Genomic DNA, 144,179 nt, shown 5'->3' on the forward strand with positions numbered 1-144,179 from the left:
TTAGACCTGTGGAAGTAATTCGACTTTGATGCAGTGAAAACCATTCCCAATGGAAAAAATCACTTTCTCAAGTTTTTATCTGCAGGCATACCGTAGGTCTGCCACTGCGCATTGCAGTGAGGTGGTTTCGCTTCAAAAGTGAGCTCAAACTCTGTCAAGAATGTCCTAATAGAAGTGTGAAATCCTTCGGAAATCATCGCTGTTGCAAAGGCTTTTAAAAGGTAATCTTCAAATCCTCAAACAGTCCCTTGGTGTCAGTGAGAGCCAAAGTGATGTGACTGCCCCCCTCTGGAAGCAGGGCTGCCCAGAGAGATGGCAGTGCCCCTGGAAGGGTCCAGCCACTATGCTCCCCCTCCCCCGCACGCGCTTTACTCATATCAACGCTGCAGCTTTCCGAGCTGACTGAAAAAAGTTTGTTAACAGATTATTATTTGGGTCTAAAGCCCTTGCCTGCTCCCGCTTTTTTTTTGCCTTGCAATTTTGGCATCCTGACTTTTGTTTTGCTCCTGGCATTTTGCTATCACCGGTCTTGTTTTGTTTGCTATCACCTGTCTGTGTTGTGTGTTACACCATAAATCAGGGGTGCCCAATACGTCGATCGCGATCGACCGGTCGATCGCGAAGGTAGTGTGGTCGATCGCATGGCATTGAGGGAAGATTTTTTTTTTTTTTTTTTTACTGTTTTTCCACTGTTTCCACTGTTTTTCCACTGTTTCCACTGTTTTCCACTGTATACTCAGTGTATATATATATAAATAAATATGTTTGGTAGATCACTTTGACTTGGTCATTTTAAAAGTAGCTCCCAAGCTGAAAAAGTGTGGGCACCCCTGCCATAAATGGTCCCTCTAGCTGCTGCTGCCCCAAGCAAAATGGTCCGCCCCAAGCCTGCCTTCTTCTTCTTCTTCTTCTTTTGGCTTTCCGGCAGACTAGATGCCTTGCGGCACATTGCTGCCTCTCACTGCACTGGTCGGATGTGGGATTACATCAGAATGGCACTATTTTCCACAGGAGCACTCCTGCCCAAGCATGCCTTGTTACTGCTGCTGTATTTTGTGTATTTGTTCGACTCCTTGCAAAAAATAAATTAGTTGCCGCATTTTCAGGATGGGAGATATATTTTAGTGTTATTATTATTATAATTTTTTGCCTGGCTCCAAGATTCAAGATTTTTATTGTCACTCCGGAGTACAAGTATATCACGTGTGAAATTCTTGTGCTGTGAACTCCGTTTACAACATAGTACAAATATAACAGGGCATATGAGTGCAAAAACAACAAGAGACACAACAAGCAATAAGGCAGTAGAGTGATAAGACAAGTCAGAGACAGTGGCATATTCACTGCACATAGGTGCACATGTCATGTGCATACTTTGGACGTACTTAAACATTTTAAATTCGACGTACAGGTGCAAATAGCATATACCTAATTAAACATACAATTAAACATTATTCATACGTAATGGTAGCATCTACAGTGCGGTACAGTACAGCTACTACACGGCCTGCGGGAAGAAACTGTCCCTCAAGCGAATTGTGCGTGCTTTTGGGACCCTGTATCTCCTCCCTGAGGGTAACAGGGCTGTTGTGGGGATGGTTTGTGTCTTTGATGATCTTCAGGGACCTCCTGCTGGTTATATACTGTAGTTCCTGCAGTTCCTGCAGTTCTGGCAGCTCACATCCTGTTAGTGGCCCCCCCTAGTGGCGATGCCCCTGGAAGCGTATGGGCAGCCCTGTCTGGAAGTGACAAGTATATTACGCGTGATTACCTCCGTTTGAAGATGCAAATACTGTAGGGTTGAATACCATCAGCCCTCATTGAATCCAATAAAGTGGAGAAAGCAAAAAGACAGAAAATCTAATTAAGGGGTACTGTAATGAGTTCCACCATAAAACTAATTTAATTAAACCTGTGCTGAATTTAATTTGGGTGTTATTTCTCAGCAGATGACAAAAACAAATCTTTCGCCTCTTGTATTTTGACTTGCTTTAGATATATTATATGTAATTCTTCTGACAGGTTTCATATGAAGCAGGATCTATTTTCCACCTTTGATACACTGGGGCTCCACCAACACATTATGTTCTATTCCTAAGATGAAATGCATTTCAATTTTACATTTACGCAAAGAACAACTTGACAATTATGTTCAACAATTCATTTTCGTATATTGTGTGTATGCTCAATAGCACAGAAACATTGCAGGCAGAGGTAATTATGTTTGCAATTATCTAGACTTGAGTCCAAAAAAGTCCCACAAAAGCGTTCTATTCATGGGCACACAGGGAAAGGAAAGGGCAAAGTCAGGTCAGAGCAACGTTGGCAAAACAACAAAAGTTAACATCACCCTCATGTTTGGCACAATGGCTCAACACAGATGAGATAACAGGCCAACACACACAGTGAGACATTTGCATACACATTCAAGCAGATGTGTTACACACGTGCACGCACACGCACGTAGAGAGCCAAAGCCACACCCACTTCCGGTTTAGGCATACGCACCAAGAGATTTCATCCGTCATTCTTTTTTCCCTAGACATTTTTGTAAAATGCTTCTAAAAATAGTTGTACTTGGTCGAACCACGTGATTCCGCTTTATTTAGAATCAGTAGAGACCATAGAACTTTTCACTCGAACCAAAACTAAAAAACAAAGGGGAAAAAAGGCAAATTAATTTGATTTATTTGTTGATTAATTGATTGATTGATTTTTTTGTTTTTAAGTTTTGGTCCAAGTGAAATATTCTATGGTCTCGTCTCGTGATTCCAAACATAGCTGAATCGCTTGGTTTGACGAAGTAAAAGTATTTTTTATAAGCATTTTTAAGAAATCTCTATCGAAAAAAGAATGGCGGATTAAATCTCTTGGTGCCTAAACTGGAAGTGGGCGTGACTTTGGCTCTCTATTGAGGGTAATCCTAAAAACACGCCAATCCAGTTTTTCTGAAAAGCCCTCCCAGGCGCCATCAAGATACAGTTACAAAATCCGAGAAGTAACTGAAGTGTGCAGCATTCAGCTTTGGGACAGAGGAGGAGGAGGAGAGAGAGAGGGCCACTCAGACAAGAGACGGCTCTGTTCACACTGAAATCCAAGGACTGACCACAGCCCAGGTTCCTGTGGACCGGACCTCCGCAAAGGCAACAGCATTGTGGATTATCTTTAATCCCATCACTGTCTCTTCTGTAGGATCCTGCAGATTACCAGGAAGAAGTGACTCCTAAATCAACCGTCACACATGGCCCTGCCCACGCCTTTGCAGCAGCCAGCGTCTGAACACTAGACATAGTATGGCCGCCCGCAGCATGCTGTAGCTGACAATAGAGCTACAGGGAGACTATTATAGCAATGTCGGATATACAAGCAAAAGAGGACTGACATGCCGGAGGAGGTGACAACTGAACTACAGTGAGATTTCCACACAGTGATGCTGCCGGACGGTAGCGAAAGAAGCCCCCTTCAGAGGAAAGTGAGAAGATGACCCAACGGTTTTGAGCTGACACACACCTCGTATTTCAGACATGTAAATGGTTAGATTGGGAGTCATGGTGAACTTGAAGTCCCTCTGAGGGCACATCTAGACTATGTTGCTGTGCTTCGGGGGTCGTAGGCGAGCTAGACATGGATGGAGCGAAGATGACTGTTTGCTTGCTGATGAGCCCCAGATCATCCCGAACCCCTGCTTCCTAGACTCAGGTAAACGCAGGCACAAATGGGTGCTGGTGGCTGTCAATAGATGATAGATATCCAGCGAGGCATGACTGCTTAGAAGTACTGCAGGGCTTAGAGTTCTCAGGCACCATGCTTGATTTGATTTCAGACACACAGCTATTTTAATTTAATTTAAATTAATATAACACTTAATTCATTGTTCATTTCCTCCTGGACAACTTTTCAGGCTCACAAATCTTTTCTTGGTTTAACCCCCGATTACTATGAATGAACATGGGTCATAACTTCACTGACAGCACATCTTGGTAGTTTATTGGTAATAATATGCAGCGCATTGTTCCCAACTGAAACATCACGCTCTCTCTGATTCTGCATCCATACTGTATACATGTGAGTGCATCACCTGTTAATAACACAGTAGACTTTCCTGAATGACACCTCAGATGCTTGAGATGTTTTCCTATAAGAGCAGTATGCCGTTGAGTGAGTGCCCTGATGATGAACAAAGGAAAGTATGCAACAAGAATTTCCTCATACGTAGGCAAGGGCCTTGATTCAACCAGCTTATGTAATAATGTCACTTTGGGTGAACTCTTCGATTAGTTAATGTGACAATTGAATACGATTTCGGAATCGGAGTCTATTATTCCTTCCGTATATGGGAATGATCCACGTTTGAGCTGTTGGAGCGCTTTAGGCCGTCGTCAGGTGACACGAGGCGTTCTGCTGAGGTGCTGCTGGTGTGATTCACCTCTTGGCACAGTCTCGTCTTGGTTCTTGGGCTGCTTCCTCCAGCTTTGTGGTTATACTGGATCTGCCATGGTGACGGTCTCTCAGGAGGCCTTGTCAGTGTTGCCATATTGCTCTGTATTCTGTGTTGAAATCCCTCATCAGGATTCAGGAGTAATGAGTAAATCTTATGCTAAATTATCATTATGCAACTGTATATAAATAAATATATATATACTGTATATACACACATATATATATATATATATATATATATATATATATATATATATATATATATATATATATATATTCAGTTTATATCATTATAAAAAAAAATCAATATAAAGCACAAAATGAATGGTGGTTGTTCAGAACTAGGGGTGTAACGATACGTGTATTCTTATTGAACCGTGTAGGTACGAGACTTTAAGTTCAATACACATTGCAAACAAATCTTTCACTGCTGAACAGTGCAAGTCTTCTACAAGGATCATGGTAAACTAAAATGGAGACGGAAAAGACGAAAGGTGTAAAAAAAAAACATTCTATATTGAAAAATAAAAATGTAACTAAACTCTGAGAATAATAAAATAAACAAGTAAAATACATTTTAAAAAGTATATTTTTTAAATCACGAAACGTGAGAGTACTGTGTCGTATCGAAACCAAACCGTGAATTTTGTGAAATGTGAACCATTAGACCCCTAATCCAGAACATTATGTAATAAAAAAAGAAATCCAGACAAATGTATAGCAATGTAAATACACAAAGTGATTGCACAGCAATTGGGCCACTGTGCCACCACACACACGGATTGACTTCTTGGTCAAGTCAATGTATCCTGAGTATATGAGTAAATATTGTTTTTGTTTTCCTTTTGTTCCTTAACACTTTTTCTTTTTGACCACATGGAGGCAGTGTTTTAGCCTGAACCATTGACTGACTAATGCATTGCAGAGAGCAGAATGTGAAATTTGGCTTCATTCACTTGGTCTTCTTTGTAGTTCTTGGCCATATAAAATGCATAATTTGAACACCAGTGCGCTGGCCAAGAAGAACTGGGGCTTTACCATAGTAAGTCTTTTCATGTATCATGTTTCATGAGTACATACTGCACTCACAGAACTGAGATCCAATAATTACGGCGATCAGTTTAAATCAGTGGTTCTCAAACCTTTTTTTGTCATGCCCACCAAAATGATTTAACTTTATTGAAATAACATCAAGACCATGACCATTCCTTTCACCGTTGCTTCAATAATGTATGTTGTGCCTTTTTACTACTTTTTAAATTGTACAATGTCCTTAGGTTGAGGTTAAATCCAATCTATTATTATTATTATTAGTAGTAGTAGTAGTAGTAGTATTATTAAAAACAACAACTTCCACTTCGACTTCATCAAACGCTTTTTTTTAAATATATAAATGGCAAATAAACTTGATATTTGTCACTCGATTGCTGCGTCAGTCTGTGTGCTTTCCCAAAAATAGAGAAAAATCAAATGAAATGTGCAATTACTTTGCTGGAACAATCACAATAAAGTTAAAAATAAAGAAAGTACAAATGAAGATATTTGGCAAGAAAGATGAGCAAGTCCATTTGTGAGAGCTCAAGTCTGATCACTGTATTAGTGGCTGGCTGCAATGAGCCTGTTTCGCACTGCACATCTTTTCAAAACGGGGCTGCGCAGGCTTGATGCAGCCACTCGAGTCATGCTCAATGTTGACCGCCCCCGCCCCCGTCATGCCTCTGTGCCCCCCAGGGGGGGCTACTCCACACTTTTTGAGAAACACTGGTTTGAATAACCAGGAAATGCCCCAAATTTACATGGTCATAACATGCATACTTGGGCTTTAACAACCCCCCCCTGAAACAGAAGCCCCTATGATCTTCCCCTGTCCCTCCCTTTATTCCCCCCATCTCTATTTTGAACATGCCAGAATGTTCAAAATAGAGATGGCTAAATAGCTGGCAGCCGGAAGCCAATGTCATTTTACATAATATCCAATTTCTGTCTCAGTAACTAACAGTGCTTTAAAATAATAAAATGTTCCCTGCAATAAATAGCTGTCAGCCATTCTTGGAATTTTGCTTAAGCTCCCCCACAGTGTGTAGGCTATGTAGTGGGAGCCAGGGAAACTGTAGTGTACCGCTGACAGAAAGCTCCATCTTGCACAGTTTTCTCGTAGCTCACGCAGTGAGAGGCAAACGTCTTGTCTATCGTTCAGTCTTGCCATATGATCAAAGCTATCTGAAGAAACTGTGTGTAAACCTATGTAGGATGTCTTTGCCCGACCCTTGCATTGAATGCTTTTAAGTGGTTTCTAAAAATGTGAGTGCATCAACAAAGTAGTGGGAGTTTGTGGTAGCCTGCTGCACTCTCTCCTCCCCCAGCGAGCATGGGAAAGTATCCCCCTTTGCCACTCTGAAGTTTCCTGGCTGGATGAGGACTACATGGAGAGGCACATAAAGCCCCTTCGGACACAGAGTCCTCTTTCATGGTTATTTGTTCTGGATCCTAGTCTTTGTTGATTACAACGGTGGACGATGAGCTCACTCTCCCCTCGATCCTATGTTGACTTTTGTCATTTTAAATCTCTGGGGGTGGGGGTGGGGTGTGTGTGTGTGTGTGTGCTAGCAGCTCTGGAGGAATCAAGAGGGCGTGCTTAATGCCCATGGGATCCACTCCTTGTTTTCCATCTGTCCCGGGGGGTTGGAAGGCAGCTGAAAGTTCAAACAGAGACACACTCCTTCATGCTCTGCACGGCAAGAGCTCACAGAGATTAAGGCGTTTGTCTGCACCGCCGGCAACAACAAGGACTGCTGCACACTTCGAAAACTTTGCCAAAAGAGGGAGGATGAGTCATTTTCTTTTTTAAATAAATTACAACTTTTCCAGAGGGTTGCAAATATGACTTTTTGTCGCAAAGCAAACACTGGAGAAGCTGCTTTCTTCCATCTGCTTGCATGGGACAGGTAGAATGTGTGGGGAGAAGACAACCACCACCGTCTAGATGCCTGTGCGAGTCTGCTGAGTAGAGGAGCCAGAGCATGCATGCAGGTGGCACAGACAGGGCTTCGCTCAGACTTGTTTGAAGTTTTTTCCCTCCCCTCAATGTCAAAGGTGAAGGATTATGCCTGGCACAGGAATCCAGTCTGGAGAGGACGGACTCCGTGAGCAGAACCTTAAAAACACCCGGGCAGGATGTGAGCATTTGCTTGTGGCGCACGCATCGGTGTGTGAACGAGTGTGTGTGTGTGTGTGTGTGTGTGTGTGTGTGTGTGTGTGTGTGTGCGTGTGTGTGTGAATGAGTTTGAGTGAAGTGCCATGCTGTTCCTTAGCAGTGGGACAGTGGACGCTATCCCGAGGAGTACGGCTATAAGCCAGCAGGAGCAGGGGAAAGCACTGTACCACATCTCTGTCATCTTGAACGGGACACTGGGGGATGAGCCGGTGTCCGAGCGGGGAATGGGCCAGGTCACACGCACCCTGCTGGAGAATTGCTGCCAGCCACGAGGAGAGATAAACAGAGCCATGCCAGTGGAGGAGTGCCCCAGGCTGGGCAGGGCACGGCAGGAGCTCGGCAGGTGGCCTTCCCTGAGCCGCACGGGCAGAGCCGCCAGGCAGAGAGAGGAGGTAGTACCTGAGGAGAATGAGGAGGAGGTGGAGGCGGAGGGGGGAGAAATGAAGACAGACTGGTTTCTCCAACAGCCCTCCAAAAACTCTGCTGCTGACTCTTCCCAGCGAGAACGGGACGTGGCAGAGGTGGCTCCTCCAGCGCCTCAGACAGAGGAGACCCAGGAGCGGGATATCCAGGGCCCGGCGTTCGGCTCCGTCACTGCCCAAGCTAAAGGGCTTCTTGCCCTGGGGAACCATGGCGCGGTGTCAGGACATAGCTCTCTGCCCCGGGCCGTGCTGCGTAGGCCTCACCTGGAGGGAGCTCCACTCGGCAGGAGACCGGTGAGCATGTATGGAGAGCCAGTCGTCCAGAAAAGAGGCTCTGAACCTGAACAGGAGAGACCACTCCGGAGACCCAGGAGCGTGTGCATGCTGGCAGGCCCGGTCCTGTCGGAGCCCGGGCCCCAGCAGGCTTCCAGGAAGGCGAGCTTTTTAGACGGCACCCAGCAGCACCGGAGCCGGAAGGCTGAATTGCGGGCCGTGGACGGCCTCAAACCTGTGGCTCCTCCGCGGCCGTCGGTCCCCGAAGACGTGAACCACAGGGTTCGCCAGAGGAGCTGGAAACCCAGACCTCTCAGTATGACAGTGTTGGAGCTCAGGAAGAGAGGGTCTGATGACGAGATGGACAGCCAGAGGAGCTGCAGCCACACAGGCAGCGATGGAGGAGGCCTCCTCAGAGGCGGCTTCCGCTGGAGGCTGTTTGGCAGCAAAGCACCGCAAGACAAGGACAAGGAAAACGACAAAGATGCTAAATCTCCCCCCAAGTCCCCCAGCAAATCAGACGCTCCGAAGAGGACGCTTGGATCCTTACGACGGAGCCTCAGTCTGCGCATCAGGAGGACCCGGCCTCGGGACAAAATCACTATGGTGTCCGAGGGGGAGTCCGAGGAGCGCTCTCGGACTCAGAGCACTGGCGAAGAGACGGCAAGGCCCTCGCAGCCCTTTTCCTACCTCACAGGCAGAACCCTTCCACCTCCCCACGAGTGGCTAGAGGACGGGGGCTTGCAGTACATTCAGTACCATAGCAGGGGGAAGGTCAAGGTGATGGAGGTACCCCTTTATCCACCTAAGCTCTCCTCCAAACCGGCTCAGGAAGAGCCCAGCCTGTGGCAGCTCATAGCGAGCCGCTTCAGGAGGAGAGAGCAGCCATACAGTGGCAACAAATGCCAGTCCCAGCAGTCCCACGGCAAAGACGTTGGCCCGTCTCCCCTGGCCGGGAATAAAAAGCCACAGTCGGTTGCCATGGAGACGCTGGCAGGCATCGACTTCAGCAAAGGTCAAGGTAAGACCTGAGCGAGTGATGAATGTGTTTCTCAGCACTCACACTGTGTAACACCAGCCCCTCAATCACTGCACGAAAAAGTTAGCTCGAGTCAAACACGGAAATACACTTTTCAGAAGGAAAAAGGCAAATGAGAAACACATGGGGGGGAAACCGCGGGTTTGGACGCCGTTCAAAAACATCTGGTTCCAGAGTCCTTTTCTATTTTGGGTAATTTATTGCTCTGGTGCTTTCCATTTTTGAATGGCCTATTTCTATGCATTCTTCCCATTCAGTGAGTAAGTGAGGAGGTTAGTAAGTAGTACAATGGAGCAGAAACTCGAAAACAGCAATGATTGATAAGAAGCGGTTACAATAGCCGTGGTGCTACTACTGTATGTATTCTGTATGTCAGTGTGTGTCTCCGACGCAGGACGTGTGAGTGTGATCCTGCTGTCTGTGTTGGCCTCATAGGCACCCAGCTTAAAGCAGTGGCATTACAGCAGTTTAGTGGCTGTAATGGGGATGCGTTTGGCGGCCTAGCAGGGCTAAATTAAGAGGGCTTACATGCTATAATGACGGGGAGAAGAGACGACTTAAGCACTGTGTTTAAAGGTTAAGTCTGACAGTGCGCTCTGTTTGTCCAGTTGCCTGGAGGAGCGGGCACAGAGACGCAAATATTTGTAACGATCTGAATTAATAGCTGTGATTTGCTACTTTTTTTTTTGCGTGTGAAGCTCCGATCTCACACCTTCGTAGGAACAGCTAATTAGCTGTCTCTCTCTGTGACTAACAAGACAGTACTGTTTAGCTATTGTCGTGTTCGTTCTCATGAAGTAAACCGTACCAGTAGACTTTCATTCCCATGCCCGCTTACAGTATGCTCGTAATACATTTCTCTATTTGTATTTTCCGCATAACCTGTTACCAAGGATACCAAGTCCTTTGTGGTAGTTTGTGGTCGAGTGTCAAGTGTGTATTTACTGACGCTTGTCTTATTCCGAGCTGCAGAGTCGGGGCAGTCAGGCGCTTGGAATGTGGGTGTGCCGATCAACCTGAGTGAAGCGAGGTGTTCAACGCCGAGGGCGGGACTCGTCGCCTGTTGCTACCTGCCTAAGTGTTTGACAACCTCGCTCCGAAATTGCATCCAGAGAGAGCTGAGAAGCCCAACCCTCTGGCAAAGGGGAATCAACATGATAACACACACACACACTTTGTCAATAACAAACCAGACATACGAGTGCTGCGTCTTCAGGGCGAGCATTGTCTCATGTCTCTGACTGTCTGGCGTAGGCGAGGACACCACCTCGGTCTGTCCCCACCCCCACCTGTGGACGAACAAAGCCTCTCCCTGTCATGCCTGTAGATACAGGGGTGATCAGTGGGCCATGTGCCTGAGACGAGGGATCTCTGAACTCTCTGCGTTGGAGGAGGGGCGGCTAGGCATGGGGCCATAAAAGTCAGCTCTGCACTCCATTAGTGGGGTCTGAATGAAACACTGGGAATGGTACTGCAGATCGAAACTACTTTCAAGCGATAATAGCCCCAGAAAAAGTATGAGGTATCGCCGAGTCTTGCTGGCATCCAGCAGGCAGGCAACAGTGCTCACTGACTGACTGACTGACTGACTGAGGCGTATTCATTCCGACCCGTCTTGTCATGATCTACTGACAATTTGTCGAAAATCAAAAATCCCCCATGCGTGTCAGAACAGCGAGGTCCATATACACGGTACCCCTTTATCTTGAATCTGACAGAAAATGTATTCATGGAGTTGGAATTCCAAATCTTTTTGCCGTGCTTCACGCAAAAAGATTGTGACTCCCCGCCGAGTCGTGCCGAGAACATTTTCTATTCTGTAAATATTGGGCTACTTTGTGAAATATTTGCCTTTTTTCTTGCCCGTCTGCCCGCTTCATAAACTGTGCAGATTGAAAATGTATTTTGAAAACAAAAACAAAAAAACAATCTGTCTTTGTTCATTCAATTCACACCGCGCAGCAGCGAGCCAGACTGGCTGCAGGTGATGAGCTTTACCGTCATGATAAACAGCCACTTCAACGCAAGCACTTCAAAGCAAATTGGAACAAACGAAGGACGGCAGCGTGATAATGTGTTTTGCCCATGTTGCCAGAGGAACAGGGAGACGTTCAAGAACGGCTGAGTGATGCACAGTCTGGGGGTATAAGTCTGTTAATAACAGAATGCAACTCGAGCTTCGGTAGTAGACCCCCCCCCCCCCCCCCCCCCCCCCCGCTGCTGTCGCCTCTCAGGAGCAACCGTTCACTTTACAACACCAAGATTTCAAAAGCGGTTGTTGAATCAGTTGGATTGGACTCCCAATTCTGGGATGGGGCTGAATATGGCAGTAGCAGAGGGAAGGGGATGGTAGCTTTGTAAGTGTTTTCTCATTAAAGTTATACTATGCAGAATTTCCATGCATTTTCCAAACAAACAAACAAACAAACAAACAAACAAAAACAATATACAGTATACACTCATATAACAGTAATCTCTCTCAATAATCACTATGACCCACTAGAATTGTGTGGCGGTGTGTTTATCTGCCTGTATTTTCTCATTGTTTTTTGCTGCGGTCAGGACGTTTCTGGGCTGCAACGTTTGAGCAGCCCCCACCTGGGGTGTGTCGCCCACACCAGCCCACCAGCCAATAACATCGCGCAGAGCAGCAGAGCAGACTGCATTCAAACAAAACTAGGAAGTGAGGCATCTTCCAAGAGGGTTGTGCGAGGTGTTTGGAGGTGTGTCAATCAGAAAATAACTTGTAATCCCTCCGTTTCTCACAGTTTTGCGTCGACACTCGCTCTCTCTCATCCACTGTCGACCTCACTCAACCACCGAACCACTCTCTCTCTCTCTTGCTCGCTTGTGGAGCCGGGGGGGGGGGGAGGGGCCAACTTTGAATGTTTACAAACGGCAAGCTAGAAAAGTTGCATAGTATACCTTTAACTCCCACTTTTTTTTTTTTTGATTCATGGTTGATTATTTTAATTAGCTTGCTCACCTGCATTGTTTGGGGTGGCAGGAAAGATAAGCGAGTGCTCATTTCGTCCTCCCTTTACTCTGCAACATGCAAATTAATTCAATCAAGATAGGAGTCATGGGAGGGCAAGGCTTTTCTAAACCTAATTTGCAAAATCCCGCCTTAAACGAGAATTCTATTTGAAACAAGTTGTCCAATTTATTTCAGAGGAAGTGATCAATACCCGTCGGCTGACAACACAATGTCAGCAGACACTGTCACTTATCTCCTTGCAGGGAAATAACATTTTGTTGTCTGGGAGCTCAGCAGATCAAGATAAGAGCGCTGACTAAGTCTTTTGGCTCGCTGTAAATTGCTTTGGAGAGCAGTACACGGATAGGGAGATGGTATATAGTAGGGGGTTTTCAAAGTCGGAGACTGTGGGCCTCCCCCCAGACAAAGCTTGGAAAAAGGAGCCCCCCTCACTCAATTCCTGGAGGCCTATTGGATCATGATTGTTATTTGATCCCATATAGACACTCAACAATTGAGCCAAGATAGCCTGATATTGCTGTTTGGCTTCAGACTATTACACCTACACCAACTACATAATGAAGTTCTGTCTGAAGGCATTTATTTGTTCTGACTCTGGGAAAAACTGTCAAATTCCCCCAAATTACTGTATCTCTGAAGTATCTCTTTAACCAAATCACACACATTTAGGCTACTCTATGAGATCTCCTTTTAATAACTGATGTAATATTATTTCACTTCCATTCACTGAGCCTCCCCTGAAACTGTATGGAGCCCCCCTGGGGAGGCCCGCCTCCCACTTTGAAAACCCCTGGTGTATAGGACCATACATTGTGTCAAGAGGTGCAGGATGTAAGTATACTTCTAGTCAGACAGAATGTTGATGGGTACTACTGAGTGGTGTGGTTTGCAAATGAGGGATGTAAAAATACTTATTGCTGGGCTAAATTCTCCCTCTGTAATTTTTGCCGGTGGGAAAGCATGGTTGGAGAGGCATGATGGTCGGAGCTAGAGTGGAAGTTCAGACCTCAAGGTTGTCCTCTCTCATTCCGAAACCGCTGCACATTCACATGCACGTGTGCACGCACGTGCGCACACATCTATGGACACACACAAACAAACCGCGCACACTGCGCCGCATTTTTCTGCACTCGTTGCATTTTCCTTTCTTGTAAAATGAAATAACATGGTGCTTCAGTACCCTCACACTGAACAGAGGGGGCGCGACGGTGCTTCGGTACCCTCACACACACACGGAAGAGTCATTTTTATTTGAGTGGACGTGAGCAGTGAAGTGAAAGACCTGACAAACAAGCCGCTAACACAGTTTTCCCCTCGCAGAGACAAAGACACTGTGTGTCCTCTGTAGGCATCGCTAATATCGTCTCTTTCTGCTCCCATGGCCATTCTAGACCACAGTTCTGTGGCGACGCTCATGTTTAAAGAGTGATGTAACAGAAAGCACGTGAACTCAATTAGGCCGTTTTAGCTGGGGCACTAATATAAAGCTGGTGGTATCTGCTCTCCAAGTATGGCACGGATCGGGCATCTTCTCCATATCCCAGCTTGGTACTGAAAGAAAACCTGTGTCACATGATTCCATAGACGATCTTTGTGTCGGGGAGGATGCACCATGCACGGCTGTTGGGCCCTGTCAGGTTTTATGTGAAAAGTGCCAATTTTCTCCTTTCTTCTTGTCTGCGTCTTATCTCCTTGAAGGGATAAGTGATGTTGTTCTGGTCAATAATAAGCGAGTGTGCTGCTGCAGTGTCTGGCAGTGGCCAACAAGCCCATTTGTGAGATGGTCCTTGATGGCACTTAATATGGTTATCTGTGGATTGGCCTTTGTTTGAGCGTGTTCCTCTTTGAAACTGTGATTATGTGGACCGAACAAACGAGAGAAAAATAGCACTTACTGTGTTGTGTCTGGCCATCTATTGATTCAGATTCCTTTCTTTCCATCTATCAATTCTATTTGTTCTCGGCCGTCTGGGTAGTGCAGCGGTAGACTCCCTGCCTAGCAACATGAGGGTCACAGGTTCGAACCCCCGTGTTGCCTCCGACTTGTCCATACAAGCGGGTGGGAAGCCAGATTAAGAGGATTGTGTCCTGGTCGCTGCACTAGTGCCTCCTCTGGTCGCTCGGGGTGCCTGTTCGAGGGCGAGGGGAACTGGGGGCAATAGCGTGACCCTCCCACGCGCTACGTCCTGCCAGTGAAACTCCTCGCTGTCAGGTGGAAAGAAGCGTCTGGCGACTGCACGTGTATCGGAGGAAGCATGTGCTAGTCTACAACTCCCCAGATTGGTAGAGGAGGTACAATTCGTGAGAAAACGGAAAATGGAGAATCTATTTATTTTCCATTTATTGGTTGGCTTTTAGTGTTAGGTAGGTTGCTGCAGCAGGTTCTAAAGACTGGCACCTTTTAGTGTGGTTGTATAAATGCTAGTGATGATGACTGCTGAATTGGATCAACCCTCCTATTTGTCGAGAAATACTACAACCTATTCAGGACTAATAATGAGAAGAAATCTGAGAAAAGGAAGCAACAGCGTGAACTAAAATACTCTCAGACAGATGTGAACTGCACTTGCTCTCCTACACGTTAGGACTGAATGGGATGGGTGTGTTCGTGTTCCGACATGTTGGGGAAGTGTCAAACCCGTATTGAGAGGGCTTAACATCAGGCGTTGTGTTGAAAAACACTCCTCCGCTCCATAGAAAACACGGTGAAAGGCTTCCCAGTGTGAGGCATGCCCTCTGCTCCTCTCCCCACAACAACAGACAGCCAGAGAGGCACAAGGCCCATTGTGAGACGTGAATGAGGGTCACACAGAAAGTAAACATCATTGTAGTCGCTCAGAAAGCAAGCGCCAAAGGTTTGGTTTCTTTTTACCTTTATTGTAGCAGGTAAATGGGATCTTTAAACTCAAGTGCGCTCATCTATGAGTCATGCAGCACTTGCTGGAGAGAAGAAAAAAAAGAATGTGTCTTACAGTTGTTGTTGTCGAGTCAAGTCCGACTCCTGGACTCATTTTCAGGACCCGTGACTCGACTTGGACTTAGACTCGAGCATCCATGCATTCGGACTCGGAAGTTGTTATTTGACTGTTTTCTTTCTTTTTTCGTTTGTTGTTGTTGTTGCAATTATAGCCCTTAATAACTTGGCCTAAGATATTATTGATAGCTATATTAATACTGTGACATTCAATTTTGTGCAACTTGGGCACGTGTGTTCCACCTACGTATGTGGATTCACGCTCATATTCAGTAACTCCGGCCTCAGACTCAGACTCTTCTTTGTGGACTCAGACTCGGACTTCTTCTCGAGACCTGTGGACTCGAGACTTGGCCTGGAGATATAGTGATTTGACTGCAACACTGTTGTCTTATAGTGACAATGGGTTAGCCAGCCTACTTAATGGTTTATGTGGCCATGATTTAATCTTGGTTTATTTTTTTCGTTTTGTTATCAGAGTAATATCGCCTGAGGCACAAAGGGAAACCATATCGCAGCGACACACAGCCTTACTGTAATGATGCTTCCCTGTTTGGTGTTTCGGCACTTAATTGCGGTGTAGACGTGTGTGTTTGGGCAGGGTGCGCGCGGGGGAGGGGGGGGGGATCCACCTGGTTTCTTGCACCTTGTTACCTGGAGACAGCATGTCTATACACCCCGCTAGTAGAGCTGCTATCTCCTTGGGGGGGGTTGAGCTGGTGGGAAAGCCATGATCCGAAACAGGAAGACTTTGGTCTAATAGCTGTTATGACACATTGCTGCCTGCACTCCATGGCTGTGGGGAGCAGGCTGTGCCCTGATCATTTGTGGTTTGACTTCGGAGCTCTTATATTGTTATTTTTAGTGCTCTTTCCCACTGCCGTTTTTCAAAGCATGATAATCTGCTCAAAGTCTCTCAATGTCATTGAAAAAGGAAATAAATAGAATAAAGTCTGAAAGTCTTTTCAAATGGATACGCATAATCCTCTTCACAGATTGCGATCTTAATATTAATAGATCTTAATTCTAAGGTTCCCACTGAATTCCCACTGAACAGTTGTACAATTTGTGCTCAAGTTTTTTCGGATTTTCTCTCTCCCATTTTCTCTCCATCTCTCCCATTTTCTCCCCAATTGTACTTGGCCAATTCCCCCTGCTGTCCCCGTCGTTGCTCCACCCCCTCTGCCGATCTGGGGGAGAGTTGGAGATGACCACATGCATACTTGTGCAGTTGCCGGCCGCTTCTTTTCACCTGATGGCGAGGAGTTTCACCGGCAGGATGTAGCCCCGTGGGAGGATCACGCTATTCCCCCCAGTTCCTCTCCCTCCTCAAACAGGCCACCCGACCGACTCCGGCCGACCAGAGGAGGCACTAGTGCAGCGACCCGGACTCATACTCCACTGGCTTCCCACCCGCAGACACGACCAATTGTGTCTGTAGGGACGTCTGACCAAGCCGGAAGTACCGCTGCCGGGAATTGAACCCGGGTCTCCGTCCCACGGTGGTAGGGGAGTGCTTTTACCTCTACACTCCCCACACCCTACAGTTGTACACTTTTAAAGTTGCAAATAGATGAACTGGATTTAACAAATAAGTCATAGAGATGGAGAAATCATTGCTGCCTGGACTCTCCTCTTTGAATGTGTATAATATAATTTTTTTCTTATTTTCAAATATTTAAAAATTAGTTTCTGTTTTTTTGTTTGTATTATGATAAAATCACAAGGGAAATGAAGTGCAATGAAATGTTCAACTCTGTCAACCCTCAAAATCACTTTCCTCGGAATAGAGACTTGATGATCACCCTGAGGGCCTATCTACAAATAAAGGTCAAAGTTAACCGGTTTAAAAGGTCATAGTTTGAAAAAGCCTTTGACCTCTCCAGACCCGCTACAAGGTGGCCCTGCACATGTGTTCTTTGCATCTTAAAGCATGACACACACAACCCCATTGTAGGGCTGGCCCAAATAGCATTTTTTGGGCTAGAATATTTTGTAGTAATCAACAGACGAATCTGACACTAACAGACCAATCCGTCCGTCCAGAAAGAGTCCATGTGTCTGGCGTCATCGCCTCCTGTGGCCGTGGTGTTGGGCGTATCAGAAGGCTACTGTCTCTCTCTGCCCACCTTACTGTACATTCAGCTGGTGCTGCTGGCTCTCATGGTCCGTGCTGCCCACAGCATCTCCTCCATTGACAATTTCAACATCTTCTGGGAAGGCAGACAGTTCTTTAGAAGAAACCATGGCATCATTGGCCGGGGGCAAAGCTACTGACTTCACACATTTCATACTTTGTAGCCCACTAAGGTCACAGTGTTCCTCTCTGCCAAAACATTTCCTAGATGTCCACTCGTTCTGACCGGCCCCACTGCTACTGATGCCCCCGGCGTCCTAGCGCCAGTCTAACAAGTGCCTACATTTAGAAAAGATGTTTATTGTCACTCCGGTTGTACAAGTACACTCGTGTGAAATTCTTAGGCTCCGTAGGACATAAAATCTAAGACGAGGTGCAAAAAGCAACAAGCATATAAATATGAAACATAGCATAAAAGAAACGAAAAACACACAAGAGCAATAGGAATATGAAATAGAGTCAGAACAGTAATTATTCATGCAAATGTATGCTCGACATTGGACCTTCTAACCAGTGTTGGGGGTAACTCATTACAAAAGTAACATATTACATGTCATATAGAGTATTACTTTTAGCAGTAACTCAGTAATATAACTTATTACTTATAGGAGTTCAGTAATATTATACCAGTTACTTTGTCAAGTAACTCAAGTTACAAATTGAGTTACATTTTATTAAATCAAAGCACATATTTAAAAAAGATACAATAATTTCCTAATCAAACTGTGTTTTTATGCAAATAACCACTATAGATGACAATAACAAAGGAAAATAATAACATTTAGAATTTTCGATTGTTTACACTGACTTCAAGGCGGTTAAAATTATTTTTCGGGATGTCATTCTGCTGCTGCTGTTGTTTTGGTCAAAGTAATGCAAAAGTAGTGTAATAAGTAATGAGTTACTCTACACAGAAAGTAATGTTGTAAAGTAACTTATTACTTTCAAATGAAAGTAACTAGTAATATGTAGTATATTACATTTTGAAAGTAACTTGCCCAACACTGCTTCTAACAACAATCCCGAGGAAGTGTACTAAAGAGAAACCTGACTGTGCAGTGCACTTGCTTCGTCATATCCCAGTTTGACCATCATGACAGTTTGACGAGCAGCTCGCTGTAGATAAGTCCATTAACCATGGCTTTAAAGTGACTTTGCAGTCAACCAGTAGGCGATTACAATGCCACATTATCTGCGCTCCTTCATTTAATACTGTGTGTCTTGTCTTTTTCTGTTTTCCTCTTTTAGACTCTTTTGTCAACAGCCAGGAGTGGACATTGAGTCGATCAGTGCCAGAGCTGAAAGTGGTGAGTAAGAGTAACCAACTATTCTTTGTGGCATATCCCTTAGAGATTCCATCTAAACTGATGGATTTAAATGTCAATGCGAATGCATGCTCACTTCATGTAATACTGCTGTTGCATTTTACATGAGAGAGGAGAGTTGGCTGGACTTCTCCCGGCCTGGCACATAGTGGCTGATTTCTAATGAAATGCGTTGGCATGGCGATGCGGGGTGGCTTGCTAGCAGGACGCGAGATGAGTGACAGTTTTGGGCTAGACTAGTGACACGTCCTGGGTCTGATCCCACCCGCCAGTGCAGCACACTCAGCCAACTGCCAAACGCACAACTAACATCCTCGCATGATTTAATGCCTTCCGCCCATACAGACTGCTAGCCTTGAAACTGCGCTCACCGCTCTGTCAGTTGATATTTCTATCTTGGGTAAATTCATTGTACCTTGCAAGAAAAACTTGGGCGAGATGAAAAGGGGGGAATTCACTGCGGAGCTCAAAGGCAAAACTTGCTTTTTTTTGGCTTCAAACGCTTCAAACACATCCGTTCGCTTACATGCTTCCAAGGTGTTAATTGGCAGCTTCTACTCAGGGTTTTCTTAAATGGGCCCAGAAAGACAGAATCCAGTGTGAGAAATGCAAGATCATTCATTTAATTTGACAATGAGTTGCTGCTCGGTGACAAGGTTATACTGACTGAGCAGAAGTTGTTCAGTCATGTCTTATAGAAGCTTACAGGAGTGGCCACACTTTTTTGGTTGTGGGCCGCATATAGAAAAATGTAAGGAGTCGCCCGTAGGGATGGGCATCGAATTTCGAATAGTGTTTTTGCTAGAAATGCCCATTCCTAGTCGCCGGCCAAACAATATTTAGCGCAGCAGTTTGCAACCTGTTTACACTGAAAGCGGATTTTTTTTTAACCAGAAAACCCTTGTGCCATCAAAAATTTTATTTCTACCTAAATAAATATATGACACAGTTTATTGATGTGCTCACCTATTACAATGGGTATTTCTGTATGTTTTCAAATGTTCTTTTCCAGGTTAAGACAGAGATAATGTCAGAGTAAAATGATTGGAGACATGGTTTACCATTAGGGCCCTCCCACACTCCATCCCTTCGTACACATCCATGTTTACGCCATGCTGAAACTTCCTCAGGGGAAGCTCTAGCCTGCAGCTCAGAGAGGGGCGGTGGCGTGCATGTGTGTGGGATAGTGCCCTTTTCACTCGGCAAAGAGAAATGCTGGGGTAAATGAACAGTGTTCTTTGCTGCTGCATCAGCTAATGCATTGCCCCTGGACACTGGGTCAGTATTCATTTATTTTTCTACAACAACTATTTCACCAACATTCAGTATTAAAAATGTAAAAAGAAAAAGAAAAAACAGACAGCCAGACAGAAAAATAAATAGACCAAGTATAACCCATTTTCAATGGTTTTAATTGGAAAAAACGAAATGGGGGAATCTCTTTTTTTTGTTTTTGTTTTTCGGTTTCAAAAAAAGCAAAATTCATGGCGGGCCACTTAAAAACAGGCAGCGGGCCGCAGTTGGCCCGCGGGCCGTAGTTTGGCCACCCCTGTTATAGAAGATAGTAATAATTGTCTCCTTTTTAATCCATGCTATAATAATAACTATTTATTGTTGTGATTATCATATTAAGGTTATTATAGGGTTAGAACATTTCCTGCAGATTCCTTGAAATAATGATCACAGTGATGTGAGAAAACTCACTTTGACCTCTGCACTGCACTGCTGGCAGCTTAATTGTGGCTAAATCAGAAGATGACATGGGAATGTTTCCTTTTATAGCCATCTTTCAATGATTTTAAATCTCCACGTTCATAATCGTTCCCAGACCTGAACATGTAGAGAGAAGAGTAAACACGCTACCTTTTCGCATTGGAAAAGTGCTGATACAGCAGGTTGATTTCATGACGGCTATATAACCAGCAGGTCACAAAGCTCAAACGGTTAAAACAGCAGGAATGCCAGCTCTACTGCACTTTCAAAGAAACTATTTCTGTTGAGTCATAACTTTCGGCGCAGAGCTTATATAACTTCCGCTAACTTCTAGCTTATTCTCACTTTATGTTGATAGTTTACTCCCCGTCTCATATACACTTCAATTAAGAGAGGTGAGATTGGAAAAGGCCGTAAACAGATCCTTTCTTCGAGGCGAAACAGTCTTTCGCCTCAAACCTCCCTATAATTAGAACCATACCTTACTTTCCCGCCCACTAATGATGTGAAGAAGAAGAGGAGAGGGAGGAGAGATCAGGCCTGTTGCGGCTCTTTGTTCTTCCCAGACATGCTGGCATCGTCAGCCCACCCTCCACCATGCCTCTCCCTGAAGGCGCTGTACTGTGTAGTCAGGCCTGGTCTAGACGCCAGGGAGAGGAGGCCGAGCACAGATCACAACCAGCCCCATGTACGTTTCCTTGTAACCCTCCCCCGGCATCAACCCCGGACAACCTGTGCATGGTTAAGTGTATACACGTGCTTGTCTGCCTTTCGTGTAGCCATGCCTTACCTGTACATCAGTAAGTGTTGTGCTTCTGGGTTTGCAGGGCATTGTGGGTAATCTGTCCAGTGGGAAGTCCGCCTTGGTCCACCGGTACTTGACGGGCACATATGTGCAGGAGGAGTCTCCTGAAGGTAAGAGCACACTACCAGTCTGCTGTTGGACGTGGGGAGAAACATGTCAAATACTAAAGGTTCAGAAAGTTGTCAACACACCTGTTAAGCCCCTTTTAGATTGGCCAAAAATCCCACTAATATCCACTAACTACTGGCTTTTTCTTCTGTCTAAAAGCCATGCCGTTCAGCCGATAGAGCGACCCTGCAAGTGAGGCGGGTTATCAGCGCCTCGCCTCGCCACGGCTGGCCATATAAATGTTGGCGGTGGTCCAACTCGTTATTTCCCGCCCGTGTTCTTCTTCTCCTCTCGATTTAATGTATTGGCCTCTCCTTTTCCGCCGTGAGTCAGTGATTGAGTGATTCCCACATGCTGAAATTCAACTTTCTTAGTCGGTAATTACTTTAAAATGTGACGGAATATGCCGACAGAAAAAAGAAAGAAAAGTGTCTCACGGATGAGACGACTTTCACTGCAGCACTTACTGAACCAGTGTCAAGTCAGTCAGTAGGTCATCCTTTAGCTATTTCAAAATAAAACCCTTGTTGTAACGTTAACATTAATTTAAATTTTGAGTAATGCTTTACAGCCACAGTTTCACTCATATAATCTTGGAGGACCGACGGTGAAAATATCTGCACACAAAAGCTAAAAAAAGCCAAAATGAACAGTCCAGAGGCTGAGATCAAGTTCCAAGAAGAATGTCTTTTAATTCAAGACATGGTGAAGAAGGTGCTTAAAAAGTGACAAAAATAAAAAGTGAATAAAACCACAGCAAACGTTTCAGTCAGGGACTCAGGGACTATTCTTTTGGCTGACCTGACGTTGGCCTGGGCAGCCGTGGGAGAAGGGAGAAGGGAGGGGGAAGAGAGCTCCTGGAGAATCTGAGCGGGTTGAGAGTGCGAACTAAAAGTTTAAAAGGCGATGCTGCTGCTGCTGCTACCCCCTGGTGCTTTCCAAAGAAATGTGTTTTAGTGGGAATTTTGATGTAAAAAAGGTATTAGATTGTCACATATAGCACTGCCATTAATGTAGCAGGCTTACTGTGGCCTTACTCTGCCCAATCTACTGGTCCTATTAAAAATATATTGTTAATGTCTCTTAACTTCATTGTCCAATTCATCCAATTGACTTCAAAGGGCTTTCATAAGCCAAAGAGGTTGGATAATTGTCTCAACCCACACAGAGGACCATGTAACCCTGCAGTTAAGTGAAGACCTGACCAAAATTGTAGTTAGGAGTTTTTTACATGAATTAAATGAATGAAATAAATTTGCATCTATAACGTTACCTTTTGGTTGTCAATTTTTTTTTTCTTGTTTTCCACAAGATGAGATAGCTGTTGTCGTTGTCACTGATTGCCTCGATATACAGGGAAATAGTTATATGAGGATGTAGAGGATGTATATTCACATTCACATAGCACTAATGGCAGTAATAAGCAGTAATATTGCATCTTCACTTCATAAGTAGACATATGAATCATGGTGTGTGTGTGTGTGTGCGTGTGGGTGTGCGTGTGGGTGTGTTTGGTTTGTATCAAAAAGTGGTGTGTTGGGCGATTATATCAAACTTGAACATTGGAGTGATAATTGGCTTCCTTCCACTTATGCATTTCCTTTTTTACTCTTCTGCCAAACTGGCTGGATAATAATAATGACAAAGCAAAACATTTCCAGCAGAAGAGCGAGCGCTAAATATGAGGGTAAAACTTAGGCCTGGGCTTAAAGCACAAATCCTGCTTAAACCCCATCATTTCTCAGGGAGTGTAGATCAAAGTTGTTATCACGATCATGACCCGTTTTCTCCCTGGCTCTCCTCCTGGGGGGAGGAGGGGAGGCCATAATGCGGTTAGGAGGGCCTATCTGCAGAAACAAGGCCCCTTCCCATTCTCTTCCACTCAACTGAAATTTGCAAATGTGATTTTGCTTGTCTTTATCATGAGGATCATAATGAGATTGCCCCTGCCTGGACGGAGAGGTAAAAGCTCTCAGAAGCCACAGAGATGTTGGCAACCCGGAGTTAACTCGTGATCTTTGAGGGGTTCACAGCGTTTCATTTTGCTGTAATTATAGTGAGGATGAGACATGAAGCACATAATTAGCTTCTGGCATTTGCTGCACCGAGGGAGAAAAATCCACGTACCCTAATTAGTCCTTGAGAAATCAACGGCAAAAAACTCTGGAAAGCGGAAACAAGTGTTGTTTGTGTGTAATTAAGGAATCTCGTCTGTTCAGATTTCGGTGCGTTTCCTACGTGCCTGTGAGTTGCTGTGACACAAAATACCCGTTTCGTGATTAGCATTTGCTCAGGGTATTTCTTTTGTTTTGTATTTTTATTATATGGGCATTGACACCGGCGGCGTTCCAGATGGTTCCGCGGTGGCTGGCTGTTTCTACAATTGTTTAGTTTTCTGGGCTTTTGCTGTGATATCTGAAAGAAGGTACCCGGGTGTGTTGCCATGGCAACAGCGGAGCTCCGTTGGATTGTGGCTGTGTGTCAAGGTCTAAGCCTCCGTGTAAGCGGAGTATGCTCGCTGCGTGTTGTTAACCATGCCTACCAACTTACCAGCTCTCTGTAGGCTGCCTGCAAGGTTATTAGCCTCCTCTTTACTGGTAGGTTAGGTTAGGTTAAGTTGATTTGATATGGACATCACAGAGCATTGGAGATGTAACATACATGTATGCACACAGTAACCAGATACACAGTGTTAAGTGTTTATAGCGGAACGCTAATTTTCAACACCTGTCCACAGGCGACTCCTACACCAAAACACAACCCAAAAGGACATACCCAAAAAGAAACATAATCAAATATAAAAGCACATGAGCAAAGCTATACATACAAAGAAGTTGACAAAGAAGTTGGACCAACAAGTTGACATAATAGATCTTTGCTTTTTGTACTACTTATAGAAGGGGATGCATGCAGGGGATTCATTGGCATGCCAGAGGTATGGTGTCTCTCATTAAAGCTCTACAAGTGATGTTTAATGCTGCAATCAGGGTGCAAAATTAAAAAGAAATTGTCCACCGGCCAAATGTGTTCAAATTTTTACCAGCCACTCAATCGATTACCATTGGGTTTTTTGGGGCTGGTGAGTGAAGCAAATCTACCAGCCACTTGCTTATTTGACCAGCATTTGGCTGGTGGTGGCTGGCGCTAATTTGGTGCCCTGGCTGCAATAGTATGTTAGTTAGCCTCATTGCCAGCTGTTCACAGTGTAATGGATTTTTTTCTCGGGGAGTATTGTTGTGGCTTGGCTCTGAGTAGAGACAACACCGTCCCCGATGATTATGTAATTGAAAATGCTTCAGATTCCGGCCACGTTCTCAGCAGAGCAGTGAGTCTACATTATAGATATTGCTTTCAGGTCTGGTCCCCCACTCTGAGTTTACATAATCTAATGTGCTATATGTACCGCAGCCTCTCCGACTCCGTCGAGGATTCTGATCATTTTGTCATTCTCTCGTCTCGTCCCGTCGCTCCGGTCCGGTCTTCCTCGCTACGCGATAAGATATTACTCATGTTAATCCCTTTTTAAATGAGGGATTCCCGGGCCGTGAATGCATTCTTTCTCAATCCTATGTCAGAATCTCTGAGCTGTGCGAATTCAGCTGAAGAAAAGCTGGCGGGTGCCTGCTGGCGTTATGTGAGAAATGAGAATCTCTCTCTCTATTACACAACCCAGCGTCCAGCTGGGCTCGAGAGCTTGTGTGGGGAAACTCGGAGAATTCCCTATTTGCTAAGCGGGCTAAAGTGGACTTAACGGGATGGAAGCATGACTCAAGTGCTGAGACAGGAACACTGTTGAGCCTGTTGAGAAAAATTACAGGGCCAGGCTACTGTATCACCCGTACAGCTCTTCTAGAAGGTGGGATCTTCTAGAAGGTGGGATCTGTTGTTCCTACTTTGTTGGGAAGACGTTCACAATTGAACTGCTTCAATTCCCTCATTCATCTATCTGACGCTGTGAAGGCCTGAGCCGACAACACCTCTGATCACGATTCACCAAATACATATTCGAAAATATGATCAATTTCACATTTTTACATTTTGTATCCGCCCGGACGGACACGGGCTATCTTCGGTTCAGCATCCTTTTTTTTTATTCATGGTATATTATGCTCATTCACACACCTTTTTTCCAATTTGTACATGATTCAGTGTCGGCGACGGCGGCTTTGAGCACATTTTTGTATGCATCAGGCAATGTTTTCATTCCCAGGGACCTCTTTTGGCTCACAACTCTCTCATTTGAATGTTTTTAATCTCGGCAGGATCGCAAACCATTCAAATGATATGCAAAAAATCCAATTTACTGTGAGGTATTCCCATTGGTCTCTGCTTTATCTGCAGCCGGCTTTTGCTAGCGGCAACTTGCAAGGAATACGCAGAAGAGAGAAGGAGGCGAAGGCCGCATAGAGAGAGTGCTAGCTCCACACACACCACTGTCCTGTCATCATGACCTTCTTTCCACCTCTCCTGTTATCTACCATCCCTTCCCTCCCCCTCTCTCTCTGTCTCAGCGTCTTATCATCTGAGTGCAAATTGGAAGTCGTCTTCTTTTTGCTGTCAAAGCGAACGCAACCCAATGTTCTAGCATGGCTCATGCAGTGTAGTGATGGAGGCTGGTTGATGACAGTGGTGGTGCAGAAGGAAGTGAGGTTGGGGCTTTTTTCGGGGACTTTGACTTGTGGCTGTGCGGTGCCCCGGGGGCTGAACAGGTTTCCTCAGCAGCTGTGCGTTCCACACGCTAAATGGCAATTTCTCGCCCACGTAATTGGCTCCGGAGAGACCGGCTTTCCAGTCGGCATGCGATTGTCACAGCAACGCTGTCGCGGGGGCCTCTAAATCGAGAAGCAGGGCTTGCACTCTCGCGCGCACATCTCCCAAAACGTTTATGAGCCATAGCGAGCTGTGATTTGATATTAAATCTGGTTTGTCTCGCACATCCTCAACGTTTTTTATGACTCATAATGAGTGTGATGATGTCGCTCTGCGATCTTCCTACTTGGGAAAGCCTTGGCAGTTCATCGTTAATATGTTCTAATGTAATAATATACCAGTATCACAGGGGGGTTTTCTGCCTCAGAATGGGTCTGTGGGGGGTGACTACGCACAGGACTTTTGGGTTACTGTATAGTCAGGCCAGGGTTATCCTGCCCTGAACACAAATACATCAGTCATTGCCAGAAATTATGGAGCAATGTGTTTTCACAGTCCCAAGTTTTAGAAAGGCAGCCATCTGAGGGTACAAATGTGGGACTTTAACTTTGAAACTTAATAACTTAATCGATACAGTAAAAACTGCTTGATTTTTAGTTGGTATGCAGTCAGGGTTGTCCTGAACTCAAATATATCAGTCATTGTCAGGAGGTTTTTGGCCTTGGACATTTGTGGGGGGGGTAAAACCTCTTTGGGGCGTACCAGAAAAACCTCTATGTAGGAAAAACCCTGTATCAGCAGCTGTTCTAGTATCTCTCGACCAGACTGACCCATGTAATTACCTTGGAATAAGCTGTTCTAAATCCCCTCTTCCTCAGGTGGACGCTTCAAGAAAGAAATCGTAGTGGATGGACAGAGCTACCTTCTTCTGATCAGAGATGAAGGAGGACCTCCGGAATTGCAGGTATATGGACGTCGATTCTCATTTTAAGCCAATATTTGTTATCACAAATACGCTAAAGCGTTGAGATGTGTCCAGTGATGACGTAGGAGTCATTATACAGAACTTCAGGATGCAGAGAGAGATGGTAGAAACTTGGGATTTGGGCCGTTATTTCACTGCTGGAATGTTTTATGGTTGTTCTGGCCAAATCCCTTTAGGGGCAGCAGCAGATGAGTGGTTAAACCCAGACAAAGGCATGTTCTGTGGCCAGCCACACACCACAGCACCTAATGATCCTATTAGTATGGATGAAACGGTGGGCCCCATATCAGTTCATATGTCACACAGGTTGTGCTTTGCTTTGCCAAGTCATCCGTAAGTCATCTGTAATGACGGAGCAGCCATCAGACACTCATCTTCGTTTGTACTCTAGTCATGTCAGTGAAAGTCTGAGCCATGCCAGTGTGTGTGTGCTGGTTCTTAATGTCTCTCTACAGCTCCTCCTCATCAGGATTCACAATCACTGGGCTTCTGGGTAGTGTAGAAGTAAAAGCCCTCGCCTATGACCGCGGAGACCCGTGTTGGGGTATGAGCATTGGCCGCTGCACTAGCGCCTCCTCTGGTCGGTCGGGGGGGGGGGAGGGGAACTGGGGGGAATAGCGTGATCCTCCCACGCGCGACATCCTCCTCGCTGTCGGGTCAAAAGGAGAGGCTGGTGACTGCACATGTATCGGAGGAAGCATGTGCTAGTTTACAACTCTCCCCAGATCGGCGGAGTGGGTTGAGCAACGACCAGGACAGCAGGGAGAATTGGCCAAGTACAATTGTGGAAAAAAAAAAAAAAAAACGACATTACATTCAGTTTGTTAATTTACAGTATTACAGTGTGGGTGGGCAACTGGTTCTTCTAGTATTTCACTCACTAGAAATAATCTACAGATTTTACTGTTGCTGATGATATTGAGGTTTACCGCAGGAATGAGTCAGAAGTAGCAAATCGCCCCCATGCTGGTTCGTAAGGGGAAAAGGCTATAGGATTTTAGTATGGGAATTTTGGTTAAATGCATGAAATAAGCCAGGTCTGTGGTTATTTAACACAAGCTTATGGGAGTGGAAATTTGTGTTCAGCAAGATAATCTTCACAAACAAGGACCACTTTTATGACTTTTGAAGCGTAAATGTGTGTTTTTTTAAATCGTGTTTTTCTAAACACAATTTTCAGGAAACGCTTTAAAAGTCATAAAAGTGGTCTTGTGTTTAACCGAAATCCCCATACTAAAATAAAATCCCATTCACATTTCCCCTTACGAACCAGCATGGCGGCAGCATTTCTGGGTAAGCCTACAAAAATACCTGATAACGTATTATATCTATCGGATAGACCTTTTTCACGGGGGCCATTTTGTGTGGAAAAGGCAGGGTAAACACAGGTGCAAGCAAAGCCCTAATGAGGGTTTCCAAATTCCAGTCATGGAAGTTTGAAACCAAAGACGATGGGATTTCAAGCAAGACGGTTCAACTTCAACTCAGTTCCTATCATATTGGCACGCGCGTTTTGCCCATGGGTTTCCACGGACACGCCCACTTAGGAGACTTTCGGCAGGTCTGAGTCAATGGTTGACCACGCCCATTTAGGAGACTTGCAGCGACCATTTGTTAGAATTGGTGGAGCCTAGGGATGCACCGATATGAAAATTTTGGCCGATGCCGATAACCGATATTAACATTGCTGTTATGGCCGATAACCGATATTTACCGATGTCGATATGATCTGTATAAAACCAAATTTTTATGATCATCACATTTTGTACATACTGGAAAACACATGTTAACACTGAATTTGAAAAAGTTATGCATTTCTTTATTTGCAAAGCCTTTGGAAAAGCCCATAAATCATAGATTTACTGCATTATTTCATATCAATGTGAAGAATTTGGCTGATAATGATAACCGATATTAACATTGCAACATCTGACCGATACCGATATGACCGATATGTTAAAAAATGACTAACATCGGCCGATACCGTTATGATTGCCGATATATCGTGCATCCCTAGTGGAGCCTGAGGTGAATCATCTAGATAGTTATGGAAGATCTATGTTTGAAACCCTCATTAGTGTTTTGCTTGCACCTGTGTTTACCCTGCCTTTTCGACACAAAATGGCACCCGTGAAAAGGGTCTATTGATTTGTCTTGGTTGCAGGTTCTATCATCGGACTGTGTAGATGCAAACAGGCGTGCCCAATGCCCTCAGTCACTAGATTACAAGCAGCTGGTCACATAACGGTCAGCATGAGGCTGACCGTTGCTTTAGATAAGTAACTGTTCATACCTGTGAGTTATGCCTGAGTGATGCTTGGTAAGATTAGGGAACGGAAATGACTTTGGCGCAGTTGTCAGTTGCTGCCTGTATATAATTAGCGGTATAATTAAAGGCCTCCATTACATTCCCACTCGCAGGAGGCTGAGCAGAGCAGTGGCTTGAAGGGCTCCATTTGCCATTCATTCCCCATGGGGGTCCAGGCTCCATGTGAAATCTGAATGAAGAAGAGGGTGATAGTGATGCTGGCAAATCCTTATCGCTTGATTGTCACTGTTAACATTGCTCTCTGTCGGGCGTCCGGGTAGTGTAGCGGTAGATTCCCCGCCTACCAACACGAGGGGTCGCAGGTTCGTATCCATGTGTTACCTCCGGATTGGTCGGGCGTCCATACAGGCACGATTGGCTGTGCCTGAGGGTGGGAACCCAGATTGGGGGGTATGTGTCCTGGTCGCTGCACTAGCGCCTCCTCTGGTCGGTCGGGGGGGCGCCTGGTTCGGGGTGGAAGGGAACTGGTGGGAATAGCCTGGCCCTCCCACGTGCTACGTCCTTCCGGAGGAGCTCCCCGCTGTCAGGTGAAAAGAAGCGGCTGGCAACTGCACTGTGTCGGAGGAAGCATGGTGCTAGTCTCGGCTCTCCCCAGGCCGGCAGAGGGTGGAGCACTGACCGGGGCAGCCAATAGGGCAGCATGGGGATAAATTGGCCAAGGTTTAGGGGGGACAAAAAACAACAACATTGCTCTCTGGCTTCTCCTCAGCCACTTTCTTATAACTGATTTTAAGATTCTGATTTACTTGTTGCGCTCAAGGGAAAGCTCTCACCCTCATTCCATTCTGAACAGAGATTGTGAATGACTGTGTGTGTGATAGGGGAACTACCAAGATTCCTGGACTGTGATAGCAGTGCATAGACAAAAAAAACAGATAAGGATTCAGTAGTAGTGTATTTGATCATTCATTTATATTCCCCCTAGAAATGGGCAACTTTGTCTTGGCACTCAAAATGATGCTGTTGCTGCACTGCCCCCTTCTGTCTGTATGTGGAACTGGAATCACCTGTGGCCTTCAGCACACAAAGAATCGGTAGTGAATTAGTTTTGCATATTAATAACAAAAATATTTTAATTTAGCAAGCCATTCTGAGAGCGTAATTTATTCATGAAGTTTGACTCGTTTGTTGATCCATTGAGATGGCACAAAACCGGCGAGATTATTAATTCAAAACACGGCGTCCGGGTAGATTCCCTGCCTGCCAACACGAGGGTCGTAGCAGGTTCGCTCCCCCGTGTTACCTCCGGGCTTGCTCGGGCGTCCATACAGGCACCATTGGCCGTGACTGCAGGTGGGAAGCCAGATTAAGGGTATGAGTCCTGGTCACAGTCAATGTAGCCTCAGGCAGCAGTGTGCGTGTATGTGTTTCATCAAAAGACAGTGTATGTGTTGCAGTGACCCTTGACCCTGCCCTCTGCTCTGTCCTCAGTTTGCAGCCTGGGTGGATGCGGTGGTTTTCGTCTTTAGCCTGGAGGATGAGATCAGCTTCCAGACAGTCTACAATTACTTCTTGCGCCTATCCAGCTACAGGAACACAGCCGAGGTCCCCATGGTCCTCGTTGGAACACAAGGTGTTTTTGCCTACAGTTTGCTTCGTTCCACAAAGGAGCTGCATACTTTATAGTGTAATATTAGAAAAATCAGAGTAAAAGTCATGATCTAGAGATTTAGAGACTTGTGTTCAGAGTTTCATGGCGTTTTTGACCCCCCCCGTTCTCTTAGATGCCATCAGCGCTGCCAACCCCAGAGTGATCGATGATTCGCGGGCAAGAAAGCTGTCGAATGACCTGAAGCGCTCCACGTACTACGAGACCTGCTCCACCTACGGCCTGAACGTGGAGAGAGTCTTCCAGGACGGTGAGAGGGGGCCTGCGTGGAACAGATATCAGGTTGAGAGGAGGTGTAGCTCCAACCTGAGCGGGGTTTTTAAAGAGAGCCCCGGTGTCGAATGAATGTAGCTCACTGCCTATCTACTCTGAGGCCGCACTAAAGGCAAAACCAGAATATACAAAAAACTGTATTACTTCTGTCAAAGACATTTAAATGACACAAGTCTACCTGGCTGTTCCCATATCTGAACTTTATCACCATTTCCCAAAAGACTACAAGATGTTCTGCCGATTTCTTGAATAAAGATTCTGTCCTAGCCAGCTTTTGAAGAGCAAGGTATTTCGAGACATTATGAGCACACCCTCATTTTCTCAATTTCAGTTTATCCAATTTGAGCTAACTTGGGTCAGCACAGGAATTTTAATAAATTCATCAATTCAACATCCTAAAAAACTAAAAGAAGATTAACGTGAAAATCCTTGATCAACATTTCTCTCAGCAACTTTCTCACTCTTGATTGTTAAGAATGGCAGATTTGTAGGCTACTGCTCAATTAGTTTCCATAATTAAGAAAAAGAAAGAAATAGCGTCTCTTCACCCCAAGCTTATAATGAACTATTCAATGCTGTTCTGTGCTTGTTTGAGTTACTGACAGTAACATTCACCACTCAGCTGCCTGCGCATGGTTGAGTCACACGGGGGGGGGGGGGGGGGGGGGGGGGTACAGTAGCCTGGGTAAACCCAGCCTCCACATGACCTCTATGTGCTCTCAGTCACGAAACTTACGCTACAGGCATAGCCTGTGACGTCACCCGGGAGGCTGGGTAGTACATAGAGATGAATATGCTGTATGCTCAATGGCTGTGATTGGCACTGCATTTTTTTTAATAGTAAAATGAATGGGAGCACTTGATTTGATAGTACAGTGGCCATTCTAAATTAAATTAGATTAAATGTGTACAGTACTGTGCACCCAAGATTTTTTTTGTCTTAGATGTTTATTCTTTTTTTTCTACATTAGTGTGTCAGACTGCTCTTTATAGCAGTGTGTGGTTCTCAAACTTTTTCACATCAAGGACCCCTAAACTGACACAAATTAGACCACGGACCCCCATTTGATAAGATTTTCTCCCAGTGTCCCCTATCGGATAAGATTTTAGCTTTTGTGAGAGCCCTCCCACTCTCCTGGCCCTGTCTTTCAAGAGCCTGGTGGTCGTTAGGCTGATTGGGTGCACCTGGGCCCACTGTACTCCTTGGGCTTAAGAAGACCTTCAGACCATTCAGTCTCTCCCTCCTCACCGAGGCACTTTTTGTTCTGTTTGCTTAATGTTGCCTAGTTTGTGTTGTCTAGTTATTTTCCCTTAGTTTTAGTTAATAAATTATTGTTTTAACTTGTATTTACTTTGGTGTATGACTTACCTCATTTGTTACCGGTACTTTGGGTACTTTGAGGAGTCATAAGTTAAAACAATAATTTATTAACTAAAACTAAGGGGAAATAACAGACAACACAAACTACATTAAACAAAAAAAACAGACCAAAAGGGGCCTAAGTGAGAAGGGGGAGAGACTGAATGGTCTGAAGGTCTTCTTAAGCCCAAGGCCGGGCCCAGGTGCACCCAATCAGCCTAACAACCCCAACACCAGGCTCCTGCAAGACAGGGCTAGGAGAGTGGGAGGGTCATCACACTTTTAGATTTTTTTTATTACAGAAAGTGTATGAAACCCATGACCAAAATAGTCATGCATTCTGTCATTGTGTTACTTATGGTTGAAATTCTAGTGAAAATAAATTATTACCCTTTTTGCCAGACCCCACTTTGAGAAACACGGCTTTATATTGCTTTTTTTGATATTTAGAAACTTCTCATGTAATTATTTTTGAAAGCAGCTTGTAAGACTAACGAAAATCACAATTAATAGTGGAACCCTAAGCTAGAGACCAATTTATATTTAAGCATGAGCTCACGGTAGGCCGTGGTATATGGTTATTATTTCACAGCTAAGGGGCCGCGAAACCCCCCTTAGCTGTGAGATAATGACCATAATATATAATGGCCTGTCAGTGAGCTATTGCTTTTATAAAACTCTTACCAAGTATGGCAATATGAAAGTAATAGACACACTCCAATTTAATTATTTTTTATTGGTAAATAATAATGTTCAAAATAAAATAGTCCTTCCTGGCTGCCTGCACATAGAGCGAGGCAATCGCTGTGCAAAATAACCTTAGGTAAGTTACAGCAGCTAGCTCGCAGCAAGCAATACGGGCTATCTCCGGTTTATCTAGTACATTTGGTAGTTGTAATTAAACATAATTATCTGGAAAAAAGCTGAGCAACAGATTTCAAAATGAATTTTACAATTGAATAGGACGTGACTTGTACATGTTGACAAGCTAATGTTCCTGAGGGGGGAAATTCTGCGAACCGGTCTGCAGCACTGCTTGAACGACCTTCTCAGACACGGAGCGATACTGAATTGTCCAAACTGATGACGTCATAGCCGTGGTCTATGAACCAATCGGATCGCTTGATTTGAGGTACCCATTTTATAATCAGCTGTATAGATACAGTCGGTCTGTGTGGGAATGCACACAAAATGTTACTACGGCTGGCGCGTGAGTGGGGTAAAAAAAAAACATACAGTATATCTCAATGGGCTGACTCACCAAAGGACGGTGCTGCGGCTCTACACTACAGGATTGGGGATTCTAGAGCAGGTACATAGACTGCTGTTCAGATGTGCGTTTACTGTGGTGGTTGAATCACTGATCCTGTCTGCCTGGGCTGGGCTAGTAACTAAATGCTAACTATGCTGAATGGGGAGAACGGGAGGACTTACCCCACCCTGACCACGCCCCCAGCCAGCTACCCCATGACGAGACATTGACTGTATCTATACAAGGGATCACCCGATCAGCATTTTGGTAAACAAACGGTGTCACTGGGTGGAAACAGAGTACGTGCATGCAGAGTGAGGAGCAGAAGTCGCCGCCATGACATCAATAAAAACGTTATTTTAGAGCCACAATATATCAACAACTAACCAACAGATGTCAACGCTGATGGGCTTTATGGAAAGAGCATGACTCGAACACGACAGTTATATATCAAACTGGTCGTTCAGTGCTAGCTATGTTCCAGCGCCTAGTAAGGGTGCATGTATTTACATTGTATTTACGTGCATGGGGGTGGATTTGCGCACAACACCCCACAGAGACGCCCGGAAGGCAGGTGTTTGTTGTCGTCGTGACGTCACGCTGATTCCTCGTATAGTAGGTGAAATAATGTCTCGTAAGTATTAAGTATCTTGAAACTCAGGAGTTTTCTCCTGAATCCACAATTGAAATGATGAAACTGACATTTGAAGACCAAGCCGTTTCAAATGACAATGCATTTCCCCCTTGAGCGTGCGCGGCATTTTAGAAAGCCTGTCGTCGCTTCACGCAACTTTCTGAATATGTAACACAGCGCATATTGACTGTTGATGCACGGGCACGTTGTCTTCCCTCCCTGCCTTCATTGCTTCCCGATGCCCTATTTGACATGGAGTGCTCGCTGTCTGGAGGCCTCACTCTGTATCACTCTCTCACTCTGTAATGTATCACTCTCTCGCCTTCTCTCCCTATTTGCCATGCTGCAGCAGGCAGCCGCGACGCTCTGGTCCCAGCTGTCAGCGCTACTTGAAATCATCTCTCTCTCTCTCTCCTCACTGCTAATTCAAATCACGCAGCGCTGAACAACACCTCCCTCCCTCCGCTTCACCCCATCCAGTCCCCTCACTTGAGTGTGCTATGAATTAACTGACGGGTTGCACCAACCGCATGGCAAATCAGGTCTCCTCAGATGGTAACAATAGCCTGATTTGGCTAACATCACACCGCGGGGCTCAGTGAATGACAGACTAATTTTTGCCAACGTCATATTGTATTATTATTTTTCTTGGAAGTGGAGGCGCCCTTATTTCAGGAGATCTGTACGAGCCACCATACAGTATGTTGATTATTACCAGCTTGGAAAGCAAAAGGCCCATGGAGGTTTCACTAATGTACTCATGCAGCTCTCTCTTCTTGCTGCAGTAGCATTTGCCTGCTTTGTTCATCTTAATATGTTTAATCTGATATTAATGTTCTGTTTATTAGGAAACAAGAACCACATTTTTTTTCTCCCACTTGGACTTTAATTTACAAAACTAGCGAAATACCCATCCCTGTGTCACTGGCCATTTAGTCAGGCCTTGCGCACAGAGTTGGCATGCAGCTTCTCACTCTTTTCATAGTCCACTTCCCTGGATGATTCCAACTCCGCTCAGCTCCTTCACTCAAGGGAGCTCCGTCCGCAGCTAACGAATGGAGCTCTCCATGGTGCTGAACCTGTGTTGAGGCATTTTGGCCACTAATTTAGCCATTGTTGCCCATTTACTAGCGCCTAATTTAAAAAATCCGGCTCCGTTAGGTCGCCTGCAGGGGTGCTCTTTACACTTCCTGAAGGATTCAGCACGATCACACGTACAACGGCATAGCTGTGGCCGAACACACAGTCAGACAGAGACTTTGCATTCTTATTATAAGATTATTATAGGATGTCTGGTGTGGAGAAGCCTTTGATGTATAAGACTTTAAAACCAGATAGTTAAAACCATCTTTACAATATCTAATATGGTTCTGTTTATGGCTCTGTTTTAATAGTGATATAAAAGCACTGAAGCGTGAACATGGCATCACACAATTTTGTATTACAGACCCTTCCTTGACCTACAGCAGGCTTCAGATGACCCTGTATTCTTTGCTCTGAAGTCAGGCTGAAGTGAGCCTTCTTCCAATGATAAATGACCCAGAGGTTTGTGAGATTGGCCCATTCACTTACCCCATTAAGAGATGAGAAGATAAATACCACAATCATCCACGTGTCCCCAGCAGACTGCTCACACCAGTGCTCCATGCTAACAGACACACGCACGCACGCACGCACGCACGCACGCACGCACGCACGCACACACACACACACACACACACACACACACACACACACACACACACACACACACACAGAGTGTTGGGGATAAAAAGTTGGAGGTTTTATTCTATGACCTGTAGATTCATAAGTTTGAAAAATGAAATATCATTAACTCTGTTAGTTGTGTGGGCACGGTTTATTTTTGGAACCATTTCAGGTGAGCAACCACTGCGTAGTGATTTCTTAGTTGTGCACAGTCCCATCATCATCACCCACCACATTCACTTCACATTCACTTCCTACACACACACACACACACACACACACACACACACACACACACACACACACACACACACACACACACACACACAAACGAGTCACGCTCCAAGTCCTGCGGGAGAAAAGACATATCCACAGGGAAAGTAGTTCAAAACATAAAATCTAATACAAAAATAGTATCATTTTTGTATTAGATTTTATGTAGATTTGAACAATTCTACACGAAACGACCAGACTGAACTAGCCTTGCGAGACACCTGGATTCACGCAAGATCACGAGATCACGATCACACGACAAATCCATCTTGCCACGCTCCTGTGGCAGACGAGATGGACAGATGGTTCATCCAGGTATTTTTTGAAAGTGCCCGCCCTTTGAAACGCTTTTCCGAGCAACTCGTTCCCTCGTGGTTATGTGAAAACAAACCATCTGGCAGGTTAGGACCTAAAGCGCAGAACTTTTCAAATGACTTGGCAGAACAATCTATACTCGGGATAAAAGAATGATGTTGGTGTTCTCATCACTTAAGGGGCATGTTGTTGGCCAACAGGCCAATCTCTCACAAACTGTATTCCTTTTAGAGCTAATTAATGATGTCAAGGAGCATTCAAAGAGGCTGATGTACACTCTCCTGACGCGTGCTGCTTGTGGCTCTCTCCTCCTCCAGTTGCCCAGAAGGTTGTGGCCCTGAGGAAAAAGCAGCAGCTCTCCATCGGTCCCTGCAAATCTCTTCCTAACTCTCCCAGCCACTCGTCAGTCCCCGCAGCGTCCATCCCTTCTGTCCACATTAATCAGGTAAGTCCCCGTCCCCGTCCCCTGTCCCTGAGCCTCCAAGACCCCGTCCCCTGTCCCTGACAATCCAAGACCCCGCCCCCTGTCCCTGACCCTCCAAGACTAGTCACTAATCTCTCTACTGCTAATGTATTTACTCACTTTTAATGTATTTCCAAATATTGGCAGAAGAATTGGCCGTGTCTGCGGGTGGGAAGCCGGTGGGGTCCAAGTCCTGGTTGTTGCACTAGCGCCTCCTCTGGTCGATCAGGGCGCCTGTACAGGGGGAGGGTAACTGGTGGGGAATAGAAAGCCAAAGTCACGCCCACTTCCTGCTTCACCATACGAACCAGAACCAGCGTCTGAAAAAATATGAGTGGTGATAAACGACAATATTTTTTGGATCCCAGTTGAATTGTGTCATGAAGCACACATGTGAATTTAAAAGATACCTTTGCAATTCAAGAAAGTCACAGTTTGTCGTAAAACTGAAATGTAAAGTTTCGTTTTGTATGAAGGCGCTCAATCAACTACATCTCTCGCCTCGCACAATATACATAACCCCACCAACAACAACATGGCCTGGTGGGAGAGAAAGTTATGACATCACTTACATGATTGGTTGTGTGTACGTAGTATGTCTGATTTCTAACTTATAGTGCAACAGTTTTATGACAAACTGCGACTTTCTTCACTTGCAAAGTTATCTTTTAAGTTGACAAGCCTCATATGTGTAGGCCTACTTCTTAGCACAATTCAAACGGGATCAAAAAATGATTGTCTCTCGCTGTTCACCCCCACTCATCTTTTCTGACGGTGGTTTGTGTACCGGAAGTGGCATGACTTTGGATCGGCAGAGGGGGGTGGAGCAATGACCAGGACAGCAGGCAGCAGAGGGGGGTGGAGCAATGACCAGGACAGCAGGTGGAATTGGCCAAGTACAATTGGGGAGAAAATGGGAGAAAAATCCTCACTCTCCCACTCCCTCACTGTAAAAATACTCTCTGTAAAAATAAGTTGATGGAAACACGGCTTTCTGGTTGTTTCTGACTGTTTTTAGTATTGTCTCCACCCTTTTATTTTCATCATTGCATTCATTGTTGGTGTATGAATATGAATACCATGTGCCTCAGTATAGAAATTCTGTCAACATCAAATCTCTTCTAAATTGACTTCCTTATTTGGTTTTTCTTTTCCGTTTTCCGATTCTCTGATTTTCATTGTGTCTCTGTCTCTCTCTCTCCCCCTCCCGCCTTCCCTCCCTCCCTCCCTCCCTCCCTCCCTCCCTCTGATGTTGTCGGTTCCTCTTCATCTCTCTCCCTCCCCAGGCGGCCAACGGGGGTGCGTTCAGCGACTACTCCTCCTCCGTTCCCTCCACCCCCAGCATCAGTCAGCGGGAGATGCGCATCGAGACCATCGCCGCCTCCAACACGCCCACGCCCATCCGCAAGCAGTCGAAGCGCCGCTCCAACATTTTCACAGTAAGTATGCGGCAGCTGATGCAAAGCAACACCCACTCACACTACTAGGAGGCATGCTGCCGTGCACACCTTGTCCACCAGAGGGAGACAGGCAGCTCGAAAACTCATCAAAGCCACCTCTCCTGCCTCCGATGCGGGCACAAAAGCGTCTTGGTCACACAGTGCAATGGGCAAAGGAGGAAAAAAAACTATTAGACTCCCCCCCCCCCCCCCCCCTCCACTCCCCCCCCCCCCCCCCCCACTTCCCCAAAAAGACTTTCTCTAAAAGCAAATATCAAAGCTAAGCACTGTGGAAAAAAATTCTGTCTCAGCTCTTTTCATGTCCTCTTTTCTGTTTCCTAATTGGAAGTAATTGGGTTACTCATCTCGCTCATAGAAACTGGGCCGGGTGGGCCCTCTACTCTGTCTAAATCTTTGGCCTCCCTTCCTCCCCACCCCTCTTATTTTTGACTAGATCCTCTCTTTGCAGTGACTTCCCTTTTCGGGAAAGAGAAGGCAGACCCCCCCCCCCCCCCCCCCCCCCCCGCAACCAAAGCCACTTCTCCGGCTCCACTAAACTTAAAGAGGCCTGAGGCAGCCTATGGCCTGTCTACATGCTACTAATAATGCATGTTCACCCTCTCCACCACCCCACCTCCAGATAGCTCTAACTGCCCTCGCAGCCGCTAACCCCCTCCCCACCTACCCACCCCGTGCCCCAGCCCTCTCCCTGTTAGTGCAGTGCCCCCCCCCTCTGGCTCTAATATAGCACCACACCCCCTCCCCTCCTTTAGGTTATATAACCCCAGCAGCGCCCCCTGTCTGCCCGCTCTCTACCCCCCATGCCCCCTGTCCTATTTGACCCTTTGCCTCTAACCAATAGCATATGTGTGCACTAACCACTCTCCTTTCCTCCGCTATCCTCAGCTTGTCTTATACTTGTTGTAGCCTCTGCCCTCTTCTACCCAGCCTCTCACCCATTTTCCCCCTCCTCCTCTCTGCTCCTCTACCAGCCTTCTCTGCTGTTACCCCTTTCCCTATACCAGCCTTCTCTGCTGTTACCCCTTTCCCAGCCCTCTCTCCCTCGTACCGCTGCCCCCCGCCCCCCTATAAAGTGCCCCTATCCCCTCAACCGGTCCTCCCTCCCCTTCCTTCTCCCCTCACCGACTGCCCCTAAAGCCTTGCTTATACCCCCGAGTGGACGCGTGCACGGACAGCTGCCGACGCCACGCACTCGTCATAGTTCTGTTTCTACTAGTTTCTGGAGTCTGCTCGGAGGACGCCTTCCACACGCGCGCAGTAGACCGGCGTCTGACGTACACATTGACAGCTAGAGAGAGAAGCCGTCGCTTACCTGCTAAGCTAAATGCTAAGCTACGTAAATAGGAGATCTGAAAAGTGGGTAAACAACTGTGGGATTAGTGAGAAAGTCACTAAAACAAGGAGAGAGCTATGAGTGCTTGAGCAGAACTAGCGTAGTTTAATGTACAGCGGGTAATTAGTCGCTGTAACGAAGAATATAGCCAAATTAACCGGGTTGAGAGCAGCAAAAAAAACTGCTATCTTCAAATTCAACGTTTATTTTGGTTTTCCAGCACATGAGCAGTTGTGCCCTTGTAGCATAGTGGCGGCACGGACTTGACCACTTGACCTCTGCTGGCAAAATTGACGCCATGTGGACCCTCGCGGACGCGCAAGTTATAATCTTGGCTTAACACCTCTACCTGTTGCCTCAATCTCTCTCTCTCGCTCTCTCTCTCTTTCCTTCCCTCTCTCTCTCTCTCTCTAACTAACTCCTTCTCTAACCTTCCCTCTATCCTCCCCCCTTCTATCTCTCCTGCCGCCTCCACCCTCTCTCCCCCCCAGCTGCTGTGGGAGCCGCAGGCTTGTGGCGTCCGAGCAGTGCAGGCTCTGTGCTAGCTCCCCGTGTTCTCTCCCTCCCCCTCCCCCCCTCCCCCCTGCTTAGGTAGTGACTAACCATGTCCACCAGAGACACGAGCCTCTCCCCGTGCGCGTCATGGACATGCCGAGGCACGCGCACACCTACCCAGTGTGGGTGCCGGAGTGGCAAGCGGAGCGGGAGTTTCAGCTCATGACCTTCTGAAGGAGCGGCGAGTGGGAGGGGCCGGAGGGCGGACGCGGCAGGGGAGGGGGAGGAGTTAAAGCGAGGAGGAGGAAGGCGTGGAGGGCTCACGCGGTGATGTCAGTTTTTTCTCCAGTGACACTTGAAGAGTACGATGGAGAGGAAGACTTGCAATGCAGATTTTTTGTTTCTTTTTTTTTTGGGCCATTTTACGAAACTACAGACAAGACAAAATAGCTCATCAAACCCAAACCCAATAACGGCAAAGCTGTCCCTTCCCTCACTTTGTCCGGTCTTATAAAAATGATTAATTAATTCCTATGTAAAAGTACAAGTTCTCTAAAAGTCCTGCTATTCACTGATAGTTGGCAGGTTGCCATTGGAAAATCCTGTCATATTTTCTAGCCACACTCTTGTAAGTAGTGCATTTTTACGTTGTTTTGGGGGAGTTTCGAGAGGAGTACTCAAAGAAGGAAAATATGCCTTAATGTCATCATTAGACAAACTTTGACAGATTACTTCAAAAGGATCAATATCAGATTCACTTTAATCATTGCATACTAGCTATTTCTTTCTAATATTACAGATGGGGAGAAACTGTAGAAGGAATCATTTACACTGCAGGTGGTGTTTGGATATGAACAGTAATATTTGTCATATTGTTGTTACAATGGCACCGGCACTGGGACTCTTGAAATCTACAACGAAATCCGCCCTAGTGCAGTTTTTTTGTTTGTTATCAGTGTTGGAGAATAAAAATCAAATCACTTTTGATTTCAGATTATTGGCCCAACTTTCTGGCTACAATCACATCAGACATAAGAATAATTTAACACCGAATACAGTTTCTTTGAAAAGCACCTTGAATTAGTAAAGTGATAAAGTAATAGGTGAATCTGTCTTCATAATGAAGTAGTTGGGGTAATTTCTTTAAAAAGTAATTCGATAAAACTCAAAGCTTTACTACGAAAGACGCTTGTGTATCACTCCCGTCTTTTCACCGCCTATCACCCATCAATGTCACCAGTCATAATCATCTCAAGCCAGTTTCTACCATTCCTACCCTTGGCCACTAGGTGTCAGCACACTACACATTATTCTTTCCTAGTGCGTCCATCGTCAAGTACGGTAACTGTCACAATTGGTTTTGTAATCTGTCTGAGGTTTCCTGAGGTCTTCAGGCTGTCTGTCCCTTTTTGTGTTGAAAAGCACACTCTTGACGAATTTAGATGATTTTTTTTAAAATATATAAATCCTTTCGTCCCACCTTTTCATACTCATTAAACCCATGTATTATTGTCTGCCATTTTACATTTCATATTTTATAGTCCCTTGAGTTGTTGCTGGATCTCCACATATGAAACAAAACAAAAGTAAAACAAAAAAAATAACCATCTGAAATGTTTTTCAATATTTGCAGATTTGTGCTTCTGCTTCCAACTTTTCTTCAACAAAAAGGGCTTTCCAACTCTGTCCCAATTAGAAGAGCGTGATGGTTTAAAAACAGAGTCCCCCTGCTTTGCCAATCCCCATAGAAAGGAGATTACTGATTGCGGACTCACAGTTTGTTGCTGCTTTACCCTTAGTGCTTTACTGCATTCAGGGTAATGCATAGAACTTGCACTATACGGAAAACCATAGGACTTTGCGTCTAACAAGTTCGAATCCTTTTTTCCCCCCCCCAAGTCCTTTTTTTCCAAGTTGTCTGCGTGGGCTCAAAGTAGACTGTCAAATACTCCAAAGCGAGACAGACTGTAGGGACTCTTCTGGAAATGCCCCATCCACGCTGCCCCCGCCCCCCCCCCCCAACCTCTGTTCAAACATCCCATACAAACACTGTACAGTCAAGTCACTCTTGGAACTGTTATCCAGCCACCCAAAGGACAAACCCCTTCCTTACATGACATCACACTGCCTTTTGCCATAAATGAGGACTCAAGGACTAGAGGTGCCAAGTACACTTTTTTCTTCTTTCTCTCTCTCTCTCTCTTTTTCATTTTAGATGCATTAATTTGATCAGTTTTTATTTTATATCCTATTTGTTTTCCATTGAAAATGTGGTATATTATGTGATATCTGAGAGGTATTTTAGATGGAGTAATTTTGGATAGTTTTATGAAGGCCTTCATAAAAATCAGAGTAGTGTGTCATGGTTGAGGTATTACACAGAAATTATATTGAGAGTTACTATCAACTGGGTTGCACCGACTTGTATGAATGTAGTTGCGCTTAATTTGTGTTTCCTTTTTGATTTTGGGCTATTTATTTTTCCACATTCCATTGTTTACATTTATTTATTTATTTGATATATTTATTTATTTATTTATTTTCATTTTAGGTTTGGTACAGAGATTATGAACTCTTGCATAATCGGTTTTCTATCATGAACGGATTGACAAAATATAGACTGCTGTATATCTTGTATTGTATTTTATTTACAATGGTACTCTATAAAAAGTATATTACATACATATAAGAAATATATGAAATAATGCCTTTATTGTCCATCCTATATTTTGTGGGAACTGCAATGTTTGGCTCAATCTGTTGAATATTTTGAAGTGGATCTGTGACTTGCTTTGTATGGTGTCTGTATAGAAGCTAAAAAAAATCATCATAAAAAATAATAATAAAATGTTGGAAAAAATATAAACCAGAGTTGGTTTATTTGAACTCTACCTCTCTCCATTGGTGATTGGACATTTCTCATGTTCTGAGTGAGACCATACTCATGTCTGTCCCTGCCTGTACCTCATCTACTTATTTGTGTTGGGGTGGGGTGGACATTTATGATCAAATGATGTCTCCCGTGTACATGTAATGAATTGATTCTTTCCACAGGCACGGAAACAAACTTGAAATATGTTGCTTGTTGCATTGCTGTTGTGACCTTCCTAACCCTAACACTTCAAATGGTTGAACTGCATGTCTGAAGTCTGCTATCATTCTATAATGTCCCAGAAGGTTTTACAGGTCGACGGAGACTGCGTGTACTGAAGTCTCATGTCTAATAACCGTTTTGCCCTCTCTCTCTCCCGCTAACCTGTTACCTTCTATTTACTGTGCTACAAAAGTCCTTCTCGATGCATCTATGCAAAAGGCTGAAGCCTCACTGGGTATAGCAGGTGGACTTCAGGTCGGCCAAAGACCCTATCTGGGTCTGAAACGGAGGGAAGGATCTCCCACTGGGTTTCAGGGCTGAGTCATGACTCAATGTGTGGTCGTCTTTGGTCTCCTCTGTGTTGAGATGGTCTTCTGTGTCTAGTGTGGTCTTGGATTGGTCTATTATTATTATTTTTTTATAATTTTTTATACTTGCACGCACGTCAGTGTTACCGCTGTTTGTTCCGCTGGTCTGCTTGTCTGTTGATTTCAAGCTTCTTTTTTGAGACTTTTATTTTGCAATGTCGAGTCTCTCACAATACGGCAAGCACTCAAACACGAGCACCCACCCACCCTGACCGCCATTTTCACACGTTAAACACGCACGCACGCACGCACATTGCACTCACCACACTCCCCACTCCCACTCTGCGGCTGTATTAACGTCTCCCTTCAGTTACTGACTGACTCTCTTGTTTTCTTGCAGTCACGGAAAGCCAGTGAACAAGCAAAGAGCGTTGAGAGTAAAACAGACAGCATAGGCAGTGGAAGGGCCATACCTATCAAACAGGTGAGCATTTTCATCTCTTAACTACACCACTCATAGTTAGCTGGGTAAGTATAATGCCTTTACTGTTCATCACTGATATTCTCACTATTTATGATTTGCTTAGGCTGTTTTATTCAGGTTGTTGGGCGAAGTCATGCACTCGTGTGACCACTAGATGGCGAGATGACACAACATTACAAATGATTGCATGTGCTGTGCAGGATGGGGAAGGCTGGGAGGTTTGAGAATAGCATCAGAAAGAATAGCAAAGTAATTTCCCGACTTGTATAAATCACACATTTACCAAATATATATATTTATTTATTTGTAATGTATTTATATAATAAGTTTCTGTCATAATTGCTCACTTTTGTATGTGATAATATATTTCCTTGATACTCCATTCACGTATAATCAAGCTTGACAGTCAGAATTGGCCTAAGAATGCAAAATATATTGTTTTCTTTGCCCTTTCGATTAAGAGTATCTGCTTTTTGAGATAATATTAAGTGCTGTACAACATGTTTTGTATTGTCTTGTGCGCATATTTTGACATTCAATGATAGCAACAAATGTGTTGTTTTACCGTTCCAAACGTAGTATCTGAATCAACTCTGAACAGGGTGATCAGAGCAACAAAGCGCTCAATATTTAATTCGAGATAAAATATACCGGTACATTCAGTGTACCAGTGAACACTTAGTATGATCATGTTCCCATTCTACTTTACAATAGTTTTTATTTAATTTTTCACCATCTCAAAGAATTGTTGTCAGAATTCTCTGTTTCTTTCAAGGTAATACAGAGCATTTCTAAAGGTCTAACTGTAACCGACGGACAAGTGATTGACACATTGATGACTATTCACTCGTGATTGTGTGAGGGCTTTCAAAATGGCTCACCATCCTTACCCTCTTCACCTGCAAATCACAGGAGTGCTCAGAGAGATAATGTCCCTTTTGAAAACGTTGAGCCGTCTCTCATTTCCGGCTCTTTGAGGAACACGGCCCCAAGGCTTTGGACAAAGTGAATTAATGGCTGCAGGCTGGACGAGGCTTCCAAGGCCCTTCAATCAATCGAGGGAATTGAGGGAACCGCAATTTAACATCTATCTATCAATCAATCAATCGTCTATGATGTCAGACGCTTATGTAATGGATACAAACGTAACGCGGTGTAAACAATTAAAATAAGATAAGTGAATGGATAGATGAAAGACTCGATGTTAAATTGCGGTTCCGTCAAAGTTATATGTGCTGGATATTTGCGTATACATCAAAAGTGCTACTTGCTATTGATGAGAGGGAGTTTACATTAGGGTTGAATTTGTGCACAGCAACTATAAAAACACCCAGAGAGTAAAATCCACAAGTAAAAAACGCATGCAATTCATTCCTCAAACAAGTGATTTTCATTAGATCTCAGTAAAGCGTTTGGGTTTCTGTGGAGATCAGTAAGATCCTTGCATTAGCTGGCAGCTCTGAAGCTTTCAGGCTCTGCCAGGTGAACAGCCATCAGAAAGAATCCCCCCTCTAAGCAATCTTTACAGTAAACTCTCCCATTCTTAGCCAACAGATTATAGGGTGCTGCCCTCTACAGGTGGGGGGGCGGGGGGGGGGGGGGGGGGGGGGGCGTTTTCCCCGGGTATCATAGCAACTTTTGACAATAAGATAAGACCTCTTTACCCACAAAGGTTTTTGGCTAGAGGTGGGAGGGTATATACGGGGTGATGGAGGGGGTTGTAGTGTGACTAGCTGATCTCCAAGCCAGTCAAATGCACAATCAAGAAGATCAAAGTGTCAATGTGAGCTTAATTACCCCTCCAGCCCCCCCCTGCCCCTCCCCCACCTCACCACCCCATCGGGGCAAATTACACACTGCATGTCCCCCCCTCCCGCTCCCACCCCCTCCCATCTATAAAAAGAGTAACAATGCACTCACTGCTGAGGGAGCTGCCAACAGTGGGCTTTTCTTCTTGCGGTCGGCCCACTCCCCCTCGGCTCCCCGCTCGCTCACAAAGGGCCGGCCTATCACTCAGCCTCAGTGGCAGGATGCAGCTTTGCTTCTAGTGCCGTGACAATAGAAGCCAGAGACTCTATCTCCTCTGTGGAGATATGGCAATTGGCCGGACACAGAGAGCACGTCTGACGATCGGCCCGTTTCCTTATGTCGCGCAGGCGGAGCGCGGCGCTCTCTCTTTGTGTGAGTGTGTGTGTGTGTGTGTGTGTCTGTGATTGAGACAGAGGGCTCTCCTCATATTGCCTTCTGATTCTGTCAAACTATCACGGGCAAAGTATCATAACCAAGAGCACACCGGCTCCATCCAACTCAACCCGTAAAAAAACAATTATGATCAATTATCTCAAATCATTGTATGTAAGCTTCTAATGACTGAAAAGTGACACCGTTTATGGGAAATGTATTGCAGCCGACGTTCAAATAAAACGAGGGAGAAATTAGTGGGCATGTCTAAAGATTTTCACATTATTGTCTCAGTATATTTATTGATCCGCTTCAAAGCACTGCTAAATTGATGAAGCTCCATGCTGATTGCATGTATAGATTTATGTATGCTTCAATAAGGCCACAAGATGAGCAACATATTTGCTTGTAAAACATGCATTATAAAGTCGCCAGAGGCCTTGTAACCGGCCCATTTACTTTGTATGATTAGAAAGCCGTTAAAATGTGTCTGCAGTTCTTTTTATTGACCAAAGTGTGAACAGAATGGACAGACGGCAACAATCGATTGAAGAACATAATTTTATAAAAATGTCTCTTCTGGGAAAATCAGTAAAAGTATCAATATTTGAAAAAAATAATTAACCGTGGCTTTCTGAGATTAAAAACTATTTTGAAATCTCGCTCTATAATTGTATGCCTTGTAACAGTACTTCTATCATAATGCTCAGGAAGTTGTACATCATTTGTTCAATATCTTTAAAATCATTCGTTGAGAAGCTTCAGCAACAAGTAGTTAGAAAATGTGTGTTTAATATATTCTCAAAAGAATATTTGTTTTGTCCATACAACAATGATACAATAGCAAGCAGATATCACATCCATACAGGTTTAGTAGTATACAGCTGTAAAATTCAACACAAAACATAGATTTATTTATTTTTACGCAGTGGTATCGGATCGGCACTCAGTCTCAGCCGATACACAAGTTCAGATATCGGGAAGGAAAAAATGCTATGGGAACATCTCTAAAAGGAGCCCATACTCTTGCTGTCCCAGCATGCGGCCCAGAGTGAGGAGCGGGCTGCCCAGATGAAGCAGGCTTCGGATTAGGATGATTGTCGGCAAACAGCCTGGTGCCCGGGTCACCGAGGGTCAACTCTTCCTGATGTGTTAATCAGGATTAAAGCCCCGCAGGATGGGCCTGGCTAGCAAAACAGTAACCCCCCCCCCGTTAGCACATACACACAAACACACACACACACACACACACACACACACACACACACACACACACTGGCCCTGGCTGCAAAAGCACAAACACCCCCCCCCCCCCCCCCCCCCTGCCTAATCCCCTAATTAAGCGGGGCCCCTCCTCAGTCCTTAACCCCAGAGAGCCTCGTGGCCCTGGCGCTCAGCGTTTGCTCACCTCCAGCAGAGGAACTGCATTGTTTACCGCTGGATTGACTCGGCAGATAAGGAAGCCATCTGAGGCCCTTGAAGGCACCAGCAGATAAAGTGGAATAGAAAGAGAGCTTTGAAGAGGGGAGAGATCACACTCCCTAATCCCAGGATAGAAAGGTCCTCCAGAGTTCGCCCTGTTATGTGTATGAATGCGGGGAGGAGGTCCGGCAAATTTCGATTGTCTCCCTTTCTCAATGGATGCTGTGTCAGAGGAACCTGGCCAACGATGAAGGTTCAAGTGATCAGCATACAAAAACTACTATCTCTTTAGCCTGTGAGCCGTCACATTGTAGCACAAAATGAGGGGTGGGAGGAGGGGCTAGATTTCGGAAGGTTTATTGTATTTTCTGTCACTCATTGTCAGATAGTGTTACCTGTATTGGCAGTTCATGTTTGTACTTGCTCAGTAATTGGCACTTAGAATAACCTTTGTTTGCTTTGTGAAATGTTATCTCGAAGCAAATATTAGATGTCACAAACGTAATCAATCTGTAATAATTACTTATAATAAATAATGCTGTTTTATCGTGTTTAACACTAATAACGGCCTGTATCGTCCACTATGTTGCTTTGAAAGGAGGGAATGCTCACCATGATGCTTTCTGTCTTGCAGGGAATCCTTCTGAAGCGAAGTGGCAAATCCCTCAACAAGGAGTGGAAAAAGAAATACGTCACACTGTGTGATAACGGCGTCCTCACTTACCACCCCAGTTTACATGTGAGTCTCTCCGCTTCTCTCGCCATTCGGCTGGATGTATTTTGTTATACCACTGTTTGTACTCTAGGGGGGCCCGAGGTTTTAAAAATAGGACTTTTTCCACCGCCGAGCGTGCTTCTCTTGGCGCAATTACACTTGCCGCCCACCGCTGTTATCGAACTGGAATGCAGCCGTATACGTTTGTGATGTCCCAGCGACTGGCGTTCCAGAGCATTATCGCTGTGTGTGCAATGGCTCTGTTAGTCAACTCTGTGACTATAGCGCTGGGACGAGGGCACGGGGTGTCCTAGTGGTCATCTGTGCCCCCCCTTCCCTCCCGCGGTGCCCATCCCCGGCGCTGGCTGGCTAATGGAGACGTGGCTGCGCTGCTGCCCCGCGTGCCCGTCCGCCGCGCCCAGACGCCACGCTGGCTTGTATTTATAATGGTTCTCGCCGCACGGCAGCAGAGCCTGACCAACCTCCCACATCCATCTCTGTCAGAGTCCCGCTGGGCCGCTAATACCTCTTAAACACTCGGCTGGCTGGCAGCAGACAGCTCAGGAGAGGAGGCCGGCACCACACACAGACACGCCCTGCTCCGTCTCTCTCCTGTTCCCTCAGTAACATACCTGCCAGCGTTACACTGTGCTTTTCCTCTGAGCCTACCCAAGAATGTGACTGATCTTTCGACAAAAGCTTGCGTTACACTTATCAAAAAAATATATCTTGAGGTCAGAGGTTGGGATGGCGATCATTTGTATTTTTCCGATACCGGTGCTGAAACGATACTTTAAAAAAAACGTACCGGTGCCTAAACGGTGCATGAACCGGGACACCTAATTCTGCGTTGCTATTCGGTACCAGTTGTAAAGGTACCGGTGGCATAGTGGTACCGGGTTTCGGTCCCCAACCCTAGTGAGATGTCAAGGGCCCCTTTTTGAAAATGGTTTTTCCCTCACCAAAATGTAGTCTAACTTTTGAGCGTTGTCAGGGATCGACATCAACCATGGCCTTATGGCCCGGGGCCACAAAAAGTTACTCTTTGGCCACCAAATATCCGATGTAGGTGGCCCCCTGTGGCCACCACACATGTGAGCCTTCACCAACACAACATTATAAGTTACAGTTACAGAAACATTCCGATTCCTACAATTTTAATTTTAATTGAAATTGCTACAAAACACACAATACACAATAACGTTTCTGTATGAGTACTGTACTCGCCACCACCGACTGTAGTTAGTAGCTATAGGGCTACTGAAGTAAGATTATGGGTTTACCAAGCCCTAACACCCCAACTGCATTTGCATCTTAAAGCCACAAGGTGGAAAACAAGACCACTGTATTAACAGTAAATAATAATATATTTTCATTCTGTTAATGACTTTTCATTTATTGAAGTGTCACACTTAACTATGTTAGGTTGTGTTAAATTGCCTTTTCTGTATTGTTTTTACACAAGTTTACATTTGGGCCACTAAAAAATACGGGCCACCAAATGTAGGGGTTTGGTGGCCCGTGGGTCCAGTGCTTGAAAATATCAGCGTCTATCTATCCCTGGTTATTTAGCCTCCTTCCCGACAAGCTAACATGACACACAAACATTCTGGCTTTAAAACTAAGTCCGCTGCAGCCTCTGAAAGCCCGTAATGGGGGAAATGACCAAACGGGAGCAGTGTGGAAGAGAGGGGTCAAACAAAATATAGGAAGACTCAGGAAAATCGGGAGTGTTGGCAGGTCTGCTGTAATCCCCCACCCCATCACTCTCACTCATTCCTCCTGTCCAGCTTGTAGCTTATGGCTCTAGTCTACATTTGGAAAATTATTTAATTTGGCAAGTTAAAATGTCAGATCAAAATATTTCATAAACTACTGAAGCGTCATCCTTATTTCTAACAACACAGCTCAAACTTGACCCCAACACTTACGGATGTGATCACGGCGTGTGGCCTCGTTGTATTGACAGTGCGTTAGCGCTTTAATTTACAAGCCGTTATTAGCGGCGCAGTGTAGCGCTACGCTAATGTATGTAATTGACTGAGCACAGGCTATCTCTTGATCATTACAGCTACTACAGGTCATCAGCGCACTCTATGAATCTATGAATCTGTTGACTTACTGAGGGAGGTGAGATAGGAGCGACGGCTACATTAGCACGGTAACAGCTCGAACCCATTCTGAGCAGTGGAGCGGAGAGAGAGTGGAAGGACGGGAAAGGGGGAAGGGAATGAGAAAGAGAGAGTGAGAGTCAGAGGAGAAAGAGAGAGAGAGAGAGAGTCAGAGGAGAAAAGGAGAGAGAGTCAGAGGAGAAAGAGAGGGAGAGAGTCAGAGGAGAAAAGGAGAGAGAGAGTCAGAGGAGAGAGAGAGTCAGAGGAGAAAGAGAGAGAGAGAGGGAGACCGAGAGAGTGGAAGAGAGGGGACCCTTTTAATTTCGCAGTCAGCCAAGCCATCCACACAATCACCTTCTGTTAATTCTATCTGCTACATCAATTAAATTGTTTGTAGAAACTAATTGAATGTGGCTTAATCACACATCTTAATAGCTTTGCACGCTTCGATCTGGCTGTTAATTCCAGCAATAAAATGAAATGAGAGCGCTCACTGGGTAATTAGCGAGGAGGCTGGGGAAAGAAATGAGTGCTTTATGACACGGTAATAAAGCCGCGGCGCCGGTGGGGGCCGCGGCAAAGGCCGAGCTGGCCTCTATCTGCCTCCTCTTTTTTCTGCTGAGCCCAATGATTTTCACCTTGGCTTCCCACATTTTGGGGCAGGAGCGGCTTTAAAGCAAATCAAACGGCCAAATTGAAAGAGAATGAGACTGTTTGCATTCATTAAGCCTAACATCTCTCTATTTGGAGAGATGGCGTGGGCACAGGTGATGTATAATGGCGCTACAATCATTTCCACTATCGCACAGCCCTCCGTGTACTTAGTGGAGATGGCCTGAGATGGGCTGTTACTACTAATGAGGATGGAAATTGAATAGTGTTTTAATTTGTTTGTTCTTCCATAATTCCCCGATTCTCGTTGGGTCTACTTTGTGTATAATCAATTGCCTGAAACCCACAAAATATCTGGAAATATTTGGAACTTTTGCGGGCTGTAGACTGTTCACGGTGTACTGCTTGCCATGTTGTAAAATGTATTTTGTTGTTGTTTCTGATTCACTTCAGGACTACATGCAGAACGTGCACGGGAAAGAGATCGACTTGCTGAGGACAACAGTCAAGGTCCCGGGCAAGCGGCCGCCCAGAGCGGTGGCCACCGTTGCCCCCACGGCTAGTCCCAAAACCAACGGGCTGACCAAGGACCGCAGCACCCTGCAGCTGGGTATAGGAAACACAGGTAAGAGCCCCCACCTCAGGACCGCAGCACCCTGCAGCTGGGTATAGGAAACACAGGTAAGAGCCCCCACCTCAGGACCGCAGCACCCTGCAGCTGGGTATAGGAAACACAGGTAAGAGCCCCCACCTCAGGACCATAGTACCCTGCAGATGGGCATAGGAAACACAGGTAAGAGCCCCCACCTAAGGACTGCAACACCCTGCAGCTGGGTATAGGAAACGCAGGTAAGAGCCCCCACCTCAGGACCGCAGCACCCTGCAGCTGGGTATAGGAAAGACACATAAGAGCCCCCACCTCAGGACCGCAGCACCCTGCAGCTGGGTATAGGAAAGACATGTAAGAGCCCCCACCTCAGGACCATAGTACCCTGCAGATGGGCATAGGAAACACAGGTAAGAGCCCCCACCTCAGGACCATAGTACCCTGCAGATGGGCATAGGAAACACAGGTAAGAGCCCCCACCTCAGGACTGCAGCACCCTGCAGCTGGGTATAGGAACATAGGTAAGAGCCCCCTGAAAGCTGAAAGACAGGTCTGGTCCTAGCTTGGGTACTTTTCAATTACAGGATATTTCTTTTATATTTTCTAACCCTTCTAAACATAGTTTACCAAGTTATTCTTCCTGAAGATCATAGGTGGTGGTAGTAGTAGTAGTAGTAGTAGTAGTAGTAGTAGTAGTAGTAGTAGTAGTAGTAGTAAAGGTAATAATAATCTTTATTTATTTGGAAAAGATGCCGGGTAAATAGGCATGTCACATGTGTTTAATGAACTACCCTAAAGAATAAACAATTAGCAGGTTATTTAATGGTTGTGCAATGTAGATTTTATGACTGTATTCACTTTGTACCTCCTTAGTTTGTGATTAATCATAAAAATGGGTCCCAACAGGTTAATTATCTACTTTTCATATATTTCATTAATGCAAATTAGCTGCCACGTAATATACACAATGATGACTTAATGAGCGCTTATGAGAAATCTATTAGTTTCCTAAATGAGTAAACAGGGAATTTAGAGATGGCACCGTGTTTAAATATCATGCCCATGTTTCAGGAAATTATATCATAAAAAAATCTTTGTTTATCCTGGCCCACAACAAAATGATAACACCGACCTAATTATTTGTCATAATCCAAGGTAGCATGGTTACAGTCACAAAGACCAGTTTGATCTCCAACCAGGGCTTTCCACCTTCCAGGCTTAAAAATAGAGCGATCCACCCTGCGAACGGTGCCCCCGGAGGCGGGAGAGAGTGGGTCTGGCAGGCTCACAGAGGCGAAGCCGGTGATTGGATTTGGGGGTTAAGATTAAGAGTAATTAATACTAATTAGCAAAGCCATCCCCGGAGGGAGGCGGGGTCCTTCATTGGCTGTGGGACAGGCACAGTGTTTCCATCGCTCAGGCTAAAGCTAATTGGTTGAGAGTGGGTACACTGCCAAAGACGGGTCAGCAGGGACCGCTAGCACTGTCCAGGCAAGCCACTGCCAGACCTGGCCAAGGTGCTACCACCAGGGCCGCCACTGAATGTGTTAATCAGTCACAAGCAGAGAAGATGTAGGAGTTTACAGAGCAAAGGACGTAGGGTGGAGGTTGTTCCAACCCACAAACAATTAACCTTGAATGGTGGGTAGAGGGGAGTCATCAGGGCAGACAAAGAAGACCTGCTAATATTGGGCCTGAAAAACAGGCCAGACCAGGATTTGGAAAAACAACACCAAATAGGGTCCTGTTATCTTTAGTATGAATCCTCTTCCTTTTAACACCCGCTTGACGGGGATGTTGTATGCTGCTACGAGAGACTCTTTCAACTGCAAATTCCCAAAGATTTTCACTTTCCGTCCATTTGCGCGTCGGGGGAACAATGTGAGGGAGATTTGCGTTAATCTCCACTTAGAAAAAGAAAGGTTACAAATCACATCAGGTCTCTCTCCGGGGTGGAGGACCCTCTTCTGATTATGCGATCGGGGATTTTGATTTCATTAGACATGCAATTGATGAAGGGAACAAAGGGGTAATCTTTCATTCATGGCGTCCGAATCACAAGCCTTGTCTTTGCCTTTGGTAATTCATTCATCCCTTAGATCTAAAGACCTTTATAATCACTGCTAGAAGAGGGATAGAGAGAGAGAGAGAGGGGGGGGGGGGTGAGAAGATGAAGAGGAGAGCTTTAGAAGACGGAGAGTAAATGAGAGAACGCATGCGCTCACCAGTTTGCAGAGCGGCCAGGTTTAATTCCTTTGCTGGGTGCTGAGCGGAACCATTTTAAATATGATCCCCCCTGTTAACACGCATCCCGCCGTGTCACCGGCGACAGATACATTGTATCAAAGTATTAATGGGCCCAGTCACTTTTAATCAATCCTGCGGCCGAGGAGAGAGATGCATTGTGGGAGAGGTGGAGATTTCAGGGAAGTGCTTTCCTCTCCGCTCGACGCCGCAGTCTCTCTCCGGCAGTCTTTCTCTGCCTCGGTCACTGCCCACATCAGAGTCTGTCGTCGGGCAACACGGGAGACTGGCCCCTAGTAAGTAAGGGCCTAAAGAGGAGTAGTTTATCTGCGTATCTGCGTAGAGATGAGTGATAGTGTGTGCATCAAGATTGTAGACTTTATCGAAATCCCCGTGTCTGTCTTCTGTTTTGGAGGAAATCAAACCAAAGTGTATTTGCCAAAGTATTCAGTAGCAGTACAGCACAGCAGCAGTTGTTAGCTGCCAATGAAACGCTTGGCATGCAAGTCCCGCATTATAAACGAGATCAAAAAGGTCAAACAAAGATTAAAGAAGTCAAAATAATTTAATAAACTAGTGCAAAAAAGTGACAATAAAACTAGAAGAATATGTAAACAAAACAGGGTGGGATTACTACGCACAAGGGTTAAAGTAAATATAATAGAGTGGGTTTGCTGCATAGTATAAAATTGGATAATACACGTGAGCATGAGTGGAGTGAGTGGCAGCAGTAGCAGGGAGTGGAGCGGGTGGAGGGGCGTTTGTGGTGGTGGCGGTGCAGGGGTGGAGGGGGCGTTGGTGGTGGTGGTGGTGGTGGTGGTGATGGCGGTAGATTACACCGCCGCAGATGATGTGCTGCGTGGCCCACATTAGCATGAATGCTTCATTATCTCACTACTTGTACATAATGGCAACAACTCCACGGAGGGGTCAGGCTCGTCACGCCTCATCAGCACCACTGACGGCCCGGCCGGAAGAGGGATGAGGAGCGAGGCGGCGCCGCTCCCCGCTAATCCATCGCCTCTACTTAACACCCTACATGGCCACGTCTATACAGGCACGGAGAAATATTCATTATCGTGTTTTGTGCTATTTGAACTTTACGGTTATCATACTATATACATATATATATATATATACAGTGTATATATACAGTATATATATATATATATATATATATATATATATATATATATGCACACCTAAAGGTATTTTAGTGACAGGTGCGTATAGCACAAAAAAACAACAACATAGATACTGAGAAAGATATATAATCCCACACACCGTCTACACCTGTGTAATACTTTATTGCAATGGTTCTTTCATCAGGCAAAATAAAGTAGTATGCAAGTGTAGACAGTGATTTTAGTCAAACCAGACTTTCCTGTTTGCCAATGCCAAAATCTAATTTAGACGTCTGGCCATTTTCACTGTAAATGGATGAATCATGTTGAATTTCCATAGCAGAAATGGAGATTGATTTTTATCTCGTCAAACATTTGTGATACATTTGATCAACACAGAATAGATGAGAAATGGGGCCTCGGGCAATTCAGGTTTGGTGAATTCACCGAATGTCCTACGTTCTGCACAGGACAGACTCAAACTGAGTGCTCTGTATTATAGGCAGAGGGACTTTTTTTTTAAACATCGCATCATGTTTTGCTCAGAAATGTTAATCCAAGATTGCCAATATGCAAAAGAGTAAAGATTCGTACTTGATTTAATTGTTATTCTAATACGTGGGTATATCTGCATTTGAACCTTGGTCCTTGACACGCTAATGTTACCCTTAGCATCACTAAAATTGGCAACATTGAATATTGCCGCTGATCTTTTGGCCTGTTGGTCAAGTTTGTCACTCAGTCTGCAAACTGCTGCTGCTCTAGCCTGTCTGTGGCTGTGGAGTACAGGGCTCTTTTAATGCCACAAGCTGATTATTTCTCCACTGTAATTACATTATCCTCCCCTTTATGCAGGAGTGGTCTCTGGGGACTAATGGATATAGCCATGTATAATTCATTCATCATTAGCATCCAATTTGACAATTAGACATGATTGTGGAATTTTAAATATCAATCGAAGTTGCCTTGTACTTACCTAACTGTTTTTTTTCCCCGAGTCAAACTTCATTTTTAGTCAATGAAGAAATGTACTTTCACTTTGATAGTACAAATAATGCAAAATTGACTAGAATTACCTCAAAACAATTAATTAGTTGCTGGACATTCTATAATACACTTTCATGACTGGTTTCATTTATGAATCTTGAAACTAGAGTTGCAACGATTAGTCAATTAATCGATTAGTCAATTGACAGAAAATGAATCAACTGTTTTTAAAATCGATTAATCCTTTAGAATATTTAAAAAAGAAATACTAATATTCTCTCCTTCCAGCTTTTTAAATGTGAATATTTTCTGGTTTCTTTAGTCTTCTATGACAATAAACTGATTATCTTTGGGTTGTGGACTGTTGGTCAGGACAAAACGAGACTTTTGAGGATGGTCATCGTGGGCTTGGGGGAAAGTGAACATTTTCACCACTTTGTGACATTTTATAGACCAAATGACTAATTGATTAGTCGAGAAAATAATCGACAGATTAATCAATAATGAAAATATCATTAGTTGCACCCCTATAGTTGAAACATTTACCTGTGTGTCACTTTGGTGTCTATGCTAGAAACCAGTGCTGCAGTATTTCATAATGCTAGGTACAATTCAGTAGTAATAAAATCACTTTCCGAAGCCCTTTTTTTTTCGGAAGTCGTGACTCGTGACCTCTTGCTGTATCATTCATCTGTCACTTTTTCGAAAACAAAGTTTCACATTTTCTTTTCAATATCCCTACTTCTCTCTCCCTCTCTCTCTCTCTCCCTGTCTCTCTCTCTCTCTACCCCCCCTCTTCTCTGCTCTGATTTGAGCATGCTAATTTAGTCAGCGCTCCTCAGCATGATTCCCTCGCTCTCTCTCCCATCCTTGCTGCGATCCTGCTCCCTCCCCTCTGGGAGCTGAAGATTAATATTCCTGGGCCCAACAAGATAATTACTGATACTAATTAGACATGATTATGTGAATTTGATACACTTATTACTCTGGATAATGAGTAGGACATATTATCCTAACAAGCACCCGTGCCGCTTAGTTTACTTTACACGAGACACACACGCTATATTTTCTGTCACCTCAATGAGAAACTGAGATTCTCTCGTAATTATTGAATAAAAGGCCTTGATTTGTCATACCTGTGAGATCTGAAGGCATACTTAAGGAAATGCGAGATATGCGTATTTTTTAGCAAAACAAAATCTCTGGATGTTTAACCTTTCAGTGTCAAAACAGCATTTGCTGTGAGAACATTTACTTCATTAAATTATATTGTGTTTGCTAGTTATCATTTATATAATATTGTATGTTGCATTTTAATACATTGGATGACATACAATGATAGTTATTGGTTTGATTATGGATACACTGCAGAGCACTGTAAAAAAAATGCTTACAAAAAATGTATAGGCTACAAAAAATATAGATATTTTTTGTAGCCTATACATTTTTTTCTTAACGATCATACAAAATAAAGCACATTTCTTCTTATAAAATTCTTAATAGTGCAACATTATCATTGTTGAATTTATATTGTTCATAAAATCTTACAGGGTTGGGGGGGGAGCAATTTTCGGACATGAAAAATTAACATTTAATTCAATCCGTTTTCAAACATTGCCAGTTAAATCCTACTCCGCTCACTTGACTGGAAGTGTATGGATGACTTTTTGGACGAGTTAGTTGTAGCTGTTGTTGAGCGTTCCACTGCTCGGGAGCAGGAGGGAAGGACCCCACATGGTGCAGTCTAGCCCATGAATTAGTAAAGAGAGCCAGGCGTCCGCGGCTCGCCTGATTGGAAGTTGGGGAGAGAACGCCTGCTGACGCCAGTGGAGATGGATGTGGCAGTCAGAGGGATGAGGCGAGATAATTAGCGTTCAGAGTGTATCTTGTTAATTAAGGGCTAATTAGAGACGGAGGCGGAGGGAACAGGGTTTTGTGTGCGTGTGTGTGTGAGAGAGAGAAGGGTGGTGACAGAGAGATGTGCACAAATATGGTGGCAGCAGTGTTGCACTGCTATATAGACTGCATCACCGTGACGTTGCGCTAACAACAACAGTTACTTCCGGGTAGACAACTGGCGACTGATTTGAATTGCGGAGATATCGGCTTTGTTATCGTTTATTTCTGTAATTTTCAGCTATAACTGTAACATTTAAAGATATACAATATACTTAAACATAGCAGGCCGGCCTGACCCATCTGACATTTGTGCTGTGCTTATTTTTATGTATAGCCTAAGTTACTGTGTTAGCGTCTTTGATAAGCTAATCTCCCTAACAGTGACAGGCCGGTCGGTGGCTAACTGTCATTTTCTTTAGTCTGTGGCGCAATATGTAAATTAGGTCTCCAAACTAATGTCAGTGAAAGTGTTGTTCTGTATGTACGTGATGCAAGAGTTTTCTACCTGGAAGATTATTGTAAACAAACATTGGGATTCGGTCTAGAGAAACTACCAAAAACAGTAAACTCAATTACATCAATAGTACTTCTTTATAGACCTAAAGGAAACTATAGCAGTCCTTCAGTGAAGTCTGGAATTTGCATGGCTGTAAAGAAGATGAGAAATTCCGATGTTTGTTTATGTCATAGTTTGTCACTTGTTTTGCAGGCGCTCCTCACTCCAACAGCAGCACGTCCCTCCAGTCGGGTGGCTCGGCGTTTGGCGGCGGCAAAGACGGCATGCACCAACGCTCCTTCTCCGTGTCCAGCGCCGACCAATGGAATGAAGCCGTCATCAACGCCAGCCCAAGCAGCACCGCCCGTAAGACCCCCGGCCTCACCTGCTACACTCTCCTCCGCTTTACCTCTCTCTCTCTCTCTCTCTCTCCTTCTCTCTCTCTCTCTCTCTCTTCATATTCCGCACTTAATCTCTCCTTCCATCGTCAGCGTTCCCTTCCCGTCCCGTGATCTCTGCACACCTCCATTCTCACGCACAGCGGATGCTGCGCGCTCGGCGTAATAGAAATGGATCATAACATTACCCCCGAGGGCATAAAGTGCAGTGAGTAAGACACACCGAAGGGATCGGATCTCCAGGCGTAGTTCCATGCAGATGCCGTTTCCACCCGGTTTTCCCAGACCGGGGCGCAACAACGCTCATTTTCATAATGAGGTGATCAGGGCTCCGTGATCGCTGTGACCTTTTTTGGCTGCTCTACTCTGATGGAAGGAGTGAGGAGGGTGTTCAGAGGGAAGGTTATTTTATTTCTTTATTTCTTTGCCATCCGCGCACCTCCACGTTACACTGCGCCTTGTCAGTGTACTTGAGTGAAATAAAATAATACGTTCACCATGCATGTCTACCCCACCATTCTGTCTTTACCTTCCATCTTACACACTCTCTCTCTCTCTCTCTCTCTCTCTCTCTCTCTCTCTCTCTCTCTCTCTTTCGCTCTCTCTGTTTTTCTCTCTCTTCTTCCGAAGAGGAAAATGAATGCTTTTCGGGGGTACCATTCATCACCAGTTATTTCCCTCTCTTTGTGGTTGGCAGTAAAAAAGCACTTAAATGCACATCAACAGAATAACAGTCATTTCCATGCATGTTTGCACTCTGGTAGTTCTCATTAGCAGCGGCGGCGGCTCCCCCCCCTCCCCACGGGCTCCCAGGGGCCCCGGCAGTTTAAAGAGCGCACTTTACGAGCACCGCTGGAGTCCAAGCGCACGGCCCTCCTGGTTCCGCAGACAAGCCTGTCTCTCATTTGGAGCTGCCAAACGATCAATTCTGCCTGGACGCAGGCACTTCCATCACCCCCTACCCCCGTCTCCCATCAGCAGCACGCCCAAAGCAGAATTACTTAGATTCGTGGGGTCCTCAAATAAATGAGCGTGTGAGTGTGTGTCGTGTGTGTGTGTGTGTGTGTGTGTGTGTGTATGCGTCCTCGCACACGTAATTTTTCCGTGTGTAGCTGTTTGTATGAGTTTTCCATGGAGCGTGTTTGCGTCTGTATTTCAACGTGTGTGAGAGAGAAAAGGGCTTCATACTGGATGTTTGTGAATGTGACAAATAGGAGTTCCTGAAACCTCGCGCTGCCACCCTCAACTATGAAATGAGCGGCCTAGAATTTCCCATTTTCATGTTTGGTAAACTGAGAAGCCCTCGATATTAGCATAGCTCATTAACCAGCATCCAGACTCCAGCTAAATCACATCCACAATTTTGCGCCCATTACTTTTCTTTTCTTCAATTATTTTCATGCTACTCTTTTAAGGTAACCACAAATGAGCTCGAATGAGGCAAATGAGCTGAGAATAATATTAGAAACACTGCGTCAGATGATCGATACGTCGCGCGTCCTCGGGAGGGAGCGTCTCTGTAATCGGTGCATAGTCAAACCATTGAAGAGGCTTGTGCTGTACAGTGCAAAGGACAAGCTTTGTGCCTCAAAAACTTGATATTGATGATTTTTAAGCATCCTTACAAATGGAGAATCTGAATTAAAACAGGAGAATACAGCTGTCTAGTGTCAAGTGTGACGGGGATATATCAGAAAACATACGCGTGATTGAAATGCGACTTCTTATCTTTCATCCTAATGTGCCTTCAATAATCAATATAGGGTGTTCCACAGTGAGGGGTGCTCCTGTTTTGCCATTATTTTGAATTGACTTCAACCAAGCCCAATCACTCCATTATCCTTGGTGAAGGTTGCGGGTTAACATAAAATGTGATTCAGAGATGCAAAAACAGCAGATTGATGATTCACTCAAGAATGAATGCGTCTTAGCCAGGTAACCATTTCCATATTATTTAAAGAATGCCCTCATTTGTAAACCTATTGAGCCAAGGCAGACGCAGAGGTAGTGATGTCTCTTGAATATTGAGCGCAGATTTTTTGATTAAACCCCGGCCCAATTTTTCTATTGCTTGCATTCATAAAGATAGCCATTCTTAATCTAGACACGGGGGTGCTTGTTTAGAACCTGCTCTCCTCGGTACACCTCAATCTTTGCACCTGAATTAAAAGCACGAGGTTCAGATGAAGCCCTCTGAGCAATGTGACAAGATGATGTTGCTCACTGACGACAAGAACTTCATTCAAGTCATGGTCAAAGAGTGAGTCATATCCAGGGTCCCCACGCCTCCTGGAAAACCTGGAAAACAGTTGACCAATTTTCCAGTCATGGAAAACACATGGAAAATCAAGAGAAATAGTTGTGTTGTCCTGGAAAATTATTTCAATATTCTCCTAATTTTCCTTTAGCAGAGAATGAACTCCTAGGCTACGGTAACTATCAGAGCCCCCCAAAATGGATAAGATTGCCACCTGAAAGAGCTAAGTTATGTTCAGAATCCTATTAACGACGTTCAAATGGTAGTTTATGGATAAGAGTATTTTTAATATGCTCCTTTCGGTTATGATGTGGCACCTGATCTACTATGAATTAGGGCTGCACGATATGAGGAAAAGCTGCGATGTGCGATAACACTGTTCAATATTGCGATGACGATATGACCTGCGATAAATCAAAAAATGCTATAAACAAAAATATAAAAGGGTACATATTAGCTACAGTAGCGTGTTATTTTACCCCGCTAGCCGGGCGCTTCTCGCTCATACAGTATGAGCCCGGCTAGCGGGGTAACGTGTCATTCTGCTTTAATAGACAGCTAACATAGACCCCAAACATTGAATAGCCTATGTCTATTAAATAAAGAAGTAGTATTCAGCTTGACTCACTTCTGTCTCCACAGCCTCCCTGCAGGTCTTGTACATTTTGGGGAACCCGTCTTTGCCCACTGCAAATAGGCATCATGTCCTTCGTCAAACAACGAGTTATGGAGTCTGTTATTTCTTTGTGGCATTTGGATGTTGTCTCGTAAGGAGTCACGCTCGCTAAACTCCAAGAAATTGACGGTTGCTGCAATCGCTTCTTGCTGCTACTCGACGTTGTTGGCTTTGCGGCTTGGCTTTCTTGTAATTGTTTGTGCAGTTCTTTGTGGTTATATTGCAGGTGGTGATGAAGGTTTGTTGTGTTTCCCCACAACTGCGCCGCATGTTTTACACAGTACCTGTGTTTGCAGCGTGTCATCTCGTTTAAATCCGAAATTATTCCAAATCAGAGAAGTGCTGTGCCTTTTCGCCACAGTGCCGCTGATAAGCTAATGTGAGCTAAGTTAGCTCCTACTGTAGCTAGAGACGAGTGAGAGCAGATTGATAGACCCAACTCCATGCTACCGCATGCTTGCTACGCCAAATGGTACTCTTCCGGGTCTCCTGGTCATCAGCTTGTGATTGGCTGTTTGTCAATGACGCGGCGAAAACACAGATACAGGGAGTCACTCGAAGTTGAAATGTCTTGCTTTATAGTGTCTTTGGTGAGAGCAGCTTTTGCTCTGCATATGAAAGACATTGAAAGAGCATTTGCTCCCGTCACGTAACTCAGTTTTTTTCATTGCGATAACACGTGACTTTTGCATGTGTTCATCGCGCATTTTCATATCGCGATGACGATGAAAATACGATACATCGTGCAGCCCTACTATGAATCACCTCATTCAATGGAAAGGAAACGCTGTGAACGCGCTCCGAGGTCATGTCACATTGCAGCACATGGCATGCAGGTTCGAGGACATTTCAGTTGCCGAAACTTCTTCAAATGTAAATATTAGGGACTGCTGGCTGGTAACTGTGGTAGTTTTTATTAGGTTTACAGAACAACACGTCATCTTAGAAGTATACATTTCACCGCCTTACATCTACAGGTGTTTGCATATTCTATGATCAATTTGTTCATCACGATCAATCATTTCTAAGCATGTCCAGTAAGAGATGATTTCATAGATAAGTTATACATGTAGCCATAGACGGCACGTCTTTTAAATCAGACTTCCACAGACAGGAACATATTAGTGTGTGGCACCATCCCAGATACAGCGTCACTGAAAATGTCCTGGAAAATGATCTCTAGAAAAGAGTTGGAACCCTGCTCTCAGAATCTAAAGATACTGTAATCATCCCCTCCATGAAAGCTTTACATTCTTGACTTTTTTTCAGCTTGGCCTGCAAGGACCTGATGCTGCAAGTCTACTGCAATACTTTAGCATGAGCCATACCTTTTTCACCATATCTAGACTCCAGGTTGCATATCAGAGCCCAGGTAGTTTAACTCCAGGTTGCCTATCAGAGCCCAGGTAGTTTAACTCCAGGTTGCATATTAGAGCCCAGGTAGTTTAACTCCAGGTTGCATATTAGAGCCCAGGTAGTTTAACTCCAGGTTGCCTATCAGAGCCCAGGTAGTTTAACTCCAGGTTGCATATCAGAGCACAGGTAGTTTAACTCCAGGTTGCCTATCAGAGCACAGGTAGTTTAACTCCAGGTTGCATATCAGAGCACAGGTAGTTTAACTCCAGGTTGCCTATCATAGCACAGGTAGTTTAACTCCAGGTTGCATATCAGAGCACAGGTAGTTTAACTCCAGGTTGCATATCAGAGCCCAGGTAGTTTAACTCCAGGTTGCATATCAGAGCCCAGGTAGTTTAACTCCAGGTTGCATATCAGAGCCCAGGTAGTTTAACTCCAGGTTGCATATCAGAGCCCAGGTAGGTTAACTCCCGGTTGCATATCGGAGCACAGGTAGTTTAACTCCCGGTTGCATATCAGACCCCAGGTAGTTTAACTCCAGGTTGCATATCAGACCCCAGGTAGTTTAACTCCAGGTTGCATATTAGAGCCCAGGTAGTTTAACTCCAGGTTGCATATCAGAGCCCATGTAGTTTAACTCCAGGTTGCATATCAGAGCCCATGTAGTTTAACTCCAGGTTGCATATCAGAGCCCAGGTAGTTTAACTCCAGGTTGCATATCAGAGCCCAGGTAGTTTAACTCCAGGTTGCATATCAGAGCCCAGGTAGTTTAACTCCAGGTTGCATATCAGAGCACAGGTAGTTTAACTCCAGGTTGCATATCAGAGCCCAGGTAGTTTAACTCCAGGTTGCATATCAGAGCACAGGTAGTTTAACTCCAGGTTGCATATCAGAGCCCAGGTAGTTTAACTCCAGGTTGCCTATCAGAGCCCAGGTAGTTTAACTCCAGGTTGCATATCAGAGCCCAGGTAGTTTAACTCCAGGTTGCCTATCAGAGCACAGGTAGTTTAACTCCAGGTTGCCTATCAGAGCCCAGGTAGTTTCACTCCAGGTTGCCTATCAGAGCCCAGGTAGTTTCACTCCAGGTTGCATATCAGAGCCCAGGTAGTTTAACTCCAGGTTGCCTATCAGAGCACAGGTAGTTTAACTCCAGGTTGCCTATCAGAGCACAGGTAGTTTAACTCCAGGTTGCATATCAGAGCCCAGGTAGTTTAACTCCAGGTTGCCTATCAGAGCCCAGGTAGTTTAACTCCAGGTTGCATATCAGAGCCCAGGTAGTTTAACTCCAGGTTGCATATCAGAGCCCAGGTAGTTTAACTCCAGGTTGTATATCAGAGCCCAGGTAGTTTAACTCCAGGTTGCATATCAGAGCCCAGGTAGTTTAACTCCAGGTTGCCTATCAGAGCACAGGTAGTTTAACTCCAGGTTGCCTATCAGAGCCCAGGTAGTTTCACTCCAGGTTGCCTATCAGAGCCCAGGTAGTTTCACTCCAGGTTGCATATCAGAGCCCAGGTAGTTTAACTCCAGGTTGCCTATCAGAGCACAGGTAGTTTAACTCCAGGTTGCCTATCAGAGCCCAGGTAGTTTCACTCCAGGTTGCCTATCAGAGCCCAGGTAGTTTCACTCCAGGTTGCATATCAGAGCCCAGGTAGTTTAACTCCAGGTTGCCTATCAGAGCACAGGTAGTTTAACTCCAGGTTGCCTATCAGAGCCCAGGTAGTTTAACTCCAGGTTGCCTATCAGAGCCCAGGTAGTTTAACTCCAGGTTGCCTATCAGAGCACAGGTAGTTTAACTCCAGGTTGCCTATCAGAGCCCAGGTAGTTTAACTCCAGGTTGCCTATCAGAGCCCAGGTAGTTTAACTCCAGGTTGCCTATCAGAGCACAGGTAGTTTAACTCCAGGTTGCCTATCAGAGCCCAGGTAGTTTAACTCCAGGTTGCCTATCAGAGCCCAGGTAGTTTAACTCCAGGTTGCCTATCAGAGCACAGGTAGTTTAACTCCAGGTTGCCTATCAGAGCACAGGTAGTTTAACTCCAGGTTGCCTATCAGAGCACAGGTAGTTTAACTCCAGGTTGCCTATCAGAGCACAGGTAGTTTAACTCCAGGTTGCCTATCAGAGCACAGGTAGTTTAACTCAGGGGATAGCCTTTTCCCGTGGCACTGTCTTTGATACCGTGGCCTCCCGTGGCGAGGGTGAGAGCGTGTGAGGAGTTTGATTTCGACGCGGGGCCATAATGAAGTTTGACATTTAGTTTGGAGAGAGCAGCAGAGCGCGATCAGGCCTTGATTAGTACAGTCTAATTGAGGATAATAAGGGGGAGGCGGTGATTGTTTCTAATTTTTGCCATTAATTGCAGCCGTTGGCTGTGATTGAGGACGGGCAGGGCTGCCATGTGAAGGGGCCTGGCGGAATCACGGTGCTCCTCACTCGGAGCCTCTTGAATTACAATGAAAGGACTCCCCCAACCACCCCCACCCCTCTCTCTCTCTCTCTCTCTCTCTCACCCTTCTCTCTCTCTCTCTCACCCTTCTCTCTTCTCATTCATTCTCATTGCGGCGTTGGCAAAGGCAGAGAGAGAGCCGTTCTCTCTCGCCCACCCCTCGATCCTGAAGCATGTTGAAGCTGTCATCGGGGTGGTGAGAGTGTGATACACTGTAATCACAGGTTAGGCTGATACCTTTCCGCTGCCCAGGAGAGTCTCCTGATCCTCAGCCGCTTCATTACACAGCTTGCGCCTGATGGCCCCTCATACACACGAACAGCCAGCTAATAACCTGAACTCTGTTCACAGAATCAGTCCACCTCTAACTTCATCATTCTCTATTTAAGAAATAGAATCCACCCAGACATGGATCGTTTAAATTAATAGTGAGACTCACTTAAAGGCATTTTAGCCTATAAGATGATTTTAGGTTTTAGGCACCCTCATATTGTTGCTCAATGGCGTGGGGTGTGTACGTATGTTCTTTGTGTTCCTATGAGTTATTGTTTGACTTGAAGGCTTTTTTTTTTCATCCTGATTGGCCTGAACAAAGGGGCGGAGTCTCACCCCGTATATGTTTCAGGTGCAGGATGAGCAGGGGCCAGGGTCATTTTCCACCACATTAGGGGCAGAAAGTGATAATTAGAGGTGTTTATGACACGGCGGGGGCCCCCGAGGGCCAGCCCTCCCCTTTAACCTCAAGCGACATTAAACAAATGCTGGCTGTCACGTCGGAGGCAGGTTGGAGCTCAAGTCTTCCACCCGCCATACGGAGCTGTGCTGGCGGGACAGACGCCGGGATGGAGGGGGGGAGGGGGGGGGGGGGGGGTGTGGAGGACCCCTGTGCCCCCAGCTGTCTGAGCCAGCTAATGACTCGTCTCAGGGGGGCTGTTGTAGGAGAGCAGGGAAATTGAAACAGACGCCTCGACGAGGCACCGCTACATGTGAGGCTGTGTGCTGCCATTCAAAACACCAGAGAGCCTCATGTATCTAGTCCCATGTTATGCTTATTGATTTCACTGCGTATGATCAATAACTATTTGTGTGCCACGTAACGCATGTCCCTATTGAGCTTTTTATATGATGAAATATTCATACCATATCAACGGTTTTGAGCTTCCCTTATTGTCTTAACGAATTAGAAATAAACGTAATAATAAACTCCATTGATTTTTTTGTTGTCGCGCGAGTGACATTTTTGTTTAGTGTATTCCGAGACAAACCTCCAAGTCAGTGCCGGCCATAACGCCGTGTATCTCAGGTGTCGTCTCCACATCGATATCTCTTTGCCCACGCTCAAACAATGCATCCGCGGGCCTTCGGCTCTCTGCGCTCCCCCCCCCCCCCCCCCCCACTTGAGCATCTTCAGCCCCCCGCTGAGCCCATCCCACTCCTCCAAGACAGCCCCCATCTCCCTAAAGGTAATGACCGAATTAGGCCTAATGTTGTACACTGGCTAATGGCGTACCGCCGCACATTATAGCATGTGCAACTGGCAAGCACAACAACAATAATAATCCCTGAGCCCCCTTGTCCCCCCCGCTCCTCCACCCCTGGGGCTGGGCCGGTGCGCGGGGGAAATGAATGGAGTTTGCTACACTACAATGAGCTTTTGATGGGAGACAATGGAGGAGGCTGCCAGCGCCACACAGGGTGGTAAGAGGAGAGCAATATGGGGCCCATCTACCGGGCTCTCCCTCCCTCCCCCCCCAGGCCCCTGGCCCCCGCTCCCAGATTCCTAATGGCATCCGGAGGGAGAAAGGAGGGAAAGTGATGTCAAATGTCAGGAAATCAGAAAGATGGCAAGCTGACAACCCCCTCCTATCGGCCCATCCCTCCCATGCCTCTCTGCCCAACGGTAGCACAGGTTAATATCACATTTATAAAATCACTTACAAGAAACAAAGCCGGCTCTTAGCCCCCTGTCACTCTCAGACAGTCATATAAAGAGCTTTGCCCGGGGCCAACCTAGAGAACCATTTGTTAGCGGATAGCCCCGTACCTGTCCTTCACCCTGTCTGAAGCCGCAGCAGCAGCAGCAGCAGCAGCAGCAGCAGCACAGTTACTTCTGGACCACTCAGAGCGGTTTCTAAGCCTGACGTCCTGTTTGGATGTTGTGCCATTGGAAAAGCCTGCATCCACTTTGCATGAGGCTGTCCATGATATAAGTCTCATTATGTATTAGGGGTTGGAATCCCCTAATCCCCACGATACGATGTTATCACAATACTTAACGATACAATATGATTGCGATAAAACCCCCCCAGATATATTGTGATTTATTACCTTTTTTCAACTGCAATGATCCCCAAAGGAAAAAACGTTGTCAACATCTGTTCTGTTCATCGCACTTCAGTCATTTGTATTGCAGCAAAAAGGGATTGTCAAGCAGACAGACTGACCAACACTGCCCTAAATGTTGCATGCACTTGATAATTTCTATAATAAAATATCGCGATACTTGGCATTCGTGCAATATGATATATTGCCACACAAAATATCGCGATACTATGCTTTATTATTTATGCTCAGTTTCATTTCAAGTCATCCATATATACACAATACATCCTTCTCTGCACCTTTCAGGATTCATATCTGTCAGTATGGACTCAATTATATTGGATTTGGCAGAATGCCTCATTTCTAATGATTGTCTTTTGTCTGCCTGTCTGTTTTCAGCCAATGGAATGAGTGAACCGGTGACGCCTTCCAGTTTGGGCAGCGCCACCAGTCCTAAGCTGGAGCCGCCTCCCTCGCCACACGCCAATCGCAAGAAGCACAGACGGAAAAAGAGCACGGGCATCACAAAGCCAGACGGCCTATCTGCAGGCAACGAAGGTACGATTTAACAAACAAAAAACAAAGAAGAAGAAGAAATCTGAATGCTACAGTCATTTTGCAAGGATCAAAACGGATCAAATTTGTGAAACTTTAGAGAAGCTTCTAAACATTTTCAGAAACTTGTGTGTGTGTGTGTGTGTGTGTGTGTGTGTGTGTTGCTTTATATTTATTATTATTATTTTTAATATGAGATATGCCAGGCAAAATCCGGCTGCGCAGAGGTTCAGAGATGGAATAAAAAATGTGACAACTTCGAGTACGCACTGACACCATTTCCCCCTAGTAATTGCTAAGAAATTATTGCCCCCCTTACTCTCCCTGAATTCGCTAATAAACTAGATATAGTTTGAATGTGTCCATGTGGCCCCTTCACAGAGCCAATTTCCTTGAGCTTAGTATGAATGGCCTGATCTCCAGAAGCCACGGCCCTCCTCAGCAGGGGAGTGGCAGTCAGCTCCCCACCCAATTAATAACGATTCTGCAGCCCAATGATGAATGGAGTGCTCTAATTGGATGGCATTGTGAAAACACTGAGACGCATTTCAGAGGCCATAAAACTGATGTCACCAGAGCGGGATGATCAATCAACATGATTGATACGCTGCATATCAACAACAATGGCACTGACGCCTCCTAAATGGGGCTTAGCATTTATAATCATTATACTTTTTTATCATGGTTTCTGACAGCTTCTCTTTAAAGTTTGAAGGGGTCTGTTGACCACATTGTGTGGAGTGAACATCATCAGCATCTCGGAGATAAGTGGTGGGATAAGTGTCGTCGTTGTCGTTGTTGTTCAAGCAGTATGTGGCGACACCAACATCAGCGATGGTCATCATTGTCGTCAAGGTCTTTCTCAGATCTGATCATTCTGTAGATACTCTGGCAATATCACAGTTCGACAATTTGCTATGTGGTGCTATGCATGTACAGAAATGGTCAAAAGCAAATCCTAATCGTGTTTTGGAACACAAAACTTTTTGGAGTTGTTGGGGGAAAAATCGATACAGCATAGTATCGCAATATTTTGTGTGGCAATATTGTATCGATACACGGATGGCAATTATCAACCATTTAAAAACGCGATAGTATCGTATCGTGGGGCTTCTGGTGATACCCAACCATACTGTACGTCCTACCTATGAGGTTTCCTTTGGATACATAATTTCCAGTTGAAAAGGGTATTAAATCACAATATATCTCAATATATGTTATCGAAATACTCAGCATATTGCAAAATGTTTAAAATCGCAATAATATCGTAACTTAAGTATCATCATGACAATATCGTATCATGGGGCCTCTGGTGATTCCCACCCCTTACGTTTACCATTCTTTGCTATTCTCACTTATATGCCATTACTTAAGTCTTAATGGGCCTCTCCAGTCAGAACCAGCCAGTAATGGCATTAGTTAGAGCCTTGAATGAGTGATGGCTGGCATTAGGGCCTTGAGGTCCTGGATGCATCAACATCATCAAATCTCATTGGTGAATGTCGCAGATAGGTTGGAATGATTGAAATAAGTCAGGCTACTTTCAGACTTTCTGAAATAAGCCGGACCATTAGAATGTATGTACACGCACTGCAGAACTTTTTCTCTGGACATGTAAAAATGACTCGCGGCGGCAGTTTTCCGAATGTTTATCACGTCATCAAACAAGCACATTGTTTTTTATCTCTCTCTTTGTTCTCCGTGAGATTTTCTATTAGCTTCAGCTTGTCTGTTCTGCTGGCTGCTTCCGGAATACAGACGTATCGCTTCAACATTCAGAGTTACCCAAGTCGAGGATGTGATGTGAGCTGTGTCTCCCGCTGAAAGCGCAGGAGAGAGAGGAGAGGTGGGATCCTTGAATAAATTGCCATCAGTTTATCTCATTTACGGGGCAATCAGAAGCGTGGAATGCAGGCTGAAATTGAATTTTAGTAGTTCTGAAGCATCATAAATCAAAACCGCGTGAGCATCTTAAGGTGAGAAATCATTTTTGGTAAAAGTGTAGGATGTCCAAGGGGGCCAGGAGAAACTGTTGCTGCACCATCATTAGTGACTATGGCACTACTTAGAAAGACTCCTCTAAATGACCGTTAAAGGGGGAGACATATTGCACATTTTAAACCCATTACTATGTTAATATTAGACCATGAAAAGAGGCAGAGATTACAGTGATCAGACAGAAACGACAATCTCTTTGCAGCACAGACTTACAATAGTGTCGTGTTGAGCCACCCGCTGGAAAGTCGATCTCAACAGATCACTTTTGAACGGGTTGCATCCTTTAAAAAAAAACCCGCATTCGCTTCAAACCACTGTGAAGCCATGATATTCGGAGCGTGTGTGAATTCTCTGCTATGTCAACTGTGCTACACACCTCTGCCAGGGATATGCACAACGGATACGGTCCCTAATATCCTAGGCACTGTCAAGAGCGCTGTGGTGTAATGAACTTCTCATGTGCTTAAAGAATGATGCAGGATGCATGGCGAGACAACTGACAGCAGCGTAATGCGTTTCCCAGCAGCCGCTCGGCGACGAGCGCTCTCCGCGTGTCGCCCGCCATAAAACCCACTGGAAAATCGATGGCCGATAAAGAGTTGTGTTCAGGGGGAGCCCCCTCTGATTAATGCAGACTGTCAGGGAGCGTCATTAATGTATTTCTCTTTTAAAGAAAGTGTATCAAATGCTCGTTGTTTTGGGGGGTTTTAGCATGTTCAATGCGAACAGACAGGGGAGATGGAGGACTGGGAGGAAACTGTGAGGAGAGAGAGGCACCTTCCTGTTCCTTCCAATTTTATAGATGAGGATATTAACTCTTTCCAGGGTCACAGAAGTCTGTGGGGATGGGGGGGGGGGGGAGTTAAAACTGTGTGTGTCTAAATGCATTGAATGTAGATGCTCAGGTCGACATTGATATCTCACACACATTGCATTTTACATTTGCATTTTACGTTGATTTGCAGACATGTCAGGGGGTGCGGTGTACCTGTAATGATCCCACATGCTCTGCATAGTACTGTGTTTGGCATTTTCTCTAAAGCAAGGTCGGAGTGAATTCATCTTATATTCACAAAAAGTACACTTTCTAAACCAATTAATCTTAACTACGGTAGATTCATAACGCCCTTGTTCTCATGTCATCAACCGATGGTAGTTTAATTTTACCTTTTGAACTGATGGAATTGAAAGGGATTGAAAGGACTCCGTTGGGTTGTATCTGATATAATGAGAGAGAACGATGATAAAAAAAAAGTGACGGTCCAGAGTTTAAAGGAGGTCCACAGTTGTAGGAGGCAGCCAGGAAAAAAGGCATTCGAGGCACTCTGAAGTACATTTAAGTCTTCATCAGGGTGTCAAGGGACCGAGCCTCCGTGGCAGGGTGGAAATCTCGTCATTTTAGGGGCAAAGCCATCTGGCTTTCGGCATGACAATTTGTTTAGGGCACAAGGTCACATGCCAGGGCACAAAGGCCATTGCTCTATTGACATCATGAAGAATTTTCTGAAATGTGTCTTAAAATGAGCCAATGACACATCCTGTGCATAGGGCAGGCTACATTCAACTGAGACCACTGATGCTTTTAAAGCAACTGACAGTAGCAGGCTGGTAGCAGCAGGGCACTGCCAAGGTGGCCTTAGGGATCTCAGGGCATCACGGCCAGAGGGAAGAGGGAGGGGCAACGCAGGCCATGGACTGATGGCCTCCGTGTAATTCCCACCCTGCTCCGTGGTATGCGTGCTACCAGGTGAGCCACCAGGATGCACGTCTGCAGGATATCTTCAAAAGTTCTCAACGGATTTGCACAAAACTTGGTTGAAAGGTTGGCCATGTGCCAACTTAGGAATGATTAAAGTTGTGTTTTAGGACTAAACCCTCAAACACATTTTTTCAGCTTTTAACCAATATGGCTTTTGACGTGGTGTGTGAAGGATTCTGGTCAAAATCTCCACATTTGAGACTAAAGAATTAGAATTGTATAAACTGTATCATTTTCAGGCAGCAAGAGTGCCCTCTATGGGTTCAAACCTGCTTTTTACCACGTGCGTAGCACCTGGTCTACAGACGCTTCTTTGGAGGCAGTCAGTCAGTCATAATAGACCCTTCTCACGGGGGCCATTTTGTGTCGAGAAGCCAGGGTAAACACAGGTGCAAGCAAAACACTAATGAGGGTTTCCAAATTCCAATCATGGAAGTTGGAAACCCTCATTAGTGTTTTGCTTGCACCTGTGTTTACCCTGGCTTCTCGACACAAAATGGCCCCCGTGAGAAGGGTCTATGGCACGGAAAGGACGTTTATTTCGGGGGCGCTTGGTGAGATTCACTCTTGTTTCCCGACGGGGTGGTGCATGTGTTTCAATTGTGCTACTTAAATGTTCACCCCGCACGCTTGGGATGCTGCGTGAATTACAACGAACGCACCTACACACACACGGACTGCAAAGCAGGACCCACACTTCAAACCAAGGGCTGAAAGAAACTCACGTTCCATAATAGTAGTAACGTTAGGCATATATACGACTGTTACATTATCCACACAAGACGGTAACATCATTAGTGGTAATCGATTATCTACCTATATTCGTTAGCCGCGTTTAGCATCAAGCTAGTTAACGTATAGGCAGCCTCACAGCAGCTAAGACAACAGGATCTGTAACAGATCTGTTATTGCAGTCAGTCAAACAATGTTCCGTGACCATGCATAATGGTAGTAACGTTAGGCATATTTGCAACTGTTGCATTATCCACATTTCTGTGTGAGGAGTTTTTACTGGACTCTACAGTATGTTGGTGGTTACTGACATTCATTAACTGAATTAATGCTAGCTAGCTAGTTTCGCAGTGTCAGCCGTTCTTCGTTGGTGTATTTCTTTTTCTTCTAGTGTTTTATGGCGGTTGGGAAACAGCTTTTGGTGAATTACCGCCGCCTTCTGAAATGGAGTGTGGATCGGAATGGACTTCTAAGACACTATTCTTCTACTTAGTCCAGTTTCCATTACCTGAGTAATGGCTAATGTGATCATTCTCCAGTCTGTTCTTGAGGATCAGTCTTTCATGTTGGTAATACTGACAATCAATCATTACTTGTTCTACTGTTTCCTGCATATTGCAATTTTCACACATACCAGTCTCATGTTTACCAATGCTTTTAAGTGTGCTGTTAAGACCAGGGTGCCCAAATCTCATGATATATCTTCTTCTTGTTGGTGTTGTATTTCCGGCCGGAGCCACTACAAGAGGCAGGCTCGTGAACGTCACATCCGCCACATTTTCCGGCAAATCTCTACCAGCGAGGAGCAGAATTCTCCAGCGATATCTTTGGAATGGGTGAATGCAGAGAGACACGGCTGGGCTAATTTTTTAAGTTACGTAACGGAGCATTCACTCATTGGTAATAAAAAATCACTGTGACTCTATGAACTCTGAACATTTATTTCCCCCCCAAACTTACGGATTGGACCTTTAATTTGCCCTTTTTTTTGGCTGATCCTATAAATGTGTGTGCGCGCACACACACACACACACACACGGTATTATAGGCTACTTGAATATTGGGGGGATGTATCCTTTATCTCACCCTGTTGTATCTTTGCTTTCGTGATGGCACAAGAAGTAACACAAATTAAATGGAATAACAATTGCCACGATTTTGCGTCACTTCATCCGTGGCTGTACCCCATCTAGCCACAACCCAGGGGATGCCTGCCCCTGCGGTTGCCACACGACGCACGTGGTCCTGGGCCGAATTTGCCCTTGTTTTTGTTGGGCCCTCCGAAATGGTCGATTTGGTTGTCTGTTACGTCACGGCCAACTAACCTCCTTTCCCACTCATGTGAATAAAAAAAAATCATGTGATCATTAGCTAACGCCATAACCATATAATAGAGAGTTGCAACATCTCCATTCACTCCAATTGACCCATTTTTTAGCAAGGATTAAGCACGGCTGTCCGTTTGTGATGTACGGTACTCTTGAAAGAGTCAGATGTTTAAAGAATCAAATTGTATATTATCAGCTTTATTTTATGCATTCAAATGTAGCGCGAGCCGAGTCCCCTTCCTGGCTAATAGTGCTGGGGCAACGCAAGGCATTGTGGGTAATCTGGTACTGTGGCTAATGCTAGCGTTAGTTACGTTAGTTACGTTGCATGGCAGTAAAACGCCACTGAATGACCAGATTGATATAGCTTTTAACTATTTCGAGTAACGCTGTTTTCTAGGGGTGGGGGAAAAAATGGATACACCATAGTATTGCGATACTTTGTCTGACGATTTTGTATCGATATTTGGATGCCAAGTATCGATATTATTATTATTATTTTTTTTTTCTGCCCGATGTTGCAGTCCGCGCCTGCAGTGGTGTATTGAGTCCAGAGAAGCTTAATAATGTAGCCTACATGTGGGCCAAAAACAAAACAAAAAAACACTGGATGTTTTACTTCCGGTGAGGTCAAGGAAAAGGTAGGAAAAGGAGTTAGACAATATATCGAAATATCGCAATATTCAATATATCGCAATATCGGCGATATCGCAATATCGCAATACTATCGTATCGTGACTCAAGTATCGTTTTATTATCGTATCGTGGGCATCTGGTGATTCCCACCCCTACTGTTTTCATACAGGTCACCAGCGTTGGCTAGTTGTTGGTATTTATAACGACATTTGTAGCTCTAGTATAACGTTTTTATCGATGCGGACAAACTGTCATGGCGCCGTTTCCGGTAAATATTTCCGGTCTGACGGCAGACAAAGTGTATAGTGAGACAAGAGTCCTGCACCTCAATATGCAGAGGGTTAATATCCTCTGGAGTCCAGCTGTCCTGCACCTCAGTATGCAGAGGGTTAATATCCTCTGGAGTCCAGCTGTCCTGCACCTCAGTATGCAGAGGGTTAATATCCTCTGGAGTCCAGCTGTCCTGCACCTCAATATGCAGACGGTTAATACCCTCTGGAGTCCAGCTGTCCTGCACCTCAATATGCAGACGGTTAATATCCTCTGGAGTCCAGCTGTCCTGCACCTCAATATGCAGACGGTTAATATCCTCTGGAGTCCAGCTGTCCTGCACCTCAGTATGCAGACGGTTAATATCCTCTGGAGTCCAGCTGTCCTGCACCTCAGTATGCAGAGGGTTAATATCCTCTGGAGTCCAGCTGTCCTGCACCTCAATATGCAGACGGTTAATATCCTCTGGAGTCCAGCTGTCCTGCACCTCAATATGCAGACGGTTAATATCCTCTGGAGTCCAGCTGTCCTGCACCTCAGTATGCAGAGGGTTAATATCCTCTGGAGTCCAGCTGTCCTGCACCTCAGTATGCAGAGGGTTAATATCCTCTGGAGTCCAGCTGTCCTGCACCTCAATATGCAGACGGTTAATATCCTCTGGAGTCCAGCTGTCCTGCACCTCAGTATGCAGAGGGTTAATATCCTCTGGAGTCCAGCTGTCCTGCACCTCAGTATGCAGAGGGTTAATATCCTCTGGAGTCCAGCTGCGGATTAGGAAATGGAGGTTTAACAGCCTGTGCTAATGGTGGGTGTTTATCTCAATACTTTGTTTTGTCACTCCCCGACTCGCCCTCATTTCCCAAAGCTGTCCCTGGAGCCTCCGTTCTTGTAATGGCTTAGCTCTCGGAACGCCACAGTACGGAGGGAAAGGAATAACAAGATTCTCATTTGGGCTCTATACACACTGCCCACAGATACATGTGTAATTGGCCCCGTTTCCATTTTTGCTCCGTTGTTAAATGCACTAGCCATTAGCGTAGCGACGTTGCCGCTGATTTCATGTGTTTGTTTATTGGTGGAAGGTGCGCTTCTGTTTTGTGTACGTCGTGCGCGTGCGCATATGGCTGCGTGCACGCGTGCAAAAGTGTGCCGACGTGTGTGTGTGCGCGCGAGAGTGCGTGTGTGTATGTCAGATAGATAAAGAGTGTGCTCTATCTCTCTCTCTCTCTCCGTGTTCTCTCCTTTCTGAGTTTGGTCGTGGTTCCCCCGGGGGCCCCTGTCGCAGTAATGGCCTGGCCCTGATTGCTCTGATACAGGTTAGGAATATTGGCTTTAATGATGTGTAAAATGAGCAAGCAGTGCCTGTGACATTTACAGATGGCACCGCCTTGGCCTGTTCTTCCCAACTGCTCGTTAATTCACGGGAACGGCAAGCACTTCTTTAAGTGACTGCCTGATGCGTGCTACACAACACAACACGTCCTACATACAAAAACAATAGCTCACCTTTTGATATGTCCCCCTGCACTTTACCATCATTTCCCGCCGAGGTGCTCGCGTGGGCGCGCCCGCACACACACACACACGGCTAGATAAAGAGAGTCCTCAAGGCTAAGAACGCTTTGCCAAGTCCTTTCTAAGGTGTTCTCCAAATCAATCTCCAGTCCAGAGGTGTTGTGAGAGGCTTCAGACAGAATAGATAACTGTGTCGCTGGCTGCCACAGCACAGCTGGGCTCGCCACCAAACCCCCAGAGGTGGTAATCTGCTCCACAGGTCGTCCTGAGCGCTGCATCTGCTGCATGCCACATACAGTATACTGTACACAACTATAGAGAGGGATCATCGTCCCCAGGTCAGAGGTCACCCTCCTGTCTTTCAGGTGCCAGTTTGATTCTCAGGTTAAATGAATGTCTAGTGTGATACATATCTAACTACTATAATAAGTCTGCCAGGGGTTCTGCGGCGGAGCACAATTGCTCTGGCTGGTTGGCGAGCGCACAATATTTCTAGAGAGAAAAAAATCCAGAGTCGGATCCGCTCCAAAATGTAATGGGTTCTTCCTTGGCCCATGCTAAACCCTTCCACAAGGTTTCATGAAAATCGGACCAGTAGTTTTCCCGTAATCCTGCTAAAAAACGGCACCGGAAACATCACCTCCTTGGCGAAGGTACTGTAATGATTTACACATATGTTAACAATATCATTTCATTTACATAATTTCTTTACTGATACCCAAAAAGATTAATGGATTTACTGTAGCAATTGTTCTTATTGTATTTTTATATCTCAAAGCAGTTGTTTATTTAGTGCAAAATAGTTTGTGAAGAGCTGCTGTGTTGCTGCTAGAAGCCATCAAGTGACTGACAAGCATCTGTAACTGAAAGGTTCCTCTCACAGTTTTATGATGCATGTAAACGCTAGACGGGCATCAGAGACAATGTGTTTCTTTATCTGTGCCTTCCTCGTTGTAGCTCTGTGGCCATTACACTCTTAATTTCCTTTTTATTATGCCGTGTTGATTAAGGAAAATCATATTTCCCTCCTTCTTCACAGTTGTCTCCTCCATTGGCTTTAAGTTCCTTCTTGTCCGCCCACTGGCCAAGCTATGTTAATTACTTCTAATTGGCACAAACTTGTTGATTGTATTGCTGGTGGATAGATTTGGTCAGCGGGGTTAATGCTCGTGTTAATGTGACGAGGTGATCGTTCCTCTGTTAGCCCGTGTGCTAACTGCAAGCATTGAGTAATATCAGGCGCGCTAATGGCGCTTTCACAAGCTCATCATGGCAGCTGCCTCTAAGATAGCAGTGATACCTCGGCACATCGTTCACGCTCATATTTATTGTCTCGGGACGAGGACATTTTTGACCCTAAGCATCATGCTTACACATGGAAGAGAATTGCTTCGGCTTATGGAGTTGCCACACTGTGGACGCCATTAAAAAGTGATAGCAGTGTGCTATATCTGCTTGAAATGGCAATAGCGGGTGCCACCATGACACTGGCTTTAATACCACTGCAGTTATGTGGAGACGTGCAGCACATTCTTGCTGCACGTGGTCCCCTGTCTCCTTAGTGAGTAGTACAGTATATCTCGCATGGGCATTATTACTATGCACGGAGAATTAGATTTGTTTTCCCTTGTATACTCATCAGTTTAAGAAGTCAGCCATCCGTCGCTTTTTTAATCTCCATAATGAAAGTGTTTTAATGCCTCCAATTTATTGCCTGGCCAGCCAACAGAATAATTAGCTTTGTTCAGGTTTTTAAAAAGATGAAAACACAAGCATAATGCCATTTCAGTCTAAGGAGAACCACAAATTGTATACAAATGCAGTAGCCTAATGTTTTTGAAGGTATGTTGGACAGGCTATTTCCGGCCCTAAGGAAAAAGCTTTTTATGTATTGTGCAGAATTAAACGGTAGCAAAACTCAATAATAAACATCAATAATATAATTTAAGTTATTTTTGGGAGGATTTTTGATGTTGTCCAAGTTTGTGTCTCTTCACTTTTTTTTTTTTTTTTTTTTTGGGGTCCTCTAAATTCACTTTGATCTATATCTATATAGTGGTGAATTATATATTTTAATCCCTACTAGTGCCTTCAGACTCACCCACGTAAAGACTTTTTCACTGTAAGTCTAAATAAAGAGGTTTCCAAGTCGTTATTGATTTTCCGTGACCTGTAGTCGATTGCACAAACTAAATCAGATAATTGAAGTGGGTGTCGAGCTAATTGGATTATAGCTTTCCCCCTGAAGAGATGGCCCTCCACCAGAGCATAGGGATTGCTACATTAGTAGCATCTGTCATTTGACAGCACTGTCACGGCACAGGGTTGTAGCTCACACCAAGGAGGCTCAATTGATTGGAAATATAAACTGTAATCATTTTCTGATTAGATGATTTGTCTGAAAATCTTATCATGAGATTTCCATAATTTCATAATTCATAGTGATTTTCATTTTGACCATGTCCCCACACATCAGTTGTCAGACTGGATTAAGCTAGATTTCTCTGCTTGTATTTTGCTCTATGAACAAATGTTTCATTTGACTATAGCGTATCTTATCTCTTATTAATGAGAAATAATATCACAGCCTTTGATTGATAATTGGATCAAATGACCACAGACTGATAAGAGTATTGAGACCCAATCCCAGCACACAGTGGATGGAAGCTATGTAGGAAAAACCATTCCCCCTGTGTCTACTCGCCTCCAGTCCTCCAAACATGGTTTATGCAAATTAGCCCGCTATTTGCATAGGCATAATTAGGTAATTACAAATCATTTGACTATGAGCTCAAGCATGTGCAGAGACCAGGGATGTTACATCAGTCACATTGTACTGTACAGAGTTAATGAATAGCTTCTGAACAGCAGAGGCATTATGACATGTGTTGGAGCATATGTTGTGTCAGACCTCTTGCTCAAAATGACAGGTGACATTTTCATAAAGCTTAGTTAATCACAAAGAGTGTGTTACACTAATAAAACGCAACCTATGCACAATTTTCAAAATCAATTTTAATCAAAAATTCTTCCAACTGGATAAAAAAAATAGGGATCTGTGAAAGGGGGGGGGGGGGGGGGGGCTTCAAATTAATAGCCTTGATGGTTACCAAATTCCATTAGCGAAGCAATCTAGCTAGCAGACCTGAAGGAAACAGTCATATTTAAGGTGATTTTTACTCAACAAAGAAAGACACAACCAAAATATGAGACTTATGTTGTTGTTTTTTGTTTTTATACAGAAAATACAAACAGGCTAATGAGCTGAGTATGGATATAGTGGCCAAGCTATATATTTAATAATCCTACTATAATTATTTGCATGCGGTGATCAAGTGCGTACACTCAGCTCCTGTAAGGACAGCCCACTGTGCCTGGAATAGACAGAATCCTAATAGAATTCTACTAAATACTCCTAGTACTATTTTTTTTCTTTCTTTTTTTCAGACACTAATATATATGAATGAAAACCAAACCTTGCCTAATTCAATAAACCAATCCTTGGAATATTTTATCTTGAAACCAGCTAGAAGTAGAGGCACCCAAGATTGCAGGGTGAATACATTTACTGTTACTGTGACTAAAAGAAAAAATCTTGCTAAAATAATTACCAACTGAATTGTCAAGATCCCCACATCTATCCAAAAGACATCTCCAAACAAATACAGTGCCACATTGAAAGGTAGCCGTTTCTTCTTTCATTTTGTTTAACTGCCATCACCGCTAGGGATGCACGATATGGATTTTTTCAGCCGATACGATAACTATATGATAAATATCTGCTTCTTCTGGCCAATAACGATACGATATTCTGATAATTATTTCACAATTTTGTATTTAAAAAAATGAGTTGTTTTTTAAGATTATTTTTTGGGCATTTTCACCTTTATTTTTTAGATAGGACAGTTAGGCAGACGGGAAAGGTGGGAGGAGAGAGGGGATGACATGCGGCAAAGACCTCGGGTCTGATTCAAACCCGCGAAGGACCGAGCCTCCGTCATACGTGTGCTACCAGGTGAGCCCCCAGGACGCACAAATAAAAAAAATACGCTCTTAACCTGTATTTTATGCACACCTGGCTGGGGTAAAAAAGAAGAAGACAAAAGGCAGATGTAGTGAGCAAAGATGGATGATTTCCATAGCTCTGACCTAAACAAATCTAACTGACATCAGTACTGTGAACACAAAACAAAGAATACTTCTGATATAATATACTAGATGATCAATAAAACCATTTTAGGAAAAGTCATGAACTGAGAGATGGGGTTTTATTTTCACAGAGTTACATGCATTTGAAAACTTCAGGGGGGTAAAAATGACCCCTTGGCGGTTCTAGTGTTAAAAGCAGCAGAGAACTAAATAGGGGGTTGGTAACCTAAAGCAGAGGTCCCCAACCACCGGGCCGCGGACCGGTACCGGGCTGCAAGCCGGGTCCAAAAAAATAATAATAATAATAAACATAGGCTATAATATTATAGGCTGTGTGTGGTAGTTGAAACATAGTTTAAAGTTGATGTGTACGGTATTTATGTTTGTAGTTGAAACAAAAACATAAATACTGTAGGCTACATACAGTACAACACAAAAGGCTGTTATTTACCCTTTGTCGCCACCTTGTGAGTAAATATATATGTAACTAAAACCATTCAAATTGACAACTGGTCCGCAACCTTTTTTTCCAAATACTGTATCTACCGGTCCTTGGCACAAAACAGGTTGGGAACCCCTGACCTTAAAGCACTGGGCTATCAAACGTGTTACACTTGATGTAACATTGCTCTCTCTTGGGATTCAATGATGAAAAATGATTTGCTTTAGCGTACAAAGTACATCAAACCCATGATGTTTGGTAAAGTGATGTGCTGTTCAGTTGCAGTTGTCAGAGGAGTTGGGCCAGGGCTCGGAGCTCCGCCTGCTCAGAGTGGGGTGCCACATGCTCCAAGGGTTGTAGGTCCAACTCATCTCAGTGGACGCTGGTGCGGCTGGGGCTGGACTGCTGACCAGATCCGGTAGAGTTGTGGAGTTGGTAGATGGAGCAAAGGAGTGTAAGGCAAAATCTCCACTTGTGGACCAAATGGAGATGCCAAAGGAAGTCGTCGTGGACCACGGGTTGCGATAGTTTCCCAAGATTGATGCGTTTGGGTCAGTCGGTGTGCCAGAGCTGCTGGGCCAGGAGGAGTGCAGACAATCGCTGCTTGGGACGTCCCCGATGGAGGAGGACACAGCACTGAACTCGGGCCAGCTCTGCTGAGGCTCCGAGGACTTTGGGAAATTCATACCTCTCAAAACTCCTGTCAGATTGAAAGAATTGTTGGGTCCAAATGCAGAGAAGGAATTGGCAGAATTGAAGTTTGGGCTATTTCCTGTGTCAATGGGACTCCATAATCCTGAGCTGTCAGAGCTGTCACTCTCCACTGATGTCATGTGTGCAAGAGTCTTTCCTTGGTCAACGGTTTTACTTGGGCCATTGCCACCTGGGCTTCTGTCATAACCAGCAACCACAGCAGCAAAAGTGGGATTTCCATTTTTGCCCGCGAGTGAAGCGGCTACAGACAGCTTGTTCCCTGGGGCCTTCAAGTTTCCCTCACTGTTATTGTTGAGAACACTGCTGTAGGTGGCTCGGGACACTAAACTGGGGGAAGACGGTGGGGGGAAGCAGGTCCTGGCTGAGATGGATCTCTTCAGAAAGGGGTCCGCATTCATCGTCTGGATGGAGACGGTTTTACTTGGGCCATTGCCACCTGGGCTTCTGTCATAACCAGCAACCACAGCAGCAAAAGTGGGATTTCCATTTTTGCCCGCGAGTGAAGCGGCTACAGACAGCTTGTTCCCTGGGGCCTTCAAGTTTCCCTCACTGTTATTGTTGAGAACACTGCTGTAGGTGGCTCGGGACACTAAGCTGGGGGAAGACGGCGGGGGGAAGCAGGTCCTGGCTGAGATGGATCTCTTCAGATAGGGGTCTGCATTCATCGTCTGGATGGAGATCTGCTGATGACTATCTGCTTGGTTGCCGAGTTTGGGGAGAGGGAGATCCCATTCCGGAGAGGCAAACTCCTTCTCGCCTTCTGAGCTGCTGCTGTGGTCCAGCTCTGGGAGAGAGCCACTGGACAACAACTTCACCAGCAGAGGAGGCCCATCTTCAAGCTTCCCAGTCAATCTGTGTTTCTGCAAGGTTCTTGTCTTTGGGATGTTGGTAAAAGGGTGAAGAGGTTTGGATGTGAAGCTCTTGTGTTGTTTGTTCCCCAGCAGTGTTACATATGGCAGCTCAACAGAACTGGATTTTTCTGCTTGGTTCTCTTTCTTTATGGTTCCTTGTTCCTTGTTTTTGGGTTTTATTCGGAAATTTGAAGTCTCCTCTTTCCCTTTCCCTGTGGCTACTGTCCGCCCTTTCTTTTTCACTTCTTGGCATGAGGTGGTACTTCCTTTGGCCAGCTGGGAGGAAGCAGTTTGCATAGAGGGTTGGCTAAAGCTTGACCTGGGCCTCTTATCTTGGCTGTCTGGTTCAGATACGGTACGGCCTTTAGCCGGTCGGCCTCTAACCCTTGGTGCTCTACTGCTGGGCCCATACAGTCCTCTGAGATCAAATGGTCTCCAAGTCTCCAAGGTAGAGTTGGTTTCCACAAACAGACATCTCTTGAAAGGATCCCATATGCCGTAAGCCTCCAGGTACACAGTGGCAATCCCCTTATGGAACATGGAACTCATAATGAGAAAGTGAATGATGTAGTGAATGATGTAGAGCACCAGCTCCCATCTGGGTCTGGGTAAGCGATCTGCACATGCAGCCATCATGGTAGGGCAAGGAGGCGTTCAGGACAAACACAAACTCCACACGTCACCAATTTCAGCTCGCGGAAGCACTTGCCCAAGATGTGCTGGCTAGTCTATGGCCAGTGGTGTAGTGAGGCCTATGACATCATCAGTGATGTCATAAGATTAATTTTGTCAATAATGTCACTGATGACATCACTGATGTCATAGACATTGTGATTGCTCAACATCACTGATGATGTCATAATGCCTATGACATCATCAGTGATGTCATATTCTCAACCCAGACTCAAATATTACGTTGAATCGCTGCGCTCCGCATACTACATAAGTGAGTCTGTGCCACTTCACAGCCACTGCTGGTTTTTGAAGGCGGGTTGAAATTGAATGAGTTCAGGTCGTAGCACCGATGAGAGAACGGTTCGAAAAATGGGCTGCGCCTCCCGTGTCGTCTGATCGCAAAGTCGTTACTGATTGGTGAAGACTGAATCCACCACTGGCCAATCACTGGCCAAGTGAACTGTTCCCTCCCATAACCAGCCGGCTGGGGGGAAGCGTCCCAGACCCAGAGAGAGCTCTGCAGCATGCAGTAACGTCAGCGTAAGAGCTCTCACGGGTCTGGCGTTGAGACTAGTGATGTCACAATGCCTATGACATCATCAGTGGGACAAAAATTGAAACAGATAGACAGACAGACAAACATTTCCCACGTGCTCCTTTTTATATAGATAAATAAGATAGATAGATAGATAGATAAGATTGTTTTAGTAAAGTGTATCACTCAATTATAGTCAATACAAAAAATAAAGGCGTTCATAGAACCGAAAGCCAATGCCTGCATAGTCTGCAGATAGATCGAATTTTGCATTGGGGACAGTTCTCCGTGAATTGGGCAGGCATGGAAAGTCCCACTACTATAAACCATCATCTGTGTCATTTCACTTTTGACTGAAACATGCTCTTAGACTCCAGCTGTTTCATGTGTCTTGTTTAGGCGATCATCACTTTTATACAGACCAAGGCTTCCTAGTTTACTGGCTGATGGTGTTGCTGTCACTCAAGCTTGTCAGGTGTCTGGTTTAGACTATTTTACACAATTGTTTATTTACGTGTGAATGATTGTATAGTTTGTGTTAATATGCTTTAACAACGTTGAATTCTATGCAGTCATGCCAATAAAGCCACTTGAATAGTTTTACAGTGTGTCTGGAATCTGGATGCTATTACGCTATAAGTTGCTTTCACCAGAAGTCTGACAACGGAATATCCCTCTTGTGTAACCACACACGGTGTTATCCTAGGGTGAAATTAATTTCAAGATGAAGAAATGTAATTTCCTTCAAGGGGAGAATACCAGGAAGGGGGGTGCCCATTTTCATTTTGAGACAGTAAATGTCAAGTTGGTGACATTTATAGATGATACTCTGACACTGATCTGATCTCCCCATCTCGTCAATGCAGCATGAAGTCTGACAGAAACACTGAAGGACCCCCTAAAGTCATGTTTTAAGATGTACATTGTAATGCCTGTACAAAAGGCTGGCACCCAGGAATGCAGAGACTGAGACCAGGAAACGTTTTTAAAAGTCTTTAATGACTTTGAAGGAATAACAATGGCCCTCCGACCAGGCGGGGTGGGGACTGGGGTGGACGACGGGCTAGTGGACACAGGCTGAAGCACAGATAGATGGAACACAGGGTGGATGGATGCGCATAGCAGCAGGCAATTGTAAATGATAAGCGACTGGACTGACATGACCCACTATATGTGAACGGTCCCACAAAGCGTGGCGCCAACTTGCGGTTCTCCACCCTCAGCGGAACATCACATCCCAGAAAGTGTGCTCCACTATCAATGCGGCTGTGTCCCGGGCGGTTGGCAGCTTCTCCAGATCTAGCCAGATCAACCCATCCACAGTCAATCCACTGTCAATCCTTAGCCTATCATTCAAAATGGTGACTGTGATTGACACTAACTAACCAATGACTGCTCATAAATTACATGATGGTAACATAAGTTTTAGACTGAAGCTGCAGTGGTGGTTTCCCCGTGTGCCGTTTTCCCAACTGGGGTGCCCTAAAGCAGGGGTTCCCAACCTTTTTTGTGCCGTGGACCGGTAGATAGATGGGGGAAAAAGTTGCGGACCGGTTGTCAATTAATTTTTTTTTTTTTTTTTTTTTTTTTTTTTTTTTTTATAAACATAGGCTATACTATTATAGGCTGTGTGGTAGTTGAAACATAGTTTCAAGTTGACGTTTATTTATGTTTGTAGTTTGTACATTTTTTTTTTTTGTATTTTCTTTTATTTTTTTGACCTGGCTCGCGGCCCGGTACCAAATGCGTTGCGGCCCGGTACCGGTCCGCGGCCCGGTGGTTGGGAACCACTGCCCTAAAGCCCTGGGAGCTGGTTTCACTTGGTACACATGTCTAACAATCCAGTACATAGCGTCTGATTCAGACAGCACAACTCAAATCCACCCTAAAACACTTTAACCCTGTTTATAAAACTGCTATTAGCGATGTACCTGTAATCCCTGGGTCCAGTTTGTTGACTGGTATAATAAATAATAATAATAAAGGGAGAAATCCATCATAAAAGAGGCAGAGATCCCAATAGCCCATAAATGCAGCCACAAGACAGATTGTGCATTAATTACACAAGGGTCAGGACTCGCTTTTTCTTGACTGTTTTTCCCCTTTCTTGAGTGGGTACATAAAAAAGTACATGACAAAATAAGTATTCTACAACAGCATGAGTGAATACTGGATTCTGATTGGCTAGCAACAGTGGTAAATACGCCAACAATCTACAGTTCGGCTCCAACCGCAGTATCACTCCGCTCCCTGATGCTGACTCCGCTCCCTGTGCTGACTCCGCCCACTGTTAGCCTGTCAGTCTGCAAATCTCTAACAAGGAAATGGCCGATCTCTAACACAAGGAAATGTCCGATTTCGTAGTAACGTTTGATTTACTGGGTGGATTGAGGTTTGAGCAGTGGTTAGATGAAGATGAAGGTGAAGTGAACAAAGAACGACATGGTGAAATTGGGGAGAGAGAACTGGCTGAGCTTGAGTTGTCACGAGTTCGGACTAGCGGGAGGTCGGACTAGCGGGAGGTCGGACTAGCGCCCGGACCCCGAACCTGGGACTGTCAAACAAACAAACGCCCTCTGCCGTCACCAGATATCAACACACCACCACCAAAACGGGCTGCTTTAGATAACTGTTTAAATAACTGTACTTTTACAGGCAATGTATCAATAACTGTGAATCCCGTTAAGGAATAGGTTACCGTAATTTCCGGGTTATAAGCCGCACCGGAGTATAAGCCGCAGCAGCAAAATTGCCTGTTTGTTACATATATAAGCCGCACCGGACTATAAGCCGCAGGTTTTAACTCATTGAGTGCCATGGACGTCTTTCGACGTCCAATTAAATAGTGACGTAGAGTGCCAAGGACGTCTTTCGACGTCCAATGCGTTTTTTGACGGTGGGACGTCGATCAAAGCCTTCTGCAGCTCCTGTACAAATATTGTAGCTATTGGCGGTCTATAACCTATTTTACAAACCCATTAGGTGGCGACAGTGCTCTCCAGATTAGAGACAGGTCCTGAGAAACAGGAGGAAAAAGCCGTGATCAAAGAGAAACCGATGCATGCTGCAGCCAGAGCCATATAGATTGCTCTGTCTGGAGCTGACGTTGGCTGCGAACATGAGTCAATCCGCGCACACAACTGAGCTCCTCTGCCTCTGTCTGTCTGTCTGCATAGTTTCTCCACACGATTAGCCACCAGAAAAGCAGCACCCGACGCCAAACCATTCAGCAGTCCGGTTTGGCTCTTCTCTATCGCGCTGGGAGCCGCCCGGCACACACAAACGGAGCACTCCGAAAATAGAGTGGGTGCGTGAGGCTGTGTAGTGTGGGGAGGAGTTTGCAGCTGAGGAGGGGAGGGGGGGAGAGGGGGGTGGGGCACGCAGGGCACGCAGGGCATCACACAACTACACCACGGTCACTACATCAGAAAATATTATCTTCAGACTCAGTGAATGTGCTTGAAATGCTGCATTTCACAAAAGGCGGAATATCTCAGCTAATAATTTGAAAAGGCTGTATTTGCTCAAAACGACCTATCTTCTCCGGCTCATAACTAAAGAACGGAAAATGGTATCAATAAACTTTTTTTTGCTGATGATACAATAGAGCCAGTTCGTTCTTTGTGCGTGTTCGGTGTTTACATAGTAATATCACACAATATTCTGTGGGCCTCGAGAAATCACTGAAAACGCTCTGAAAACTCTGGCACTGGGAGCGTCCGTTCTCCAAAAGTGGCTGGCACTCAATGAGTTAATGTTTTTTTTTATTTTTTTTATTTTTATTTTTTATTGTGTTTTAATGTTTAATTACCATATGTAAGGGTTCGTGCACAGAGGGGATTGTCGGGAAAGAGATGGCTGTTTGAGGAAGCTCCCATTTATTAACATTTCAACAAAACATAACACAACACCACCTGTGTTTTTTTTTACAGTGCACACAGTGTCCGTGGTGTGGTGAAAAGAGGGCAAGAGAGGAAATTAAAACAGAAGTGGATTTATAGTTAGAAAGAGTGCTAAAGAAGAGAGAATTCCGTTTTTTATTTTTTTATTTTAGTTACTCACAGTACTATTGACCAGTCCAACTCAAAAGATATTCGGCAGTTTCACTTTGAGCTCTTGTTCCGCCGCTGTCCATCAATGGTTATGACGAGTCTCGCTGGGTACAGTACGCCAAAGCGATATCCATTGACTTTAACCTTTTCGATGATGCTGTTGTATGTTGCGCGTTTCTGTTGCACCAACGCGGAGAGGTCCTGCCAGACGAAAAAGCGCGTACCCTTCTGCGGGGAAGAGGCTTCTTCCCCGCAGCCTGGAGGATGAGTTGACGGTCGGGCCAGCGGAGTAGGCGGATGAAGATGGCCCTCGGTGTCAGGCCGGGGTCTGGACGTGGCCGAGGCGCCCGGTGTGCCCTGTCCACTGTGGTTTCTCGCCTTCCTTCAGGTCCAGGATGTAACACAGGATTTTGCCAAGGAAAGCGTCCATGTCACCAATCTCAGCTCCTCTTTTACATTGATCAGGCGAATGTTATTTCTTTTACTCCTGCTGATTAAGTCATCAACCTGCGTGTGCAGGGTTTCGATTTGTTTTTGCATTTTATCCATTTTCGGACTCACTGTGTTGTTTTTGTCCTCCAGTGCGCTGATGCGCTTTTCCGCATTAGAAACTCTGTTCACGGTTGCCTTATTTTCTTTAGTGAGTGAGTGGATGGACTTCTGCACGTTTTCAAACTTGTTTTCAAGCTGCTCAAAACCTCTGAGCGATGTCGGACTTAATCGATAGTGTTTCACGGAGTAAAAGTTAAGCCCAAGCCGTGTATCTCCAGCCTCCAGCAGGTGAGTCATTTCCTCATTCATGGCGGTGATTGCTTCGTCTCTTTTCTTTCTGCTTACTGGTTTTCAGTCTTGTGCTTCTTCCAGCAGACATTCGCCCCACTCTTTAAAGTTATTCAGTTGGTTCTGGTCACCTTATTCATTTTAGATCAGATCGCTAAAACATATTGTTTGGTCTGGTGTAGCAGCTGTCTAGCTGAGCGCCATGTTCACCGTGATGCCGGTTGATTTCCGCCAAATGATGTCAAGTCAAGTCAAGTCAAATTTTATTTATATAGCACCTTTCATACACAAAGGCAATTCAAGGTGCTTTACAAAAAAATAATCGAAAAAACAAGCAGCAAAGCAATGCACATAAAATGTGCAGATGAAGCTGTGTAACCTGTAAAATCCATCGATTTTGGAGGTCACCGAGTGGCCGTTTGCTGAAAAAATCCATAGATAAGCCGCACCGTTATATAAGCCGCAGGGGCCAAAAAACGGGGAAAAAGCCGCGGCTTATAGTCCGAAATTTACGGTAGTTGTTTTTTGGCTCAAAGGCAACTAAATGTTTAGTGCAATCATTGATCTTGTGTATGGAACTATATTCTGTGGCGGAAGGATAAATGTATTCTGAAACCAGTAATGATTGTAAATAATGAATTGGATGTTACAATTGTGTATTTTTTATATTATTTGGTAGCTGTTGTAGAAAACAAATTTACCACTCGAGGTCGGGGTTTGTGGCCACATTTACCACTGGTACAGGGTTTATAGCACTCGGCTTCGCCTCGTGCCACAACCCTGTACCAGTGGTAAATGTGGCCACAACCCCCTCCCTCTCGTGGTAAATTTGTTAAAATTACAACACCTTGATCACAAGATGGAATGCATTGAACATCACACATCGATGATAACAGTGTCAGAGTATCCAAGGATGGAATTTTCTATTTGTCTATTTATAGTCTACACAGTATAGTCTATTTGTACGCTGCTTTACTCATGCAACCGAAACCCATAAATATGTCTAGCATTCCCACCAGTTGCATGATGTAAAACAAGAAATCTGCGTTCTTACGAATGTCAAAAATGTAGGATATGAATTTGAGTCATCAAAACTTGAAAGTGACTTAGATTGTGCAATGCTGTTGATTGGTCTCTCAATAATTGGAATTCTTTTTTTAAGTAATTTGACTCCACAAGTAAGCAAACAAGATATGTCCTTCCATTTATGTGTTGGAGTTTTGAAGGGATCTTCAGAGATGGGTTAGGGTTACCACCAGGGCACAGAGAGGGTGCAACGAACTGCGTTAACTTTGCAGAGTTTAACAGGCGACCAGCACACCTAGCATTCGTGCATGGGTGGGCATCGATCATTGGGTTGTGCCGTTGACTTGCAGAGTCAGTTTGCACAACACAGACATCCTTCTACTGTAGTGTTACTCCAGCTAACATGCACGTTTCCATGGTGACAGGATGCGAAGGATGTGAATACAGATGAGAAGGACAAAGAAGTAATGGTTTTGAATAAACCTGTGCGCAAGCAACGGGACAAGCAAAAGTGTGCACATCAAATAATCTGAAAAGGATCAGCTCAAAGTCCGTGTGAAACTTTATGCAGTCTGGAATTGTGGTGGTATAGAAAATTCCGACTTCAAAAGCATAATTTTAGCCTTGGAAAAAAAGACAGGGCACTTGTGTTTTTCTTTGGTTTGCCTCTTTATACTGTCGAATAGATTGTTAACGTCTCGTTCATCTGTGTTTTCCAGAGCAAGAGGATTCCTTTGAGTTCGTCATTGTGTCGCTGACGGGCCAGACGTGGAACTTTGAGGCGTCTACGTACGAGGAGCGGGAGCTGTGGGTCCAAGCCGTTGAGAGCCAGATCTTCGCTAGCCTGCAGTCTTGCGAAAGCATGAAGAACAAGGTGGGAACACGTAACGAGATAACGTAGAGAAATATATATATATAAAAAATAAAAAAATCAGTGATATTATCATCTCACCAGACCAGGTGATGCCATCTTGCTGCTTCATTTACATTCTTCCCTTTCCTTTCTTTGGCCTGAACCCTCCCCCGCCCCGCCCCTCCTCTCCTCTCCCTGCTCAAGCTGTCACATGTGGGAGGTTGTCAGGCAGGTGCAGTGCAGTGTGGGCGATCTCTTATTAGAACTGACACACATCAGAGATAGAACACGGCTTGTGTCAGCATACTGGGGGGAGACGAGGCCTCGTTTTCATATTCATATTTTCTCTGCCTCAGTCTTTCTCTAAAGCCTTTGAAAAGCCCGTTCCTTCCCTCTCTTCTCCCCCCGGTTGACTGTGATTTGAAACCAGCTGCGATCTTCTTATCTTGTGCCTCCTCTTACTCTCGCCATGATTACCTCCTGTTGACGTGTTCCTCCCTTCATTTCTTACAGTCTCGGTTAGGCAGCCAAAGTGACGCCGTGGCCATTCAGTCCATAAGGAACGTGAGGGGGAACAGCTTCTGTGTGGACTGTGATGGTCCCAGTGAGTATGACACTAAAAGACGTGCGTTAGAGCTGAGTTGGAGCAAAAGTGCAGCTCATGTCTTCGTTAAATCGTATATATATATACAGATGCAACATGTTAGTTAACTTAAAAAAAAATCATTAAAATAAAATTGCGTTAAAGTTAGTTTTCCACCTTGCTTACATACTGTCAATAAATGTCTTTCTTGCGAAGGTTTGAATGCAGTGTAAAAGCATGCTCCAACGTCAGCCTCGACTCGGAGCCTTGCCAGCGGCAGCTACAGTAGACCTATGTACTCGAATGTCAGCTTGACGAGGGGGTCCCAGGGGAGTCCCCAGCAAAATGAGTAAAATTGTGTGATTTCACTAGGATTTCAATGACTAGAAGTTAGCCCAAGGAGAGAATGTAGTGCATGTTCTTGTTAATAGATTTCACTCTCTCGTGTTATCTCCCCGTCTATATTATATTATACACATTTTCGGGTATACACATTCTGAGCCGAGCTATGCCACCTCTGTCATAAGTCATAACAGAGTATATTTTTAGGATCAGAATAGGGAAGATCATCATAGATCACGTGTGTAGAGTGAATATTTGCTAGGTTCATGGCTGATGGAGCATCTGTCGTCACTTTTGTGTCATATAACGTTTTCCCTTCTCCATCCAGACCCGGACTGGGCCAGTTTGAACCTGGGGGCCTTGATCTGCATTGAGTGCTCGGGGATCCACCGAAACCTGGGCACCCACCTGTCCCGCGTGCGCTCCCTGGACCTGGACGACTGGCCGGTGGAGCTCAGCATGGTGATGACCGCCATCGGGAACGCCATGGCCAACAGCGTGTGGGAGGGGGCCTTGGAGGGCTACACCAAGCCGGGCACTGACAGCAGCAGGTTAGTGTCGCAGCCCTGGAGAAAAGAAAAAAGGCACGCTGCTTAATGAAGCATAGCGAGATTAAAGAAGGAGAAGCCGGCACACTCCTCTCTCCATTAGCTGCCACTTATCAGCCACCCGCATTTCAGCGCACGCGTTTCACACCAAGAATCCTCCATGCTAAAAGCACCAGGGCTCCTTAGATGTCTGGCTATTGAGACAAGAGTGCATTTTTAAGTTTTAATATCAGTCCATCTCCACTGATCACAATGCCTGTAAACATATACACACATAAACATCTGTGTGTCTGTATACTTTGTTGTCATCTACAGTATGTAGATGACATTTTCATTGTAGTTTTATCTGCCGGTCTAATACTTCCACCACTGTATCTGCTGCCCTGTGTGTCTGTCCCTCCTCCATCCAGACTTTCAAACCATCATTCACGAGGAGGGTGTCGGGTGTGACATCATAATTCATGAGGAGGGTGTCGCGTGTGACATCATTTTGCACCTACCTGATAAATGCCCTGACTAGCTCCAAATCAATCAACTTTGTTACTTGACATGTCAGCGCTAACCGGGAAAAGAGCTTACCGTCCAAGCCTCTTCTCGAACCAAGTCCCCTCTTCCTGTAAGATTTGAATGCACCACTTTATGGATTTGTCCATCTGACTTGTAACAGGATGTAAAAGCAGATTCTTTGCCGTGACCAGCAGCTCTATACTGTAGGTCACTCTGTCACAAAAGTTCACCACCCTTTGGCATCCACAGATTTTGCCCTACTGCCCTAGGAGCCAATTGGCTCAATGGAATGACAGAGTAGGGTGGGCTTCCCCTGCGATCCTGCATTTTGAAAATTCACATGTATGTGGTCGCAGCTATTGTGAATTTGCGCTTGTTTTTAACGGTACAGGACAGACAAACCCCATCTTTATTTGTCACAATGCACCAATACATGCACATACACGTTATACACACACAGTCACACGCGCACACACACACACACACACACACACACACACACACACACACACACACACACACACACACACACACACACACAGTCACACACACACACACACGCACACACACACAGTCACACACACATGCTTTAGAGGTGCTGTGAAATTTGTCCTCCGCATTTATCCCATCCTGGCTCGTCCTCCATGGTCAGACCAGGGAGCAGTGGGCAGCTGCAGTGAAGCGCCTGGGGACCATCTTCTTCCAACCGCCGCTGGTCAGACGATGATCTTCTTGCATGTTTTTAGTGGGGGTCCATATTGATGTTATATGGAGGAAACCCCAGGGGAGCACGAGGAGAACATGCAAACTCCACACAGAAAGGCCCTTTTCAGGAGATAGCCCACCTGGGAGCACCAAAGGCATGGGGAGACATATGGTACCCCAAGTGCCAACAGTGTCCCAGGCGAAAATCAAACCCAGGACCTTCTTGCTGTGAGCCGAGGGTGCGAGGCAAGAATGCTACCACTGTGCTGCCGTGCCCCCTTATTATATTCACTTTACTTGACAAACCAGTGTTTTGGAGAAACAGCCACCATATGATTCTTTATTATAACTAATAAGTAGCTTTTTTCCACCTTTTAAATATGTATCCCCTAAATCACACTCTGCTCCTTGCCCCGCACTGCCCTGCCCTAACCTACCCCTCTGTCCGCTCGCTTTCCTCAGAGGTAACGTTACCCAGATGTGGTAGGACGTTACCCAGATGTGGTAGGACGTTACCCAGATGTGGTAGGACGATTGTTTATCTCTTGGTGACAGGTGAGGCCTAGCGTCCCGGACTGACTAATGGCCTGCTGTGTGGCTGTGCAGGTAATTAAGCACACCATTATGGCTAAGCCCCACCCCCCAAGGCCCAGGCCCTCAGGCCCCCTAGCCACCCTGTCACATATCCATCACACAGGGCGAGGTCATCACTCTCTCTGTCACGGCAAAGACACCACTGTACGCTCTCCCTACTGGCATTAGGCTGCTTCAACATCACAGCACTTTGGGACTTTGTTAAGAAAACTGCCATACCACATTTAGGATTATAATAAGCATTAGCTTGAGTCTCGATGCTGTACTCGTGTTGTGTGTTGTGCACAATTAGATGAGTGAGTAATGATGACAATCATCGATTATGAAGAATAGATTGATGCAATTTGATTGTAGAATCTATTCTATTGTATGTTTTTATTTTGTCGTCAAAATGCAGTAGTCTGCCATTTTCAGGGCAATGCTGCTAAATTATATCAGACTTTGACCGAAATGCGTTTTTGAACGCTGATACTAATATTTTTGTGCTGAAGCTGCCGATATTTTTCCTTGACAAACAATTGCAACATTCAGTGTTGACACCAGAATTGTATTCTGGGTAGAGTGGAGAAACCGCTGAAACAGTATTGAGACGGACACCAAAAACTCTCCATTGAAACCCATAGTGATGAAAGTAAGCTTTGCAGCCTGTTAAGGCAGGGTGACACACCATAACTATTCAATGGCAGGGAAACACACAGGATAGATTACTAAAAGTAAAGAATTAATTTACAAGCCTATTGAACAGTTAAATAAATAAATTGTATAAAGGAATGAAAATTAATTGCATGTACAGGTGCTTTATGTAGCTGTAGCTGTGGACATCAGTGGACCACATGACTGACCAATATAGCCATATTTAATAATACTGTAGACCAATATCGGCCCACTCTGACCCTAATAATAACCCCAATTCCTATACCTTCGTCTATGTTTGGGGACATTGACACTCATCTCCCATAACCAGAAATAAGAGGGACAGGTATTTCCCCAAAACTGTGATGTCACACCAGTTTCTGACTCCAGAGAGAGCCATTTAGAAAATATGGAAAAGGTGTCTGTGACAGTATACATACTGATTTTCTGGGTACATTTTATGGATTTGGACTGTACAGTAGCAATGCCATTCAATAAGTCTTAAGTGTAGATGTTAAATCAATGTACAAATCTACAAAGCCAGTTACCTACAGTATTTAGGCCCTGTTTACACAGCAGTGCTCCCTGCTCAAAACGGCAGTTATTGCCTTCCTTTTCCACGGCAGCGGCGTTCTTGCGGGCCTGAAAATGCAAAAAAAGTGAAAACAGGTTCTTATTGTCAATGGAGCAACTCCAAGATGCACATCAATACTATATCACAGATTTCCTTGTTGATTCTGTGCCTCTTTGATTGGGACCATAATGAATAATGTCAATTTTTCAGTTCCTATTCACATTTAAAGTGTGTTATTGAAAAGTGCAGATTCTGTTTCGATTAGGAAATAATCAAATAGACTTAATAATGTTGTATTATTTATTTTGCTTCTACAAAGGGTCTATGCCGGTCTTTTCCCCTTTGCTCTTCAATCCATTCTCCCCACTCTGACCAGTTCTAAATTGAATGATGGCCTACAGTTATTTATTGAATGGTATCCGGGCTAAAGTGCTCCACTATAGCCTTGATGAAAGATTATTGATGTTGATTCCTCTCCTACCTCTGTCAGTCCCATGTCGCCTTGGGCAGGAAGCTTCTTCATTGTCAGATCTTCTCCTGCAGCGGAGTCTCCATTACTTTTCCCTGTCAAACACTAAATCTCATTAAGAGCATAACTAATCTTCAGACAAAAAAACAGCTGTTGTAAATATCCTACGCGGCCAAATGCTTATTGAAATGCTGCTGATATTTCGGTGTTATGTATCGTTGTGGGGTAGTGATTTATCAGAGAGGAAAACGTTGCCATCATCTTGTTTTAATATGAATTATATAAACCGACTGAATGGGAAGCATTTATTTTCATTCTTTCCCTCTAACCCGTAAGCCCTCACTCAGAACTCACGTGCGCCCCTTAACTTGAGGAGAGCACCTACGAGAGGATTTTAATTGTGTCACTTTGGTGACATGTAGCAGCTTTGTGATGGCACCTAGGCAGCCGGTATATGGCTCCCGAGTCCCGCCTCCCACTAAACATTAGTGACACCTAATCTAAACGACTCAGTAACTACCCGCGTATCAACTCAGCATCTGATTGATTGTCTACTGCAAGGCTAGTTTTTACCCCTGTCTTTTTGGAGATTTAAGTTAAAAGGCATTCATCCACAAGATTGGTTTAACTTATGATGTTTCGAATCGAAAGGATACAATATATAGATTTGTCGTACGCAGATCCGCACAGCGACACCGAAATTACTGGTGTACATCAGACTGATTACAGGCATTGTAATGGGAATGGTGTATATATCCATGCATACTGTATGTATGTCACCCCCCCTTCCAAAAAAAAATCTCTCTCTTTCTCTCTCTCTCTCTCTCTCTCTCTCTGTCTCTGTCTCTCCCTCTCTCTCCTTCTCTCTCTCTCTCTCCCTCTCTCTCTTTCTCTCCCCCTCTCTCTCTCTCTCTCTCTCTCCCTCTCTCTCTCTCTCTCTCTCTCTCTCACCTTCCAGAAGACGAGAATAAATGCAGAAGTCAGACTTGGCCGGGCTACAATTAAATGGAGGCTAATAAACGAGTGTGAGCCGTGCGTTGTGGCTGATGTCTACAGTCAGCATATTGGAGGGGAGTTGTTCTTTTAATTAGCACCTGGCAGTCGTCGTGTTTTGCACGTCACCTCTAATTGCTTGGCGTGCTCGTGATAGAAAACACTGCACACTATTTTGACGGATACGGTGGGGGGGGGGGGGGCACACACACACACTTACACACGCACACACACACGCACGCACGCGCACAAACACACACCAGTTCTCATTTGGGGGAGATGTCCCGGAGCGTGGACGGATGTGGACGGCTATCCCTCACTGGCGCGGCCCTCTCACTGTCACCCTCTGTAGGCTGCGCTGCCCCCTGGGCCACAGGCAGGTAATAGCTCTGATGAGAGCCCTCCACTTTGTTTCAGAAATAATTTGCCACTCCTGCCGCCTGCAGGGGCTGCGCGGTAATAAAAATGAATCACATCGCTAACCTCTCCAAACCTGGAGCCGCTGTTCGTTTTAACTCCCTCCACTCCGGCAGCAGTGTCTTGGCTCCTCCCTCCATTCCGGCAGCAGTGTCTTGGCTCCTCCCTCCGCTCCGGCAGCATTGTCTTGGCTCCTCCCTCCGCTCCGGCAGCAGTGTCTTGGCTCCTCCCTCCGCTCCGGCAGCAGTGTCTTGGCTCCTCCCTCCGCTCCGGCAGCAGTGTCTTGGCTCCTCCCTCCGCTCCGGCAGCAGTGTCTTGGCTCCTCCCTCCGCTCCGGCAGCAGTGTCTTGGCTCCTCCCTCCGCTCCGGCAGCATTGTCTTGGCTCCTCCCTCCGCTCCGGCAGCAGTGTCTTGGCTCCTCCCTCCACTCCGGCAGCAGTGTCTTGTCTCCTCCCTCCACTCTGGCAGCAGTGTCTTGGCTCCTCCCTCCGCTCCGGCAGCAGTGTCTTGGCTCCTCCCTCCGCTCCGGCAGCAGTGTCTTGGCTCCTCCCTCCGCTCCGGCAGCAGTTTCTTGGCTCGTCCTCCCGAGCTGTTTCTTGGATTTACAATATTGGAGTTTTTGGCAACCCGCCAGAGATGTTGTAGCCATCCCCCCCAAAGGCCTGATATTTTTGAGATCAGGACAATCCTGACTGCATACTAACTCAAAATCATAATTTTTTTCCTCTATCATTTGAGAGAATTTCAAAGTTAAAGTCCCACATTTGTACCTTCAAATGGTTTCCTTTCTAAAACGTGGGGTGCTGTAAAAACACATTGCTCCATGAGTTCTGACAATGACTGTGATATATTTGAGATCAGGACAACTCCAACTACACACCAACTCAGAATCTTTTTTTTTTTTTTTTTTTTTTTTCTTTTTTTTTACTGTGTCAAAGTTAAAGTCTCACATTTGTACTTTGAAATGTCTGCAACTTGGGGTGCTGTGAAAACTCATTGCTCCATCATTTCTGACTGATATATTTGTCTTGAGGAACCCTGACACTAACCCAAAAGTCACATGTACACACATCGGTAAGCATGATCGGTCCGGTCATGCTTACTGACCCATTCTGAGCCAGGAAAAACCCTGCAACATTGGGTCCGGTGGCCATTGGACTCAGGAATGCCTGTTCTGTTCTGGGGTCACTCCGTAACGGCCTTGGCCAGTCCTCCGTCCTCCAGATCAGTCCCCAAAACGCAGAGCGAGGCTCCTGGGCCGCTCACAGGTTAGGGGTGCTGGAACGGCAACTCTCAGAAGAGCCTTTAGAATAGCTGGCCTTGCCAGGAGCCCTGGTGGAGGTAGAGTAATTAATTAAGACAAATGAATGGCTGGGTCTGCCATGCAGTGCTCTCTCTCTCTCTCTCTCTCTCTCTCTCTCTTGCACTCTCTCTCTCTCTCTCTAAATGAAACCCACAGGTCAGTAATTAGCCCTGTGTGGGAGAAGTGGTACCACAGTCACTAATTACCCACATGCCACAGGGTTTCAGAGCCAGGTAGACATAGAAGCAGGACTGATTCATTACAGATCACTCAAGCCATTCTGCATGTAATTTACTTTCAATATTGTTATCGTTAGAAAAAAATCTCTCGTCTATTATGAGAGGAAAACGTCTTGTCTTTAGCCAGATGTAATTGATGACCTGAAAGAACACGGATTGTAGTCGGCCGATGACAATCGTCCTTTTTAACGTGAACGTGAACAAGCTTTTGAAGCATGTGTGTGCGTGCGAGGCAGGCCCGCGTGCATAAGCAGTGGCATGTGTTATCGTCCCCTCAGCTTTGTCGGCGAGCGGAGGAGGGTTCAGCAGGGGTTAACAGCGTGAGCGTTTAAGGGTGTTAGTCTTGCTGGCACAAAAACACAGCCACTCCATCACGAGGAGTCTGACAACCTCATTAATGTCACAATATATTCAACTCATCCTTCTGCCTAGGGCGCCCAGATGCTCTCCGACTGGCCCCTCTATAGAGCCGCCCGGCCGCGCAACAAAACAAGCTTTTGATTCTGGCCCGGCGCCGTTACATCTGCTCGGACCCGCACTCTGGAAGCAGCGGCGGTGGGGAAAAAGGCGCCCGCTCTTAGAAATCTAAAATGTTTTGGCCTTTCGTGAAATCGTGTGCAGTTGTTATTCGTAGGGGCAGAGAATAACATTTCTACACTGTACCCGCTCGGCCATAGGGGGCCTTATTTAGCAGCTTTGCTGTGCCGTTTACTGGGTCGCTCCTTCATTTCTCCCCCTTAGCAACCTTTGATGCTCTGGGGCCCAGCGTTCTTTCCCTGTTGTGTGTGTGTGTGTGTGTGTGCCCTTTTTTCTTCATCTCTGTCGTTCTCCTCTCTGCCCCCTCACTGTCTCTCTCTCTCTCTCTCTCTCTCTCTCTCTCGCTCTCTCTCTCTCTTGCTCTCTCTCTCGCTCTCTCTCTCTCTCTTTCTCCCCCCCTCCTCAGTATGTGGAAGTGAGGCTGCTGGCTGCATGGGAATCGGTCCCATACAAGTGGCCCACCCCCACTGCCAAGTCTGTTCAGGCCGCTCAACCCCAGCACCCCCCCAACCCCCGCCCCCTCCCCATTTCTTCCCCTCAGTGCGTCTATTTGATGTGTCGGCAGTGAAGTCTGAGGCGTGGGGAGGAGGGGGCGGAGCTGGAGAGGCTTTGATTGTTTAGGAGGGCCCACTATGTGTTTGAAAGATGGGCTAGTGGTGGGATGGACATCCGCCTCTTCCTCTTCCAATGCACCTTTATTGCAGGCAGGGAGATTGGTCATTCTGTGCCGACTCCAGCCCTGGCTCCACCCCCTCTGTCTCAGTTTCTCCCCCCCCCCCCCCCTATAAATTCCCATTTGCCTTTGTCTTTCAGGCTTGACTAATTATCCTTGTTTGTCCCTCTTTATTTGAATGCAGTCATGTGTTCTTGACTCTGTGGGCGGGGTTTAGGAGAATCATTCCGCCATTTGCCACTTAATTAAGTCCGGGTCAGAATCCATTGCTCAACTCGGCGCTGAAGGGACAGAACTCTTAAGTCCGGGTCAGAATCCATTGCTCAACTCTGCGCTGAAGGGACAGAACTCTAATAGAATGATAAAAGGGGGACCTTTTCTCTGAGGTTTTCTACTGTTGATCCTGCCATTATCTAGATGGGCTTGTGCATAGGCAAGCGAAAGGAGACACCGGCTCGAGACAAGAAACCCACAAACCTGCAAACTGACTCGGGGCCTGTTTACACGACAACGGCCTCTGCAGAAAACGGCAACGTTTTGTTGCTTTTGGCCTTTCGTTCGCGTGACAACGGCGTTTTGGGGGCCTGAAAACGCAAAGTTTTGAAACCGGGTTCCAGAGGGGAATCTTTTTAAAACGCCATCCTTACCGTCGCCGTGTAAACTGGCAATACGAAATTCTTGTGAAAACTCACACGGCCCCACTTCGCGCATGGCTATGACATTTTTAGCCTAATCGCAGAGTCCAAGGTCTTGAAAAGTATTCAAAGTTGATCAACCAATTTAGGGAAAACTAAGGCCCTTAAAAAGTCTTAAAAAGTCTTAATCACCATTTGATGAGGTATTCAATTTTGTAGCCGATTGTGTGAAATGGGCATTATTGTCTCATATCGATCGCAGACCCCTGAATTTAATCAAAATTGTATCGTGGCAGACTTTGTGATATCAGCAAATATCAAAATATCGTCAAAAGTACATATCCTATCATGATGAAACTTGTGATTTGGCGTTGAGGTCTTAAAATATATTGAAAAAGGTCTTAAAAGGTTTTGCATATACCCTGAATAGGCATGCACAAATAGAAGGAGAACAACAGCAATGGCGACCTCCATATGAGCTGTTTCCATGCCGGCCTCTATGGCGACCCACACCATATCTCGAAAAATATTAGAAGCACACGTCCGTGGCCACTCTGCCCGTCCAGAGTCCACCACCTGTCTGTATTTTCCTCCGATTGCTTTGAGCTTTGAGGTCACCTGGGCTTTGGAAATAGTCTTTGTGGTGCGGGAACTCCTTTCCTGTCGTTTCGCTTGACAGATACTGCCTTTTCAATCGTTTTCTACGGATCCGTCTGCACGAGGATCATTAAAACGTTGTCGTATATGAACGCGGATCGAAAGAACCAAGCCGCAACAAAAGTTTGCCATTTTATGCAGACACCGTTGTCATCTAAACAACCCCCTCAGTAAGGTTTCAGTCATTTGATGGCTCTCGGGGATTTGCATAAAATTCAACTAAAACGTAATGAGGAAACAATACAGCGATGCTTATGAGATGACTCCCAATCACGGAGGGAGTTTGTGCTGAAGCGAAAACACCAGTTCTTTTCAGTTCACAGAAGCACAGGCGTTTTTATTGGGAACGTTGTGCTCCCCTCTGTCCCCTAAGCAACAGAGAAATTTAGAACAAGTATGTGCACAGGGCTGTGTGGGGGAAACGTACTGTCTGTGCCTATGTGTGTAGACATGTGTGTATATATGGAAAGGGTAACCATCAGTTCAATTTCCTAAATATCCCCCCATGCTGAGAAAATTCACTCTTTTTCCTCTGTGCCCTCCCTCCTCTCTCCTGGCGCTTTGACATGCTAAATCTGCTGATTTTATTTTTCTTCCTCCTGTGGTGAGGAAGTGTCCTTTTCAAGCGTCTCGGTTTTCTCCCTGACTGTCTAAACTCTACCTCTGTTTGGATTGTTTTTCTATTTCAAACAAAAGACAGAGGCGGGATTACCATTTCACTTCCTCTCACACTCTATCTTTCAAGTGGCAGCAGCTGAGGAATTTGCAAAACCGCTGCGTGGCTGCTTTCCCCCCCCCTTTTTTTAAAAACCGAACCGTCTCCAGAGCGCTGTGGTTGAATTTGGAGGTCCGCGTCAGCAGTGGGGTCTTTTCCCCCCAGCTCTTCGGGGCTGATTTGGTAGCGGAGGCTAACAAAGTGTCCTCGGGGCTCCTTTCTGAGACGTTGACATCTTCTTAATGGTTCTCCTCGGCCTTTTTGTTTCACATCTCGGTGCTAACTTTCTGCCTCATTTAGCTCATATCAATTCACTGGGCTCCACAGATTCGCCATCCCATTCATAGCCTAGCCTTCTGCGGCAAACTTTGCACAACAGCCCTTAGTGATTTTCTTCTCTTTTTTTTTTACCCATGTTTAGATCTATGCTAAACCATGCAAGGTTGTAGATTTTTGCCTTGAGGATTACGCAGTGGGGTATATTGAGTTTCCAGACATACTTTATCCTCTTTACCAGAAAAGAAATACACTTGTTTTTCAGAAGACTTTATTCTTCCACCGGAAACAAGAGGGGGGAGGCAGGACTGTCCGTTCCTGTTTTGAGGAATCCGCTGGTTCTAAGGCCAATTGATTTGCTAACAGGCTTGTCCACACATAATGACTGAGCAGGGATTGATGGAGGGCTTACACCATAAAACTCCTAACCAGCCCAATTGCCTGCCATTAAGGCCACATTGTTGCTCACACAGGACCCTCATCCACATTGTTGTTCACACAGGACCCTCATCCTTAAGAGCAGATTTGCTTATGCTTTGTGGGGGGGGGGGGGACATTCTACTACAGATTTTATCCACAGTCTTACCTTACGGAAATGCACGCGTAATAGCTTTAGGACTATTTTAAGACATGAGGGCTAAGTTGCTTTATGAGCTTCCGGTGGTGTTTTGCAGTTAATCAAACTGCGCTTTGCGCCGACAAAGGCCCCTCTTCCATCAGATACTTAACCTCTGTAGTTAGGTCCAGTGCCAGGCTCCTCTTCTATCAGATACTTAACCTCTGTAGTTAGGTCCAGTGTCAGGCCCCTCTTCTATCAGATACTTAACCTCTGTAGTTAGGTCCAGTGCCAGGCTCCTCTTCTATCAGATACTTAACCTCTGTAGTTAGGTCCAGTGTCAGGCTCCTCTTCTATCAGATACTTAACCTCTGTAGTTAGGTCCAGTGTCAGGCTCCTCTTCCATCATATACTTAACCTCTGTAGTTAGGTCCAGTGCCAGGCTCCTCTTCCATCAGATACTTAACCTCTGTAGTTAGGTCCAGTGTCAGGCTCCTCTTCCATCATATACTTAACCTCTGTAGTTAGGTCCAGTGTCAGGCTCCTCTTCCATCATATACTTAACCTCTGTAGTTAGGTCCAGTGTCAGGCTCCTCTTCCATCAGATACTTAACCTCTGTAGTTAGGTCCAGTGTCAGGCTCCTCTTCTATCAGATACTTAACCTCTGTAGTTAGGTCCAGTGCCAGGCCCCTCTTCCATCAGATACTTAACCTCTGTAGTTAGGTCCAGTGTCAGGCTCCTCTTCCATCATATACTTAACCTCTGTAGTTAGGTCCAGTGTCAGGCTCCTCTTCTATCAGATACTTAACCTCTGTAGTTAGGTCCAGTGCCAGGCTCCTCTTCCATCAGATACTTAACCTCTGTAGTTAGGTCCAGTGCCAGGCCCCTCTTCCATCATATACTTAACCTCTGTAGTTAGGTCCAGTGCCAGGCCCCTCTTCCATCATATACTTAACCTCTGTAGTTAGGTCCAGTGCCAGGCTCCTCTTCTATCAGATACTTAACCTCTGTAGTTAGGTCCAGTGTCAGGCTCCTCTTCCATCAGATACTTAACCTCTGTAGTTAGGTCCAGTGTCAGGCTCCTCTTCCATCATATACTTAACCTCTGTAGTTAGGTCCAGTGCCAGGCTCCTCTTCTATCAGATACTTAACCTCTGTAGTTAGGTCCAGTGCCAGGCCCCTCTTCTATCAGATACTTAACCTCTGTAGTTAGGTCCAGTGTCAGGCTCCTCTTCCATCATATACTTAACCTCTGTAGTTAGGTCCAGTACCAGGCTCCTCTTCCATCATATACTTAACCTCTGTAGTTAGGTCCAGTGTCAGGCTCCTCTTCTATCAGATACTTAACCTCTGTAGTTAGGTCCAGTGCCAGGCTCCTCTTCCATCATATACTTAACCTCTGTAGTTAGGTCCAGTGTCAGGCTCCTCTTCTATCAGATACTTAACCTCTGTAGTTAGGTCCAGTGTCAGGCTCCTCTTCTATCAGATACTTAACCTCTGTAGTTAGGTCCAGTGCCAGGCTCCTCTTCCATCAGATACTTAACCTCTGTAGTTAGGTCCAGTGTCAGGCTCCTCTTCCATCATATACTTAACCTCTGTAGTTAGGTCCAGTGCCAGGCTCCTCTTCCATCATATACTTAACCTCTGTAGTTAGGTCCAGTGTCAGGCTCCTCTTCTATCAGATACTTAACCTCTGTAGTTAGGTCCAGTGCCAGGCTCCTCTTCCATCATATACTTAACCTCTGTAGTTAGGTCCAGTGTCAGGCTCCTCTTCTATCAGATACTTAACCTCTGTAGTTAGGTCCAGTGCCAGGCCCCTCTTCCATCAGATACTTAACCTCTGTAGTTAGGTCCAGTGCCAGGCTCCTCTTCCATCATATACTTAACCTCTGTAGTTAGGTCCAGTGCCAGGCCCCTCTTCTATCAGATACTTAACCTCTGTAGTTAGGTCCAGTGTCAGGCTCCTCTTCCATCATATACTTAACCTCTGTAGTTAGGTCCAGTGCCAGGCCCCTCTTCCATCATATACTTAACCTCTGTAGTTAGGTCCAGTGCCAGGCCCCTCTTCCATCAGATACTTAACCCCTGTAGTTAGGTCCAGTGCCAGGCTCCTCTTCCATCATATACTTAACCTCTGTAGTTAGGGCCAGTGCCAGGCTCCTCGGGACAAGATGGAGTGCGCTGTGAAGTCAGCCTGGCAGCTGACATACAGTAAAGGCCCATTTCCACCGCAGGTAGTAGCGCGGTCCCGCTCCGCTCGACTCGATAAATAGTCTCATTCCACCGGTAAAAACCGTCCCAGCCCGGGTTGAGTTGGGGTTGAGTCGTGCTATTTTTCGTCCCTGCCTCGTCGGGGTTCTAGGGCTGTGAATCCGGTACCATACGGTGACGTGAAAACATTGTTGACGACTGATTGGTCAGGCAGAATCGTGTTTACTCTGTCTATCTACTGACTGTCAATGCAATGCTGCATACCAGTTTAGTGGGCTTACCTTCTCTTCTGTTATGTTATTTCCATCAGTCTTTTGTGTTCCTGCCTTCGCCTCTGGTGAAATAAAATTGTGGCTGTGGTTTCAATTGTTTTGAGAGAGAAAAAAGTCAGCTGGTCAGGAAGCCCTTGTAGTTGAGTGCAGCGCTCCGCTAGGCCGCAGGCGGGTCTTTGGTGAAGCCGCGGTCTTGCCTGGTGAGAGGCCGCCGGGGTAGAGGCTACTCTGTTGCGCCTCTCCCGTCCCCGTGCAGCGCATGCATGTGAGTTTGACTAACAACAAAGTGATATCCATTCTCCTGGCCGATTGATTGTCACATTCGCCCATGTACACTGTAGGTCATTTAGAGGCACCAGTATTTCATAAACAGTTTAAAAGTTCTGTGGATGGATTTAATTGTAACATTATGTTATAGCCTACTTCGGTGTATAGGCGGAGGACAGATATGCGGTTGCTATGATGACCAGCTGTGGGCGGGGGTGGGCGGGGGCAGATGATCGGCGGTCGAAGCAGAACATCCATCGGGCCGAAACGAGTAGAGCCGACTGGTGACGAGCTGTGCAGGGCAGTAAAATGTGGTGGAAATGAGCCATGAGTCTGAAAAGGGCTGCTGTCTGTAGTCCATTGGCAGCCTTGACACCTAGCTGCTAATGCTGAGGTCATAATACAGGGGAGTGACTAACTAGCTATTGTTAATACGGCTTTAATACAGCTGCTGTAATTTACAAAAATCTCTCATTTGGAGCAATACTTAAATTTGATATGATGTGATATATATTTTTCATATTGCATTAAATATAATGTGATGTAATGTAAATATAATTGCTCATTCTCATTGGATCATTTTAGTTTCACTTCAGTTTAGCAGTTGACTGTGATGATGATGGAAAGGGATGGGAGTGAATTAGATTGTCACTTTGTACATGCTGGGCTGATAGGAAGCAACGTCGGTGCCCGGTCCCGTTGATAGGGAGTCCCACGAGAGCCTTGTCACTCCGGCCCGCGACGCCGATCGGACTTCTCCTTACAAACCCTCTCCCTCTCTGTCACTCAGCCACCAAACCCAAACAACAGCCTCTTTCTGCTCCCCTTATCACACCCACTGACAGGGTCGCGGGGTCAGTGCCACACTGGGCATGCCCAGTCATTCACATTATTGATATCGATTTTTTTTTCCCCTTTCTTTCTTATTTTGGACAGTTTGTGTGTGGGCAGAGAAAGAAACGCGGGTCAAGATGGAGTGCAATAGATAGAATTCTGCCCGGCGATAGAGGAGGGAGCCTTCCCCTCTGTGTCTGTTCTCTGCGCCAGGCTGGAGTGACGGAGCGGCAGATCCCCCCCTCCCTCTCTGGCTGCCATTCAGCCCCATCGATCTGACTTGAGGGCCCGGCCACCCCCAGGGAGACTGGGGCTCCGAGACAAGACACACTGCCTCTTTTGTGGGGGGATCCACCAGTTCAGACTGACAGCCGACAGCACTGATAAAAAGATGTCCCCCTTCTTCCCGTATTGTCCGCAGCAGACACGCTGTTCACAATGTGTAACCTTTAGAAAGCCGGCTGCGCTCGAACCCTCTCACTGTCCACCGTCATCACTGGAAAAGTGGGATTTTGCCTGAAGCATCACACCCTTTGGCATTCTCTCTTCTCTCCCTCCTATCTCACCCTACTGTTTCCCATCGCTATGAAGGTAGAAGGCTGTGGCTTTCCCTGTGCTCCGTTAATTAAGAAATGCCACTTTACGCCAGTGGGCTAGCTCGTAGCTCCGTTTGTGAAGCCAATGCGGAAGTAACTTAAAGCTGCATGCTTTCGAATGGCCTGCAGGGGGCGAGTCCACTAGCTGCAAAAATAAGTCCCATTTTGGCCTCAGTAAACACTTTCTTAATGAGTTTATATGGCCTCAATTGCTAGTTTCAAGCCTTGTTCAATGGAGCATGATGTTCATTTTGTAAATTATTTTGAGTAAAATAGATGATAAAAAGATTATGTTTTGGGGCGTGATTGACAAGTCGCCTGTCCAGTGATCGCGCAGCTCGACAATCACGGACCAATAGCAGGCGGCGCCGTCCAAATTCGTGTCACTTGTTGCTCCAAATAACCAAGATGGCGTCGGCGAAAATGCCAATGTCAAGGCTTCAAAACGCCAATCAAAAACCAATGGGTGATGTCTAGGGATGTCAAAATATATCGTCCCACAATATATCGCGGTATCAAAACGTGACAATACGTATCGTTGAGATGAAATCTCATATCGTGAGAAAAAGAAGCTGAACTTGGTGGCACTGTGATCTGCATCTGATTGCATGCTCGCTCTCCTTTTCATTGCTTTGTTTGAACAGACGAGGGACGTTACAGACACGGAGAATGAAAATGGTGAAATTACTCAAATTAGCGTGGAGGATGCCCCCTCAACTTACAAATCGATCGCAAAAAGATATTGTTAAAATATCGTATCGTATCGTTATCGTGAACCCAATATCGTGTATCGTATCGTGAACTGAGTGTATCGTGACACCCCTAGTGATGTCACGTAGCTAGCTACGTCCATATACTGTATTTATACGGTCTATGCTTTACACCTGTGAGTCTGTTAGGCCAATTACTATAACACTTACTGTTCCTTTTTTTACGTCTTTTTGTTCCTACATCTCAAAGTGACCGCCTGACCTCTGACCTGTATGGCCCCTGTCTGTTCCTTGTCTCCAGGGAGGAGAAGGAGCGTTGGATCCGGGCTAAGTACGAGCAGAAGCTGCTCCTGGTGGGGCTGCCCCAGTCAGACGTGCCCCTGGGGCAGCAGCTGCTCCGGGCCGTGGTGGAGGACGACCTGAGGCTGGTGGTGCTGCTGCTGGCCCACGGCACCAAGGAGGAGGTGAACGAGACGTACGGCGACGGGGACGGACGCACCGCGCTGCACCTCTCCTGCGCCATGGCCAACGTGGTCATCACACAGCTGCTCATCTGGGTGAGTGGCTGAGAGGGGAACAGGCAGCGGTCATACAGGGTGAACGGTGTTGTTGTTTTTTTGGGGGGGGGGGTGGAGATAAAGAAGGAAAAAAAGTATGTGAAGTTTCATTTCTGCTCTCCTTTACACCCGTCATCTTCTCCCACAGTACGGCGTGGACGTGACGAGCCGGGACGCGCGCGGGCAGACGCCCTTGTCGTACGCGCGGCGAGCGGGCAGCCAGGAGTGCGCCGACATCTTGCTCCAGCACGGCTGCCCCAACGACGCCAGCGGCCTGGCCGCCGTGGCCACGCCCACCATGAGCCGCCGCAACCCCAACGTCAACAACAACAACGCCCAGTGCGAGCTCAACCGCAGCATCAGCATCATGTAGAGAGTCGGACGCGCAAACAAACCCCCGTGTGCCCCGGGTACACACGCTACCCAGTAACCACCCCCATCTCTTCCCAGTGCTCCCAGTTCCTCCTCCGTTTCACACTGTGCAACCCAGAACCAGAACCAGAACCAATGGAGAGCTGTCAGGAGGGATGGACAGAATGCTGGTACTCCACTACGCTGAAAGAAGCGGGGTGTTTTGGGGTGGTATACCCAGTGGACACTGTACATTGTTTGTTTTAATATTATTGTTATTATTATTTTGTTTTGTTTGTTTAGTCCATCTTCTTGTCACAGAGAGAAATTTTGGTCAGAAATGATCATGATCAGCTTTAAGCTTTGTGTTTTTTTTAAGCGTCAACCAAACAAATGACTCATACCCTGGCATTCACACCTACCCTGTACGAGAAGCATTTCCTCAATGCTTGAACATTTCCTTCCGGGTGCGTGAACTCGAGTTCGAATGAGTGCGAAACGACGACTTCCCTCAACTTCCAAGCCCAAGTGTTAGAATATCAAACTGTGAGGAATAGTTTTACCGGTGACAACACAGTGACGGGGGAAAGCGACGAAATCCTCCGTGATGATCTATGACTATTGAGGCTTCAGTAATGACGTACGACTTCAACACAGCTATCAAACTCTTTACTATTCATATACAAAGGCAAAGCAATTATACGTGGAGCGTTCAAATGATTCCCGATTTACTTAATTCACAGGAAAGTGGGTTCCGATCATGATAACGGAGTTGATTGCACAATGCCTATTGGGTGAAAGTGAGTAATTTCCTTATCGTGATCGTCCTTCAGAGCAGCCACCATTATGAAGGAATGACTATAATGTTTGATGACCACTGAGCCGCATGGCTTTGTAAGGATGCCTCTTCAATCAGAATCCATTCAAATTCAACGGGTCGATTGAAACGGCGAAATTGTACCATTATGGTGTCTTTGTTGGAGTAATTTTTGGATCGACTCGATTGTGTTGATAATTGTTTGACAGAGATGCGCGTTTTTTTTTTTTTTTTTTACACCAGAAGCGTAATGGAATATCTAGTCACTTCCTGTGGCCACAAGCCTTACATTGTTACTCACAAAAGCATTTCCTCCATTGTTGCTGTGAAGTATAAGGTACTGTGTGTGTGTGTGTGTGTGTGTGTGTGTGTGTGTGTGTGTGTGTGTGTGTGTGTGTGTGTGTGTGTGGGTGTGTGTGGGTACATGCGTGTGCAATGTGTGTGTGCATACCTGTGTCCTTATATATTTGTGTGTGATTGCGTGCGACAGAGCAGAGAGCGACTGGGCATTTCTGTTCCTAAACAGTGGAGAAAGGACACTGGAGAAAAAGCGCCTACAGTGAAGACTTGGGAGCATCGCGGTGTGTTTTCTTGTACAGACCTCTGTGTAAAAAGTAGTTCTTGTTCCTTCTCCTTACCCTTATATGAACGGTGTGAACTTACTCTGAATTTTTTGGAGTCATTAAAAAAAAGGTCCCTTTCCTTATGTCACATGACCCCATCCTGCCACCTCTCAGCCTAATAGCAGGGACTTAACCAAATACATTCAAGTATCAAACTGAGATGAGACTGACATTTTGAAATTAAAAACATCGAGGAGGGTTATAGAGGAAAGTACAATTGGATTTAGGCTTTTTAAACATTAATTCAACGTGAATTCAATTGTATTATTGTGTATCAGTTGAGACATGGCTAGCCGATTCAAATAGTAAGAAGGACTTGGACAAGACAATGCATTCAGGTGGACTTGGCACAATGTCTGTAGTGTAGTTTTTTCCTTACTTTACTGCCATTTAAGATTTCAAACCCGCTTGGTTCTATAGGTTTACAATGGCAGGATATATGTTTACAGAGCAGCTTATTAACGTGGTACCTGACCCACATGGTTTTATTATTGTTTTACACTATTTCTGTTCTTCAGAGTCCAGAGAAAATTGATATGTGGTTTGTGAATCCAGGAAACTGTGATATCTTGGATAAAACTCAAAACCGCCCACAAATTCAACCAGATTACATTTGCGTTGATTACAATGGTACTGTACAACATTGCTGGCCTTCTTTCTGGTGTGTGTGTGGGTGCAAGTCTTTATTGGACCAACATATTTGAGAGTTAAGTACATTTCAGTGTCTGAGAGGAGTTAGAGGTGTCAAATATGTTCTTTGCAGTGATTACCTGAACCCACAGAGCCAGAACAGCCCTTGTCTTCTCGACAAAAACCTCAGAACTTGCCTGAATAGTCTTTTGAAGTGAAGGTGTTTCCCCCCAGACACAACATGAAGTGTACATATTAGCTCAATATTTCTATCTGAAGATGCGCTCCGACCTAGACAAACAAATTGAACTGGTTTTAGGTCAACGGTCACCTTGACCCCGTGAACCATATTTTGATATGTTGTTTAATTTCTTTCTCCTTAAGCATATTTTAAGGTACTTCTGCTTGGTCTCAATGTTTCTACATTAACTGACCATCTTTGGTACTTGTGTATAATGATGTACATTTGACATATTTATAATGCAGTATGTAAATATCTTTTTTGTTTTTTGTTCAGTTCATTTTCCTATTGTAATTCCTTCTCTTTACGTTCAGAACGTGAAACAAAGCAAAAGCTAAAGAGTTACTTGTTGTATGCTTGGATGCTTGGCTGACTGTTGACCTATTAATAAACACTCAAATAAAACAATGTAGCCTTCCCTGGATGTGGGAAATAAACCAATGTGTGTAGTATGTATTCTGTTGATTTGTGATGCTCCTATTGCTATGTTGGACGATTACTTGTCCAAAAGACACAACCCTCTTTCAAATTTAAAGTTTCGATGTCACTTCAAACCAGACATGGCGTCTCTACCAAGCCAGTCAAGAAATCCAAGATCATTGGAATGAGATGATGAGAACGATTGAGCAGAAGACCAGAAGTTACTGAAACAGACAGGCAAGCCAGTCTTTGGGTAAGTCAAATAATCAGTTATCATTTATTGGGAAATTCATCCTCTGCATTTGCCCCATCCTCTATTAGGAACCTTCCTAGAACTAGGAGCAGTGGGCAGCTGCAGTGCAGCGCCCAGGGACCAACTTCAGTTCATTTGCCAGCGCCTTGGTCAGGGGCACTCACAGGAGTATTAAGCCTAACATACATGTCTTTGACAGGAGTATAAACCCTAACATACATGTCTTTGACAGGAGTATTAACCCTAACATACATGTCTTTGACAGGAGTATAAACCCTAACATACATGTCTTTGACAGGAGTATTAACCCTAACATACATGTCTTTGACAGGAGTATTAACCCTAACATACGTACATGTCTTTGACAGGAGTATAAACCCTAACATGTCTTTGACAGGAGTATTAACCCTAACATGCGTACATGTCTTTGACAGGAGTATTAACCCTAACATACATGTCTTTGACAGGAGTATAAACCCTAACATACATGTCTTTGACAGGAGTATTAACCCTAACATACATGTCTTTGACAGGAGTATTAACCCTAACATACATGTCTTTGACAGGAGTATTAACCCTAACATACATGTCTTTGACAGGAGTATAAACCCTAACATACATGTCTTTGACAGGAGTATTAACCCTAACATACATGTCTTTGATGGTGGGAGGAAACGAACACGGGGAGAACATGCAAACTCCACACAGAAAGGACCTGCCTGGGATGGACCGGGGTTCAAACCCGGGACCTTTTTGCTGTGAGGCTGTTAACCACTGAGCCACCCAACATAACCTCTCCCTTCCTGCTTGTGGAGACCCCCAACAGTCGCTGAAAGAGGATTAAGATAAAGAGCGGGGCTTAGTGTCAGGCTGGGGGGAAAGTGAAAGATCTCAATGTCCAGAAGAGTCCAGCCCTCACTAATCCACTTCTTCTTTTCTACTAATCTTGTCTAAGCATATCTCCATCCCCTTCCTCTCTCTCCTGGCTCTCATTGTTCTACTTTATCACCTGATTCTCTCTGGTGTTTCCTCTTCCTCCTCAGTCAGTGCCGGCTTGAGATGCCACTACAATGCATGCACACACTGATGCTCAAATGCTGAGATTGCAATGCCTTCCTTGCACAATTGATTGCATTTTGCATAGCCCTTTTCAAGGTACCCAAAGTGCCTCACATATCGTGCATGTGTGGGGAGCAACTCTACTCATCCAGCACCGACGTGTAGCACCCACCTTGGCACCGGGGTTACACCCCCCGACTCTTTGCTAAGAGTGCCGATGGGAATCTTTATTGACCACAGAGAGTCAGGACCTCGCTTTAACGTCTCATCTGAAGGCCGCTGCTCACTCACAGGACAGAGTCCCTGGGTCATATCTTACGCCCAGTGCAAGGGCAAGCGTTATCTTCTAGCACTGAAAATCTCCCCTTTTTTCTATCAATTACCACTGGGTCGCTGAATGTACTGACCCATTTGAGTGCTAGAAACCAGCAAAGATAAGCCTTGCACGGGAGTAAGATATGGCCCCCTTCCTGTCTCTGCCCTGGGGCATATAGGAGATTATTCATGAGACCGGAGGGAAGAGCACCCCCTACTGGTCCTCCAACACCACTTCCAGCATCGAATGGTGTCCCATCTGAGGACTGACCACAGCCAGCTTGTGACCGGAAAGGTTGTCGGTTCAATCTCCGGGACCGGCAGGATCAATCTGGTTGGGGAAAGTGAAAAGACAGCACTTGCCCCTCCCTCATTACCACCACTGAGGTGCCCTTGAGCAAGGCCCTTAACCCCAACTGTTCCAGTGGAGCTGGTCAGTGGCCTGCAGATCAGACTGCGGTTGTACTGGTCAGCTTCCAGGTATGAATGTGTGTGTGTGTGTGTGAATGTGAACAGGGCACTCCTGAAAAAGAGCATTGCTCTCAGTGAGACTTCTCTGTATAAATAAAGGTAAAAAAAAAAAAAAAAAAAACCTGCTTAGCTTCCCCAGCAAGCCAGCAATGTAACGCAGGAGCAACAGTGCTAGCTAAACCCAAATCAATCTAAACTGATACTGATTTGACCTCTCCAGAGATATATTAGCACACACACACACACACACAAATAATCTGTCTATATACTATATCTGTATTTATTAGCATGGCTTCACTGTGTCCCTGCTATACTCTCACAGAGCCCAGCCACTTGTGTTTGTGCTGGTGCTTGTGTGAACCTGGCTGTGTGTTTTGATATTTCATCAGGAACAGCTAAACAGTGAGGAGGGCTCTCTGCCGCCCACCTCTTCTTGGACAAATTGCCTCCCAGATTGCAGAGGTGGGTCTGAAGCTGATGGATGGCAACACAAAGACCTGACGAGAGAATATTTGCAAACATTAAAATCCATATTTCCATAGCATGTAGCAGCTCCTGGCCACGGGCCAATCCAGCAGTCTGTTTAGCCAACAGTCACACGTGATCGGTCACAACATGAGGGTTTCGTCAAAGTGGCGTTGAGTTTGAAGAGCGGTTTGTCTAACACAGTGGATCTCAATGTGCGGTCCACGGACCACCAGGAGTCCTTGAGGGGGTTCCAGGGGGTCCCCAGCAAAAGGTTCAACTGCACCATTATTTCATACAAGAAGTGAACACAATTAGAGAATGTAGAAGAATGATTGTTTGATCATAGTTTCTGTTATCTCTACAGATAGTAATGGAATTCTGGACAATATTCTCAGATTTGGGTCAGAGATACAAAATCTCATCAGATGGGGGTCCGTGGCTCTGATGTGAACTAATAAATGAGGGTCCTTGATATGATCCTCCACAGACAGGATCACTGGTCTAACATGTGTTCCTCCACAGAGAGGATCACTGGTCTAACATGTGTGTTCCTCCACAGACAGGTTGAGCTGAGAATCATTGGTCTAACATGTGTGTTCTTCCACAGACAGCATCACTGGTCTAACATGTGTTCCTCCACAGACAGGATCACTGGTCTAACATGTGTGTTCCTCCACAGACAGGTTGAGCTGAGAATCATTGGTCTAACATGTGTGTTCTTCCACAGACAGGTTGAGAAGAGAATCGCTTGTCTAACGTGTGTTCCTCCACAGACAGAATCACTGGTCTAACATGTGTGTTCCTCCACAGACAGAATCACTGGTCGTGTGTTCCTCCACATACAGAATCACTAGTCTAACATGTGTGTTCCTCCACAGACAGTTTGAGAACAGAATCACTGGTCTAACACATGTGTTCCTCCACAGACTGGTTGAGAAGAAAATCACTGATCTAACGTGTTCCTCCACAGACAGAATCACTGGTCTAACGTGTGTGTTCCTCCACAGACAGAATCACTGGTCTAACATGTGTGTTCCTCCACAGTCAGAATCACTGGTCTAACATGTGTTCCTCCACAGTCAGAATCACTGGTCTAACATGTGTTCCTCCACAGACAGAATCACTGGTCTAACATGTGTTCCTCCACTGACAGAATCACTGATCTAACATGTGTGTTCCTCCACAGTCAGAATCACTGGTCTAACATGTGTGTTCCTCCACAGTCAGAATCACTGGTCTAACATGTGTTCCTCCACAGACAGAATCACTGGTCTAACATGTGTTCCTCCACTGACAGAATCACTGATCTAACATGTGTGTTCCTCCACAGACAGACTCATTGGTCTAACATGTGTTCCTCCACAGACAGAATCACTGATCTAACATGTGTTCCTCCACTGACAGCATCACTGGTCTAACATGTGTTCCTCCACAGACAGAACCACTGGTCTAACATGTGTTCCTCCACTGACAGAATCACTGGTCTAACATGTGTGTTCCTCCACAGACAGACTCATTGGTCTAACATGTGTTCCTCCACAGACAGAATCACTGATCTAACATGTGTTCCTCCACAGACAGACAGAATCACTGATCTAACATGTGTGTTCCTCCACAGACAGAATCAATCACTGGTCTAACATGTGTTCCTCCACAGACAGAATCACTGATCTAACATGTGTTCCTCCACAAACAGAATCCCTGATCTAACATGTGTTCCTCCACAGACAGAATCCCTGATCTAACATGTGTGTTCCTCCACAGACAGAATCCCTGGTCTAATATGTGTTCCTCCACAGACAGAATCCTTGATCTAACATGTGTTCCTCCACAGACAGAATCCTTGATCTAACATGTGTTCCTCCACAGACAGAATCCCTGATCTAACGTGTGTTCCTCCACAGACAGAATCCCTGATCTAACATGTGTGTTCCTCCACAGACAGAATCCCTGATCTAACATGTGTTCCTCCACAGACAGGTTGCCAGGCCTTTTCCCCTCGTGTGTTCATGTCTTTTTCATCCTAACCAGAACCAAATGCCCCCTCTCCCCACCCTTTAACCTCTTTAAACAGTAATTATATCCACTCTGCTCTCTCTCTCTATCTGACCATCTCTCATGAGTATTCATCCTCAGTCCCTCCCTGACAAGCCCCCCCCCCCGCATATCCATTCATCACTTTCCTCTCCATCACGTCTGACCAGCAACTACCACATACATCCACGTTGCACCCTGCCCCTTCTGACTGCCCCCGTGTCCATTTCACCCATCTCCTTGAACCACTCGCTAACCAGCGGATTTCAGTACATCTCTCTCTTGGCTGCCACCCGGGTCTCATTGTTTCATAGCCACAACAACCCTATCTTCCTCTCCATCCTCCCTGCTCTCCATAGACTCTCTCTCTCTCTCTCGCCCCCATTCGCCCCTTCTCTTTCCCCTCTCCCTCTCTCTCTCCCCCACTCTCTCTCCCTCCCCGTTGGCTTGTGCCTGCGTTTCTCTGTTAATTTGCCTGAGAATGCATTAGCTGTAATGAAGGCTGAGGGCCGAGGGAATCCTCCAGGGTTCCATAAATCATCGCCCCTCAGACAGGCAACCTTGATTACAAGTGGCAAGAAATTCATTAGAGCCGGGCCTCTGACAACTCTTATCTCCGCCACTAGATCTGACTCATTAGGCAGCCAAATTAAAGCTATGATGGCCCTGATGAAACTCATCGCTTGTTTATCTTGTGCGATTTGATGCATCTGCCCATACATCACTGTAGCCGGGGCCGCCCGGACCCTCCCAACAAGTCAGGCCTCAGTCCGCGGCGAGCAGCCCGCACTCACTCCACCACCAGTAATGAGATCTCTCTCTCTCTCTCTCTCTCTATCTGTGTCTGTCTGTGTGTGTGTGTGTCTCTCTCTCTCTCTCCCCCCCTCTCTCTCTCCAGGTGGGACTGTGGAAATGGTTTAACGTCTTTGCTGGATGGAACTGTCAATTTACGATTCAACGACCAAAAATGGTAAAAATGACACTACCGTCTTGAGAGAGTGAGGTGTTCATTGGAGATAATGTAGATTTAATGGCAGAGAGATTATTAAAACAGCACAGATTAAGGATTAACAAATTAATTTTATGATCACAACCTATAAAGTGCCTAATGCCACTTTGTTTTGTCAGCGCAGGCTTCATGGAAGTTAATCATTTCAGTAATAATAATTATTAGCAAGCTTTACTGTCATGCTAGAGAATCTCGTTTCTCGAAGGAAACTCCTGAAATAGAAGAGTGACACAAGATATTGAAAATGTATAATGCTCTGTCAGGGCTCTTCACTGTCGCCTCCATAAGATCACCCAGACTCAAATAGCTCTTGCACTCTGGCACAGTGTCGTGGAAATGACAGTGTATATTAGTCAGCTCTTGGACCATAATAAAACTTCCACTGCTAGTTCACAACATCATCACTCCTTGAATCCCCATCCAAGTGTCACAATCTTGACGCATGAGGTGTACAATGAAATCAACTTTGCTCCTCATGGTGCCCAGGTCATGAAATGTCCCTTTAGAGTCTGAGGTCAAATCATAATTAATGTGACATACTGACATCCATATGGGCGGAAACAGTCCTGCGACAGGCCCGAGTCAAATTAAGATATAGGCTCTGTCTATGATTATTGACTTCAGCTTACAGTGTTAAAGCATAAAAGCTTTTTATTAACCTGTGTTTTTTGGCTAAATCCTGAGTTGAGAGAAGGTAATTCTCTCTGCGTGTTGGTTATTATAATAAAATATTAATACCAATAAAATATTTTAAGAATCTCGCCCTATCATCATTTTTCAACAGGTGCTGCTGTGAGTATGTTATGCATGGCTCGAGGTCTAAGCCTATTTTGGAAATAAGGAAACCAATCACTGTCTCCCATCTGAAGTGTGGCTTTAGTGAAATTATTCCAACATGAGCCTTTTCTGGAAGCAGTTCAGAGACCGTGCAAACCCACACCAGGCAGTTTGCATAAAACTCCAAGCCCCCTTTCCCTTTCCTGTAATTAGATAGATATCTGGCAAGACCACAACATTATTTTTATAATCGTTTCAGAGGATTTTAATTTTGCTGAACTTCTCAGAATTTTTGTAGGCAGAAAGCTATCACATTTATTTGCGTAGGCTATGTCACATATAGACTTGCAAAGGTCTGTTGGTACAAATAATCATGTAGCCTATGACATGCATTTATTAAATAGTAATAATAGGTTTGCACAATCGACACTAACACTGTAAAAATATAGTCATTTTAACAACCCATCTAGTATCATTTTCTGTCATAAAATCAAATTTTGCTTAAAACAGCTGAAAGATTGTCGAAATGGTGTAAGAAAAGTCTACTTGTTTCCAATGCAGGCTCACTTGTGTCAGGATTTTTCTAGAAACAAATGTCAGAATTTTTAAATGAGACAGGATGAGGCAGATCTCTCCTGGTATAAATGACACTTGATTCAAGACAATCCTTGGAATAAGTTGATATCCAATTGAAACAATTACATTTCATTGGCAGATTATTATTATTATTATTGTTGTACATTTCTGATGACATTAGATTTTAAGACTCACTACCATTAGGAATTGGCTATATTTTAAAATTTGTAATTTCTTCCAGTGTCATTTTTATTACCATTATTTTAATTTTAAATATTTATTATTTATTTATTTTTATTTAAATTTGTGTGCCTCTAGTCGTCTTCCCTAGTTGATTGATAGTTAAATGCATTAATGTTGGATGTGACCTAATGAGGATCCATCAGTCCAATTTGAGACACATGGCCTCCTAAAGAGAGATCCATGTCACTGCTGCTGTAGCCTACTGTTAACAAAAAGACTATCTACCATTTAACTGGAAAACATGTAATTTGCAACATCAAGTCCTTAAAATCTATGTGAGGTAAGCTGGACGATTTTGTATTCACTACTAAAGACAATCAGTGACCTAGTGATTAACTATAAATATGTTAGTTCTTCAATGATGAGTTTATCTCTAATTTGAAAGTCAGAAATATCGTTATGTATGTCATATTTATATCAAAAGATCCAAACACCTGCTAATTTTTCATTTAAATTTAAATAGATTTTGGTTAATAACATATATATTGCCTAAGTATTATTATCATTAGACCACAGGATATGTTATCAATCAATAGGTCTGAATTCTGTGGGCCACATTGGTCGTTTTTCTCTTGTTTTAAATCATTTACAGAGCACTGTCATATTTCCCCATTTTTAAACCATTGTTATTCTAATTCAAAATAACGATTCAATCTGGATTCAAGATTTCGTATAAATCGATTTATTAGGTCAATATACTTTACAGGTGTCCCTTGTTTGGTCATGTTTCCTTCACATCTTTTGTCCACAAATAGCTAGCAAATAGTTGCCAAACAAAATGAAAAACGTCTTAAGTTACATGCAAATGTGGTCAACAAATCGTACAAAACACAAAACAAAAATCTGAATATAGCTTCACCAAAAGAGGACATGCACAGAATCAACAGAACATTTTGGCCCTACATATAAATACATAAAAAAGAATATTTTACAGTCTCATCTAAATAGTGCCCATTTGTGCCCAATATTGACCCATATATATTTACATATTCACAAAACAATAAATACAAAAACGAGAGCATATTGCCAAGTAAGATGATCTGTCCGCGTCAAAATCCTCTTCTTCTCTGGAGGTTGGGGACATCTGCTCAGTCTCAAAATAACGGAATCCTCCTTTTGTGCTTCATGCGTTCAAAATCAGTGGAACATAGAGTCAAATAAGTGTCTTTTTTTCTTCTTTTTATTTGTAGTTCATGGCCTGGTTCCTTGTTCTATTTGTTGATGCTGACTCCTCACAGCGAACCTGTTGACGTGCACCGGGATGGGGACCACAATTTTGGGATTTCTCACTGGCTCTCCTGACCGGTTGTTGACGTTGCCTGCTTTGATCCTTTTCCACTTGGCTCTGCGATTCTGGAACCAAATCTTCACCTGCACCTCGCTCAGTTTAAGTGCGTGTGCTATCTGGGAGCGTTCAGTGAGAGAGAGGTACTTTTTACAGTGAAACTCCTTCTCAAGTTCAAGGAGCTGTTCGCTGGTAAAGGCTGTCCGTCTCCTGCGGCTCTTCCCGGCCGAGCTGCCCGTGGGCAGCGCCTCCTGAGAGCCGGTTTTCAGTTTGCTCTTTTGGGAAAGGGAGCCGCAGTTGTTCCCATCCGAGAAACTCTCGTTCTCGCTGTCCGCAGAGCTGTCCTCACGGTCGCTGCACACCGTGTCCGCCGACTTTAGGTCCAGCTTCTCGTCGTCTGAGCTGTACAATTTGGTCTCACCTAAAATGTGAAGGGGGGGGGGGGGGGGGGCACACACATTAGATAATGTCTTTATGAACATGCAAGCCAAAAGCAATTACATCTTAATCCAGTTGATTGGAGTTTACAACGACTGACATCAACCATTTCATTGGCCTTCATTAGCCTAACTTTTAAGTGGGCTATCTATTGCAGACACAAGCCACTGCAGATGACTTAAAATGTTAACAAAAACATTGGTAATTGGTAGAACGTCTTAATTGGATACTATTGGGCTATATTGTTGGCCTGTGTTTGGAAATTGAGTTTCTTTGGTTTGTTTTTCATTGTTGGCGATGAGACACGTTTTAGCAAAAGAGTAGCTACAGGTTTAAGTGGAATTTATTTTCCTATCATTTAACAATGTATGTTCTAAACTCACTGCCAGCATTGCACACAGTGATGTAGTGGTAAATAAAAAGGTAATTAAACTAGGCTATATCCTCCAATCCATGATCATTATAAAGCAAACAATCACCAATATAAACAAAAATCTTTAGAATAAATTACAATTACGGCTATTGGCTATTAAAAGAAAAGATTAAGGTTAATTTGTTGTAGGCTATTTGCCTCTTAAAAGGCCCTATCATATCAGGTTTGATACTACTTACCATGATGTATGAATTCCATATGGCAGCCTAAGTTGTCTTCATGAGTTTAGGTTGGCTAACCCTCCACTAAACCCCTGAGCATACATGTAAATTAAACTAAAGTGATTAAAATTAAAGTGATTTGATTCTCAATGAGACTTTCAATAGGACCGCAATCTCTGCTTTTACGCATTTTACGCACGGTGGTTACTTTTTACGCATCACTCTAGAGCTCTGGATACAATGAAAATGTATAAGAGGTTAAGACGCCGAGCTTTACCTGATATTGTCTGAAAAGTTTCAGAGAAGTTGAGCAGCTCGGAGCCCTTGTCCCTGGCGTGTCTTGTCTCCTCGGAATGCGGACTCTCCTGCCTTCTCGCCCCGGGGTCGACAGCGCTCAAACGCGGCCCGGGCAGCTCCTGGGGCGGGTAGAAACTGTCGGGTGGATCCGAGAAACTTGGCAGCGTCGTGGTGAGCGCTACCATGGACGGCACCCCCTGTCCCAAACTCGCACAGAACGTGTTGGTGAGACGTCCCGCAAACGATGCCAAAGGCGCCAGTGGAGGTATACCAGAGGATAGAGGCGAATGGGATAAAGCTTGTGGAATAACCAAAGGTCTGTACGGCATGAACATAGGGTAGCCCGTGTAGAGCAGGTGTCCGTGTCCCGGTCTGGGCTGCGGGGTCCCTATGAGGGAATCGATTGAAAACGCAGTCCCATGGACGCCTGGTCGCTGCATTTTTGCAGGCAGACTTCTCTTTATTGGGTGGGAACTTAAAAAGCAGCTAGGTGTCCTTTCCTGGGCAAAAATGGCAAAACTTCTCAGTGCAAAGATGGAGTGGGTTTAAAGTAGGTCCTCGGCCGTGTTGTCATGCCTGGGAGTGGACCGCTGCTCCGAATCTCTTCACTCAATATGCGACAGTCGTGGGCGCTTTGTTTTGTTGCCCCACCGCTACCTTTTCCCTCTTATTTGTCACACACTGAGACATAAACACACGCTCCCTCTATCTATCTACCTCTCCCTCTCTATGCAACTCCTCCCCCCGCCCCTCTCCTATGGGTGGGGGGAGAGGGAGAGAGAGAGAGAGCGCATTGGTTATCATCTGCAATACAAGAGGCATGAAAAGGGGGTGTCTCCCTAGGGGCTCATCCATCTTCCTCAAATTACGCTTCATTTCCTTATTCAGCCTCTGACTTTTTGGCCGTCTTGAGAGGCGGTAGTTTCCCAGTGGAGACCAAATAGACGGGTCGCACCCCCCCCCCCCCCCAAGTCCTCCTCCCCTTTTGCCAGGTTCACATTGACTGCAAAACGGTGTGAGAGACTGTTCCAGCCCTTCCCCTTCTATAATCGTTGACCACACCAACCCAATCAGCTATTATTAATTTTGATTGATGATAAGTAATTACTCTGGATTCAAGGGACAGCGTAAAACAACGGTGCCTTTTGTTGAGATATTGGGGCCGATGGGCATCGGAGTCGGGAGGGAGGAGAGGCAGATGTTTCTCCTCTCTTGAGGGAAAAGGCTTTTCTGTTCTCCAAGGCTAAAACAATGCGTTTGGCCTCGGAGGGGGAAAAAAGTGCTGCAACAATTGTTCCCTGGAGAGAGATACCCTGTGCGAAATTAGATTAGGATAAAAGGCGTTTATGCGAGGTCAACGGCAATACGGACACGCAACAGTGGCCCAAATTCAATCTGAATGACTTTCAACTTTGTTTGAACTGGGATGAAAATTTGATTTCAAATGGTCTGAAATGCAAACTTAAACATAATACACTTGACCAATCACCTGTCACGAGTAAACCCAAAGGTTTCTCATGTCCATAGCCATTTGGCATTAAAGCACGCATAATTTTGGCATGCGCTTTGCGCCATGCGTCTATAATCAAAATATGCATGGGACAATTTAATCGTAGATCATTTCACCGTTTAACTGCCAATGGGATCTGATGATGATTAGCCCTATTGAGTCCTGGGTGCCCGGGCTCCCCTGGTCGTGTGATTGCAGGAGGACATACACATATCACCACCGGCTCTGATTAGCCGTGGAGGGCCAGGCCAGGCTAATTCTTATAATTGCAAATGACTTCAGCAGCACCTCTCTTTGATCTATTGAAACCAAATAAGTTCTTATTTGCTGAGCGCCTCTCCCTTTCTTCCCTTGACGCACAGTGATATATGAGCCTCGCTCCCCTTTTAACACAACACCATACACATCCTACAGTAGGCCTACCTACCATTTTTTTTGGAACGAATTTTTACTCCCCCTTTTTGTTGCCAGAGTAGAATTTTTATTCAAACAGGATTCATATTTGTAGGCTAGCCTATATCTTTTTTTTTCCCGGCTATTATTTTTCAGAGATAGGGTATACACATTATGATGCCTGTTGACCAATTAATAGCCATAACTAATTTTAATTATAAACTGCACATTTTAGTTTATGGGTCATATTTATCATAATGGGTAAATTGATGAAGGCCTGCAGGTATAGGCTACCATTTCTCTCTTGATTTGTTCATGCCTAATACAGTCTAATTCAACTTTTATATTTTATTATATGAAGGACAGGTGTAACTGTGTGTGTGTGTGTGTGTGTGTGTGTGTGTGTGTGTGTGTGTGTGTGTGTGTGTGTGTGTGTGTGTGTGCAGAAGCGTCATGCCCATTGTAAAATCTGAGGGGGCAATTGCCCCCTCAGATTTTTGAGAGGTAAAAAAAAAAAAAAAATTATAAACATAGGCTATAATATTATAGGCTGTGTATGGTAGTTGAAACATAGTTTCAAGTTTACGTTTATGTATGTTTGTAGTTAAAACAAAAACATAAATACTGTATAGGCTACATACAGTACAACACAAAAGGCTGTTATTTACCCTTTGTCGCCACCTGGTGAGTAAATATATATAACTAAAACCATTAGAATTGACAACCGGTCCGCGACTTTTTTTCCCATGTATCTCAGTCCTTGGCACAAAAAAGGTTGGGAACCCCTGCTCTAGAGGAAAGATTTCTACCTTCTGAAAAGGCAATACCAGCCAAAATAAACATTGTGTTACATTGCTTTGAAACATGTGGTCTCCCTTTTTTGTCAATTCCATTGAGCCTGGGCAGTGGCAATGTACTTAGTCTGGTGATTATGGATCTTTCCAGGAGGCTGAGCAGTTTGGAAAATAGCCTTATGGTTACACCTGCTCAGTCTGTTAATTTAAAATTAGATATTCCTCCAAATCTGGCTTCCAACCCCCCAAATTTTTTGCCGCCCTCCGGGCGGCGCCAGAGTTCGCCCCCTCAGATTGTTGGCTTGCATGACGCCCCTGTGTGTGTGTGTATATATATGTAGCCTATATATGATAAAAGTATAAATGTGTTGAAAACAAATGCTATTTAACGTCTTTTAATGTGGTTGTGGAGTTGCATATTCTGTCATTTAAAACCTTTTGTCTTTTTTAACTTTAGCGTTGCTTGATGACAGGCTGTATGGAAGAGGTCTCCCTCAACCTCCTCCTAGAACCCTCCCTGGCCGCCCGCTGCTCGACCCCTATGTCCCCTAACGCTATGGGGCCCTCTTCCGGGTGGTCAGCATGGGCATTCAGGCCGTTGGGTGTTTCGCTTGACTCGTAGCTCCCTCTGTCCTGAAACCCTTTCCCGTGATGGGTAAAACTAACTTGTATTTAACAGTTGGTAATCTATGACCTCACCGATGATGTCATCAGTGATTATGACATCACTCCTGATGTCGTGAGGTATTCATAGCTCTGATGATGTCACCTCTCTGGTGACATCACCGCTAAGAATGTCACATCACCAATGAGGTCATCGTATCGATGATGTCACTCAGCCTCGCGTCACCATCAATCGCCATGTGATCACTCCTCATTGTGATGTCATCCCTCGCTGATGATGTCACTATTTGCGGTAGCTCCAGGGAGGTCGGGCGGCCTGATCGGTCCCGGATTGGGCCCCTTGCTAGCCAATCCCGCTGGGAATAAGCACCTCACAGGGAACCCTTCTAACATAGGCTATTGTGATTTTTTTATTCCTTTTGTCATTTCTGACTTTATAATGCATATGGCAAAAGAAAATGAGCAATGGCTCTAGCCTGCATAGTGATGGTGAAATATTTTATTTAACACAAGCCTATGTAATATAAAATGTCCAATTACAATCATATCATTCCTAATTATTATTTATGCAAATCCTTGATAACAATCCTTAGTGTAAAACTTGTCATGCACATTGTGCATCATTATTTAACATCAAACAACAATGAAAATCCATATGTATAAAAACACAAGCAATTTGTAGCCTCCTACCTATCAAAAGCAGCAGTAAAAGTGCCATAAAAAAAGAAAAGTAAAATATAAACTCATACAATTGTACACTTATCACCTCAAGTCTATAGCTCCCTCTTGTGGTTGAAAGAAAAATAAAATATTTAGGTTTGTTCTGAGATCAAGGTAACAAACCAAGCAACTGCTTACTCTTCATGAATAGTGTGGCACATGAATCTACAATATACTGGTGAACTGTAATGCTAGATTTTGACGTGTCGAAAGAATTGTGTTGAGAACAGCACATTCACCAAGGCTCACACTAACTAGACCTACAACTGGCTGTAGGCCAGGGGTGTCCAAACGTTTTGAATGGGGGCCAGATTAGATAATGTAAAAAATACCTGGGGGCCGCAGCTGCTTTTGGGTTTAAAAAAACAACTCACATACAAATACAATTATACTCACGTTTACCATCTGAAAACATTAGTTCCGCCTGTGTTGTTTCTACTTGCTGCTTGTCTACAAACTGTATGATAGTGCTGTCATCGTTAGGTGAACGGAAAAAAACGCAAAGTGAACTTGCTTGATTAACCAATACTGTGGGGGGCCACATAGTATATTTTGAGAGCCAAGCCGTGGGCCGCTTAAAATCGGTCCTCGGGCCGCAATTGGCCCCCGGGCCAGACTTTGGACATACCTGCTGTAGGCTGTCCATACATGGAGTGATGCAGAAAAATAATCAGCTCAAACAGCACAGTGTGCCACTCTAACACAAACTGTGAAGGCCCATTTGTGTTGATGGCTGTCCCAACACTAGGTTGACTGCTCTCAGTGGACGTAGCCTCTGTACTCCAGCAGCAGGTAGTTCTTGAGGAAGGTGGGCAGGGGGAGTTTGGGGACCACCTGGTGTACGCGGCGCTCCAGGAGGGTCCTGAGTCTGTGGCGTGCCAGGTGCTGCAGCGAGCGAGGGGTCTGGGCCAAGGAGAACACCGACTCATAGAACTCCTGATGCTCCTATTTAACACAGGACAGATCAACATTGCTTTAATTGGTGAGGCTCTGATTTCACTTAGCTTACTTTTTACTTTACAGTGTTTCACTAGCAGTATTGAGCAGTAACTTAGTAACGTTTATTACTTTTCCCAGTAACTAGTAATGTAAGGGATTACAATTTAACAAAAGTAATTATATGACTAATCTAAGTAACTTCAAGTTACTGCATTACTTTCTCCAGCGCTGGCGCAGCGCTAAAAGGAAGTTTGGAGATAGGCTATGCGAGACCACTGCGTTGCCAGAACACAATTCGTTTTTTGTCCGAGGTAGGCAAAAAAAAAGTATGCAGTTTGAATGATTGTTGACTCCTCCTGCAAGGTTAATTATTGTTCCAATAAAGTGGATTAAATCCTAAAAGATGCTGGCTAAACAGGTTGTACATTACTTTTTCGGAAGGGTGGTAGTGAAAGTAATATAGTAAAGTAACGAGTAACCTAACTACCTGTAATTACTTTTGAAACCAAGTAATAAGTAACTAATTACACTTACTTGCCTAACACTGGTCATTGAATTTGAATTAATAGTTTATAATAAATGTGGTGCATTCATTATACTCAGAATGAATAGATATTCACATTCAACCAATATACCTATAGATAAGGTTGCATTGATATATTGCCGTGCTAATATATTGAGCCAATATTGTCCTTTTGTGCCACTGCCATTATGATGAAGGTTCTCTGACCTTCAGTCTGTCTAACCTGCAATTAAATTTCATTTTCTTTGTACATTTTTATTACCCGTGTAATCATCCATTTTCTTTGTAAACCAGTTCCCCTACCATTGAATATATGACCCAGATTAATTTAATCAGTATGGGTTTTAGTGGAGTGTATTAGTGACGTATCGTGGTCTAAACGCTGTTTGAGAGACTTCTCCCCCTGCCAAGAATTAATTGCATAATTAATTATTATTCATTATTATGTATTTTTTTGCGCATGAAAAAGTTTGTGAACATGGGCATAAAATACTGCTGGCTATGGGGTGACATAAATCTAAAAACATTTGTCTTCAAAAACTCACGGTCATGAACTAACTATTGAAAGAACTTGCCTTAAAGACCTCTGGGGCCACGGCCTCGACCCAGGCGTCTGTGACTTTGAGTTGGCTGTAGGCGTTCAGGAGAACCTCAATGGTGCGTGGAGAGCCACAGCAGTGCTTCAACACCTGAAAAAAAGACATCAGAGCTCAGAACAAATCCATGGCATTCCTACACTAATCATTTAAGTTTGTGACTGAGCTGAATGGAAGAAAATAAAGTAATTAAACACTTGTGAAATGAACAGATTGGTCTTCCCTCCAGGGGTTTAACTGGAAATTATGCAATTAGCGCTAATTAATCTCCTATTAACACTTGCCTAATTAGGAAGCAGGCATTTTGTCTGGTGCACGTGGGTTCAGTGATAGTTGTAGTCTGTTCCCCGCAGAGAGTGCAACGCTTCATGTTGTGTCATGAAATTGGAATGATTTGGATGTAAGTGAAGTTGTGAAGTCTGGAATATGACAAGACATCGGTTAGTGTTTTCACAGTCTTACCCAAGACTTACAGTTACAGTTACAGTACTTGATGATGATGTCAAACTGAATCAAGTATTGCAGGGATGTCCAAACTTTTTTGAATGGGGGCCAGATTAGATAATGTGAACATACCTGGGGGCCAGCTGTTACTCGCATCATATGGGTTATGAAAAACTAACTGAATAAATAATAATAAAAAAAACATACAATTGTACTCTTAAGATTTTGTTTGCCTTCTGAAAACATTAGTTCCAACTTGGTGCTTGTCTACAAACTGTATGATAGTGCCGTCATCGTTAGCTGAACAGAAAAAAACACAAAGTGAACTTACTTGATTAACCAATACTGCGTGGAGGGCCACATATAATATATTTTGAGAGACAAGCCGCGGGCCATTTAAAATCAGTCCTGGGGCCGCATTTGGCCCCCGGGCCGGACTTTGAACATGTCAAGTTGTTTCATGCTGCTATATATTTACCAATACACAGTATTCTATGCTACATTCCTTTGTGCTATAATCCAAGCTGAGCATTCTTACAGAAGCCCAATGTATTAGCCCATATACATTATGAGTGTATATACAGTAGTTATGACAGGGGCTGGTGTTTTGGGTAACAAGTAGGTCTACGACAAGGTCATTTTTCACTTTTTACAGATTATGAAAGTGCCGTTTGTAAGCTTTCAAATGATGTGTCATACATTGAAATCTGATAATAGTTGAAGAAGATATGCTTATTTGAATGAAGAGGAAGACTTATGACCAAAAAGGCATACAAAAATCCAGGGTGTAGTCCTGAAAAAGGTGCAAGCTGACATGCGTTGATGTATCTTAATGACTCTAGCCGCTAGAGAAGTTCTAGCGGCTAGCCCAATGAATTAAAGCCCTGGACCTAGATCCCCCCCCCCCCATTCTTCTCCCAAATTGTACTTGTCCAATTCCCCCTGCTGTCCTGGTCATTGCCCCATCCGCTCTGCCAATCTGGGGAGAATTGTAGACTAGCACATGCTTCCTCCGATACCTGTGCAGTCGCCAGGCCAGCTGCTTCTTTTCACCTGACAGCGAGGAGTTTCACCGGCAGGACGTAGCGCGTGGGAGTATCACGCGATTCCCCCCAGTTTCCCTCCCCCCGAACAGGCGCCCGACTGACCAGAGGCGGCACTAGTGCAGCGACCAGGACTCATAACCCACCAGCTTACCACCCGCAGACACGGCCAATTGTGTCTGTAGGAACGTCTGACCAAGCCGGAAGTAGCGCTACGGGAAATTGACCCGGGTCTCTGCGGTCATAGGCGAGTGCTTTTGCCTATAATACCCAGACGCCCTGGACCTCGATTTTCTATGCCTTTTTGGTCTTCCTCTCTCTTCGACTAATATTCCCTTCAAAGAGCACTGGTGGTTTGTGGGGTACCAGCAGCGCTCCTGCATGCTTATCTGAATGCTCATCCTCCTAAAAGCAACATTCAGAGAAAATCGCCCTGAAAGCTGGTGAACAAGCTTGCTTTGCCATGAACACGCTTAGTTGCATAACACATTCAGTATTTAGTGATCCTAAAACTGTTGTTATATTGAGTGCATTCTTCAACATCTCAACTTGCGTACTATAAAAACAAACAAAAACAGCCTTTTATCTTGATTTGTGCGATTTCACGGTTGCCTTCTTGGTACCCTTTTCACCAGACCGTGTCACATTGTATCCTATCGTTTTCTTAGTGTTTTGTGTTTCTCAGCATTCCGTTTCCTACCAGAGGCAACGCTCCAGGCCAAACCCGAATAGACCCATAGTTGAGCAGAGCGCGGACGATCCTCTCAGGCTCATGGGAAAGCTTGTAGCCCACTACCTTCAGGATATTGTGCATGGGGGCCTCACTGCCATAGTTCATGTCGTTAACGTCGGCACCCTTAGCCAGCAGCAGATCCACCACATCTGCATTGACGTTCTTACAGGCCATGTGTAACGCACTTTGCTTGTCTTGGTCCAGAGTTCTCACATTGGCCCCGGCCTCCAGTAGCAGCTGGCACACCTTGAAGTAACGCTGGAGCTCCTGCAGTTCCTGCGGCTGACAGCAGGCGGCGTTGAGGGGCGCCATGCCCTCCTCGTTCCGTTTGTCCAAAGCCGCCCCGTAGCGCAGGTAGAGCTCAGTGTGACCTGCCAGCCCATTCCTGCCCGCTACATGCAAGGGAGTGTCGTCTTCCTCGAGACTTCGCCCGTTGACTGCTGCGCCATACTGGAGGAGATTCTTGGCACATCTGCAGACAGAATGACAGAGCTCTGTATGATAGAAAACAAGGAATATTCCCACATACTCTTGGAAGTATTTTCCTAGTGAACAAAAATATGAATCAACATTTTCAGTTTTTCATCTGTTATATCCAATATCCAATAATACTTCAGTGTAAAAAGCTTATTTCTGAAAACTTGTGCATGATTTTGTTTACATCCATGGTTCTCCTTTGCCTAGAATTTCTTTCAATTGAATGATTTTCTTATGAGGAATAACCATGTCAACTCAAATCCCACCTTTTCAAGAAAGCCTACAATATCTGACTTCTACCTCCACCTTCCTTTTTCATTTTGCAACCCCCATATTTGTTTTTGTTCTTTGTGTATTTGTGTGTGTATTTGTGTAAAGTTTTATGTTATACTGTTTGTGAAGCGTCTTTGAGTAACTAGAAAAGCGCGATATAAGTCATATGTATTATTATTATTATTATTATTATTATTATTATTACACGGTGCTTTACTCACTCAAGGGATTCTGGATCAGTACACACATGCAAAGGCATGAGGCCGTCTTCATTGACGGCGTTGGCGTTAGCGCCATGGGACAGCAGCAGCTGGACACACTGTGGGTGGCAGCTCTCGCAGGCCTCGTGCAGGGCGGTGGAGCCCCCGGGGGCCAGCTCCACGTTGGCCCCGCGCTGCAGCAGCAGTCTCAGGCAGTCTGTGAAGCCTCGGCCGGCAGTGATGTGGAGCGGTGTGGTCAGCTCCTGCTCATACGTCAGTGACCACAGTCCTGCCAGCAGGGGGGAGAAGGTGCACAAAGTCAACTCTGTAGACCTTGGAGCCACTCATGAATTGAACCGAGAATGCATGGAAAATTCCATTGGAATTGAACACTGCAAAAGGAAACTGAATTTGATTCGAATAAATTCTATGAAATTCCACTTCTAGGAGAAGTTCTCTTGACTTGCTAAATATTAGAATCAAACATTATGAATCAAAGACCGATAAACAAAGGTATACTATGCAACTTTTTGAGGGCCCTTCAAATGTAAACAAACTGTTTTTCTTTTTTCTTTTTTTTTACATCAAAGTCATATTCTTGAGGAGTAGGAGTGCTCTTTTGTTATTATTGCTCCTTAATTCAAAACACAAGCCTGTTTTGCTTCAATGTTGACAAACAATACAAATGTCAACAAACCGTTTATCTAAAACATCTTCATCTTAAAGTCATTTTTAGTTCTTACAAACTGATATTCCTTATATAAAGAGCTCTGGCAGAACTAAAAGATACTGTTTACGTTTGAAGGGCCCTAACAAGTTGCATGGTATACATATAAACAAATCAAATATATTTGATAATGCATTTTACGATTACATGTTAATACCACCTGAAAAGTAACCAACTCGCTTGGGAGGTTCCCAAGTATCTGGGAACCGTTTCTGGCCTACTTTGACGAGGTTAAGAATGACAGGTGACTGAGGTTGGGGGTGATGGTTGGCAGCTTGCCCGGCTGGTGTCTTGTGGACCCCTTGCATGAGATCCCAAGCACTTTTATTACATACATAAACGCCTTGAGCAGCTGGTAGCTCCACATTGCAATCTTAAGTGTCAATGATGTAGGCCTATATGTATGTTTTTCCCCCTTCTTTCTTTTTCCCTGTGTCTGAGCCTGTTTGTCTTGTATTGTTTCATACAATTTTTTAAATAAAATATTGGAAAAAAATACCACCTGAAAGGTAACATTTTATGGTATTCATTCAGTATTAATAATATATAACACTAGGCCTACCTCTAATCTCATATGTGGCAAGAAAAAAATAATAATACAAAAAACAAAACAAGGAATCACTGAATTAAATTAAACTTCCTGAAATTCTGTCAAGATATAATTATATAACCAGGGGTGTTATGTTGTGGTTTATCACAACCACTTTCAAAGTATGCCCTGGACTCAGAATCTGTCGACAGGCTACTCCCCAACTTGATAGGAGAAGCAGGCACCACCACCAAGCAAAAGATACATTACAAATCTGTTGCACACCTGTGGCAAACGTGACCTAACGCCAAAGTAATGGGAAGACCTACTCAGTCCTCTGTCGTTGAATCTGAAGTTCTTCCACTCCTCTATGTTGCTGGTGTCATAAGTGGCATCAATAAGGTAGGCATACTCGTCGTCATCCATGATGCTAATGAGAGTCAGCTCATCGCCCACGAGGAGGGAGTTCCAGAACTGCAGGATACAACCTGTGGCCTGCGCCGTGGCGATCACATCGTTGCGGTAGACCTTGGGCTTGTGCCACTTGATCTTCGGTGCTACATAAGCCATCCTGCACAAGCTGAGCTATAGCAATGAAGATCTGTATAGCAATGAAGATCTGTAGGCCTATAGCAATGAAGACCTGTATAGCAATGCAGATCTGTAGCGAACTGGTTTGTTTTGAAATGCTTTTAGTCGTGTGGTGCACTTATGCAGCTCGTTTGTTCACACGGGGCTATTTCAGGGGCGTGTTATGTGATATTGTGGTTGACCCGTAGAACCCTGCCAGTGCAGTGGCATGTAACCTGCTCACTCGCACATGATCCACCGAACTGCAGTCTGCATATAGTGGAACCTATGCACTCATGGGTATTTATTGGAGATGGAAATTCCATTGACGAGGCCCATCAATAAAACACTGTCTATATCTATAATCGTAGCTTGTAGTCTGGAACATGAACTGCGGTGTCCTGCAGCTTTACAAGCCATTGCAGTTACACATGACCTGAAGAAGCAACGCTATCCCAAAATAACAGAGCAGAAAACTTATTTTGTCTACTGTAAAGCGCCACATGTGACTCCAGTTGTATATATCCTGTTGTGCAAAAAAAACAAGATGATAACTAATAAGTTGGATTATTTGGAGGACACATGCTGGACCGTTTCTATAAATACTGCATTACTATTACTGTGGCTATAAATATAGCCTCATGGTGAGATGCTGGCAGTCGCACATCACCATCTTCTGTCATTGCCGCTAGATTAAGAACTTCTGTTCCAATTCCAAATCGTCTGATGTGCTATGCTCATCTCCAGGGAATGCTGTGAACGTTGGACATTCTTTCCTGATGAAGAGAGATGTTAATGTTAGTCTGGTCTCTTACCGTCCCCACTGGAGACCCAGCGCATGTCCCCTCCCTGTGGCTCAATGATGAAGTTGGCTGTGGAGCCTCGGGGGAAGAGGCGCTGCATGGCCTCCAGGTCTCCTGTATACAGCGCGTTCTGGATGACCAGGTCGTGGCAGACGGCTGGCGGTAGGGCAGTGCTGCTCCTCTGCACCACTCGGTCCCTGGCCTCCTTCTGCAGCAGGTAGCCATTGAAGTGGTGGGAGGACAGCTGCTGCTTCCTGTACCTGTGTCTCTCCAGCATGTCCTCGTCCAGTTGGAATGAGCGCAGGGCCGTGGATGTAAACATGAAACTGCCACGCGACATTCTGAATGACTTCTCAATTAGAAATCCGGCAGTGGAAAATGTGTATGATGGAGATCGTAGGCCTGTCTCTTCGTCTCTGTCTTTATGTCACTCTCTGGCTAGTGTCCACTGTCTGTCCGCCTGCTGGCTGCTCGTGGGGGGTTGGTACACAGAGTTGTTTTGCTATCCAGTTTGAGACCCTCCCTGCAGTGTGACACACGTGAGGCTATTTTTATTTCTCTCACATACCCACCCTGCTCCAGCAAAGTTACAGCCATGAGGCCTCTGTCAGTCTCAATGTAATGTTTTAGAGCTGAATCATTAATCTGGGGGAAAACTCGCAATATGAACTAATGCAATTTTGAAATCACAGAGGCTACAATTAATTGCTTAAGAGGGGTGTCCAAAATGGATTTCTAACCAAGGCATTTAATGCTTTTGGTAATCTTTGGTCCATAAATCAAGTACAATATTGGTGTACACCTTTCACCATACTCAAACTCAGCAAATCCTGCACACTGACATCTATTTTCTTTAACAAAACCACTTTTCCAATACAGTATATTATTTTAAAGTTCGACCTTCCTATCCCTAGCTATGGCCCCTTTTACCTAGCCCCACCCCCTTCCTTGATGGGATAGACATGCGACCACAGTGACTTTGAACTTTGACCTTTGTCCACCAAAATGTAACCAGTTCATCCTTGAGTCCAAGTGGATGTCTGAGCCAAATTTGAATAAATTCCCCCAAGGAGTTCCTGAGAGATCATGTTAATGAGCATGAACCTGTCGGTCGTGAGGTCACAGTGACCTTGAACTTTGACCTTTGACCAGCAAAATCGAATCAGTTCATCCTATATCCACCCATCAAAATTTCTAGACTGCGCGCTGCCATTCCCCCCGGCATCTGACTGCCTCAACTCCTATGATGAAAGGTGGTGGTGATACAATGGATCGGCTGGAGGGACTGCCGGATTGGCCTGAACCAACGAATCGTCACTCATGCCTAAACCTAACCAATTGTCACTCCTCCCTGTCCCTCCAGACCATCCATTCTAGCACGAAAAAGACATGCCTTTACAGTCACCTGTTGTGTTGAGCAATTGACTGCATGAAAGCACGTTTTAAGTTTTCTCCATAATCCTGCAGATTCAAACGCGATCCTGCTGAAAATTGAAGAATTTATGCAACACAAGTAACGACTTAAGTGTTTGGTTAGTAACTGTAATGTGATAACTGGATTTAGGAACCCTAATGCCTTACACCAGTTATTCCCAAACTGTGGGCCACGGCCCACTAGTGGGCAATGGAGGTACTGCAGGTGGGCCGCGAGTGGTCTGCCAACACTCCCGATCTCCGCAATCAAATGGCTGTAGCAGGGTCATTTTCAAAGCTACAGTGGAGATCCTGTTATCGGAAGAAACTAGAAGACCTAAGACATCCATTGCTACCATGCATAATATGCTAACTTGTCGTGAAGGGGGGTAAATAATGCTCCAAACATGGGTTAAATTTTGGCGAGGGAAAACTATTTCAAAAAAGGTCCCTTGACCTCTCAACTCAATTTATCTGAATGAAAATTGGTTCGAGTCTCCCCTTTACAGATCTCAAGTACCCTTTAGTAAAGTGAAATATCTGAGGTACCTAGCTACTATTCCTTATATACCGCAGAGGTGCCACTAGCTGTCACTGAAGTGCCACTAGCTGTCACTGAATTTCCACTAGCTGATGCGCCACTAGCTTCCACTGACGTGCCACTAGCTTCCACTGACGTGCCACTAGCTTCCACTGACGTGCCACTAGCTGCCACTGACGGGCAAAGGACTGACATTTGGCATGGAGGTCAAGTGTGTGTGTGTGTGTGTGTGTGTGTGTGTGTGTGTGCGTGCGTGCGTGTGTGTGTGTGTGTTTCTGTTCATGCAAATTAGTAGCCTGGACGCGAGACTCAGCCTTCATTCTTCAGACTGAGTCTCGGCGTAGCACCCCCTGAGTCAACTGCAGGCATCGGCTAAAATGGTCTCAAGGTACATATACGTTATCAATAAGAATAAAAACATACGTAACTCCTGCGCAATGTTGTTTTCCAACGATAGGCTCCAAAACCGAGCCCTTATTCACATGTCAGAGCCAAAGTTGAAGCTCAAAAACAGCCTTCTTCGGCTGTGTCATTTTGGGTTTCAACTGCTCCACAGCGCCGGATGTATCAATTGGGAGCTCAGTGGTTGGGAGGGTGTACTGCACTGTTTACATTTTTTAGCTTAAGCTTCAAACTGATGGCTCGAGCTACATCACTGATGACATCACAATTGAGGTCATAGACATTGTGACATCACCAGTGATGTCATACAGGTGAGGCTATAATGTGGTGTGAGTTTAAGGTACTACACTACTTGACTGTGATCGCGAGCCAGCAATGCCCAAAAGGAGGGTCCCGGTACGCTCCAATCCCAAAGCCAAGCGCAAGAAACTGGCTCGAGGCAGAGGAACTCCGGTGGAGTCAGATGATCAAGTTCAAGGAATGAAGGAACAGGCCCGACGCACAGAGAGGCAGATTAAGGAGGAGTTTAGGAAGCTTCGCCAGTTTCTACAAGAGGAAGAGGAGGCCAGGATCACTGCACTGAGGGAGGAAGAGGAGCAGAAGAGTCAGACAATGAAGGAGAAGATTGATGGTCTGAGCAGAGAGATAGCAGCTCTTTCAGACACAGTCAGAGTCATACAGAAGGAGCTGGATGCTGAAGATGTCTTGGTCCTGCAGAACTACAAGGCTACATTGGAAAGAGTCCAGTGCCCCCTCCTGGAGCATCCACAGCCAGTCTCAGGAGCTCTGATAGACGAGGCCAAACACCTGGGCAACCTGAGCTTCGCAGTCTGGGACAAGAAGATGAAGGAGATGGTCTCCTCACGTGATTCTGGAACCAAACACTACCGATGGCAAACTTATCCTGTCTGGGAGATCTGACCAATGTGTAGAGACAGTAGCTTCACCCTCAGCCATAAAAGCACTGTGCTGATCAGCTGGCCCCAGTGTTCACAGACATCTTCAACTGGAGACATGCCACGTTCCAGCCTGCTTCAAGACCTCAACTATCATCCCCATCCCTAAAAAGACACGGCGCGTGCCACTTACCCTTGGTTCACACCCGGCGATATTCAGAAGCAGCGCGCTTAACAAGCTGAGTGCCACGCTAAACCGGTCAAGCCAGAAGCACTCTCTTTTCCTCAGCGCCTCGCTCGGCTCGCCCTCCCCCCACTCACAACTTGCATTGACTTCATGCCTGGCAGCTCGGATGCACCGTGCTGCACGCTTGAAAAATAGAACAGAAGCTGAAACTATCGCTTCAGCGTATCGTGGCGTGCGGCTGGTGTGAACAGTCTCACCTGTTAACAAGAACGCTGAAATGAAACTGCCATAGCGATGCGTAGCTTCAGCGTAGGGTTGGCATATGGTGTGAACGAGGGCTAAGACTTCAGGGCTGTCGCCTTGACCTCTGGTCATGAAGTCATGAGAACTCCTGTCCTACCTCAAATCCATCATGGACCTACTCCTTAATCCCCTGCAGTTCGCATACACAGCCAACAGGTTTGTAGATGATGCCATAAACGGCCCTCCACTACCTGGACACTGCAGGAACCTACGGCAGGATTCTGTTTGTGGACTTTAGCTCAATCTTCAATATGATTATCCCGGCCCTGCTTTACGAGAAGCTCTCCCAGCTGGGCGTGCCTGACTCCATCTGCAGATGGTCCACAGACTTCCTGACGAACAGGAAGCGGCACTTCTCCCTGTACACCCAACAGCTGCACCTCCAGTCATCAGTCCGTCAAGCTCCTGAAATTCGCAGACACCACCCTCATAGGGCTCATCTCTGATGGGGATAAGTCTGCGTACAGGCGGGAGATCGACCACCTGATGACTTGGTGCAGTCAAAGCAACTTGGAGACAGTACACAGCAATGCTTGTAGAATCACAATACATATCGAATCAGCATCCAAATATATCATAATAGTATCTAATCGGGAGATAAGTGAATTGTCCCAGCCCTAGCTGGTACACAATCCATCAACTGAGCATGCAACCCCCCCTGGACTGATGATGTTATGCCCCACAATCATTGAGTGATGTGACTGATGATGTCATCGAGTGGGCCAGTGGTGACTGCGATGTTATACCCACTGATGATGTCTTAATTGTGACATGATCAGTGATGTCTTATACTATGTCATCTTTTTTTTTACAAGTATGGTGCCTTACATTTCAAACAAGATGCCACTGTTAAGCAATAAGTGATTGTTTAATCTTGCATCAGCCCTCAGTTCGATTAAATTGTACATCTAATTTTAATAACTTAATTTTCCTTGTCTTTGCTTTTTGTTTTCCTTTGGCATGCCATGTCTTTCAGTTTGGAGTCCAGTTTCCTTTGTAGATAGGCTTTCTTTTTGGGGTTACTTTATCTCTACAGCCGTGAACCTCTGGTATGTGGTGGCTAAGACAATATTGCCTATTGCAAAATAGGAAAGTTGTCCAAGTGTGGTAAAGGTAAGGTAAAGTCCCAACGATTGTCACACACCTGAGTGTGCGAAATTTGTTCTCCGCATTTGACCCATCCCCTGGGGGAGCGGTGAGCAGCAGCAGTGCTGCGCCCGGGAATCATTTGGTGATCTAAGCCCCCAATTCCAACCCCTTTGATGCTGAGTGCCAAGCAGGGAGGCAATGGGTCCCATTTTTATAGTCTTTGGTATGATTCGGCCGGGGATCGAACTCACAACCTCCCAGTCTCAGGGCGGACACTCAAACCACAAGGCCACTAAGCTGGTGTGAGCACAGAGGCTTTACATTTGACGAAACTGCACACGCTGTCAGCCTTCATCACAATACTTATAAGTGTGTCAAAGTCATCATCTGCACCGGCGGCAGCAGCAATGTCACAGGCACCTGTCTTGGTAAAGTTCTTCCCTTTCGCGGACTTGGGCTTCTTGGTAGATTGGGCAGTGGGTACATTGTCCTGATGCTTCTTTTGTAGGGCATTTCTTCCCTTTTCTGTTGCTCCCTCTTCATTCGCTCCAAGTGTAAACCTTTCAGGTCTAATGGAGGTTCGCACAAAGGCCCCGCTTGGGGTTCTGGGTTTCCTCCTCCTGGACAGCTGCTGGTTGTGCCGGCTCCTCAGCTGGCTTCGACCTCAGTGGTCTGGAGACAGTGATGCATCTGTCTTTACCCTCCCCTTTGCTCTCATGACTGAGCACCAGCTCCTTGGAGATCTGCTGGACCAGCAGGCGGTCATGAGAGTTGAAGGAAGATGGAAACTGTAGTTCACTCCGATTTGGGTCCTGCAGAAAACCACCTGCTCTCTGATCTCAGCGTATCTGTTCTTCTTCTGCTCTTCCGCTGTCAGCGTTGATGCGCAGGACTTTGTGTGTTTCTCTGAGTGAGCAGAATCTTCCTTACTGCTGCTACCAGAGGGTTTCCTCTGCCCTTGCTTCGCCTTGCCTCGAGGCTGATCTTTGACATTCGGTTTGGTAGATAATGAGCTGCTAGCAGAAGCATTAGCCTTGGCGTCTTTGTGGTCGCGGGTATAGTTCTGTGGCACAATATCCTGGAGGTACTCGAAGGCTGTTCTAACCTTCTAACCTCTCCATCAGCATCTCCACAAACGGGCTGAAAAACAGCTTTTTCCCTAGAGCTGTAGCCTCCATCACCCCCCCCCCCCCCCCCCATAGGCACTAAGGACAAAATACTGTAAACATTACACCAGGGGCTTTCAAAGTCCGCATCTGTGGGCCTCCCCTCAGACAATGCTCAGGAAGATGTGACTCCCCCTCCCCCATCCCATAGACACTCAAGTCAACAATTCAGCCAACATAGTCTGATAACTGTGTAATTTTCAATAATAATACTTTAGTGAAGTTTTAAAATAATCACCACAAAGTTTTTGAATACTATGTAAAATTGCAGAAAACTGATTTTTTTTTATTTGTTTGTTAAATGTATAAACTAGAATCTAGATTAATTTATTGTTAGTCCACCTCTCCCACTGCGTTTAGAGCTCACATGAAGGGCCGATGCGATGCCCTAAATTGGATTATGAAGCAGGGTTTTCACACTCAAATTATTCCAGAAAGTTAAATCATCGCTACATTAAACAATTTTAAAGGGATTTTTTTATTTTATTTTTTAAAGTCTAGGCCTATTTGCTATATTTACCAATGATGATTTTGATTGATAGAGTTCTTTCTCAGCACAATCCATGCTATTCCTCATAGCTCTGGTAAATTGGGCAAAATACAAGGCAAGGTCAAAGGGGGCACGGCATGCTTGTAAGCTGACCGAGGCTCACTAAAATGTCATCCACAGTGCACACAGTCAATTTCTGTGAGCCTCAGTCAGCTGGTACATACAGGAGCGTAGCCTCATTGACCTTGCAATCATTTTTGACCAACTTTCCAGAGCTACTATGAGGAACAGCATGGAATGTGCTGAGAAAGAACTCTACCAACCAACAACATCATCATTGCTAAGTAGCATTATGGCTAGACTTTTAAAATTGTGAACTATCCCTTTAAAGGCAAACTTTTCTCCCCTTTTCTTAGGCAAACTTTTTCGTTTTGGTCTTGATATTTATCCTTTAAATTAAGCAAACATGAATTCACTATTTCTCCATCCCTGTGTGTACAGTATGTGTTTGTAAAATGTCTCTTCCTGCACAGTCTTTCCCCCCTGTGCCTTAATGGCCTTTATGCATCCACATGGCTCCCTCCATTAGAACATTAGGCTGAATGACTGGCCACCGCTGTGTCACTCTGCCCCACGTGTCGTCTTATGATGGTGGTGGGACGGCGCATAATTAAGGCTCTTAAGCCTACTCGCTAGGCATCTGACAAACATCTCTTTTGACGGATGGACCACCATTTTCTAGTAGTTGTGTCAACTCTACCCGCTAGCAAAAAGGCATCCCCCCTTTCTTTCACTTTCCAGACACCAGTATGGGTTTGCATTTTCTTTAAAAAAAAATGTATTTGAGGATAAACCCCTTGAGATGCACCATCTCGTTATCAAGGGGGTCCTCCAGTCTAATGTACGGTGACTGCCAGTGTAGGAATCTAGCCAGGGGCAAGGGCAAAATGCCTCAATAAATCTCATAATGCCCCTAAAAACCATGACACAGGGGCAGAAATTGCCCCCAGTATTATGATCATTTTATTTTCATTTAATTTCCATTTCCATCTCTAACACACACTCAACACCTGCAAGCTGGTTGCCACAAGAAGACGTGTTGTTCACACTATGCTTTAGCAACTTTATGCACTAATTACGATTTTTTTGCCACCAACATTTTGTAGATGCCCCCAGTGGGGGCAAATGTTGCCCCCAAAATTTTTATTTTATTTCCTACACTGGTGACTGCAAGTCATAGTTCCTCTGATATTATGTCCTATATGGAATAGGTTTTGCTGGATCTATTGATAACAGATATATGGCACTCTATAAAGGTGATGCTTGCAGTCTAGAAAACTGATCTGCACTACAGGTGGAGGAATACAAGGTATTTTTCTGCTTTCCCACTTGAAGACAGACTCGTACAGTAGTCGCATCTCATCTATACCTTAACGACTATTCTAGTATGGAAATCAAGGACATTTATTTTATGTTACAGTTTGGTAATAGATGCCACATTAAGCTGAAGGCGGGTAAGAGTTTCAACTTTGGAAACACACATTACCAGAGAGAGACTAGGAATATTGTTTTTGCTGCTGGAGTACATCCTTTTAAATGATATACATAATGAGTTTATAATATGCATCTGGGCTACCTCCTCTCTACTTTGATGTCTTCCAAATGGCCCGGGTGTCATCAGCAAAACATGTAGGCACTTTCCCGCCTCATTGACTCCCAAATGTATTTTAAATATCATTCCTGGTAACGCAATTATTTAAAACGCTGAACTAAACACTTACTAATGGGGAAAAAGACAGTGACTTCGATAAATTCATTTCTCAAATGGTGGCATTCATGTTTTTTTTCCCTCCTTCTGAAGCGGAGGAAACTCTGATGACAACAAAAACATCAGCCAGCGATGGTATAACACCCCCTGCCCTCATCGTCGCCCCCTGTGGACATACTCAATCTTCGATTTCCTCACACCAGTAGCTGCCTCCGAGGGTTTCTGCATTGTGGTCAGCCGCCTTCCTCTCTCCTAAAGGCGACACGAGACCGGACATCAAAAACAGCTCTGAAGAGAGGCCGCCACTTCATTTATGCAATCATAGGCAATTAGTTCCCTCTGATTATATGTCTCTTAAATGCTGTTTTGAGCACTGTGGCACACAGTAACACAGAAAGAGATTAAACTCTAGCCCTCCCTCCACACTGAGCACTCATTTAATATAGTGAGAGCATAATGAAATGTACACAGTAATTACAGTAATATTAAATGCTAATGGGTTTGCGATTGGATCTGCTGTTAGTTTAAGACAGAGTGCTCACACACACACACACACACACACACACACACACACACACACACACACACACACACACACACACAAAAAAGTCTAACTTTGGAGGAAGCGTCTCAGACCACTCTCAGAAATCACTCAGACCACGCTCAATTATCCATGAGGTGTTTCTCATTTTAACGACTCGTGTTATTTAACGTCATTCCTATCCGAGGGAAGTGAGATCATGTCTGTGGCGTTTGCAATTCTGATTCAATTAAGATGCAATTATCATTTGAGCTCACATATAAGCAGTTAAAGAGAGGAGTGGTAGGCTTCTAATTTTTTATTCACGCCATACGTAGAATAACTGGAGGTCACCACTGCCACATGGCAGGAGATAATGGGCATCAATTGGCTAGCTAGTAGGGCATTCACAGACTAGTCGACTAGTCGACTAGTCGACTAGTAAAACCACTAGTCGACACTGTGCTTAGTAGTCGACTAGTCGTTTTAGCAAAAAAAAAAAATTTTTTTTTTTTTTTTTTTTTTTATCTTTAAGAAAGAACATGAGGTATTTACACGACATACATGGACTATCATATCCCATATCCCATATCCCCCACAAAGAATATCAAAACACAACAAAACAAAACAAGAAAACTGCATAAAATACACAATAATCCAAGAACAAACAAGACTATTGGACAAACAACCAAACCAAAACAATGCATTCAAAGTAAATACATAGATCTTGCCCTGTTGGCAGCTAGGAAATGCATAGCTTTAAATTGGAAAGCATCCAATCCCCCAGCTGTAGTTCACTGGTGGAATGAACTCTCAAGTTACCATACGTTGGATAACATTTACTACAAGAGCAAAGGCAGATTCTTAGACATCCCCAAAATATGGCAACCACATACAGAGTTTGACTTTAAGAACTTTTTACCCCAGTGTCATTAGGCTTATCAGGATAGGAGCTGAATGCATTGTTTTTGTTTGGTTGTTTGTCCAATAGTCTTGTTTGTTCTTGGATTATTGTGTATCTTATGCAGTTTTCTTGTTTTGTTTTGTTGTGTTTTGATGTTCTTTGTGGGGGATATGGGATATGATAGTCCATGTATGTCGTGTAAATACCTCATGTTCTTTCTTAAAGATAAAAAAATAAAAAAATAAAAATATATATATATATTAAAAGAATAAATAAAAACGGTTAGTCGACTAGTCGACTACCTTTAGGGACGACTAGTCGACTAGCAAAATTCACTAGTCGTGAATGCCCTACTAGCTAGAGAAGCTAGTTAAGGCATTTAGGCATTAGTCTGTCTTATGTCCATTTCCCTGTGGCATTGACACTATAGTCCATACTGACACACCAAGGTCTATACAGTTTGCTTTCAAGCTTTTAATACCATTCCAAGTACCTCTGATGGCCATTGGCCAATACACATATCTATAGCTCATCAGAATCCTCAATAAAGCCGACACAAAGGTGTCCTTCATGCCAATCTAACCCGCGTCTCATTGCGATGCTTGAGATGTTGGAGAGCCTAAATGAATTTACAGAGGCTTGATTTGAACAGTGTTTCTGAACTATTCCGTGGAGGCATGATTACTTTTTCTCTACTCTTTGCAAAGCTCTGAGCGCCGCTGCCTAGGATGTATTGTATCGGTCTTTGCGGATTCCAATTGTCTCTCAATGCACCAATCACCGCGCAAATAGCCCTCTGCTTCATCACGACAATTGAGAGGTTCATATTTCAACCTAATAGTCCCGTATAACTTTAACCATCTATCACAACCTCATTTCATTGCGGGCGCAGTTAATACGCGCTTCCCTGCCAAGTGGAACATTTTCTAATGATGCACTCTCGCACGAAAACAAGGCAAGCCAGCCCAGGCTCTGCATCAGTCACTAATGCAGCCATCCATAATGTGTTCATAGCAGTCTGCCTAAAGGAGACAGCGATGACTACCACCAGGCATGGCCATGAGTGGGGATATTATATATATATATATATGGGAAGGGGCGATACAA

General features: G+C 45.0%; 3 protein-coding genes across 4 annotated transcripts; 1 reads left to right on the top strand and 2 right to left on the bottom strand.

Moving 5' to 3' along the window:
- The first annotated feature begins 3,586 nt into the window (after positions 1-3,586).
- On the top strand, positions 3,587-111,666 carry agap3 (ArfGAP with GTPase domain, ankyrin repeat and PH domain 3). Of its 2 annotated transcripts, none has more exons than XM_083653783.1 (18): positions 3,587-3,699; positions 18,746-18,804; positions 21,363-21,450; positions 26,977-27,062; positions 30,844-30,985; positions 31,137-31,271; positions 37,153-37,280; positions 38,585-38,737; positions 44,389-44,472; positions 48,710-48,814; positions 51,967-52,138; positions 59,084-59,236; positions 68,720-68,878; positions 91,057-91,211; positions 91,704-91,794; positions 92,444-92,666; positions 108,339-108,594; positions 108,743-111,666. In XM_083653783.1, the coding sequence occupies exons 1-18, from the start codon at positions 3,588-3,590 to the stop codon at positions 108,965-108,967; spliced, it is 2,526 nt and encodes an 841-aa protein (XP_083509909.1). In that variant the 5' UTR covers position 3,587; the 3' UTR covers positions 108,968-111,666. The 2 variants fall into 2 exon arrangements, with proteins under 2 accessions (XP_083509909.1, XP_083509908.1); XM_083653782.1 differs by lacking the exon at positions 3,587-3,699 and adding an exon at positions 8,249-9,370.
- An 8,406-nt stretch (positions 111,667-120,072) lies between these two features.
- Positions 120,073-121,935, bottom strand: gbx1 (gastrulation brain homeobox 1; the record flags this gene model as incomplete). Its single annotated transcript, XM_083653520.1, has 2 exons — positions 120,073-120,587; positions 121,476-121,935. 2 exons carry the CDS (start codon positions 121,933-121,935, stop codon positions 120,073-120,075), a joined length of 975 nt encoding a protein of 324 aa, XP_083509646.1.
- Positions 121,936-126,295: 4,360 nt separating this feature from the next.
- Positions 126,296-133,733, bottom strand: asb10 (ankyrin repeat and SOCS box containing 10; the record flags this gene model as incomplete). Its single annotated transcript, XM_083653902.1, has 5 exons — positions 126,296-126,481; positions 127,574-127,687; positions 129,782-130,286; positions 130,786-131,053; positions 133,406-133,733. 5 exons carry the CDS (start codon positions 133,731-133,733, stop codon positions 126,296-126,298), a joined length of 1,401 nt encoding a protein of 466 aa, XP_083510028.1.
- Between the last annotated feature and the right edge of the window lie 10,446 nt (positions 133,734-144,179).

Source organism: Poromitra crassiceps, assembly GCF_964638095.1.
Source record: "Poromitra crassiceps genome assembly, chromosome: 17".
NCBI lineage: Eukaryota > Metazoa > Chordata > Actinopteri > Beryciformes > Melamphaidae > Poromitra > Poromitra crassiceps.

Bases quoted from the DNA above. Each gene is read 5' to 3' on its own strand.
- agap3 (XM_083653782.1), top strand. From the start codon at position 8,377: ATGTATGGAGAGCCAGTCGTCCAGAAAAGAGGCTCTGAACCTGAACAG. The intron at 31,272-37,152 runs GTGAGAGGGGGC...CTCCTCCTCCAG, and splicing joins GGAGAGAGTCTTCCAGGACG to TTGCCCAGAAGGTTGTGGCC. The intron at 92,667-108,338 runs GTTAGTGTCGCA...CCTTGTCTCCAG, and splicing joins CCGGGCACTGACAGCAGCAG to GGAGGAGAAGGAGCGTTGGA.